The sequence below is a fragment of the Condylostylus longicornis genome, unplaced genomic scaffold, assembly GCF_029603195.1.
Source record: "Condylostylus longicornis isolate FDR11 unplaced genomic scaffold, ASM2960319v2 ptg000044l, whole genome shotgun sequence".
Classification (NCBI taxonomy): Eukaryota; Metazoa; Arthropoda; class Insecta; order Diptera; family Dolichopodidae; genus Condylostylus; species Condylostylus longicornis.
Window position 1 is genome coordinate 2409318 of NW_026578013.1, and position 115442 is coordinate 2524759.

At 24.6% G+C, this 115442-nt stretch overlaps 3 protein-coding genes and 1 long non-coding RNA gene across 6 annotated transcripts; 3 read left to right on the forward strand and 1 right to left on the reverse strand.

Annotated features, from left to right (window-relative positions):
• Window positions 1-598: 598 nt before the first annotated feature.
• LOC129610382 (anaphase-promoting complex subunit cdh1-like) lies at window positions 599-14361 on the forward strand (the record flags this gene model as incomplete). Its single annotated transcript, XM_055522949.1, has 4 exons — window positions 599-1203; window positions 13309-13431; window positions 13546-13707; window positions 13750-14361. Coding segments are annotated over exons 1-4 (978 nt in total), but the record flags the coding sequence as incomplete, so codon positions are not given.
• Window positions 14362-16414: 2053 nt separating this feature from the next.
• On the forward strand, window positions 16415-32506 carry LOC129610203 (uncharacterized). Its single transcript, XR_008697079.1, has 4 exons — window positions 16415-16609; window positions 28123-28202; window positions 28262-28858; window positions 28992-32506. It is a non-coding gene; the product is annotated as an uncharacterized LOC129610203 (long non-coding RNA).
• Window positions 32507-45661: 13155 nt separating this feature from the next.
• Window positions 45662-113760, forward strand: LOC129610260 (uncharacterized). Of its 3 annotated transcripts, XM_055522775.1 has the most exons (9): window positions 45662-45855; window positions 46826-47195; window positions 102740-102788; window positions 105282-105412; window positions 110318-110536; window positions 110603-110736; window positions 110804-111088; window positions 111146-112905; window positions 112975-113760. In XM_055522775.1, exons 3-9 carry the CDS (start codon window positions 102749-102751, stop codon window positions 113112-113114), a joined length of 2709 nt encoding a protein of 902 aa, XP_055378750.1. In that variant the 5' UTR covers window positions 45662-45855; window positions 46826-47195; window positions 102740-102748; the 3' UTR covers window positions 113115-113760. The 3 variants fall into 3 exon arrangements, with proteins under 3 accessions (XP_055378750.1, XP_055378747.1, XP_055378749.1); XM_055522772.1 differs by having other exon boundaries at window positions 111146-113759; XM_055522774.1 differs by lacking the exons at window positions 45662-45855; window positions 46826-47195 and adding an exon at window positions 53860-53904 and having other exon boundaries at window positions 111146-113759.
• On the reverse strand, window positions 97130-97855 carry LOC129610383 (uncharacterized). The gene has a single exon (XM_055522950.1). The coding sequence runs from the start codon at window positions 97853-97855 to the stop codon at window positions 97130-97132; it is 726 nt and encodes a 241-aa protein (XP_055378925.1).
• Window positions 113761-115442: the final 1682 nt, after the last annotated feature.

Here is a 115442-nt window from a genome sequence, read left to right on the forward strand (position 1 = left end):
TTGTTGTCATTGATGTTGGGGAAAAATGAAGGTATAAATGAAACTTCATTCTGGTAAATTCATCTTTTATGAATTTTGTTCGTCGTGCGAATCACTTCGTTTATTTTTCTTAATTGTGCTCATACTGTTCGTTTTATTTAAGCGGAGTTTTTATGAAAACTAAATATTATAATTTTAATTTTATAATATATGTAAAATAATTAAATAATAATTGTTGAACTAAAAAGTGATACGTATAACATTTTAATATTGTGTGATGTGCAAGATTTTTTATAAAAATAATAAAAACAAGAATAAAATAAAATAAAGATATCTTCATTTTATTAAAGGTGAATTTTCGCGAATTTACCGTTATTGTTTTTTTCGTTTTATAATAAAATCCATGTTTTCTCATCATAATACTGGTGTAATAATTTCAAAGAAAAATTTTAACTCTGGGAAAAATTTCATTAAAAAAGATTTTTATTCTATATTTTTTTTTTCTGGTACAATTTTGTGATTATTATTTTTGTTTTATATTAAATAATAGTTGTAAAAAATAAAATAAAAAATAAAACATTATTGTAAAAAAAAAAAAGAGTTTGTAACGAAGATTTCAAAGGAAAATATCTTCACTTTCATAAAAAATAGTAAGAAATTGTACATGAACACATACGTTTTGTTATGTACAGTTTCAGACCTACATTAACCAAAAAAAACAAATAATAATAAAACCGAAAAATTAATTTGTCTTTAGACGCAAGCTTTACAAACTCATTCATTATTTTTTTTCCTTTGCATATAAGTTCATTAAATATTGTGTGAAAATTTTAAATAGTGTTACCTATGCGCTCAGTAATTTTATGCTACTGATACTGATATTGTCTTCATCTGTATTTATATGTCTAACATATTGTAATAACATATATTTATGCACATATGTGTTCATAATATTTAAACTTTATATTACAAAATAACAATTTAATGTAACGGGATATATAATATAACTGCATATAAAACGGTTATACTATTAAAATAAAACATCCTCGAAACAATTGTTAAAAATTGTTAAAACATCAACATTAACAACAACAATATAATAAAATTAAAATAAAATACAAAAAAAAAATAACAAAAACAAAAATGGCAACAAAATTATTGCAACAAATTTTATGTGCAACATTGGTTTTTGGATTATTCATAATGGATTTATATGTTAATGGAGTAAGTATAAGAAAAAAAAAACAAAAGAAAAAGAAAATTTTACAAACTGAAATCATCATTAAGTAACAAAGAAGAAAAATAAGAATTTTCATTGTAAAAATTAAAGATTGCATAATAAAGAAAAGTAAAAGTACGAGATGACTAACGCAGTTGAAGTTTTTAAAAATTGTACTGTGTTTGGTTAGTAGTTTTTGGGAAAATTTAAAAAAAATCGGTAGGATTTAGATTCTGGTAAAAAAATATGTGAACTCATAAATCGCGTAGGGCGACAACCACAAGTTAAAATTAAATCACTGTGAAATTAAACGAAATATAGTCTGCACTCTTAGTTTTACGAAATAATGTATATCAGAGAGGATAAAGAAGGCGGCTAATAAATAGTAACTGGGTGTAGTAATGTCAAATATTTTTTTACTTTATTTTTCGGAGACTACTGAGATATGTTGCTATATTTATTATATATGGTATCTCAGGCAGCCCTATTGCCTGACCAACAATAGGTTGTGGAGTGCTTAGCGCCTTACGCAGTTTTCAAAAAGTGCGGCTCATCTTTTAAAGGAATGAAAAATATGCAATAAAACTACGTTTTTGTATTTTTATCTTATGCAGAATATAATATTAGTTATAAAACTAAACCCTGGAATTAAAATGTCAGGCTTTTGTTAAAAAAATGTTTGAAAAACACGTAATGGAAAAAATTGGAAAATAGTTTTTATTAATTGGATTTACAGTTTTTTTTTTAATTTTCAATGGCGCCCCTGTTTTGCGGCACCTGTTAAAAATGTTTACTTTCCAATATATGGTAGATCTGGTATCGAGAAAGAGTAGAATATTTGAGCGAATACGCATTTAGTTCAAAAACGTCGTTATTAATAAACTACTCGAATTCAAAAAGACTGTGAATTTCGGCCAAGGATATATTGCTAGCTATTCCATTAGGGAAACGCACAATTGATCAGTCTTACAATCTTCAATTTATTATCAAATAAAACAGTCATATCACACTCTTAGTTAACTGTTCTTTTAATAGTTAAAATATCCCGGTTCTTTACGGTTATTTTCCTTTAAGTCAATTATGTACTTTGTGACGGGGCGGATTGGTTCAATCGTAAAGTAACATTTCAAAAATTTGGGTATCTAATCGAGGACTTTATCTGGAATTCTCTGGAGAACTTTAACAATTCATTTAGTAAATGTCCTAAATTTTTTCCAACTAGGAATGTAAATCTAATTTGTAAGCATCAAAATTTCCTTCTATTTCTGCAACAGTTCCCTATTGCAGAAAGGTTCGTCTTCATGGAAATTTCATGTTATTAGTATTTTTCCAAAAGAAGAAGAAGACGAAGAAAAGTAAACAAATTTTACAATAAAACGCTAAAATCTTTCATGAAGCGACTTTTTTTTATTGCCATTTATTTTGCGAATATTTTTTTTTTTTTTGCAAATTTTGATTCTCAACATAAATCTTTTTCTTTTTTTATTTCCTTCTTTTAATCTTGTCTTACTTTTTGAACGTTTACTATATTGCATTTTGTTTGTAAACTTGTATAATATGCTCAAATGTTATTATTGTTAGCCTTTTTAGAAGGTTTATTAAGCATCTTGTATATATAGTAAATACAATCGATTAAATAAAGAAGATCTCTTTGAATTAGATAGAAATTACGAAAAATAATGAAAGTACAAAATGAAAATCGAAAAAAAAAAATAAAGAAATCATAATGAAGTTTGTAAAAACTATGTGTAAGTCATCTACATTCACAACACCATTGCAAATTTCATTTGACTTACAATATTGATTTCTCAATAAATGCTTAGACATAGAAGGACGGAACGATGAATATCTGTAAATTTCGATTTTTAATTTTTCACGTTTCGAAAGGTTGTATAGCATAAATTGTTACTAATATACTTTTTTGTATATGCAAATATATTTAGTATTTATTTTTTTAAAAATAGTTACAGCGCGTCAGCTATCATTTGTAGGTACAAGGAAGTGAATGTTAAATTGATTGTTTTTTTTTTCTGTCTCTTTTTTATGGATTTTTTTTTGTTTGTTTTCATAAAGTGCGATTTGGTGTTTATAACTTAATAGCCAAGTATTTGACGTAAGCTGAAAATAAATGTCTTGTGGAAAGAATTTGAATTTTAGAATGTTATATAAAGTTTTTTAATTAAAAATAGCATTTTGAAAACATTTAAGTTAAACGGCTTGAAAATTTCGTTGACGCAACATAATTGTGTTGTTTAATTCTACCACGAGATTTGACTGCAAATTAAAAACCCAAACAAATGAACCAGATATAATTAACGGAATTAAATTAACATGCACAAATATGCAGATTTTTTTTATTAATTTTATTAAAATTTACTCTTAAACTTAACCAAATTGATTATAATTTGATTATAATTGTGATTTTTGCTTCTGTAAAAGAAAATTTAACATAATTTTATTATATAAAAGAAGATAAAGATATTCAAAGCAGTTTATTTGTAAACGCCTAATCATATGCAATTTTTTCTAGAAATATTTTTTATATGGATTATATTAGATTTTGTCTTACAAGTTGCTTGTTTAGCAGGAGGTTGGGTCTCGAGCAAATGTTGTGGGGCATGTTCCGCATTCAGGGAACAATAAGGCACACGTGGTCGCGGTGTACTGTTGCGCCGGTTATATAAATTAACAATCTAGATTTTATTAGAAATTAAAACTCTTACTAACGAATAGAATAATAAAAGTCGCGTTCTTAATAGCTTAATCGAATTTTGTAGTTTTTAATTTCATTCCAAAGTTTAATTCCCTTTAGTTTCATCATAGTTGTGTCAAAATGTTGTTAATTTACCGTGGTTGACAATTAATTAATTGAAAGAAAATATAGAGTTTTCTTTTAAAATAACAAAATTTAACTTTAGATTCTTTGTATGCCAAAAATTTTATCAATTTTTCTTAGTAATTTGAAAAACGAAAAACTAAATTTCTCACTTAATTTATGTTTAAAGCCGCTTTTCACAATTTAATAAAGTCAATAGCATTTTCAATATTTTAATAAACAATATTTAACATTATCTCATTTATTCTGAATCAGGATTGCCCGATTTTCCCAAACAGTTATGGCGTACTTTCATAATTTGATGTCATCTTTATTTCTCTTTTATGATCTCTTATGCAATTCGAGAAATTTTTTTCTTATTTTTTAAATATTGTTGTTAATATTTGCAGAGCAAAATAATATTTTTATCTATAAATATTTCAAATAATTTTGTGACTGGAAAATATTAATTTTTTTTTCATCTTTAAAAAATTAAGCAGAACGTGCAAGTAATAATGAGATCATTTGTAAAATAGAAAAATTATTTCACTTTTTTTTTCTGTATAACGAAAGTAAATCCGTCTTCGTAGTTGTAATAACCATCAACTCTGAGGCATTTTTAACTCAATAAAGTGATCTTAAATATTGAAGAGTATTTTTCATTAATGAAATTAATAATATTTTATAAGAAATTCTCTCTAAACTTTTAATATGATTTTGATGATTTATTTGATAAAATTTTCTCAATTCATATTGCATAATATGTTGACCGGAAGTTTTTTCGATATGCTAACTTAACGTAAGTGTAATGAGAGTTTTTTATTGGGATTTTTTAACAAAGCTGCTTTCAATGATCAAAAATCAATTGCTATCGATTATTATACAGTAATATCGTAAATTTTATTAAACGATTTACAATAATTTATTTTATTACTTATTTCTACAATATACAGGCTGTTTCGAATAAGGTGGCAAATAGTTTTAGGAATCAATTTTCTGTATGAATGCATGAACTATTCATTTTTCGCATGTTTTTAAAACACATTTTAACACGTTTTGCTGGAAAAACTATAAGAGATACAGGAGAATATTATATGGTTTAACTTATAGCTCTCATTGTAGCACTTCGAAAAATTCTGAATTTGACAAGTTTTATCTCGAAAGCTATGGCTCAAATCAAATTAATTGTAAGACCAGAAATAAAGAACAGTTAATCGCCTGCAAAGCAAGATTCGATGATTACGCTATGTTGCATGGATCCGAAGTTATAAGCTTTTACATATGTGCAGGCAAAATCTGGTATCTTTTTTTCCAACAGGCTGTTTTTCCAAAATTGTTTTATTTTCTCTTAAAATATTATCCTCTCTTTTTGTGATGGCTGTCATCACAAATGGTGAAACAAATTTAGAATACATTAAAAAATTTCATATTCACACGCTTTTTAAAATAATGCATGGTAAAGAAAAGTAGGTGAAGAAAATAGACAACAAAAAAACAAAAAATAAAAGAAAAAAATACCAACTAGACAATGATGAAGAAGAGTCAATTTATCATCCAGCGAACATGACCGTAATTATAAGAGTTAGGGTTTTTTTTTTTTACGGGATAATCAAAACTATAAATTAATATTGAATATTACCGGTCATAATTTGAATGATACCATCAACCCACAACAATTTTTTTAATGGTTAAATGAAAATATTTTTTCAATTTTAATTTTCGCAATTTGACTTGTTACTGACAATTGTATGGAAATGCATACATTTTATATATGTTTGTACACATATATGGATATATATGTATATATATAAAATTTTGTTTATTGGTGCAATCTTTAAAAATATTAAATGAAAATATGCTATTCATTAAAGTTTTTGTATTGGCATCTTTAGCTATTGACTGCCTGTGGTATTTTTGCAATGAATTGTTTACTCATTTTCCATGGTCAACGTTTTATTTTTTTCTTCATTTTTCTTTAAAATTATTTTCTTATTTGTTAGCGATATATATGCATATATGTATGTACACGTATTCATATTCTTATACTTATGTGAGATTATGTGCCAAACATACATATGAGTCGCGTATATACTTAATATTTTAAAAATAAATACAATTACATTATAATGATGAGCTGCTTTTCGGAATTTAAAGATGAGCAGGAACGTGAAAATTCAAAATATTAAATATTAAGTATATATTGTATTTTTAAAAAATTTTCGTAATCAAAAAGCGTGAGATTTTTTTTTATATAATATGTGCTTTATTGTATTATTATTTAATTTTTGAGGTATAAGAATTATCTTAAAGCAAAATTTTGTAATGAAAATTAGGTGATATTGTATAACAGTTTCGTATGTATATATAAGGTTTAATGAACAATTATATTATTAGAAATATGATAGTTTTATAATTTATATAAGTTAAGAGTATAAGTGTTATAGATTTTGTAATTGATATTAGAATACAAAAATGACGTGTGTGCACTCTAACATAATTATGGTATACGCAATTTGAGTTGGATAGATTATTTAATATTAAAATGGTTTTGATTTTCAATGTTAATATAATTGATATTTTAATTCTTAATTCAATACTTTTGTATTATTTAAAATATTTGACATTTTAATACTTTACTATATAAGCCACCGTAAATTTAACATAAATTCTGAGAAGCTTGTTTATGATACAATGACCTGAATTGAATTCAACTTTGTATAATATTATAGTTGAAGTCTAATGCTATATTGATGCCAGTAATAATACGATTTATCAAGAAATATCAGTAGAAGTATGGTTCGATAGTGAAATAATTGATTGTTAGTATGCTTATAAGCAATTTCTTGTTGTTTTTGGGTGATATTAGACACAGTCCTTTTGAAATTGTATAATTATATGCTGGAATCAGTACATCGAATTGAACATACGACTTAATTTTTTAGGGTGTACCTTTCGGTAAATTTAGAATAAAATATTTAGCCTGAAGTTTTCCAACTTGTTCATACTGCTCTGTTCGTGCTAATTGACTTCCGAACCCTTCAAATCAAATCTTAATTTTCAATATTTGAAATGTTGTCCAAATTGGAATTTTACAATTAAATTTTGTTGATTTAATTAAGATATAAATTTTTTTGATTTATGTTGCCTTACTGCCTGTGAATATAATGTTGTTTCGAACAATATACGTATTGTATAATATTTAAAGTAATAGAACCATTTTTAAATACTAGCAAGAATTATAAATATATTAAACGTAAAATGACATTTTAAATATAATAAAATATAGTAAAATATTCGTAAAATCATGTTAAATATAAATTAAAAATCTCACAATTTAAATTTATTTAATCATGATCATAAATTATTTTAGACAAGCTATTCAACTGTATGCGATTAATTTCGCATATGTTCTTAATAGAAGGCAGAAACATTGAACTTAATAAATGAATGATAAATTAATTATATTCGTTCTTCTCGTTAAAGCAATTTAACCGATGATCTTTATTCAAATCTAAAAATAAATTTATTTCTAAAAATAAAATATTTTTTATGAAAAAATTATTTATCAGACGATTGCTTAATATTACGGACGATTAGTAAGTAAATTAAAAGAGTTAATAAAAAGCGTCGCATAAACTAAGAATAAATTAAATAAAATCAATGCTACTGTGTAGTCTGGTCCTAAGCACCCTCTTCATTATGTTCGTACAAAAAAAAGATGAATACAAGTTAATTTCGCGCACCATATGCGTCACTGACTGATGCATCCCATAGTCCATGCTATAAATGCTTCCCACTGGAAGAAATTCGGCACAATAAAACCGTAGCAACCACCTTACCCACTATAAGCTGATGAATGAAAACTATACCCTATTAATCGCAAATCACTCTACGACAACGAAGCGACCTTAAGTCTGAAAGTTGAAACCTACTCCTATAAGGAGGCAATCTAAACGGATTCGACTAATCCATACCACGGAGAGCGTAACGAAAGAAACGCCTCTGCACAAGTTTAATACAATCAATATCAACATTACAAAGAGGAGACCAAACGTGACATACATACTCTAAAACGGGTGTCACGAAAGCAACATAAAGATGTTTCAATTATTGAGATGGGTTTTGGAATCGACAATCTGCAATAGAATCTACAATCCGACGTTACACCTAGAGGGCGAATTTGATCAACCCTATCCAGAATATTTCCATTAAGCCTGTAATCAAACCTTATCGTCATAACGTCTCCTGGAGAAATTCAATACCCGAATTATGTGAAGTATGAGCACTTTAGTGATTACAAGTAATTTATTTGTTAATATTCTAATTATGTTTTCTAATAAATATATAAGGTCTTCTTATATATAAGGTTAGTCTTTTACATATTATGTTGAATTTTTTACTCCGGTTGCAATATTTTATATAAAGTTATTTTTCTTATTTAAATAATAAATCAATAAGAAATGAGAGGCAGCCTTCTTTGTTGTCATTGTTGCATAACGCTGTTGTTAGATTTTATGAATCCAAATATGGCGACTGAAACATTCTTAGTCTAGTTCGTTAAAGTCGCACTGGTACATAGAAATTATAATCGATCTTCTATCTCGGATTGCAAATTTCACCTTTTTTTAAGATTTCTGCAAGCAAAATACTAGCTATACAATCTTATGAACATTCATATACTCGCAAGACTTATTAAATCAATAATTTAGTATTTCCTAATTACATAATATAGACTTTTTGTTAAACTTTTTCATCTCCAGCAATATGGAAATGATTTAAACAAGGTTAAAAATCGCAGTTACTTAAATGATTTATGTACTTCGCATCTTATTCATATTTTTTGAGTAACGTGTTTTTGTATTTTGCTTAATAAAGAAGTCAATCTGAAAAAATTTCATCATTTTTAAAAAGTAATTAGTGAAAAATTTATGATCACAAAATTCTAATAAATTTTTCATCCCTTGAATATTTTAGAATTTTTTTGTTTTTTGTGTAATTTGCAGAAAAAATTATGAAAAATTTTTTATGTTTTTAAAAGTAATTAATTAAAAGATTGAGCTGCAAAAAAAAAAGACTTGCAGAAATAAATTTGTTTTTGCAATTTTATGCTTTTGTTTTTACATAAATTTTAATTTTTAATTCATTATTTGTTAATTAATTAATTCAATTGTACAAATACATTGACTCTTGTACAATATTCTTCGTTCATTCATTCATTAAATTGCAGAATTTCAGAAAAAAAATTCATAAATGCAATATAAAAATTGCATTAATTAAATGCAGATTTAATTCATAAATTGCAACAATCTTATATTACAAAAAAAATTTATTCTACAGTATTACACTTATATTTCAATATTATTGCTTTCAACAAAAACAACAATTAAGAGCATAGTGTGCAACAATATTCCAACAACAAAAAAAACCAAATGAAGATGTTGTACATTTCCAATCAACATTGTACATCAATGTGTTAGTGTATTGCATTATAAAGTTGTTTACTTTAAAATTTTCTTCGATTTTGTTAAAAAGATGCACTAATTTGCATAAAAAATTAAAAAAAAAGAGAAAAAAAATTGTTTCAACCAGAACACAATTATTTATCTTTATTGCTTTAATGATTATGAAGTGATGATGATGATTATGATAATGGTGATGTTTATGATGGTAATAATTTTGAAATTCGAAAATTTGATCTTAATATTTTGCTTCTATTTTACATACTAGTCTAATTTTATTAAGAATTAATCGAAAATTATTACCGCAATTTTCTGTAAACCAAAAACTTTTTACCACTGATTGCTAATAGTAATTTGCAGTTCCTAAACAGGAACGTCATTAACAAGAGCAGTAAATATGGATTAAAAATATAAATTTAAAACTTATTAGATACATTTTAGCACTTACATAGACAATTGCACCCAAAATTATGCAATATATGCAGTTAAATTTTTAATTGAATTCAAAATGAAAGTAGCACGCGGTGTCATCATAATCTCTAATACTGACGAACTAATGAGGATAATTCAGTTTTCTTTCACATAAATGCTATGTTTACTTTTATTTTAAATTTTACTTGTTTGTTCCAAAATCAAAAATATTATCAAAAATGTGTTTTCCATCACTCTGCAATTCTAAAAGCAACCGGATTTCTTAATATTATTTTTTTGCTGTTGTTTTTTTCTCATTTAATTGTGTTGACATTCGATTGAATATAAATGACTGTGATGGCAGTATTAGAATGTTAGAAAATGCCACTTGCATAAACAACATTAATTTCAATAAGAAGCTTGGTTTTTTTTTTAATAGATTTTTATTGACTTAAAAAAATCAAATGTGATGAAAAATTTATCCATAAATAGTTTCAAAATAATTTAGATTAGAACAATAATTTTTTTTTGTTACAAATATTATTATTATTATTATTAAGTGTAACAATGTTCGAATGGTTTCATGGAAATATATACAAGCAGAAAGTGTTGCATTACATCTATGGGATATTTACAAGAGAAAACATAAGTCGTTTGTATAATTTGTTTGTATAATAATAGAAAATTCAGCAAGAGATGATATGTTCGGGGAATATGTACTCGAATTGGAGAATTATCATGACAGCTCAAATAATAATGTATGCCCGCTCTAAGTGAAAAATTACAAGTATAATATATGGATAAGATCATTGTAAAGATAAAAATATTGCACCTTGAAAATAATCCCGCAAAATCTAAAAGTTCTTAATATTTTAATTAGGCATGTTGTTGAAAACGCAAGAAATTTTTCCATATTTTACTCCAAATCACATCACGATATAGCAAAAATTACCGCTCTTATTCAAAATTTTCTGAAATACCACGATATTTTACGATCATCCAAACTCAAACAATATTTTAATTTAATAGCGGAACATATTGAAATAGCACATGGTTTCCTTAAATCAGTTGCATCTACATTTTGATTTATATTCAAAAAAATAAAGATGTGCTGTTCGACGGCCTATTGAAAATAGCAGTGTCTGAAAATTAAGTAACTGCGAACTCAACGAAGGAAGTTTGCAGATGATTGTAGAAACCAAAAAATGTGTGAAAGAACATTTTGTTTTAACAACAATTAAAACCAAAAGAAAAGGAGAAAAGCTCCAATATCTATATCATTTGAACTGGAATACGTAGAAGTGAACCGTTGTATGAAGTATACACGTGCATTAAACGTAAACATGTGTAAACGAATGAAGTGTACATGTGTATTAAACTATCTAAACCACCACCTACATTAACCAATTTTGTAACCATATTCAGCACAGCACACGGTAGATATAAGGTAGCAGCATTCACAAAACCACTACATGTGTATGTGAATATAGTAACAAAGTGAAAAAAATAAATTTTCTTCTGGCTTATAAAATTAAATTTTCTTTTGCAATAATGTTATTTGGCCGTAATTCTTTAATAAAAGTTAAATATGTCTGAAATATTTTTAATACAACAAAGTCAATAAAATTATAAACGTTAGTTTTAGTTTTACACTTAAGTGACCAAAAAACATAGTTAATAAGAAAAAAACAAATGTTAAAGAACAAAAAATGAACAATCGAAATATAACTAGAACACCATCACTTGTTATTTTGCCATCATTATGAGAAAACATTTCAATAGATTCAATCGCGATTCCCGCATTTACAATTACATATATCATTATATACATATGCATTATCATAAACATTTAATGTGTCTATAAAATTTTTATACTTATTTATTGTAATTTTATGTATATAGAACTATATCAATTCAAATTTAAAATAATCAACATAATATAGAACTTACAATAAATAGTTTAAAATCAAAAACAACCGAAGACACAGAAAGAAAGAAAAACAAAACTTGTAGTCTAGTCGATTCAAGGATAAACAGTACTTGTATGCCAATCAAATATGTAATCAATTTATACTTAATACTCGTTTCATTCGATATATATGAGTACATATATTATATAACCTATATGGCATTTAAGTGAACTGAACTTTGATATTTTAGTTGCACATTTTAAATTTTATCATTTTAAATTCAAATATTTTAATGTTATTCAATTGTTGTGTGCGGATTGTGTAAAATGAAAATCGTCTCTTTTGGGACGATTTTTTTATTAAATTTATTTTATTTAGAATGTTAAGGGGTTTTTTTTTCTTCTATGGTTTGGCATAGTATTTTTTTTTTTGTGATAAAATTTTAAGAAAAAAATATTAGGAAATTTCTGGTTTTTTTTTTGTTTACCAAAAGTATGATGTAGTTTGAATTTATTGTTGCAAGAACACGAAGTTGAAGTTTAACTTGTAAAGAAGATAAAAAGTTTAAAATGACTTGGAAAAGACTTAAACAAGAAATAGTCAATTAGGTTAAGTTTTATTTAAATTTTATTTGTTTAAACTTCAATTTCGCCATTGTTCATATGATTTTGGCATTATTGTGAAAAGGATATTAAAGGTGCACAATTAAAATGATTTCCAACAGATGTATAGATGCCATTTTAAAACGTATATGTCACAAGATATATGTATTATTGTATGTATACACGATTCCTTACAATTATACAAACATTGCTGTCTGTTGGTGAAATTGCTGACTGATATATGCATGTATAATCTGCCTTTTCCAACTCAAATTTGATATAAATTTGAATTGTGTTATTCTTAATCCCGATTTATTTAGATTATACAAATTATTTTTTTTATATAATTTGCATAATATTGTTTATACAATAAAAATATTTTGTTGTTTAAATGAGGATTAAATCTAAGTTTTCAGTTAATTTTTCATGTATAAAAGCTTATTGTATTGGAAATTAACTTTAAATTGAAGCGATCAGCACATGAGTGACCTACCCAACGTTTTTGCAAAAATGAGTAATTATGTTTAATAGAGCTGTATGGCTTAGAGAATTTTTCTATATTTTCAAATTACTAAGTTTACTCCTCTTTTCACTATAATTTGACATAAGTTCGTTTATTAAAAATTAAATGTTTGAATATTTTAATTAACAATTGTATAGAATTCGATAATTTGATTAATTTTCACTCTTAAACTACTTAAGATTTTCAAATGTTGATTCCGAAATAATGGAAACTATTACGTATAATAATAATCAGAGCTATTTTCTTAATTCTAGAGTAGAATTTTTGAAAAACTTTTAGATTTCTTAGCATGTTAACAATATTGAAGAAATTTAATTGCTTAAAAAATTTAAAAAATTAAATTAAATATAAAATTTTTATTAATAATTATGATTTTTTTTTTATTTTTAGCAAATTGAAGGATATGAACCTGGTATAGATTATCCAGCATATGATACAGTTCCAAAAGGATTATCATTTTCATGTCAAGGACGTTTACCAGGTTATTACGCTGATGTTGAAACCCGTTGCCAAGTATAACCATTATCAATTTAAATTTTTAATATTTTTAAACAAATTTATTAAAATTCAAATTTCAATTTAATTCAAAACATTATTTTTAATTTATTTTTAAAATTTTTTTTTTAGGTATGGCATTGGTGTCTTCATTCTGGTCATTCATATTCATTTCTTTGTCCAAATGGTACAGTTTTTAATCAAGCTGTACGTGTTTGTGATTGGTGGACAAATGTTAATTGTCCTGCATCTGAACAATTATATGATAATAATGATGAACTGTATAGAGATGCAGCTGGAAATCCTATTTGATATGAGGGGATAAAATATCAAAATTTATCAAAAATTAATAATAGAACAACATCAAAAATAATAAAAAAAATTAAAACATCATCTAAAGATTCATTAATAAGATCACAATTAATATCAATACAATCACCATCACTATCATCATCATCATCAGTATTTAATCGTAATAATCAAAATAATAATAATATTGAAATTTCAACTATAAAATCATCAAAAATAAATCATAATGTAGATAAAATACGCCGGGGGCGTAAAAGACTGCATCAAAAACCAAATTCATCAATAGAACCAAATACAATAAACAGCCAGTACATTCATAATAATAATAATAAAAATTTAAATGATATTAGTAAAAATAAATTTAGTAAAGTAACAATTTCTACTTCATCAATACCAGAAATTTTATTAACAACAACAACAGCAGCAACAACAACAACTACTATTACAACTATAGCACCAAAATATACAAGAATAATGCAAAATAATTTTAGAGGTACACACAAATACTACAATAATAGTAATAAATCATCCCAAAGTAATAAGAATAGAATAAATACAATTAATAATAGAAAATATAAAATTAGTAAAAATAAATCCCATAAAAATAGAATACATTCAGATTATTATGATGATGATTTAAAAAATTATAAAAATATGATTAAAAATAAATATAATATTGATTATGATCATTCTTTAGATGATGAATATGAAATTATTGAGGCCATCGAATAATAAATTTTTCAAATAAATTTATAAAAATAATTGAAATTATTTGAAATTTAGCTTTTTTTTAATTTTGGAAATTTTGTTTGTTTCAATTAATTTTTTGATAAATTTCTTGATTAACAAAACAAATATTAGAAAAATTTAAATATTTTAATTATATGTATAACATTTTCATTCTCTCAATTCTATAATCATAATTTAATATTTAATAACAAAACAAAAATTAATAAAATATTTATTGTAAATATATATAAAAAATTTTTAACATTATATTTCAATAAAAGAACAAAAAACATAAAAAAAAAAATATTAATAATTATTATAGTTTAATTTAACAATTTTATATTTTATTACTTAGTAAAATAATTAAGAAATTCTAGAATTAATTTTTTATATACTCGTATACAAAAGAATCAGAAAAATAAATAACATTTTCAGCGAAATATATTGCAAGTGTACATGTATATAATGTATATAATTAAAATATGTAAAATATACCTACATATATATGTAATTTATTGTATGTGATAATGAATATTAAAAATAAATACAAAAAAATATATTTGCCGCAATTTTATTTTGAATTGAATTTGAATTTTATAATTTTTAACCCAAAAACCCATTAAGTTCTGACTAGTAGCTAATATTCTCATTAACATAATTAGTTATGCCTCTAATTTATAAACATATAAATTAATTTAAAACATAAAAATAAAGTTCAATTTATTGTGCATTCGCTAATGGATAGCTTTTAGGCCAAAAAAATATTTGTATTTTGCACAAAAAATTCAGTTTTCAATTTTCCATATTATTTATAGAAACGTTACACGTCTTGTATTCAAAATTGTCATTTGGTTATAGGTCACAAAATGCCAGATTTGTGACTTAAAATTTGTTGCTAAAACCTGCAGAGAACGCATAGAAGTTTTTCATGGTCTTCATTTGAATGTTTTAAGTATTTTTATTGCCAGTTGTCAAAAAAAATATTTCTTTACAAAATTTTTATAATTAAAATAATTTTAAAGTCTCAATATTTGTAAATTTTTGCATTATAATGTCAAATGATTATTTGTCAAGTTAACAATTCTGACATCACGCATCAGGGCAATTGTTTTAATAAAAATTTTTAATAAATGTCACTTTTACAATATTACCTGCCATTACCATAGATGAGTAGATGTTAAATTCATCCTATTACATAATTTTTATTATACAATAAAGTGCTTTCAAGAAATAAATTTAGAGTAACTTCTAGATGAGAAGGTTTGACGACAATTTAATAATAGTGCAAGTTACCTTTAATATATTTTAATTTTATTTGAAAAAATATATTGTTTATCACAATATGATAGTGAATTTTAAAATTAAAGTTGTCAAACATTCCTATGCCATTAGTTAGTGTATTATTTTCCTAAATTTTTTATAATCAATAAAAATTTAAATTTTAGCTATTTTTTTGCTTCAAGTGGCGTTTGAATTACACTACATAGCTTATGTATTTATTTTATACATACGTAACTGCTAATTCATATAAAAATTTTGCTTAAATAAAATTGCATATGTTTAGGATGAAGATAATTAACTTCTTTTTGTTTCAAATTGATTCACAAAATTTTCTGATTGATATATTAATGTGACAGAATGCAAACAATAAAAAAATTTGTAAAAGTTTACATTCATTGCAAAATTACAAAATTATATATTATATGAACTTTCGTATACATATATTGTAATATTTGTACTAAATATAAGTATATTAAAAAATTACCTTAGAAAATATTGCAAAATTTAAAATATTGGCAAATATAGATAAAATATACTTTACTTTTCTTAATTGTTATACATTGTAGGAATTCCTACCAAAAAAAAAAAAAATTTCGATATGTGTTAACAGCTTTAACTTTAAAAGTCAATCAGCTGTCTGCCATTTTAAAATGTTATTATTGTTAAGTCAGTAATAGAAACATCAACAAGTGCAATTAGTGAAGATCGGTCCAATAAATAATAAAAATAATATTTTATAAAAGTTTGTTGTATTTAATTTGTGAAATATTAAATTATATATTAAGAAAAATGTGAGTTTCGAATAAAATGGTACCGAACTTAATAAAATATTGTAAGAAAATCATGTTTTATAATATTCGATTTACCACGTTTTATGGTAAGTAATTAAAGAACATTACAATAATTTTAGAGTAAAGCGAAGCTTTATTTTATTAATTATTAGTAGTTGAAAGTGAATTTATAAAATACAGGTGTTTATATTGTAATTATATTCAAAGCTTTTTTCGAAATAATTTTAACTCTTTTCGAAATATGTAGTTAAAACTTCAGTATTATTATTATTACGATGTTAATATTGAAAATATTGCATACATTTAGGATGATAAAGTAAAATTAAAACACAATTTTATTATTGAGTAGAAAAGAATACTTTTGATTATTAATATTAATCTGTTATACCAGTGTTTATAGCACATAAGTTTAATTTTAAAATCATAATCATAAATATTAACATAATATTTTGCTTATAAAGGCTTACAATCTTGTTAGTACACAATTAAAAAATTTCGACTTACTCATATTAATTTGAAAAGTGAACTTTTGAAGTACTTAAGTACAGTTCTCCCCGGTTAAATGCACCACGCTTAATTGATTTTCCCCTTTTATTGAACGAAAAACTAAGGCAACTTTAAATCCCTATTAAAATATACAAGAATAACATCGTTTAATTGAGTCCCGTTTAATTGAACAACTCGCTTAAATGAATCTCTTTTTTTGGTATTACCTTATAAAAACTGTGAAAAATTCCCCTGTTTATTGACCTGATAACGGCATAAACATTGTACGGAAATTTTTTATCCCACAAAATAAATTTATTGAAAACTTAGATGAAATGGAAACCTTTATTATTAAGAATCATTACAAACATAACCAAACGAAAATTACAAATTTTTTTAAATAGGTTTAATTTTTTATTATTCTATTTGTTGTTGTTAAACTAGCAATAGTAAATTTATTGAAAAATTAGATATAACGTATGAAATATTTTGTTTTCTTTGTAATATGAAATATTTATTTTTAATTTTTGTTATGTTATGTGATATAAAAATATTATGATTTAAATATTTTGAATTTGAATTCATAGTTACATTACTTAGATGGATTTAAAATAAAGAAAAATTTAAGTTTTTAAATTTTGAAATAAAAAAAAATTTGAGTTTTAGTATTTCATTAGTGTATCCACTATTTTAAATATAGCTTTTTACCTAGGATATTTTGATAAGTATATGTAATAGGATATGCTTCCTATTGTTTTTATTAATTTTATGCAGTAGCAGGATCAAATTCGTTTTTGCGCCTGATCTTCAATAGCGAGTATTCGTTTTCATGCGTAAACGATTCAGTTAAAAAAATTCGTTTTATTGCACCAATTGTTCAATTAAACGGGATTTTTTTAATTGATTTACCCGCTTAATTGATACAAAAAGTGTGCAACTTTTCTCGGTTCAATTAACCGGGGAGAACTGTATATAAGTATGTGTATTAATTTAAGGAACATTAATTGCATTAAACATTTTTTTTAATAATGTAATTAAAATTTTTACTGGCTCTGAGTTCGAAACTTTAAAACGTTCGAATATTAATATTCTCTCTCTTATTCAACATTATCGCGATTATGCTTTATTGACAATAAATTTTGCATGTTGCATCTACACATAGATTTTGTGATTTTTAGTATTAACGACCTACATTTGAATTAAGAGTTGCCGTGGGAAGGAAAATTCAAGAGTTAATTGCAATTCGAATATGAGATTTTAAAATAGAAAATTCTGAGTTAAATATATATTGTAAAAAATTATAATTATAAATAATAGGGCAATTTTTCATAATTAAATGAGATACTGTTATAAGTATATACTCCTATACTACTTTCATAGAGCTTGTTTTTTAAATCGTTACTTCTATTAGAATATTTGAAATTTGTTCGTAATTGATAATAGGTACATTAATGGAAACAAATTAGAATTCAATAACAATTAATTAGTTTAATTTTTTTTTTCCTTTTTCACTCCTAGTGCGCAGTATAGGGTTAGTACATATAGTATTATAGATAGTCATGCCCTAGTTTAATAGAGTTATAGAGTTAAAACTAGGTAGGCCATAGTTTTTTCTTTATATTAATTATTTAAGATTATTAATATTTATTGTTTATTTTTCTTAGTTTTTAATATCGAACATTATGAATACATGAAAATTACTTATATACTATATTTATAAGTATTGTATATTAAATTATAATATTACATATAATTTTAATAGTGATTTGACCGGGGTTTGAACCGAGACCCCTCGATTAAAGGACCGATGCCAATACAAGAAGAAATATAAGAAAAAAATTCTGGATAATGATGTGGAATTACATTAACTGTACCTTGAATTGAAATGTAAAAAAGAAATTATATAACCCACCGTTTTACTTATTTAATATTTCTTCAATCATTTGTTAATTATGTAAAAATTTGCATTATTGCTCATTAACATTTTATTCATACATGTATACATTTATGTATGTATGAACGTGTGTATGATTACTGTTCATTACTTTTCCTGTGTTATTATACACATTAAAAATTATTACTTTTTCACATCATTATAATATTTTTAAATAGACTTAATCTGTATTGAATGAAATTACACTACCTCTTATTTTACATAAAAATTTTACGTTTACAAAAATTCAAATGTATCAAAGTTGAAATTCATTGTACAAAACATAATTACATGTATAACAGGTACGGGTACACAAATACTTGTATGTATATATGAATTGGAGGATGTTATTTTTTTTTTCATTCGTTTATAATAATGCCTAAGGAAATCTTTGCAATTTTTTCAAATTAAACAACGTCACATGTCTATGATCTATAAACTAATCCGCAATGATTCAAATACCCACTTTATTTGTACCGCACAACTTGTAATTAAGATTTTTGTTGTCTCTGTATACAACCATTTTGCTAGGATTAATTTATAATATTCTTATATAAAATATGAATATTTTTTTATTATAGGAATTATGCACATACATACATAATGTATATTGAAATATAAAAATTGTATGATTGATTGATGGCTTAATTGCTTATTTTGGAAATTTAGTATGATTTTTTTTTGCTTTTTTTGAAATTTTATAACATGATCATTTTTTTTTTCCTATAATAAAATTTAAAAGTTTTTGAAGTATGTATATCGAAAAATCTGATTAAATAATGATAGATCGATTGTACGTACACATTTTTATTATTATTTGTAAATTATTAATTATAATTAATAAATAAATTTGTTATACAGTTTTGCTTTTAACCAAAATATTCAGGAAATATTGTTTTTAATTTAGAAAGGAAATGATAATTATGTCGAACTTTGATATTGTTATTGAATTGTTAACAAAATTTTTAAGTATTCAAAGTACCGAAAAAAAAATTCAAATTAATTTTGAATAATAAATTGATTTAATTGTTTTTTTTCTGATACTCTAATAAATTTATAGTTATCCATTCATTTAATTGAACATACCTACCTACATATGTAGAGTTATAATTTAAATATTTTCTTGTAATTTGATATTTTTTGTTAGTAATAAAATTAAGGCAGGTGTAGAAGCAGTTTAATTATTTTTGGTTAAAAATTTTAATTAATTAGAGTAGTTTTGAAATTTTAAAATTAATAATTTCGAAAATTTATAGAAAAAGAACAAATCCATAATTTCCAAATCTATTCGTTTGAATTTAAGTTAATGTTTTTTATTGAGCCGGAAATGTATATACCAATTTAATGAATCTTTGACATTAAAACAAGCTTAAACTGGATAATAGAAGATTATTCGGGTCATAAAGAAATCTTTAATAGTGAGATTATTGTTCTGATTCTAGCAATTTTAACTTCAGGTTTATACTCTAAAAAGCAACTTAGACATCGATAAATTCAGAGCTACACTTTATAAAAATGGTGACCAATAAATCTTTTCATTTTACAATGCAGTACATTATATGACCACGTAATACATTCTCCTATAAAATCTGCAATATAATATTTTTAATATAGATTATGAACCCTTTTTAAAACATTTAAAAATTTATACTTCTCGTTTTCGAATTTTAAATTATATAAAGATGAAGTATAAAGGATTGGATGGCTATATTTAATTTTGTAAATTAATATAAAATGTAAATTAAAGTTTTTATAGAATAAATTCGTGTTCTGTATGTTTTAATTTTGATTCGACGAGGTTAATTCATATACAATATGTATGGTATTAATTCCATATAAAACCTCACATATTATTGTTTTAAAATGAAAATTGCTTCGTAATTAAGTCATAAATTAAAGCAAAATAAGATAAAGGAATTTCTCATGAGCGTGATGACTACATTATGTTGTTCTGGGTGTTCTACTTTATTTAGGAATTATATTTTATAAGAGTTATATGACAATTTACCATAGTACTGAAAAAGCTAAAAGTTAAAATTTTCTTAGAATATTTTAATTAACATTTTGTATGCCTTGTTATTAAATAGATCTTTGTAAAATTTGAGAAATGCATGTATGTATGTATGTGTTCTAGAAGAAAATTATTTTTGGAGATGGCATAGAAAATTATGAAGAAAACAATTTTTTTTTTATATAGCAGACATTTTAATAGCTGTTTTTTTGAGATCAAATAATAGGGTCGTTGCAAAAATTGCTCTACTTAACTTCCGAAATTTTAATTAACCAAATTTTATGCGTTTTTGAGTTATCTAGAATTCGACGCTAAGCAAAATACGCAAAAATACATATTGTATATTTACATATCTCTGGTTTTTGATTTTTACCGTTTTTCCTGCTTGCCAATCATATACACATAAATGTACTGAACTATTCCATATTTAATATTTTTAATAGTATTTATTTATAGTAAGATTTCTTCATTTTTTTAAATATTCAAAACAACACAAAGTGCAAATAACTTATAATTAATGATGCAAGACTTAAAAACAAATAAAATTTTTTAAAATTAAAAAAAAAAATTAACTAAATTATTATGTGGTGCTCTTCTCTGGTATTTCAAAAAAGTTAGGTTAAATTAATAGTGAGTTTTGGAAGTAAATAGTTTTTACTTATATTGAGGGGGAATTTGGTAAAATTTTTTTAGCTATCCTATATAATTAATCTTTAATTCTACTATCATATAGAATTTCCAGTAAAATATGCATTACAAAGTTTTGTTGATAAAACATATCAATTTGACACATGTCATTCATATAACAGTTCGATTACAAAGTCAATTTAAATTGGATTTTGAAGAGCTAAAGCAAAATATCGAAAACCGATTTTGTAGTTTCATGCCAATATTTGAATTTAGTTTTAATTCATAAATAGAAATTTAGAGAACAATTTCTTTAAGTTTGTAATCATGCTTGTCTGCATAATGCGTATTTTAAAATGTCATGACTTAAATGTATTACTTATGACAATTAATTTGACGACGCAATTCTAATCTTGATTATTTTAATATTATAATTAAAATGACTATTGAAATCAAAATTTATATTATTGTATATTAATTTAAAATAATATAATTTGTAAGTTTATACGAATTTAATGACTGCAATAAAAATTCAACAATATTATTTTTTCATTTGTTTTTTTATTACTGAAAAAAAAAACAGCATTAAATTTTATTTTTTATTTTGCTTAAATGCCCCCTTAAAAACTTTGTTTTTTGAAGGTACATACATACATATACATACATATAATATGTGTGTATATATATATGCAATAAAAATTTTAATATGAAATTAAATTTGCATTTATTTGCCTTTAAAACTTTAACGTTTAAATTAGCATTATTGTTAGGAAAATCAAAGCAATCTACATATATGTACAAACAAAAAAGCAGAAAACAAAAGTTTATGCATCACGCATGACCGCATAGTTAGGCGGATCTCTTTATTTAAAAAAAATGCTGGAAAAAAATCGCATATACACACACCTATACATAAAATAGGCATAAATATACAAAGGGTATAGCGAAAAAATGCTAAAAATTATTATTGAAATTTTTATTAGATCTCATCTTGTTAAATTTTATCTTTATGATCTAAAGTGTTGTATGATAGATGTATAAAATTGTTAATGATTTAGTCGACTACATATGTGTGTACCTACATACGTATATACGATATAATATTTTGATTTAATAATGTGTAAATAGGTTCCGAAACTAACATGTTATAAGTATATTAAATACATTTTTGCATCTCTATATACATATATACATACGCAATACATAAATATGTCTGCATATAAATTTCAATAATGTATGATGACTTATGTGTTTATGAACCAAACAATCATTATCTTAATGATTATGAAATAACTTTTCTCAATTTTCAAGGGCAAAACTATAATAATATTAATACTAACATCATACTGTTATATAGCTACTAAAATTACGCATAGTTATTGTTTATGTTTATAATATAACAGAAAATGTTATGATTATACTAGATATTACGACTAGGTAAACATCTTAATGTACATATTATGTAGCAAAAATGTGAATTAAAAACAAAGATTATAAAAAGGTGGGAAAAACAGATCTTATGTTCAATTAATTTTTTTTTCTTTAATTTATTTAATTATTTGCTATTTAATTTTAAAGTATACATGTGTTTTTTTTAGAAAAATATATACCGGATATTTTGTCGGGGAAGGTGCTTATCTTCTCAATTTACTTGAATTAATAGTTTTTATTATTGGATAACCTATATGAGTACATCTGAGGTGTTAGTTTAGTATGATTAATTTGCCAACAATTTGTGAATGACGTCTTTATTTATAATGTGGTCATTTCAATGTTAATTAAATCAGCTTAAAAGTAATTAATTCTTAATATACATATATGCTTATTGTATATATAGTTTATTTTATAGACGAGTTATCCAGATTCTCTTAAAATAACCTTCATAAATATGTCTGAATTTAAATATTTTACAATTATAATCTTACGTTATTTTGTTTCTAGTTTCAGTTTGTTCCCTGAAATATCAATAAACTCTATTATTGACACAGAAATTGTAATAGTTCTCTTGTATTTGTTGTTTTTAAAATGCAAAATAATGAACTTCGATTTTGAGGTTTTGCACTACAAAATAATTTACAGCCACAAATCATCTAATTTCTAATTATTAAGTATAGAAAGGTAGCGGCAGTTAATTTTTGGCAGCAAAATTATTTGCTAATATTGCAAAATTTGTTATTACTATAATAATAATAATGGAACTTTAAAAATCATGTTTCTCTAAGCTGAGATCATTTTCAATTCAGTTTTTGCGGTTCGTCGGGTTGTTATTTTTTCATAATTATTTCCATATTATTTTCAGTTTCTTTCGAAAATTTTTCCCGAAACGGTGTCTGGACTCCACTCTGATAATAAACATAATTATTGGTTAAGTTAGTATAGTTGATTTACAAAGCTTTCATTAACAATTCTTGGGAAATAAATTTATAAATTATAATTTTTTTTTTAAGTGGGTATAAAATTAATCATTCTTTAATTTTAAATATTAATTAATTTTGTATATTTTTACCGACTGGATTGCATACAATAAGAGAGGTTATGTGATTGCACTAAATTTCGGGTTTTCGAGCTTTCGGTGGGAAGCGTAGATAAACATTGTCTATTGGTTTGTGTGTAGCTCAATTTCGGCTTAATGTATGAATTTATTTTCGCTAAAGCACGAATTGATCAACTTTTGAGATATATTAAACTTCCCAAAATCAGTCAATCGGGGACTGGACCTATTTTCTTGAAACTTAATATTTAAATTCGATGTGTTAAAACAATGAATCAATAAATTTTTTGAAATTTCTTGAAATTTGATATTTGATTTCTGGTTATTACCGAAATTAGCCAAATTCTACCAAGAGCCAAATTTATACTTTTTTATGTATGTTAACGGAAATCTTACTAATTTTCATAAAATTGAAATAAAGTGTTCAACAGGCATTTTCATAATCTGCTGTAAGACTTGCACTAAACTAAACAATACACGTTGCGATTGGTTATGTGCTGACCACATCAGATTTTTTTTTTTTGTTGCGGGTGTTAAAAATTATTTTCTTTTCATAATTTTCATGAACATTTAAGTTGACAGTTAATATTAAAAGAAATTAGTAACTTTTTTAATTTAAAATTTATATTGAAATCTTGTGTAAAATTGTTAAAAAGCTGACTGACTTCACTATACTAAAGATGTACAAGTATGAGAAAATTAAAAATTTTGTGTAAAAAATCTATGATTAAACTTTTAATTCATTGTTATGGAAATTTTATAATAGTTTTTTTTTCATAATATTTCATTATTATAATAGATTCATTTTAGTGTGAGAATTAGTAAAGTTAAGTAATAAAATTTAATTTAATAACACAATATTATAATATTTAATGTATATATATATATATTAATGTAGTAATAACATAATATTATAGAAACAAATAAATTTTAAGTATCATTTGATTGATTTTAATAAAAGTGAAAAAAAAATGGTAATGAAAAATTTTATTAATGAAAATACCTTGAATTTAGAATATCTAGTTATATTGTACATTTACATTAAAATTTTTTTTTTTTTTAAATAATTATTCTAATTTTTTTAAAAAATATATTTTGTTGACTCTTTTATTCATTTAGTAATTAAAATTTTATGTAAAATGTTTATTATATGAGAATCTTGTAGTTTTGAAATCACAATAGAAAAAAAATATTTCAATTAAAATTAATTCGAGGTGAATCTCCCCATGATGTGGTGAATTTTATTGTAAAATAGCAAGACATGTAAACATGCTAAAAAAATTTTTTAAATTAATTTAGGCCTCTTTGTATGAAATTTTGTTATGAGAACGGTAATAAAATGTTAAATTTGAATTCGAATTCAACATTCAGGAATTCAAGAAATATACATATGTATATTAAATAATTAAGTGTCCTCATGAGTGTTTTACTACAATTTTTAATTAAACTGTAAATGGGAATAAAGGGTGTCTACTAAAATCCTGATCTAAGGTCAAATCGACTTATTTAGCAATACAGTTTTAATTAGTGAATAAATTAAATTGATAAGCTAGATTATATATTAGTGAGTCTATTTTGTAGCAATTAATTTTCAGTAGGCTTTACATTTTGATAGACAAATTTAATGTGCAAAAGATACATGAGTTTAAAGATATGAAAAATTTTTGAAATTACGTAAGCTCTGAAAGTCGGAATATTAAGAGTTTCTTTAACTATAACGTTTTCCGCTATTAAAACATATAAGTATTTCAAATACCTAAGAATATTTTTCAAAATAATTTTATTCTACTCAGTTACGTTTAATTGTTATATTACACTAATAATATAGCAAACACTGTTTCACATCCTCACAAAAGCTATTACACTTGTTAGTTACACTTGTATAAAAGTTCTGATATTAAAAAATTTCCTATTTTGTGCGTGTCATGTAAAATTTCATTTTTCATATTGCATATTTGCATCGCCTTGATATGCTTATGTAATAATTACTGTAACCTTAAAATATTTTGCCTTTAAGATGAAATATATCCAAAAACGTTAAAGAAGAATAAAGTAAAAGCATTTCATTATTTTGAACCTACCTTATTCCACCCTACAGGTAGATTTTAATTTAATCACTCTTATAAAATTTAAAAACGTATTCATGTATACTTGCCTTTAATTTTTATAAGAAGAAACACTCTACATACTTGATCATGATTCGTGTAAAGTTCATATTATAATATGCATTCATTCATATACATATGTTTATTCATTCATATACATATTCAGTGCATGATGAAGGTGATTTTACTATATTTACTACATACGTCACTTAGTTGCGATTTGGTTGAGAGCGAAATTTCGAAGAATCTCGTAATGAGAAATTTTTTGAAAAAGTATTTTATGTTGTAGGTTATTAATAAAATTTTTAATCATTATTATTAAAATCATAATATTAAATGCAATTTAAGCCAACATCTTGGAGTGGTGTATGGGTAAGATATAATTTTAAGGATTGATTTATTCTTAATAATTGTATGCACAAACTTGCTTAAACAATGTATTCAGTTTAAATATAATCGAAAGAAAAATCGTTGAAATTTTATTAATGATTTTTAAATGACCAATAAGAAAATAAATTAGTAATGACGTTCTCATTACTTATAAATCAAAAGTTGCTAGTTTTATATAATTATTGAATATTGTATTCGGAGGTGACTTATTAAGTAGAATATTTTAAAATACTAACTCAACTACAATTAGAATGTCTACATATAATCATATTTTAAAGAAATTAATTAAATAAAAAATCACTTAACAAAGCTATTGTAAAATTATGGCTAACCGTACTTGTATATTTATTTTTTAAAATTATAAAAATTTTTTTTTTGCAATATTTGTACCGGAAATGTTTTTATAAGAATGGTGCTCAAATAATTGCATTGCAAATTAAGATAATTTTTTTTTCGATTTAAGAATTTCACAAAAAAATTTTTACAGTGCAACATACGTAGTAAAAATTGTTGTTTGTGAAAAACTAATATTTTTGTTGAAGAGTAAAATATTAGAGTTCCTAACTTTAAAATTGCAATTCCACGGTATTAACTAATAATTCAGTAACTTTGCAAAGCAACTCATACCAGCTGAATTGTGTAATACTAAAAATGTTATATTAAATGTATAAAATGATTCAGTGCTCTACAATTTAAAATATATAACAATTTTATTTAATTAAAATTAAAAATGGTTATTAATGTTGATATTAATATTATACAATAATTATATATTTTAATATTTAATAATAATATTGCCTGTTTGTACGTCTATCCTTATACGGGCCAAAAAATTATGATTGAGCTCAAGTCGGAGCTATGGACTGAGTTTCTAATTTCTTGGGTTGCTATGCTCAAGTGAGGATTTTATGCTCAATATGATTTCTCTAACAAAGTTTATAAGGTTGCTAGTAAGTATATAGCACTATAGAGTATAATTCAGTTTCCTAGTTTAAAACAGTACCCCATAGCTCACATATAATTTTGCGAAATTTATTCAATATTTTGTGGAAAATTTCTCAAAATATAAATTTCCTTAGAAAATTTTTAATTTCCTTCTGAGAGCATTTGCAAGTCAAAAATATAGATTTCTATTTTTTTTTATTCGAGAAGAATTTCTCGACAAAAAAAGGTACACCAAATTTGTAAGCCATAAAATTTTTATAAATAATAAAATTAAATAAAAAATTATTTCATTATACTTTTTCGTATACTTACTAACACTTTTATGTGACTATATGATGTAAAATAATTTTGTATTTACAAAATATTACATAAAGTTTTACTCTTGTATTACATGCAACTTTAAACATGAAATCATATTTTATTAACAATAACCAAAAACAAAATTATTTTTATATTAAAATTTCTATTTAATATAAAAATTCAAAAATTTTAATTTAATATTACATCTATTTTGAGTAATACTGAATTTTTAAATTAGCTATAAAATCTTACATGTTTTTTTTTTTCAATTTATTAAATTTTATTTCCATGTTTATTTTTTTCTTTTACAGAAAATTACAACGTCCCAAAAAGAGGAACGAACTTAACTTAAGAATAGTTAATTATATAGTTCAAGAGTAAAAATTACAGTGTAAATACAATTATATGGTGTGAACGTTGTAATAATTTTATAATATTATTTTTTTGTAGAATTGAAAGCAGTGGCGCCTCAAACTAAAAAGGAAAAGAAAAACAAAAATCTGTCAAAAAATCACATACAAATATCAATTACGGTTATTTACTATTTTTCTATTTCTTTTATACTCACATATTATGAAATTACGATATTATTAGGTTCGTATACTACAAAAAAAAAAGACTAATGAAAAATTATGAAATTTTGTGTGTTAATTTTCCAAATACCATAAATAATTTAACCCTTCAGCAGTTTACAATTTTTGATTTTCGTTTTCTTCTATTTCGAATTTTACTTGCTCTCTTAACTCTTAAAAGAGGTGCAAAAACTATGTTTACAAAAAATTATAAAAATATCAAACTTCCTTCAGACAATATCGTTATTGAGAAATAAACTTGTCGTACTATAGTGACAACAATAATATAACAAGAAAAAACAAAAAACAACCAAAAATACATATAAAATTTCAAAAACAAAAAAAAAAGAGAAAAAAAGTTGGTTAAAAAAAGATTTACCTTCATATATTGCATAATAGGTACGGCGGATTCGATTATTTTGTGTAATTTTTTTTTCGCACTCTACTTGATTGTGTGGTGGCTTTGATCGTAAAGGTAAACCAGTAAAAGTAATAAACTTTTTTATATTTAAAAATTTTTTTTTTATTTTAAAAATTTTTAATGCATTAAATTTTTATTTATTTTCTTTTTCTTTTTATTTTTATTTTTTATTTTTTCACTGCTGTAGTAAAAAATACCTACTCCAGCGGAGAGACAGAAAAGCATTTGCAATAAGTGAAACCAGTCTGTATGATACAAAACAACATCAGAGAAAATAAAAACAAAAATTTTTCTTTTATCATTATTACTGCAATGCGACAAAAATGTCGTTTTTTCTCAGCAACAAAATATTTTAATGTTGATTTGACAATACATAATTGATGTAGTAGGCATTTTTTTTTACTATTGCTATAAATTTTTTATTTTATTGATTTTCTTCTTGTAATTTTCTATAATATATTTAATGTTGTATAGAAAGAGATAGAACGAGAGGAAGGAAATTAATTTTCTACTGTTTTTTTTCTCTATTTGTTTTTTCTTTATTTTCTCTAAATAAATAAACTAAGTTCAAAAGATCAATAACTTCCGAGAAAATACAATAATCAAATATTGAAAGAGAAAAACAAATATAACAAAATTATGCACTACAATAAAAATTTAAATATTGAAAATGCAAGCATATTATAAGCGGCAATAGATAATGACGTAGCAAAAATATATTACAAAATATATTTTAAATAATAAATATTATTAAAAGTTAGGATGAGTTGTTGAATATTTCTATTGAAATAAGTTAAAACTGTCAAATTTAACAAGTAGCGCACTGTATAGGAAAAAAGTAAAGGAATTGTCAGCACCAGCATTATTATTACATTTGTGAATAAAGTGTGCAGTATTCAATTCGTATTAGAATTAGAATTTGTAGTAAAAAATCAAAATGGATACTATAAAAAGAATTGCATTAGCAATTTACGATATTCTAACACTATACATGAAATTTGCATTTTTAGCATTAATTATTTTTAAATTATTTGAATGGTATGCTATTATATTTGACGAAAATTATTATCATGGTAGTAGTACAAGTGACAGTGATAGTACAAGTAATAATAATATAAAAAATATTACTAATAGCAACAGTCCTATGACTATTAAAAGTGAATTATAGTTAAAAATAAAAAAAAAAAGAGTTGAAAGAAAATCAAAATTATGAATAAATTTTATTAAATATTCAATTTTTGACATTTTATTACCACACATATTTGAAATGTCTAATGTATGTATGTAGGTACATGTATGACATTATTATGAACTTGTTTGGATGCGTTTATTTATTTATATTTTTCTTCTCTCTGTATATTATATACTAATTGATTTTTCAATAAAACATAATATTTAAATTTCAAAATATCATATTTTTAAATAAAATCGTCGAACAAACATAAAAAAAATAGTAGTAATAATAAATAAAATAAATAATAATAATAATAATAATAAAAAAAATTTAAAACTGTCGAAGGTCAACTGTCAATATTTAAAAAAGAAAACAAAAATAAGAAATGAAAAAAAGAAAAAAAAAACAGAAATCCGTTTTGATCGCAGCCAAAAGAAAGAGAATGCACACGTTAATGACAAGACAACCATTTAATACGAAACAAAATATTTTTCAATTTTTTTATATATAAATTTTAATGCAAATTGTTTTCAATATTATAAGGTGAATGCATTAAAATAGAAATTAAACAAAAAATTAGTTTAGAAAGAAAAACAAAACGAAACTGAAAAGCGTGCACTACAAAAAAAATGTTACTAATCAGCTGATTAATTAAATTATAAATAAGCGTTTTAATTATATTGTGCTAGAATTTAACAACTAAATTGAATAAAGTTAAGAGTTTCAACACAAATACTTAGGTAAAAAACAAAAAAAAAATCCGTTTGATTGTGTTTGAATAATTGTGTTGAAATAATAAAATATTGCATTGTTGTGAATTGTACTGCGGTGTTGCATTCTATTTGTATGATAATATTCGGCAAAAAAACGAATGTGTTAATTATATAGATATGTTTTTATACATGTATGTACATCTTAGTTAAACAGTTGCTGGGATTTATTAAAAAAAAAATACTTTTACAGGCTATTTATAAAATTCTTAATACTAATCCAACATGTTCCGTAATGAAAATGTTGCGTCAGCACTTCATTCTTGAAAAAAATATTCGTTATGTCATGCACTTGTTTACTTTCTGCCTGCTGAAAAGATGTAGAGTCGGCGTTTTAGCTGGTCGAAGCGTTCTTTATTAGATTTGGTTAGATTTGATGTTTCTTATATGCACTCGCAGTTTTCATGAAGGTATGAAAATGTTGCGTGTGTGACGTAACGTAATTCTAGTATGCTGATTTAATATGATATTTTCCTAACTCTTCCACTTCTAAAGATCTGCGTCCTGTAGATTAAAGTTGTATGATATTTCAAGTGGGAGCTGTATTTGTAAGGTTGCGATAATTACTTGCTTTGATCGCTCCCTTGCTTGTAAGATTATGAAGATATCGATGATGCTGATGATTAAAATGAAGTTAATGCACATTAACTTCATTTCAATTATTAAGGTGAAGTTAATGCACATAGTCCAAGTTGAGATTTATGCCTTTTTGGAGAAGTTTTGTTGAAATAGGGCAGCTAATACTTGTTTTGTTATTATTGATGAGCTTACGAGAGTTTTATCTTTGATTTGAATACTTTCGTTGTCGTGTTGTACGATGAAACTAAAAATGATGACGCTAATGATCGAAGGCCTTCGCCACATCTGAAAAGGATCCAAAGGCAATTTTTTTTGCCTCCAACGTCCTTTATATCTCCTATTTCTTCTTGTGAATGATTTTGGCCTGTTCTGGGAACCTTTTTTTTTCGATTTAACCTCCAGCTTGGGCTTATCAGATCTGTCTGTTGCCTTTAGCGAGCTGTAAAATCTATTCCTTTTTTTTGTACCATTAGGCTTCAAGAAAACCTCTCTGGCCTCACCTATATTAATCCCCCTGTTCAGCAGCCTTTTAAAGCGCTTCTTCGCTTCGCCACTCATTTTCCTCTTCTTCACTTATGGCAAAGTAGCCATTCCCCGGTCACCCGTTGTAGAAAAACTCAATACTAGTTGAAGCAGGATGGCACATGGTATCCAGAGTGCTCGTCGCTTTCTCATTTGATTCACCGAGCTACTATTGAATTGTAGAAATTTCTCTTGTGCACTGGTATGCTTCAGAAATTTAGATTTCGAATTTTCAGAACAGTAGGCCTCAGGTAGTTTGAGTGGTCTCTGGATTATCACCATGCGCGAGAGGTCCCCATTTAGTTCTCTTATAAACACATCTAACGCCCCATTCCTGTAAGTTTCAACAAGAGCATTCACGGTATATGGGGTGCAGCTCTCTATTTTAATTCTATTGATTATTAAATATTAACTAGTGGCCTTTTTTAAAAATGTCATATGATGATCACATGTTTCCGCTACTGACCATTATCTACAAAGTTGGCACTGACATTCAATCATTTGACTTTTGAAATTATTCACACTTGCAAAAAGCCATTTGAAATTTTTAAATTCAAATGTAATTTGATGTAAGTTTATTCGTTTGAAGTTTAAAAAAAGAATTTATTTGGATGTTAATCCAAATCTTTATTGTGCTTCAATTGAATTACAAAATTAAACTTAAACTCTGTTCTACAAATTGATTCTATTTATACTAATTAATTGATTACTTTGCATTTTAAAAGTGTGAGCAATAATTTTGCTAAGTATGCAAAGTAAGCAATAAGAATATAAAATTAAAATTTACTTAAAAAATAAAAGTTTCAAGTTACAATTTTAAAATAACGAAAAAATGAGGAAATTTGATTTTAAAAGGAATTTTTGTGGGAAAATTTTTGTAAGAAAATTTCCATTGAAACGTCAGCATTTTTGGTATTGCGTGTGCACTACGTTGTGTACGATTCTATCGTTAACTCTTCCTCTCTCAAAAATCCACTACCCGTGGATCTATGTTTTATTTTGGTTCAATGCTTTTTGGCTCCGTTATGATATCATTTACCTGGATTCTGGTTGATTCTATAACTGGTGGTATCCAAGTAGAACGTTTCGTCATAAGTTTTCTTGCTACCAGTATTGCTGCTACGAAGATAATAACCGATGTTATACTGATGTCAGTGGTAATTCCAATCATGTCATTCGTGATGAGTTTCTGTAGTTGTTTCACGTTGTCGAAGTGTAAGCTGTATAGATAGCTCAAGTTGATTCTCATTTTTGCTTCTGTTGAATTTGGATACATGACTGCTAGTAGAACCTGGCTTGTTCATATCTGTTTGTTGGAAAATGTGAAGTTTTTCACTCTTATTGTTCCTTGTGATATTGTACTAGAAAGTTTCCTGATAGAGCCTTTGTTACATTCTTTTCAGTGACATTACCGTTAAAGTTGTTAAAAAAAATTGTTTCGTCATTTATTACTTCAATTTACTCCTGGTTGTTATATTGGTATTCGCAGTTTTTATGCGAGCTTTTAGTTAGTTGGTTGATACAATTGTCTTCGTTTAGCTTCTGTATTTGTGAAAGTTTACATGCCATGATTTTTCCATAGTTCTGACAAGGTTCTGTAATACCGAATGTGTCTCCTTTGGTTAGGTCCTTAAATTCCAAGTCTTTTGTTTTTGTGTTGTCCGTTGTGAATCGAACTTGAATGTGGTTGTAGTCAATTCCACCGGTTTTTGGCACTGTGATAACTTACAGCACTATTGTACCTTTAGTAATAATTTTTGGTGAAGAGTATTTCCTCCTTGTTCCGTAATATTAGTGTTACTAACCTCCGCTTTTGGCAGTTGTATTGCATTTATAACTTCTTCCAATTCTTCTTTGATAATGCTTTGATAATAAACGGTTGTATAGAATTTGTTCATATTGTGTATGTTCATGAAGTTGACTAGATATTTCGTTGTAACTTCTTATAATTTCTTGTGTTGTATTCATTAGAACATAGTTAATTTTATACTGTTGATTATTATTTTCGACTATGGCATTTTGGTTTCGTCCCAGTTTGTATGATCTGGAGATCCAGCTAACCATTTCCATGCACTGCCTAACCAATTAATGGAGCGCCTCAATCTTTTTTTCTTCCATCAACAAGTTCCGCCATTAGCTTCTGGATTTGTTTTTTTTGGATTGAGTTGGGGTTGTACTTCTTTTGAAACTAATTCCAAGACTGGTTGGTAGTCTTCTAGATTTATTTTGTGGACTAGATGAAAATTGCCGTTCAAAATGTAACCAACGCCCTGTTTGATGATGACCAGCTGCGTGTCAAATTGGTGAATTAGAAAGGGTGTTGCTAACGCAAACATCCCTAGTCTGAAAAGGGAAAAATGTTTAATTAGTTGGACTGGAGTTTTTTAAATGGGCCTTATGAACTCTGCGGCCTGATTCAGTTGTGATGGTAACTCGATTCGCCACTACTTTTTTTTAAAACAAGGGCTTTGTTTTTGCCGTTATTTGTTTTATTGCGGCATAAACTGTTTCTCCAGTTTGGTATTATTTAGGTGCTTTTCGCTTTCGTTGATCTCTCTCAATTTTCCTTTTTTGACTCTTTTTATTACGATCTACTAAGTCCTCATTGACCATGAATTTGAAATTCACTAAGTTTTGGTAGTTTATTCGTTGCGATCTTCCGAAAAAGACATCATTTGGTTTTTTCCTGTAACTGATTGTATGGAGTTATTATATTGGTCTACTGCCGACGTTTATTATTTTTTTCATATTGAGATCCTTAAATTCCTCTTGAAGGCATCCTTTAATTTCAATGATCGTGGAATGAACTCTTTCAACAGCTCCATTGACTCCGCTTCTTTGTGACGGTGTTACATAAATTTCAATACCAAGCGTTTTCAAGTAGTCTTTGACAACCGGGTTGACAAAACCTGTTGTCCATCAGTATTATTTTCGGTTAATGGATAATTTTGATGAGTTTATTCCTTATTCGAAGAACAGATCTATCTTTTATACGGAAGAATTTGGTGAATTTTGAGAATTTGTCGATATAACTTATGAACTTCTCTTGTTTAATTTCGATTATGTCAATATGTAGAATCTCGGCTGGATAGGTTGGAACCGACGTTCCTAATGATTGTGGATTATTTGGATGGCGGTCATACTTGTTAATATTGCAAATATCACAATTATATGCGTATTTTTTTATTCGACTAGCCATCGGAAAGAGTATTTACTTCTTAAATTGATGAATGAATTGTTCCGGTATTTTGATTCCATTGATAAGTAATGGTATTAATTTTTCCTTTAAAATCTTCGTTAATGCAGCTTTCTCTATTCTTTCCAATTGTATAAAATGTCGATAGAAATTCGGGTGTGGTTGTTCATACCTATACAGGTCCTTTCCAACCTGTTCATTCCTGTACAGGTTTCATTATGTAACTCGCGTGTACTACCTTATGTACGATTCTATCGTTAACTTACATATGATTTAATTAAAGTTAATGACATTAATCGCATTTGGATTTTTATCCAGAATTTTATTGTACTTAATTCAAGGTTACAAATAAAACTTAAAACTATGGTTTATCGAAATTTCTTGAAAAGTTAGAAAATTGTTATGATTAGCTGATTGTCCGAATAGTTGCTTAAATAACATTGTGATTATGTTCATGAATGCTTATGTGGTTCTTTATAGTAGCGAATATTTCAATGGTTTCACTATAATATTGCTTCACGATTTTATTACCTTGGCGACAATTGTGTAGATCTCTAACTAAAGAAGTTTAATTTCTTTTTTCTACATAATGTATTATTAAGCGTTCTTTAATTTTATTCCAATCTAACAAAGTGCCATACATATTTAGCACTTCGTTTGCTGGTCTAAATATTTTATATCTAATTGCATGTAGCAATAGTTGTCCATAGTGAAATGATAGTTGTGAATTTAATATTACAAGAAACCATTGTTCTTCGAACCACCGGTAAATCACTTGATAATTCTATTTCCGCACTGTGACTGTTATTAGAGTCTTTGTACTCTGTTTATAATGTTTCGCTTTATTTTTTTATTTTAAGTCTAATACTCAAAATAAAGATATTTTCTCGTTATAAAGCTTTATATTAGATTTTAAAGTTTCAAACTTATGTGAATTGTATATTTTTTTTTCTTATTATTATGTTTGAATTTTAATTCACGATTTTTATTTAATTTAATTGAAATTTAAAATTGCAAAGTTCAAACGCATTGAATCTACAATTTTCAGATCCTACCGACTGCCCCATTTAACAATAGAGGAGTGGTCTTAGGAAAAAAATGTAGAATTTATTTGTTTTTATACCCGTACGAACGTATGTTCGAAGGGTATACTAAATTTGCCTTACCGTTTGTAACGCTAAGAAATAACGGTGTTAGATATAGACTCAAGTGTATGTTTTTGATCAGCGTCAAATTCTGAGTTGATTTAGCTTTGTCTGTCCGTCCGTCCGTCCGTCCGTCCGTCCGTCCGTCCGTCCGTCCGTCCGTCCGTCCGTCCGAACGATAACTCAAAAACTAATTGAGCTAAGTTCACCAAATTTTCACAAATGATTTATTGTAGTAAGTGCCAGAACCCTATTTAAATTGGACATGATCGGGGTACCGGTTCGGGTAGCTGCCATACAACTTCAAAATTTATTTGGCTATATCTCAGAAACTATAAAAGCTGTGGTATTGAAATTTCACAAAAACGAATATATTAGTAGGGCCAATATGCCCCATAAAAGTCGTTGAAATTACTTGGCTCCTTCTGGTACCTGCCATACAACTTCAAAAGTTATTTGGCTATATCTCAGAAACTATAAAAGCTGTGATGTTGAGATTTCACACAAGTAAATATATTAGCAGGGCCGATGTGTCTGGTAAAAGTAGTTGAAATTACTTGGCTCCTTCTGGTACCTGCCATACAGCTTCAAAAGTTGTTTGACTATATTTCAGAAACTATTAAAGCTATGGTATTGAAATTTCACACAAACGAATATATTAGTAGGGCCAATGTGTCTCATAAAAGTCGTTGAAATTACTTGGCTTCTTCTGGTACCTGCCATACAACTTCAAAAGTTATTTGACTATATCTCAGAAACTATAAAAGCTGTGATATTGAGATTTCACACAAGTAAGTATATTAGTAGGGCCGATGTGCTTGATAAAATTCACTAAAATTTCTTGGCTCTTTCTGGTAGCTGCCAAACAACATCAATAGTAGTTTGGCACAACCAGTATTTTGAATAACACATAGTACTGAAATTTTGCATAAATTAATATGGTAATACGGCAACTTAAAGTCATAGTCTGCCCCATAGTTAGTTATGGCACATTAGTTATTCGCACATAGGATAACAAATTCGTACGGGTATCTCAGAGTTGACAAGGTCAACTCTATTTTTTTCTCGTTTTATTATTAACATTGAAAATCAAAATTTTATTTATTTGATTTATTTTATTAACAAGATTTTATTAAGCTTCACTTCTAACTTCTAGATTACAATTGAATTAAAATTATTTTATTTATTCTTGATTACAATATTAATAAGGCTTATTCTATAATTTTACGACATGAAATTTAGTATCTCAAAATAAAATGGAAAACTTCAGTAAATTATGTTATTGATGGAAATAAATTTTGATTTGAATTTTATGATAACGTGTGAATCGCTAGGTAAGCAAATTACTTTCTGTCTTTTGAACATTTCTGTTGTTAGTTAACTTTAATATAGTTCCACTTATTAACAAAGAATTTTTGTTATGAAGACGTGGACACATTATTACATAATCTTAATATTAATGTTAATAATTAAATAAATTTGATATTATGATCTCTGATTAAAACTCATTTAATTGATATGTAAGTAGGCTTTGTGTTTAGTAAGTAATAGTAACAGTAATGCCGAATTTATATTTTAAATAATTGAAAAATTCAATATTTTGAAATAAGAAATTAAAATAATATTATAAAATAGAAAATTTTAAGTTCTGCAACATTTAATTTGAGAGCTATGTTGTTTTATATAAGAGAATTACTTTAAAATTGAATTGAATTGTATATAAATTTTAAAAATTATAATTGAATTATGAATTAATTATGAATAAATTTTTGATTATAATTAAAATTGATATTGATATGAATTTCATTATGTTATACAGTTTTTAAATGTAATAAAATTTCTTTTATAATAATTAAAGAGATGTTGTTTTTATCTAATTTTTGCAGTATTTTCAGTAAATTCTAATAGAACACTGAATTGTATTAATAAACAATATTTTGTTTGTTAAGCACCAAAAATTTGGAATTATATTCAATGAACAGAGTGAATTTCGGTAATTAAAATTTTTCGGTTTTTTTTTCTCACCCAATACTTTAAAAATCACTTTGAAAAATAAAATTTCTTTCCGCTCCTTTAAATTTGCATTTGATTTTGGTACAGAGAAGAAAGTTTGCAATATAATATTATTATAATGTTTTCTTTTACGGAAATATTTAACGCTTTGTATAATAAGGAGTCAAAAAGTTAATATCTAAATAATTAAAAAATTTTTCGGTAATTAAAAATTTTGTAATTTCTTAATGCTTGTTATAAATTACTCTCACTGGGTTAATGATTCATAGAAATCATAAATTTATGCGCACACTTTTAAATGTGTGTAATTGTAATTAAAATAAAAGTAAAAAACTAACAAATGTATTATAATTAATATAATACATTTGTTATTTCAACTTTAGCTTTAGTTTAAGAGAAAGGTTATAGAAAATTTTTGAATTATTCTTATATATTCATGACTTTGAATTCGAGATATTAGAAATGAAAATTTCTCAAAAATATTTGAGTAGCTTAAAGTTAAAGTTAATGTTTAATGTTAAAAAGTTGTATGATTAATTGGAACAATAGATTTATACCTATATTGAGTGTTTCGTATAAAGTGGCAAATAATCTCAGAATAGATTCTTTGATCAATTTCCAGCAAAAAATTATGTTGGAGAGGGGGTGCAGATATAGTAGTTTTCGAGCTACAGCCTGTTGAAAAAAAAGATACCAGATTTTTCCTGCATAAAAATAAACGGGTATAATTTCGGAACCATGCGACATACAGTTACTATCGGGGTTTTGCTTTACAAGCAATTAATAGTTCTTTAATTTCAGTTTGGTCTGAACCATAGTTTTCGAGATAGAGCTCGTCAAAATGGGAATTTTTGTTTTTTTTTTTGGATTTTTTTTTTTAAAAACTCGAAATTTCCCGAAAATTTTTATATAAACTGATATAACATTTTCCTCTATCTTTAACAGGTTTTCCAGTAAAATGTGTTATATGGGTTTTAAAAACATAGGAAAATGTATATTTTATATATTTTGTATAAATTTCTTATTACACATACACATTAAACTAATAAAATATTTAGTGTATATTATTCATACAAACCCCCCTACACATACAATATTTTACTGGAAATTGATCAAACAATCATGCCTGGAACTATTTGTCACCTTATGCGAAACACCTTGTCCTGTATAAAGCGAGTTGTGTGATTGCGCTTCATCTAATCACAGAATTATTTGTGTTATCAATTATTTAGAAAATTGAGATTTAAAAATATTTCAAAATTTATTTTTAAATGTTCTTTTTCAATTCAGTTTTAAGGCATTAAGTCAAACAGAAAATTCAATCTTTCAAATTATTTTAACCATGCCTGTGCTACAAAATACACCAACTGCAATTTTTTCTTTTCATTCGAATACACACACGTTCACTGACATATGTATGTATATATGTATGTAAGTATGCTTATTAATTTTTTTGTTTCGAATATTAATACATATATCGAAATGGAATAAAAACAAAAAAATTCATAAAAATCAAAACACATTTTCTTACATCATATTTAGTGTGAAAGTTTTACTATGATTTTTGCTTCTGTCTTAGTTTCGATTTTATTATTTCTGTTTTATTTTTTTTTTTCATAACTTTTTCTTTATATTATTATAAAATGTTTATGCACATAAATATTGTTCATGTGTAGATATGCACAATATATATACATTTTATATATTTTTGGTCTGATAAAAAAATTAATACAACTTAATTGTTATAAAGCAGAAGAATGCTATATACTCTCCTCTACATACAATAGTAAAAAGCAATAGCAAAAACAAAAATTAATTGTTTGCATATAAAAATGCTTAAAGAAAAATAGTTTTCATTTATGATCGAAGTATAATAAAAAAAAATAAATGCAATAAAAACGATATTAGACCATAAATGATTTTATAAAAAAAAAAAAAATTAATTAACCTGTTATACACACATTTACTCGCATTTAATAGTGTACAAAAATATTAATAGACCTTAAAGATGAATAAAAGTTAAAAGAAAAGCAATAACAAGTAAAACAGCAGAGGGTTAAAAAGTTATTTTTATTATTAATTATTTTTTTTCGGGTTAAATTATAAATAAAAAATGAACAATTTTTTTTTTAAATACTTTTAAAATAGAAAAAGAGCTCAGAAGACTTTATTAATTTTTATTAAGTATAAGGTATTATTGATGGAATTCATTGCTTGGTATTATTGATGGAATTTGTAAACTTGGTATTTTTACAGTTAAATGATTACAAAAAAAAAACCAAATAATAATGAAATCTCTTCAGGTTTTTATGGCTGTGAATCTTGCTCTCAAAAGAGAGATTTATTTATATATTATGTACATATATTATACAAGTCGTGGTAAGTCGTAACAGAAATGCATGCTTCAAAAATATCATGCAAAAAATAAAATTTGGTCACAAAGATCATGCTCATTACATGCATGACTATATCTTTTATACATACATATGTACATGTAAGTGTATGATTTATTGTGTATTTATAAAGAATTCGAACAATAGGATCAAATGGAGATGAAAAATATTTGAAATTTTTTTTTTTGTTTCAATATTAGTTTACCATTAAATTTAAGAGCGTTTTAATTCGACCATAATACTTAGAAATTTTACATTTAATATTTTTCTTTCTTTTTTTTCGTAGTTTAGAAACTATTTAAGGTAATTGAATATTTCGATTCAGATTTTTATTAATATAGTTTATAAAATATGCATATATTAATAATGCTATTAATGTGGTTGTTCATGGTAATTTTATAATTTTATAAATTAATATTAAAGGTTTTTGTCTTCAATATTAAGTTAATTAAATTGTATATGCGAAAATAAATAATTAAATTTAATTAAATTATGTAATTAAATGTTCATTAATATAAAGTGAAATATGAAATATGTATATGTTTATGTTCCAAAAAATGTAAAAAATAAATATAGGAATTAATTAATTTAACATGCATAAATAAGAATAAATAAAGAACTTGCAAGGGGCCACCGTAGTTTACTGACAAACAGAATTATTTGTTATTAAAGTTTAATTACGTTGCATTACTATTTATTATGCTACTTTAAACTTATTTATGAGACTGTCCTAAATTTAAAAAAATCTGACCGTGAAAATATGCCGATTTTATGATGAAAATATTGATAATATTTCAGTATATTAAATTTAAAGTAAATGAGCCACAAATTTCAATTGAATTTTCAGTAATAATTATAATAATTAATAATAACGTAAGATTAAGAAAAAGAGTACCATTAAGCTGGAAATAAAATTTGATTGACAATTACAATTAATTAAATTAAAAAAAAAATTAAGAGCACCTTCAATCGACCTAAATAAAAAATAATTTTTGTTTTTTCTTTTCACAACATCAATTTAGTAAAAATTCTAAATTTAACCATGGAAACATATAAATTTCAATTAAATCTGTAAAAGTATGTGAATAACTAAATATAAATATAGTATATGACATGTTAATTAATGAAATAAAATGGAAAAAAAAAACCTAAAACCTCGTTTACTTAATTAGGTAATTGGAAATCAACTCTTTCATGAACATATTCAATCGTTATACCATAAAAGAAGTTAAAGACAACAAAACGCAGAAAAAAAAATACCTACCATAAAATTCATTCTGAAATTAAGTGATAATCAAATACTAAATATAAAACTAACCAACTTACTTACCAAGCAAAACCTGTAAAGTAGAAAAAAAAAATAAAAAACAAAATAAAAAATGAAATAAAAAATTTGAAAACAAACTAAAAACTTTGAAAGTAAAAGTTGTTTATTACTTTATCTATGTATGTATTAGGTGTGTGCTTTTATATACTTCTTCACCTCCCCTTTTATATTGTCCGAATGTTGCAACTGTTAAAGAAAGATAAAAAAAAATTCTAATAACAAAATGCTTAATAAAAAATCATGTTTACTTTTAAATTCTAAACAATAAAAAAAAGAAGCAAAAAATAGGCAAGAGAAAAAAAATAAAGAAAACAAAAGCGAAATTTCGTTATAGAAAAAAAAACAAAAGCAAGGAAAAAATTAAAATTTATTTATTGTGAACTTTATAATAAGAAAAACAAAAGACTTAAGTAAGAAACTTGAAATTTTTTTCTTAATACAGTTGAACCCGGATAAGGGTGCTCGGATAAGAAGGAGACTTGGATTAACAATGTCACTTTGTTCTATTTGAAAAATTATTTCTTACAATTTAAAAATTTTTGTTTAATTTTTTCGCTGTACTCGTATGTTTTGTACATTTTTACTCATACACGATCGAATCCCTAGACTTTATTTTTCTTAAAAGCACCAATAGAATCTCTTAATAATTTTAAAAAACTTATACAAACAGAATGAAAATCTCAATTGAGTTAAGTTTCTCTTATCTAGATTCGACTGTATTTATTTTTTTTATTGATTGAATTGTATTTTTATATTGTCAATTTAATTTTAATATATATTGTTATTACTATGAGGATAAATGAGAAATCAATATTAAAATAATAAGGTATAAAAAATATCATACAATTTTATGATACAAAATTTTAAGACCGTACACAATATTATGTATTTATGGTAGTTATAAATGCACATATATAAAAAATCTCTATAATATGCATTTACTATCCCCTCAATCAATAAATATTTATTGTAATTTATGATACTGGAAAGAGATTGAATTTAAAATAAAAATTGTGAAGAGAAAAGTTAAAAAAAAAATGTAGTTTAAATTAAAAAAATATTGAATGATAACTATAAGATAAGAAATTTTAATAAAACAAAATGTAATTCTTAATTAGAATGTAGATTCGCGGTTTCTTATATTGTAGAAATAATTTACAGGAGATTTATTATTGATTAAATGTAGTAAAATTGTACTGTATTAAGTCTAGCGTAAATTTTCCTTTTCATAATAGTTGCTGGTGTTCTATCTTTAGGAATAGTATAATAATATTATAATAATTTTGAATATTTCTAAGGTCATTCGAGTTGTAGTAATGTAATGGTCACCCTACATCACAAATGAAAATGAATCTTTATAAAATCGTATGAGTCTTATTACCTTACCGATTGTGAAAACGACTTCCTAAACATAAAATTTATTTTAAACAAATAAGAGATAAATATATCCTATATACTCGTATGTTAGGTTCATCTTGTTCCCAATACGAGGATATGTTAGATTAGTTTAGGTTGACATGGCTTCTCCTAAGGATACATTAGGCTCGTTATGATGTCACCAGATTCATCCTCCCCCTCCTTCTCTTCATTCGAACCAATTTGAATTTCTGAGAAAATGATTAATGTCAGTACCATTCACATTTCCCGAGTCTGTAGACCGCTGAAAGAAGTGGAACCTAGGAAATTTCTCCCTGGAGTTTCTCAATGCAATAGATTTTAATAAACTAACTCTTTATTTAGTCGTGGCTCGATTAACTTTAAAAACATCATTTAAGAGTAAATTAATATAAATTTCATGATAATTTTACAATTATTTTTCACTAACTTCATAATTATAAATTTCGAGTTTAGGTCTTTCTATATATTTAGGATATTAATTTATCAAAAAATTTTCATAAATTAAAGAAAAAATATCGAATTCGTCACCATAAATCTCCGAAAAATGCAAAAAAATAAAAATCATAATCAAAATAACCATAGTTAAGCAAAAAATATTTTTAATAATGCAACTACAATCAAACTACAATTTATTGCACAAGTGAAACTACATATAATTTTATAAACTCGGCTACCATTTGCTTTATTTGTTTATTATGTTTACTGGTTGTTGTTGTATTTATACATAATTAAGCTTGTATTTACGTAAATTGCATTAAGTAGCAAGGCAGTTTTGCGTATGAATAAAGTTTATGCGTATATGCGTATAAAATGTAATTTTTTTTTGTTAACAGTCTATTATTAGAATAGTTAGTAGTGGTTTTACTACAAAATATGCATTATATTAGTGTGTTGCTTTAATATTATTCAAGTTTTGTAATTCTTTATAGTGCATATTACATCAAAATTAAAGATTAATGTTGGTAGATTTTGGTTCAGGTGTTCAAGTATTAAATAGAAATTTTTTATTTAAATCAGATATTTTGTTTTATTTCACGAAACTTTAATGTAGAATCGAGAATAATATGAGCTAAACACTATTGGTCGTTAATAATATGTCGAAAAAAATAATTTGTGGAAAAAAATAAATTCTGATATAATTTTTGTAATTTATGAACCTTGCGGTAAATCTAGTAACATTTAATTTATTTGCATTAATAATTCAAAAATTCTAGTAAACTCAATGACGTAAGAACGTGTGTTCACGATAATATCGTGTCATCACCAGCCCTATGCTCCCTCCAGGAACGAAGTAGGAATAAAAAAAAACAATTCAAAATTAGAATTTATGAAATATAGGGTGCAGGTAGTGTATTGACATATACCGGCGTATAGATATTCGATATTAAAGCAAAACATTGTTTGACAATAGGCCTTCCGATTAAAATCGTTTTAGACCACAGGATAAAAGTTCTTTTTTTTTGGTGATTTTATTGATTGTCCAAAACTCTTCCAATTTTTTTTAATTTATTTTTGTATTTAGGTAATTAAGCGACTCATTTCAAGTCAAGTGAACGGCAATTAACTTCTCCTTATGAACGCGAAGAAAGTATTTTTAGAAAAAAATCGGTATATTTTTGTTAGGATTTTTGAAAGATGTTCATATCAGGCAGTCCATTCCTCTAACTTAGTTCCGGTTAAACCTTTTCATGGACGTTATGAATACATCAATTTTTGCGAAATATTGATTTCTTATTCTGCCGGAAAATTAGATTTTTAGTCATTTAATTTTTATATTTACGATTTGTTTGTAAACTTAAAGAATTTTTTACAAGCTAAGTTTAAAATTTTTGTGATAATAATCAAAGGATCTTACGTAACCTATATACTAGATAAAACCAACAGTCGATGTTTTTTTGTCTTTAAATCACTAGCGTTATAAGTTCATTAACAATATTTAAAACATCTGTCTTTAATCAATAATCATAAAATTTTATGAAAAGCAAATACAAATTTTATTGCATTAATATTAAAAAGTTAAAGAAATATTTATAATATAAAAAGAAAACAAAAAAACAAAGTGAAACAAAAAAAAAAAACAAGAGTGGTGTATACATGATGGTGGTGGTGGTTTTTTGGTAGCTTGTAGTTTATGAATGATTATTAATATTATTTTGTCGTTCCGTATTATACTTGTAGTTTTTGTTATAACCATTATTACTAATCAATGTTTCTTTTTAACTGTAATGGATGTTGTCGTCGTTTTGCTGCTTTAACTTCTTTTCATTTTTCTTTTAATGAGTGTAAATGGTTTTGTTTTTGTCTTTAATTTAAAAATTTTTTGGGTAGTAGTATTCGCGATTTACACCTCAAAACAACGTTAAAGAAGCGGTTTAATTTTTTTCAATAAAAAAAATCTTTTTTTTTTTTTTTTGTAATTTAAATTTTTGTAATATTTTAATATTTTTTGCTTTTTCGTTCACATATTTTATTTTTAATATAAATAGTAGGAGAAGAGAAGACGAAAACGCGATACTGGAAAAAAAAATTTTAAGGTTTTTTGTTTTTGTATTTTTAACTTGAATTACGTATACATTTAAGTGACTTATGTGTGTGTGTGTGTTTGTGTATATCCGTTGATTGATAACGTTCATAACAGTTATATTTTAAGTAGAAGACAAAAAAAAATATAAAAAATTGCTGTTTTTTTTTTGTTATTTGTTTTCGTGCATGATTGGATTACGAATATTTTGCGTAAATTTTATTCCTCTACTACTTTTTTGTTTTTTTTTTTTTTGTTTCAGTGTAATTTTAATAAAATTTTTTGTTTTTTTTTTTGGATTAAATTTTGAATTAAATTTTGTGTTCATTTTAAAATAAATATTAAAAAAGTAAATATTAAATAACAATATAGTGATTATAATTAATTTAATAATCAATAAAATTTTTGATGAGCTGTAGAGAGAAAATAATGAAAAATGCATGAATAAAAATTAAAGTGTTGCCGTGTTTATTAAAAATAATTTTTTTTTTCTTGTTTTTATACATAGTGGAAAATTATTTAAGATATTTATATTAGATAAGTTTTTATTATCAATTCAAATTGACCATTTTATCTATAAAATTAAATTGAACTTTTTAAGTGTAACAACTATACTTGTCGTTTTAAACATACAACATAAATATTACAATTTAGGCTTAAGTTTTACAACACTAAAATAATATAGAGAGCATACAATAGAAAATAATAATATAAAATGTTTGAATGAAGCTTTAGTATTAGTATAACAGTTTAAAAAAAAATCAAAATAATATTATTATAAAAATAACAACAAATTAACAACTACTTGTATAATATTTTGAAGCTGTCAAGTTTTTCTTTTTATTTATATGCACATATACATACATGAGTACATGTTTTTAATTGGAAAATATCAAGATTTTCCACTAATTTCATTTTCATTTTTCAATTTTTCAATCATCTTATATACCTATATTTTTTTTTTCTAAATTTTATCATTACAGTATATACAACTTGCAAATACAACTATATAAATAGCTTTTGAATGTAAAAAGAAAAAGAAAAATTTTCCATTTTGCAAAATTTGCTTTTTTTGAAAATTAAACAAATACTTAGAGAAAAAAAAATTTTCATTTTTTAAAGCAGTAAAATTTTAATAGTTTTAATTTTAAGAAAAAAAAATATTATTTAGTTGCAAAATACCATTATACTTTAGAGAAAAAAAAAATAGAAGAAAAGAAAATTAATTATTAATAATTAAAAAATAAAAGAAAATTAAATTTCAACCTATAAAAATTAACTGAGTAATTGGATCATTTAACGAAGAAAATTTTGTTATTTTTTTGAAAATAAATTGGAATACATTTAAAATTGGTAAGTAAATGTGGTTGTTTTTGCTTTTGTATTGTTTTTTTTTTTAATATAAACTTATCACGAAATTCCAATTAGAAAATTCAATTTTGCATAGTTTTATAATAAAATTTGCTTTTCTTTTTGCTTAATCGTCATTATAAGCTATTCAAACTTTGAGTATAATGAGATTATTTTTGCCCAAGTGCTATTGTTATACAGAATTATTTAAGATTCCTGAAATTAATATGCTATACAACACAAATAATTTATAATTCCATTTAAATTTTAATATAATCAAGGATTTTTACAAAATTTTTAATAATCTATAATAAAGGGCCATCCAATTATTATCAGATTGGATTACAATTTATTTTAAAATGAAGACTAATGAAAATTAATGACCAATTTATTGAAAATTTCAAATAAATTTCATAATATTTAATATATCATTACTAAAATAAGACAACAAGCAAATATTTATTGTGAAATATTGTGAAAACCTAAAAAACCTAAATATAACAATATGTCAAAATTATGGCAGTAATAAATTCGAAATTTGAATGTATATAGAAAAGCAAAAAATGCATCTTACATACAAAGAGAAATAAATTACAATGAAAATGTTAAACTTTTAGAAATGATATTGTATAACAATAATTTCATATTTGTTTACGATAGAATATTAATATATGTCGTAAATATTATTATAACAAAAAAAAAATTGCATTTTTATACAGAAAGAAAATTTAATTTTCATTAAGTTTATAAAAAGCTAAAATTGTTAATATCTAATGGTATTAAGTATATAAAATTGAATTTAATATTGTTGGGGTTTTTATTTTATAATTAAGAATTTAAATTACAAAAGCTTATTAAAGTTTTATAGAATCAACTTTATGAAGTAGTCTTAAATAGATAGGGTTTCAAAAGATTAGTAATAGAATTGAAATTGAAATAGTATTTTAGGAAAATAATAAATTTATAGAATTTATTCGAGCTCATGTTTACCAAGTTTCACCAATAAATCAACTAATATACCTGTTTTTTTTCAGAAATTCTACTTGACTATTACTAATTTTTTAGAACTTGCAAAAATTATAATTTTTGTGAATAAGTTAAATTTTTTGCTATTATAATTTTTTTTATGTTGGGGATTTTTATTTGAATTTTTTTTTTGCAAATGAAAGTTGTTATAACATGCTTAATTACTTGAATTTTATATAAAGTGTGCGCACACAATAAAATAATAAAATTTCCTATAAAGGAATTTATTATTATTATTATTATATTTTTTTCGTATACAGTTGAATCATTTTAAAAGAGGTGCTATTTAGTATATAAGAATTTTCAAGAGCTACATTTATTGAACCGGATTTGGTACAATGTCTGAAATGAAATAGTATAATAAATGTGCATAATATACTTTATTTATATAACAGTAAAATTTTTAATTGCAATTAACGGTAAGAAACTTTTTGCTTTAAATTTACAATTACATATATAATACTTGTGTCATCTCATTAGTTTACTTCTACTTTATTCCGTTATACGATAATGAATATTGCGTGCATGACGTAAGACAGGTATTACTATAATATTGTAAAATATAAGTAATTGAAAAAAAAAATCTCACAGAAAAACTTCCCTTGAGTAAGAATACAAGTAAATTTTTATACAACTAAATATTCTTCAAATTTTATATATGTAATTAAAAGAATGACATTTTTCAATGAGTGATCTGAAATTAAAGTGAACTGTAATCAAAGTTTGAATATATATATGAGCTTGTTACTTTCACAAATATGTATTTTAAATTTGTAATACTCGTATATTCAGAATATTGCTAACGTATATATACTTACATATTATGGGTATTTAATAAAATATATTCGATTCCATGGGGCTGAAAATTAAATATTTCGTATGAGTTCATGAAATTTTTCAGCTTTTGATCAGTCAAGTAATTAATATTCAAAAGAAATTTGATCAAACAAGAATCAAGCGATTAATATTAAAGGAAAAATGAGGTGATTAATATTCAAAATTTAATTCTGATAAAAAAACACCTATAATATGTAGATTTTACTGTTTTTATTTGTGGACAGTTAGGATTTATTGTATATTATATATATACATATACATACGTATATATTTAAATATTAATATCGTTTTTTAAATAAAATAAAATCTGGATTGAATTTGTTGAATATTTTTATTAATGTTTTTTTTTTTATGTGTATGCATTATTTGTTTTATTTCTTCCTTTTTTCATTTTTGTGATTGTAAATTTTCAAGAAAATTTACCTTGATTTTTTTTTTTCTTGTAACTAGTTATATAAAACTGGTAATAAATAAAAGTAAAAATTATAGTGATATTTTTATAAATAATGATGATTATTTTAAATGATATTTTTTTTAATGATGTTAAAATTTTATATGGTATGTTTGAATTGGTCAACTGCATACTAAATTAAATGTACAAAGAAAATGAAGTATGCAATGGTAATTTAAAAAAAAAAAAAACATCGAAAAATTTTTTTCATGTTAATTTTCGTTTTGGTAAAATATTTTAAAATTCAAAAGTTTCAAGTGTGTTTAGAAAAAGTATATTAGCTTTTATAGTGTAAGTAGCAAATACCAGATGTTTAGGTCCTTCTAGTTCTTTGCCATAATTTTAATTCCTCAGAATTCTATGATTTTTATCGTACATGTTGTAGTTTCCAAAAAATTTCATTTATTACGTTAAAAAAATTTTAGGCATTAAAATTACAAACTGTTATTGGTGGTGGCATTAATACCTTATTTCGTTAATAATATTTTGTATTATAAATTGCATTCTGTTTTGCGCTCGAACTTTAGGAATATATTTCGGAATGAAGGTAGAAATAATTTTATATCTTTATTCACAAATGAATAAATGATTCATATTTTTATAACTATCATTATAATCAATACAACTTAATTTTCGGGGCTTAGTAGCAACAGCACATCGCTTTTTTATTCTAATTTTTGCATTAAATAATGCAAAATTATAATAAATTTAGATATGCAATTAATTACAATGAAACCAAACAGAGTCTAATTATTTATTTTACACTTATTACTTATTTATAAGTGTTACAAAATAGTGGATATAATTTGGAGTATGTCTGTTTTTTATCATGCTTTGTTGCTGGGAGAAGGGGTGGATTATATCGTGGGCAACCATGAATCAGTTTCTTGCGTAATTGGGCTTACCGGGTAGGTGAAGACACTGACATATAGTTTTTACTTTTAATTAAAAAAATATTATATTAATATTTATTGTTTTATTTTACTGGTTTATGATATTTAATATTGGATTACATGCAAACATGGTAATAATCATTAATATTAATTTTTTAATTAGTGTTGAAAATAATTAATATAGTTTGATCTGACCGGGCTTTGAACCCGAGACTCTTCTCTCAAGGGACCAGTGCAATAATCAATGCACCATTCATCAGGTCTAAATTTAAAGTATGTTACAAATTATTAATTTATTTTAATTCCATTTTTTGTCCTAGATTTATAAAATTTGTCCAATATTCAATTCAAATTCCAATATTAAATTCAAAAATAATGTAAGACAGCCCAATTTATTTGTGTTTTTTATTTCTTAACTATAACATCAATTTATTAAAAATGTAATACAATATTTATTACATATGTATATACTCTTAATACATACTCTTTGACAGTTAAGAAATGACATAAAATATATTACAAATATTTTATAAATTTATTATTAAAATTTATTTTAAAAAACTCCACATTATTTTTTAAAATATTTTTAGTTACACAATATTAATAATGACATATTTTGAAACAACTAATTAACAATATTTTATGTAGTATAATTATACATATATATTATATACACATATATGTATATATATATCAAATTAATTTCAAAACATTATTACCACAAAATTATAATAAACTATCAAATTTTATATGCTAATTATTTTCATCTCATTATTGAAGAAGAGAGGCGAATACAATTAATTTTTTTGTTTTTTTTTACTGTTAACAGTCAAGTAAATTTGGTTTTAATTATAACTGTGTAGATAATGTCATGACACTTACAATAGATAAAAGACGAATCATAAAATTTGAAATGTAAAAATTATGTAATAACGTATAATAATTTGCTATAAAATGAGATTATGAAAAAAGATTATATTGTAAATCTATGTAATTGCAACTTATTTTTTATATTTTAATTAAGTAAATTCAATATTTTTTTTAAAATATACATATATACACAATTCTAAGAAGTATTGATATTAGCTAATATTGTATAACTAAAATATTATCAAACATCAAAATGAAATCTGACTCTGTATGGTATGCAAAATTATTGATGTCTTCTGTCCCTATATAATATGCTTATTTAACATTAATTGCTTCATCATAAAATTTTTTTTCTGAAATGTAAACAGTGTTGCTTGTACGTATACAAATACATATCACAATTTTACTTTATAAATCAAAGCTGTCATTAACGACTGCTATTGATTCAAAGAATGTTCGGGAAAAACAAAAATAATAAATAACAAAAAATTAGCCAATATTTTTTTTTTTTTCAAATTTTTATTTAATTTTGCAAAAAAAAGAAATACCGCAAAATATTATGCAAATTTTTGCAAAAAAAAATTATATATACATATGTATATATTTCTGTCTAAAAATGTACACCTATTTTTTAAAAGAGTATTCATGTTATGTACGAAATTTGTATTTAAAATTAAGAAAAAAAAATCGAAATAAAATTTTCTGATTATTAAACAACTATTAAAAAAAAAAACGATAAACTTGCTTATTGTACCTGTTATGAATATAAGCGTATAAAGGTAAATCTTATTTAATAACACTTCAAATAAAGAAATATTATGACATTTATACCGTTGTTTTTATATTGATGACACTTTTTTAGAATCAGAAAAAAATTTTAAAGTGATTCATTTGAAATTATTCTTTAAAATTCATTTTTACGATATTATAATTGCAGTATGGAAATGAGTAGCAATCATAAAATCAACGGTAACTGTTATACTGTTAAAATTTTTATTATTATAAGGCGCCTTACTTGGTAACTATACTTGATATACTTAGTATAGTTAGTAGTAGAAAAATGGACATATGTATATAAATAATAATTGTTATATCCTATTTTATGTCACTCTACTTAAACTAACTTTAAATATTTTTATTTATTAAAATTAATTTAATAATTACAATTATTATAACAATTTATTAAATTTTATTTTGAAATTTTATACTTTTAAAATTCAAATATTTTTTGTAAATAACGTAAAAATACATTTTTTTTTTCGATTTCTTAACGCCTACTTCTAAATTAAACGGAAAAACAATATTATGAGAAGGGATTTCGCAGTTTAAACTCTCCTTAAATTTTGATTAAAATACCTAAAATTTTGAAAAACCATTAATTTTAAAGTAGTTTTATATAATTTATTTTTGAAATGCTAAATTACAAAAAGGCTTACTAATAATATTTTAAATTGCCGACAGTATTATACTTTTCCAAAGTGCTAGAATATTCGGACACTTAAATTAGTAGGGTTTTTATAATATTGCATTCTTTTAATTAAACTATGAGGCTATTTTCAAAATTGTTGTGGTTCAAGAATTGAAAATAATTTTCCAAAATAGTCTAAATCTATTTGTAATTAGTCAACAGCGTATAATGTAATGATATGAAAAAAATATTATGTATAAAATATGACCAATTAAGCATTCTCACGAGCTATTCTCGTTAATTTTTCAGCTTCGCCACTGATTTCTTTAATTAAAAATACAATGTGCGTACTTATACAAACATATAACATAAACGTGTGAATAAATAATATAAATTTAAAAATTTTCTATACCATACAAATTTACAAGCGTAAGAAGGTACTTATTTAAAACAGTTAAGTGATTCTATTAAAAAAAATTTCTTCTTTAAGAAAATATTCAAGAGTCAATCTGTGTATAATGTATACGTTTTCGTCTTTTACTTATAAAACATTATAAATGACCACTCCTTAAAAAAAAAAGTAATTTTTGAATTATTATGACAACTTATTATTTACGGTAGTTAATAATAAACATTTTTTAAGGTGACATTTTCAATATGGTGTGGGTTGATTCTTGAAAGTGGTTATTAAATTTCTTATATAAAATCGAAACATATGTAATATTGTTGTCTTAAATAAATTTGTCTTAATTTGTTGTTAATTCATTATAAGATTGTATATGTAAAAAAATTGTTGTTTTTTTTTTTAATAAATTTAATTGCAATCTTCGATTTGATATTAAATTAAAAATTTTAAATTTATTAAGTTATGTGTGTGTGTGTATGGAAAGAACACTTTTTGTGAAATAGTACTATAATAATTTTGAAGGTCTTTTTTAAAAGTACATTTATTTTTTATTGGAATTTTAAATTTAAAATAAATATTATTTAAATAAAATTTATTTATTTTAATGATAATAACATGTAAGAATAATATTTACTTGAATTTGTCAAGTATTTTTATTGATTTACTTATACTAAAATTAATTTATGCATGTATAATAAATTCAAGGTTTAACACAGAATGATTTCTATACTGATTTAATTTTAAATAATTGATTACTTATATAGAAGATCCCGACCATTTATTTAATTACGACGGCGACGACAGTTAATTAATAATTTCATGTAAGTAATAAATTTTAACTTTAATAATAAAAATAAATTTCAATTAGGATTTTCGTGGAAATTGATGTAGTATAAAATTTTAAACTTTTATTTTTAAAAAAAAAATTTTGAGGTCAAATAACATATTATAAAGGACACTGTCACTGTATGAATGAGAACACTTAATCCCACACTATGTGAATGGAAAAGAATTCAAGTAGGGCAATCAATGTATAAAAAATTTAAATTCGCGAATTTAAAAATCAAATCAAAACCATGTTATTAATTAAGAATTAAAAAAATTTTGTTGTTTATTTTCTAACATTTTCTAATCTAGTTCAAAATTTTATGTGTATAGCTTTGAGTTATACAAAATATTTCTTAAAAATCATTGAAGTTAAGAGAAAAAAAATTTACTTCAATAGAACCTTCCTTTTTTATTTTTAAGATATTATGCATATATACACATATACATTTTTGGTATCTATAGGCATATAATCGCATAAATTTCATATTTAATACAATATTGCAATTATAAATTTAACAATATGGAGGTTTAGAGCTAGAGGCAAGGTAATTTAATTTTTTTTTTATTAACAAAACAATTATATTTTGTACTTTATTATTATTTTATTTTAAAAATAAATTTAAATTTTCATAAATGGTAGACAAAAGAATAAAAGAAAAGTTTAAAGTTTCATTTATAAAAAAAATCTTAATTTAGATAAATGGTAAATTATCATGCATATACGTATATGTAAAATAAATAAGTATGTAATTTGTTTATTGTACTAATTACATATTAGGATAACCTAATTACCTTGAATTAAATTAACCTCAATTTTTTTTCTCATTTACACATGCATACACACTTACTCATTTAAATAATATAATATTTACACTATTATAATTTTTATTATTATTTTAATTCGTAATAAGTAAGTATCATATGTTTATTTAACTCTTAGTTAATAAAAATACTATAGTTATAGGTACATATAATATATATGTATATAATTAAATTCTTTTATATATCATAAATTCACCTACATTACCATTTTAAATGAAAATGGAATCAAAATGATTACCTTAAATAAATTTCTGATGAAAAAATAATAAAAAACAAATTAAAATTGTTGACTTTACCTTATAATTAGATTCATGACCAAGAACTTGTCTGCTCACCCTATATATGGCAACTCTTTTAAATTTATTTAAATATACAAAAAATATTTTACGTATATATACGTAAATAGTATGTAAATCTACATTAAGTACAAGAAAATGTATTAAAAGAGAACAATATGGCGATTACGTGATTTGAATTTGTGTTTTTTGTTTTCTGCTTTTTTTTTTGTTTGAAAATGATGATCTTATAAAGAAGAGTGCAGTAACTTTTAGTAAAACTCATTTAAATTTAGAAAATGTCAAAGAATTTTAAAATAAAAAGAATCAGAAAAAAAAAGTTAAGAATCTAGTAAATTTATTACAGTTATATAAAAAGTCAATAAAAAAAATTAAGTGTTAAAAGCAGTGTTGCAAAACCATTATTGGTAACGTAACGCCATTGTGAAAATTTTCAAATATAAATTTTTTTATTTTTAGGAGTTTCGCTGTAATAGTGTTTAAAAGAAATGTAATAAACTTAATAATAAAAATTTTGAATTTTGTAGTTTCACAAGGAGGGCAGAAACTGGTCAGCATTTACTTTAAGACCTTAAGCTGTACATATGTATGTGGAATACATTTGAAAAAATTAATAAACCTGGCGTATAAATAACTTTGAAATTAGATAAAATCATAAAAATATTAATTTTAAAAAAATTTGTTCTTAAAAATCCATAAACTTTAAAAATATCGAAACAATTAATTTCCTCTAAATTATAGAAGAAATATAAAATATTCGATTTTAATATGTAAAAAAAATTTTCTAGCGCATTGAAGTTAGAAAGAGTCTTGCAGCACTGTATTAATTATCTGCGTATAAATAAGGTGTCAATTGAAAAAGCAAAATATAGAATGATTAAGTCATTTGAAGTTGGTATTTTAGTATTCACTAGGGGGTTAAAAAATTGTTTTATTTTAAAATGATTAAACTTTCATATAATGACAAAGCACTTCAATAATAAGTTAAAAAAATATTATTTCAAAAAATTTTCAACTTGAAAGCAAAATAATGAGAGAGTCAAAAACATATTCACATGGACGTACCTATACTTCATTAATGAAAAGTTAGAATTATAAGACTAGAAGTAAATATTGGGAATTATGCCAAATGAAATTATTTTCGATAAGAGCGCACTGAATGTTGGGTTGACATTTCCTCAAAATTTGGCATTATCAAAAAAAAAAAGAATTTGTCATGTAAACGTAAAGTTCTCCTAAATATCGTTTTTTTTTTATTTTTTAGAGAAGCAATCTATAATGAATTCTAAAACCTAACTTATTAATATTGTCGCATAATTTGACTTTTGTTTGCCCGGAAAACAAGTCGCCAATTCTCTCTTATAATTAGCAATTACAAGCATTTTTGAATTATTGTATTATCGTATATATTATAATTTACGATCATTGGCCTAAAGAACTGAAAAGTAATAGCTTAAAGAATTAAGTTACTGGCCTGTAAAACTTAAAAAAACAACACCAAAATAATAATATTGAATAATAAAAATAAAACATAAAATATTTAAATTGATTTTTTCTTATATTTTCAATACTTATTGAAATTCACGGTAATTCTATTATTTATTTGGAAGGTATTGTACATATGTATATATAAAACCAGAATTCAAAAATATTACTAAAGTGAAATTTGAATGAGAATGGAACTAAAATTCATTGTAGTTGGAACACAAACTAAAGAGAATTAATTTTCTAAATCAAAACCAAAAATTTGCCATTCTAATTAAATGCTTGCAAAAAAACAAAAATTATAAGAATAATACAAAAAAATTTAATTAAATAACTAATGGGTCTTTACTCAAAATATTTCCTTATTAAAATTAATAAATTGAATTATACGGTCTGCAATAACAATGATTTAAAATTAATATTAAGCTCAAAACTATTGGCACTTTTTCAAGAATAATAGAAAAAATAAAAAAATAGAAGTTATTTGTATCAAAATTTTTTATAATAAATTGGCCACCTTGATTCGAAATTAAATTGAAATCGTTTATTTAAAAAAAAAAAAAAAACAAAAAAAAAAAGTCTTGCCTGAATTATTAACATTCTGGAGCGGTTTCTTTTATAAGTTTTAACTTTTTTTTGCTATGTGTTTTGTTTTCTATTAAAGAAATCTATTGTCTTTAAAACTATGTTGTGTACAGGTTCTTAAAAAAAAGAAAGAAACCTTGGACAAATTATACAAACCTATTCAATTTTTTAATAACTACATTCAAATTTTTTTCTGTCTGTGTTCTTTTTTATGATTTTGTTATTTCTATTATTTTTAAAGACTCGAACAATAAAATTTAGCCAACCAAAGTTATTGAGTTAAGAATGCTTTTATTTTTTGTTTCCTTTTTGGAAAATTGAAAGCAATTTTTTTTTTCTTAATATTTTGACTTGGCGCAGTATGGTGTTTTTGATTTTTGCTTTTATAATTTTCAAAAGATAAATTTTGTATAGGTTTTTTCATTTTATATGCATACTCGTATAATAGATCTATTTAAGTTACTATTACAATAATACTTAGTGTTAAAATGCCTTTAGTATGCCATAATTCAAATATTTACTATATTTGTGTAATAAATAAATATGCCATGTTTTTTTCCACACAAATTTAAAAATTTTCTGCATTTGCAAGCAAAAAACAAATTTGATATTTTTATTACATTTTAAATTGACTAGCAATAATGAAGTTAGTAGACTAACAGAACATATGTTACACAAGTACATGAGTCTTAGATTTAGAATTCGATTAACACAATAATCAGTGAACGTAAAAAAATAATTAGGGCCTTAAATATAAGTATGTTTCTTTATGCATTACGATATAACAAAAATCCCCTTAATATTTTCAGTGAAAACTACCTTTTTAAATTTCTTAAGTGTAGATTAAGTGTTCAATTCTAGGGTATTACACTATAATATAAGCGTGATATAATATATTAAAAGATTTAACACTATTAAACCAGTTAACCAATTATAATATAGATACAAAACGTATCAAATAAGCGTACCTATAAACAATAAGAACTGACTATTTTTTATACAGTTAAAAATAAAAATCTAATTTCGGTTCTTTTAGAAAATGTCCTAAATTCAGTCTGTTTAAAAAGATATTTTAAAACTTCCAGACGATTTAATATGAAATACACCGGATTAATTCACTATTGCGAGCAAAATATTAGAAATCTAAATTGGTGAGTTTATATTGTACATGATTGGCCTACATATGCATAAATTTACTTTTTCAACTTGAGTTTTCAAAATTGCTACATACTAAATATTAATGTATATGTACTACACTACACATAAAATTGACAACACTGTAAAGAAAAAAAAAATAGTAAAAAATAATGAAAACAAAAAATATTAAGATCAAGTTTTAAATCTTTGTATTATTTTCTTGTTATTATGGTATTTATTATAACAGTTAAATTATAACTACTTTTTAAAAATAAAATAAAATCTCCTACTCTAGTTTTACCACACCAGTTATAGAATGAGCGTACATTTTTGTTTTTTTTCTTATACAATGGTTTGAATATTAAAATATTTTTAAGAAAAAAATAATGTTTGATATGAGATCGTATTAAGAGTTGGCTTAAATTAAAATTGATAGTAAGATGGTAGCACAAATTATCGAATTTCAATGCTATCTAATTTGACATCAAAGGCTAAATTAGGCAGTTACATTAGGTTACATTTTTTGTCTGTGGTTATAAACAGAATTTAGTCGGTTTCGAAAATTCATGTACAAATCTAATAAATCTATAGTTGTCTAACTCTTAGGCAATGGTTCTCTAAATAAATCTATTATTGTCTAAGTCTAAGGCAATGGTTCTAAAAATTGACAGAATTATCATGTTAAATCGATTGTTATACCTACATTTACTTATTTGCATTTCAATGTACACGCCATGTATATTAATGTTTTTGTTACAAAAACAACGACGTTCCTTTTAGTGATAACTCAAAAAATTAATTGGTTTCAGTTTATTAAATTTTTGCAAAAGCTTATGACATTGCGCTCTTTATTTTGAAAATAAAATTAAGTTAATTTTTCAAATCGTTTTTGATTTCGATATGATCGAGAGAATAATCGGAATAATTGCTATGCAACTCCTAACAATATTTAATAATCTATCAGAAATTGCTTTAACTGCAGCAAATTTGGCATAAGCAATTAAAGTAAAAAATATAACAAAACTGTGTAAATCCTTATGATTGTTTTGGCTCTTTCATGCAATATTAATTGTTGTCATAATAATCAATGCTTGGTCTAAGCAATTCGTCTGATATGCAGGGAAATATCTAAGTTGTTTCAATTTCATTTGCAACATTTAAATTTTGTGTTATGCTGAAACTCTCATATATTGCGTGTCTCTTATCAAGATGCACTGCTGTATATCATTGTATATATCCTCATGAGTAGACAAAATTTTTGGTTTTATAGCGGCTTAAAATCAGTCTTGATTTTTTTCTTTTTTTTTTTAATTTTGAGTATAATTCTGTTCCTGTGTAACACCGGCGTGTTTTTAAATATGATTTAGAAACTTCAGAATAAGGGAGACGTAGCATTGGATCTTTTTCCAATTTTAGCACAAGGCAACCTTGTCAACTAAATTTTAATTCGATATACGAGTCATCATACTATCTGATCTGTTTTTAGAGTTATTGAGAAAAATAGAGTACGTCTCCATAGAAAAGTTTGTCTACTCATGAGGACCAATACAATGGTACATAGCAGCACACTTTAATACCAGACGCCATGTATATAATCTTAAGTCACTGTTTTAAAGTAAATTCGAGACTTATAAATTACTTACATATATCTATTTTGTCTTCTTTCATTTTTTGTTAGATTTAACGAAAAAAAAAATTGTTTACATAAGTGGGTATAAATTTATTAATAATTCATTTTTAGTGTTAAAAGTGGTTTGATCGCAATTTATTTATTTTTGTTAAATTTTGTGTGTATTTTTTTTTTGTTGCCTTTTTGGCACGATACACGAAAATTTTATATTGACAAAAACTTAAAAAACAACAATCACCTATCGAAAAAGTTCGGTTTATCGCTTTAGGTTATTGAAAACACGCTTTTGAAAAAGTGAAACGTCAACATTTTGTATTTCTGTTTTATTTTGATTTTTGTGCAATTTTTTTAATTTTTTTAAGAATTTCTATGAAGGACAAGTAGTTGAGTGTTAATTTAAAGTATATGCGATAGTAAAATTCGATTGTAAAGTGAATTTATAATTTAATCTACAGCTATAGCCTGTATAACACTGTTTAAATACAGCTTTACCCACAATTTTAAGAAGAATTCTCCTTTATAGTTGATGAGTTTTTGGATGAAAATTATTTTTTAATATTTAAATTATTTTTATCTATACGAGTACGGTATATACAAATTAACATAATGTCTATTTTTAGATTTTAAAAGATAAATTGTACATCATTAACAGGTTTATTTTTTTTGTAGATTCTTTATAAGATTATCTTCAATTCCTAAGGCAATTATCATTATTGTAATTATTGTATGTTTTAATGAGAATATGCAACATAATATGTGCATTTGTTTTAAAATTGTACAATAAATTTATAAATTTCCTTTCTAGGGTATTTTGTATTTAAATTTAAGAAAAAAAGAAGGAAAACTTGTTTTGATAATGCAAAATTTCAACAGAAAACGTTTATTTTGCTAAAATTTATCATACTGCGGCTTTTTTCAGTTTAGCACATTTTAAAGCATTAAAGCAGGCGTATTAAAGCCCATTCGTCTTAAAAGTTTAAAAAGTTAATCTAGTGTATTGCTGCTTTATTAAAATGAAATAATTATGAATTAGTCTTGCAGTCATACCTGAATTAGCCTTACATATACCTGTAAGAAATAATCGAGAAAAATGACATAGTGCCATTCTATTCGTTACCAGAGAGATATTAAAATAGACATAATAAAAATGGTTCACCAACTGGAAAATTGTAAATTTTCTGGATTAAGATTTCAGAGTTTCTGGTAGACTGATCACAATTCTTAAGGGCTGATTTTTTTTTTCAAATTTTGAAATTTAAGAATAATCTGTCATCGCCTAATAAAATTTATATCTAGAGATTTCAAAGAGACTGCTTCTATGTAAATTAGAATAATTTCAGTACCAATTCAAACTTAATCCTTTTCATTTAACGATTGAATTATTATTTCATTGATTCTTAAAAAAATCGCTCGTAATATCTAATTTTGTTTTCTTACTGAGTAAAAGATCAAAAGACAATATTAATACTTTACTCTTGGCTTCTAAAATTGTAATTGAAATTTATTATACTGCGAAATATAAATAAAATCGCAGTTCAAATTGCAAATTATTCTAGAATATTTTCAATTTATCTCGTAAACTATATCTTAATAATTTACATTGTTGTGAACTATAAACCAAATTGAAATTGAAAATTTTCTATAAATTAAAATCTAGTGTTGTGCTCATAAATTTTTTGCCCTTTTGCCTCAGTTGCTATAAAATTCTATTCTACAAAATATTTTCTTAAAATTAATTTTTATGCACGCATAAACGATAAGAATTTAAAACAAAAACCGTATATAATGAGATTGCGTGTACACAAATGCATTTATAAAGAACGTATACATTTTAAACCCTTTGTCATACATTACAGATTTCATGATTGTTATAAAGATTAACGATATAAAAATCCTACTAATAAATTTTATACCTTGTATAAATTTATTTATTTTTCATGTACATGTGATATAGAAACATTATAAGTAGTGAAGTGAGAACGTGTAATATTGAATGTAAAAAAAATTAATGGAAAATTATGGATAAAGATTAAAAATGTCAACTATATAAGATTAACTTTGTATGTGTCTTGTTACATACCAATTTATCTATACATACATACATGCTTATAAACTAGTTACATTGTATAAAATAATTTTTTTCCATGAGGCATACTAAATATAGGGTATAATGCTATGTTTCATAAGAGAAAACCAAGAAGCATAATATTTTTAATTGAAAATGCTACAGAATAGTTTACAGATTCAATGTGAGGCATATGCAATTGAAACCATTTACTATTTTCTATCCTGTTGCACTTAAATTATAAAAATAAAATTGAATATAATTTTACCAACATTATCCTAAAAAGTTAAGTGAATGATGTTTAAAATCACGACAATTTATAATAAAACGTGAACATTTTTTTTAGGTATGTTACAATTAAAATTATGCATAAATCCTACTATAAAAATAATTTTACAGATGTTACTGTTTTTTTTTTCTATATAATTATATTTATGTAATACACCTACGTACATATACAAACATTATTACTTTTAGAAAGGATATGATTTCATAAATATATTTTGCCGTTAAAATGCAGTATAATAAGAATTAAGAAATTTCGTATAATAGTTTGTTATTGCCATGAATGTTTCACTGTTATGACATTCAAGATATTCTAACAGTTTAAAATACTAAGGAGTTTGTTTAAATATATCTTACATATAAATTTAATATTAAAAATTTGACGTTTATTATTTACAAATCAAAATATAAAAAAATCTACCGGAATAATACTTCCGAGCTACTTTTTCTATTAGTGCAATTAGTGTTTAACTGATGTAGTTGAAAGTGCTATACGTCCAGAATGTTACATACCATTAAATGCAACGAAAATAGTAAAAAATTTTTGCGCTCGATGTAAGTATATATGGTATAGGCAAGGCACCGGCTTTCGTGGTGGGAGGGCATAATATGTCTTTACGGTCACGGTGCAATTATTTTCTATAAAATTCTATTTGCAAATTACTCCTAATTATTCTGGAGTAGCTCAGAATTTTAGATTCCTGTTAAAGGAAAGCGTTAATTATTTTACAACTTGGAATCAAGTTTTGTCATATTAAATCAACTTATATAACACATGGTAACACTAAATATCAATCAAAAAATACGATCACCCCTGCAATAAGTGATTTAAGAAGAGTATAATTTTAACAAAAATATGTAGCAGTTCGACAAATATTAAAAGAAATATATAAAAAAAATAAAACGTGTTAACATGAGAATTTAAAGAAGGTACGAGATACGTGATTGAATTTTAATTAAACAAAATAATTCAGAAGAGAAAAAATAATAAAAATAAATAATATGCCTTTAAGCATTTTCAATCTGTCAACACTTTTTATTTTTTTTTTTTTCTGTTATAATAATGATTTCGTTATATAGTGTTAATTCTATGTTACCGATTGAAGATTCAATAAACGTGATGTAATAAATTACATAATTTGATTTGCAAAATTGATTTAAGCTGATTATTTTAATATATATACATAAGTACGTGTTAAATAAGCTGATTTAATAGTATATAAAGTTAAGAGTAATTTATGATGCTTCTTCTGCAGTAATAGTGTACTTTTTATAATGCAATTAGAAAACTATACTTCTTTTCTTACTAAAATTGTTTACTTGCCAATTGAATTTTTATGATAATAATAAGTTTTTTGTATATGGTTATGAGGTTGTCGAGGTTAAATAAAATTTGTTAATATTTTGTTTTGTATTTTTATCTATATAATTACGGTATATGATAATTTATATTTGTAATACAAAAAATAAGTATATTTGAGTATATATTGACTGTATTTATTTTGGAAAGTATTTGCAAAATTTTTATGTAAGAGAATATTGTTAATTCAAATAAGATTTTTAATATCGTATAATTTTTTATATCGATTCAAATCAGGCTGCTTAATTATGATTTCATCTCCTATTTTATGAATTAATTATTCAAAAATTTCAGTAAAATTGATTTATTCTTAATTCTTGTTTAAATATTGTGTTATAAACCAGCTTGAAATTATATTAAATCAATCATCAATATTAATTATTTAACAATTCTACACTGAAACTAAATATATTATATAAAAAATCTATAATTTAAATATTAAAAATTTTCTGATTTGATCAAATAAATCATTAACTATTCCATTTTTTTTATTAATTTTTCCGTATTTGTATAAAAAAAAAATTAATAAAGGTGCGATATTTGAACAATTTTTATTTAAAAAATTTTTTGAATCCTCTTTGAATTCCTAATTAATAATTGATAACAATAAGCAAGACTGTGATGATAATAATATTGTGATGTGATATTGAAACATAGATTTTACGAATAGTTGAAACACATGGTTCTGTTGCAGGGATTTTAAAGCGGGAGAATTTTCTTAACTCTATATAAAAAAACTTACTCTTGTATCTTTATTCAATATTTTATAAAAGCATCTTGATAACACAATAGAGAAATGTAGTGACTCTAGTTTCATTTAATTTTCATTTGTAAAATATGCATTGTGGGGAATGAATAACAGTCGTCTTAGATGTCAGTTTTAAAAAATGTGAGAAAAATAAGTATAAATTAAACTGAACTTAAGTTGACTCACTCTAAAAATTGTTTCTATTAGCAATATCTCAAGTAGATACATAACTATCATTTCATCAAAGTTAAAAGTTGTTTATTGGGATTTCGCGAATTTTAGTTGAAAATTATTTTGATGTAGAAAAAATTTTTTTGATAATATAATAATACGAGTATAATATGAACTAATTTTTATGGTATATTTTTGTACACAATATTATTAACCAAATTTTGTAGCTGATTTTAAACTTATAATTGGCGTCTATCTCTGCATGTGCAGAACATTTAATATTCAAACGTTTTATATGGCATTATAGTGTTTTATTGTATATGTCACAATAAGTTGTCATTATCGTTATATTACAAAAACTTTTATACTTAATAAAAATTTTGATATTATCTTAAATAGGATTACCTTTTATTGTTTTTAGTTTTAAAATAAATTAATAATTATTATGCAATTTAAGCCAACGCTAACAATTAAATTGGAAATGGAATTTTATTTTCTTTCATTTTCGTATATTTTATCCAAAAAAAAAATATACTTGATTATTGCTTATACGAAAGAATGCCAAAATTTTAAAAAGTGTAATATTAAAAACGTTTTGTTTAAATACCAAATCATACCAGAATATTAAAAAAAAAAAAATTTCTTAATGAAAAAATATAGTTGCCTCATTTAAGATATACTAGCCAACCAAGTTTATTAAATGGATTATATAAATTTTATCCGATTAATTTTTAATCAATAAAAATATATGTACATACAAAAATTGTATAGTGTTACAATATAAATATCGTATTTATGTCGATAATTTAATTCAAGGCTAATTTTTCATTTCAAAATTAGTGGAATGTGGGTACTCTAAAACAAAGTAAAAGTCGTATAATATTTATGCAATTTATATTTTGTTAAATGGGTTAGTTTTTGCGTAAAATCAATTTTTGACTTCTTAAATCTTATCTTAATCCTAAATCGGATCATTTTGTTTAATAGTATTTGTAATTAGGTTGTGCGTTTGCATAAGTATTGAATTACAGTAAGAATTTTATGGTTATTCTTGTCTACAAAATGTGTTGCAAATGATATTTAAATATTTTGGTTTTATAGTTTATTTAGTCTATACATGAATCTGAGCACGTTCAAGCTGTTGCTACTTAATGCGGCAAAGGGGCTAGTTAACAGCAGATTAGAAAATGGAACGGCATGCCGGGCAACCAAAAAACTTTACAGACTAAGCTAGATTTGCGTCGCAGAGTGGATCTAATTTCTCTCCTTCGACGCAACATCGGAGCTGTCATAAGAGTTGTAACTGGGCACTGTCTGATTGGCGATCAAGCCAGGAGGATAGTATGCGTTCCGCTATCGATCTCTGTAGGAGCTGCTGTAACGAGGATATTGGAGAGACCAGCTTTGGCATTGGGAAGCGGAGGTTCCTTGAGTCGCATTTCTTTTTGTGATTTACGGACCTAGCGAATATAGATGCCAGGAATCTGAAGCGGTTTATAAAGAACTCGAGTTGGTTCACGTGAAAATTGGGATATGGACACCCAGCGGGATCATAACGGGTCCAGTTGGTCTGATAGTATCCTCGGATAGCCGCGCCAAGCTAAACCTAAAGCTAAAACCTAGTCTGATTTTATATGAATAAATCGTTTTTACAATTCTTGTTAGCAATTTTTTTCATATTAAAATTTTGTAAAATAAAATTGAAAAAGAAAAATTCGCAAATTCTAGCAAAATAAAAGTCATTTTAAAAAGTCAATAATCATATGAAGTCAATGAAATTTTTTCCTTCTTTTTTTTTTTGAAAGTAAAAACCAATAAGGATCAAAAGTGTTTAACCTCAAAAATTTGGAAAAAAAAATTTACTAGAATGTTGTCCATGTGCCCTCACCCAGTTTTGTTTTTTACTAACAAAGCATTTGAATTGTTTTTTAAATTTGAATTTGAAAATGATAAAAAAGTCTTATAGCTATCATAGTTAATTTAGGAACAGCTGGTTGTCTTTTGTAATAATTATAACACAAATTCATTATTACATATTGAAAATATGAATTTAATAATATTTTTTTAATAATTCATTGTTATGAAAGGTGCGGGTGAATGCAAAAATTCAAAAATGTCAACGCCCTTTCCTAATTATGCATTTAGATCAAAATGAAAAAAAAAATTTTTTTTCATTTTTAATTTTTTGAAATAGATTAAAAGAATTTGAAATTTCAACTTTTTTGTATTTCTTAATTATTACTTCATAAATTAAAGACCTGTTTAGTTTAATTCTTATTTTTTTTTGTCTTATTTTCAATAGTGTATTTAAACACGAGCATTTGAATATTATTTGTCTACCACACCCACAATTATTGTAGTATTTTTCTCCGTAATTCTAAAGATACAAGAGATTTGAATTATTAAACGATATTGTAATTAAGTGGTTTTGTAAGAATATTCAAATTATTGTAGCACAAAAAAAAAATTGTATTATTTGAGTAAATCAATTTAGATATTGTTTGTTAAAATTATAAGATTGGTAAAAGATGATTTTATTATTTTTTTGTAGGCTAAGCATTACAAGTTTCTTTTTTTTTTAGAATAGATTAAAAAAAAATTAATTTTATTATTGAGTTTTGAAGGTCTTTGGTTTTATAATATAAGAATGTGAAAGTATCTTGGTTTTTATTTTTATATGCGTAGCTATAAAATGGAGTTTTTGGTGTTAACATGAGGGAGAAGTTTGCGATATTTGTACTTTTAATAATGAAATTAGAAAAAATTAAAGTAATATTTTCAAAACAATTTTAAAATTCTAACTATATAGAAATTCAGAGTCAAATTAATGTATTTGATTTCAGTAGTCAATAATCCATTATAGCTATATAGTGGAAAAAGTCATTAACGAAAGGTATAATACTCTTACAACTGTACAATTTAGCTGAATTAATTAATAGATCTCGATTAAAATAATTATTTGATCTTAATATAAAATTTTATTTTAATTACAATAAAATTAAATAAACTTATTTTAGTATAATAAATCATAAATTATAGTGTGATCTTAGATATATGCAAAATTTCAAATTTTGTATAAACATTCAAGTATTTTGTTGTATTGTTGACACAACAACAATGTTAAGCATTTATTTTCTTTAATTTCTGATTTTTTTTACCAATCGTAATTATCTAAAAGTAATATTTTCTGCAAAATATTACCTTTAAATTGAAATATCGGAATCATTCCTAAATTTTTATAAGTGTTTCAAATTCTCAAAATGTGCTCAAATTCGAATATTGTAAAAATATTGTTGATGTTAAAGGAAATATTATTTTGTATTCATCATAATGTTAGCCTTAAAATATTTTTTTTATGTTCCTATAACTCGGAATACAATGTTACTTACATTAACAAATTACTTACATTAACACATGTAAAATGTATTTATATTTTTAAGGAGTATCACTCACTTGATATTATTCAATTACATTTATTGCAATTACATTTATTGCAGTGGATAATTTTATATTTTTATAAGTAAGGTAAATAAATTTTAAGTCCTTGATTAGTTTTACACTTGTATAACAGAATTTTTCACACACAGGAAAGCGTTTCAATTCACCTACTAACTAAATATTCCCAATCTCTTTCTATATTAATTACACTATTCATGTCAATATGAAATACAAGTCCATAAATTGATGACTTAACAATCCTCAATACTATGTATTGCCAAAAGCGGGTGCCATATACACAGCAGATTTAAAATTTTTAATTTATTTCCTGTACATATTTAATTTATTTTTAACAAAATTTTTTTACAATAGTACTTTTTAATTGTAACAAGATTGTTATCAGTACAGCTAGCACATCACCACCGTAATTCACAATAGAAGATCAAATCAAAAGATTATGATTTTAATATAGTATTGTTTTTCTGAATTTCGTTTTCATTTCTATTTTTAACACTCTTCCAAAAAAAATTAAAAAAACGAGCTTATTAATCTCTCCGTGTCTGTCCGTCGTGGACCCGTCCACAAAACTTCTACACCCTTAAAGATGGAAAACTGAAATGTCATAAGTATTAATATTTTATTCTATTTATATCGTTATTTAATAATTTATTGCAGTGAAACGATAAGCATTTATCAAATTTTGCAAACGCAGAAAAGTAGTGGCTAGCTCCTTTTACTGCGACATACCATATTTGAACTTTAAAAAAAACAAAATGGGCGTTAAAATTTAGCGTTAACTAAACTCGGTTTTTTTAAATTATGATGTTGTTTTTCTTCTAGACATCAAGTTGCAAAAGTACGAAATTTTAACAGCTTCCAGGCACTAATAAATAGTTCATTTCGTTAGAAGAACATTTTTTCCACCTCCGCTCCCTGTCATATTATCGCCATTCGAAATTTGTAAAATTTAAATTTTTCGCACCTTATATTTCCAAAACCGAAGGCTTCTTCAAATTTCTATAAACGCAGGAAGCTAACGATAAATTCCATGCTATTAAAAAATGCAATAATATTTCTTAACTCACGCAATTAACCATTAAAATCGAGCGTTATATTAAAACCTCTTTAAATTTTTTTTTGCTTTGTTTCAAAGACTGCATAAATCATTCATCCTAAATGTATGCAATCCTTGAAATAGTTTCGTATATGAACGAAAATAATTTGAATAATGTAGTACACAGCTATATTGTCCTTAAAAGCAGTATTTTCACTTGCTGAAGGGAAAAATGCTACAATACAAACCATTGATTTGATCCGACTTTATTTATTTGAAAAAAAAAAGTTAATATCCAAACGTGCTCACCAAATTTTGTTTTCGCATTTTTTGTTTAAATTAAAAAAAAAGCGAATCAGAAAGTCTTAAAATTCATGTTTTTTTTGTTCGCTCCCCATTACTTCTTTTGTGATTTTCTTTAGTCTTTTACCGTACAAAATGTATTTGAAAAAAAAAAATAAAAAATAATCAAAATAAATTTAATTTGAAAATTTATGAGAATTTTGAATTTTATTAGAATTTTAAATTGAAAACAAAAAAGTTAGCAATAACAGAGAAAAGTTAATAAAAAAATAAAAATTAAATAAAGATATCGATGACATTTTACAAGGTGATTTGCTTTTAGTGGGTGATTTTTAATTTTTTTATTATTGGTTTTTTTTTCTTCTTGCTTTTCGGCAAATTCACAAGTTACTTATCGAAAAAATTTATTTTTATATTTTTTTTAGTATGATGTTTTTTTTTTCAAAAGTCGCGAATAATTATTATCATTGTGTCCTTGAAATAATTTTGATTAAAATTTTAATGTTAATTATTTTTTTTTTTCTGAAACTGCAAACATGCTAAAAAAAATTCAACATGAAATTTATATTTTGAAGCTTTAAGATGTTTTCAGTTTGAGCGTTTATACCAAGTTAAATTTCTAAAATTTTTGCTTATTAATTCTTAAAATACACAACTGAGATTACCATATTGGGATGAGCAAGAAATTGGTTTTAATTTTTTCTTTTGCTTCTTAAAGTTAATTGAATTAAGACGCCTCCGAAGCAAAAATTTTGTATGATTAATCGTGGGGATTTTTGTAATTGAAAATTATGAGAATTAAAAAATTAAAAATTAAAAATGGTTGTTCTTTAATTTTTTGCAAACTAATTTTAATTATATTTTATTTTTATTATATATTTATTCATATATATTAATAATTTACATTTAAGTTTGTATATGTGAAAAATATTGCATTTAATTTTGGAGATGATTGTAAAAAAATTTGGTTATTAATTTTTTTTTCTATATAATCGAGAACGCATATGTATTTGAAATCTATTAATGCGATTAAGAAACAAGGACGGTGAATATTTATGATTTTGTATCATTGCATATGCGTATATTAAGTTGAAATTTTTGAATTTGTCCTCAATTGCAATTTAAATTTGTTGTGTTACAATACCTTATAAGCATCAGGTTTTTACATAATCTTACGATGTTATCTGATGAGATTTTAAAATAAGTAATTGTAAAAAATAAAATGATAAATATTTTAAAAAAATTATTTTTTCATATAAGAATTAAAATAATTAGACAAAATACTTGAACATTTTGAATTTAAAATATATTATTGGCATGGAATTTTTAGCAGTAGATATTAAAGCAGTAGATAACAACTCAACACCTTATTGAAGTTTTCTGCTTATATTGCAATATTTGGTAGTAAAATATGGTGGTACAATGGTACGATTTTTATATAATATTAGTGCTGATATTAGTTGTAAAAATTTAATGTATATAGTATATATGATTATTCACTGTGAATTAATTCTAAATAATGGTATGTACAAACATTTTTATAGACACTGATTAAGCTTAAATAGTGAAAATGTGATGTCGTAATTATTATTGTGTAAACTTTTAATCTTACATTAATTAGTGCAGGCAACTTCATTCAACATTTATAATCATGATTAAGTATTCTATTATTTTAAAACTGATTAAAAATTCAGGGACCTTACTATGAAATTCGATCTTCGTGAAATGGTTTTCGTATTTACAGTATTTTCGTATTAAAAATTTTTGGTACACTTTTATGGGAATAAAAATTTTTGAACATTTATAAAATTTTCTAGAGGATCTTATAGTGACAAGAACAATCATTTAATCTTACAGTAGAAAGCTATGGCTTAAAGTTTATACCAAAAATATCTAACTAATTTTAAAAATTTGCTTACATCTGAAATCACGTTAACATGTACATAAAATATTTCGGATTTCAATCTACTCTCATTTAGGCAAGAAAAATATTTTAAAAATTAAATATTTAAAAATTATAAAAAAATACAAAATATTGGTTATTAATATTCATTGAATTCAAAATATATTTAACCAAGTTTAAATGCAGACAAGCCAAGCCGATTGTTTCTCAAATCAAAAATCAATGATATTGAAAGAAGAAAATTAAATAAATTTTACAGTTTAAAGTGTTTCGATTGCAAGTTTTGATAATGAGAGCAAAAAAAAAGAAATTTTTTTAAAAATTTTTTGTTTAAATTAAAACAAAAATATTTTTGATAAAATCTTTGAATTGTAATTACTTGCAAATAAGCTTATATATACTTATTGAGATAGGCAATAAAAAAATCTCTTCCGCATCTCTTAATTGGTTCAGATTATGGACAATAATATTTAAATGTGAAATTTAGAGATGTGACAAGCAATCATTGTTGGTTTGATCTGCTTTAGAATGGATTTTTGGATCAATTCTGTTTGTGTTTGGTTGTATTGAAATTGGAGTATGAGTTTGTGTATCACACAAGTCCTTGAGCTTGGTGAGATAAAAGAAGAGGGAATCAGAATATCCCAATCTTTGTGCAGACTTTGAACATGTTGGAAACGTCAAAAATAAAATTTATAAACCTTAAGAAATTTAAAGAATAAATTGTAAAATCAATATAAAAACATAAGGCTGACATTTTTCAAAATGTATCTGACCATATCGTTTTGGATCTGATAATGATATGTAATAATTTAATGTTTGAAATGCAAACTAGCTTACAAATATAAAAAAATAAAAAACTTACATTATTGCTCTAGAAATGTTCGTATTTCCCTCGCCCTGCCAAATTTTATAAAAATTTTTAAATTTTTGAAGAAGAAATGCTTTTACTAAATAATCATGTACATTAAATACTTATGAGCAAAAGAGTTAAATTATTTACGCTGTCTGACTATTAAAGCATATTAAAATTTGTTATTTGCAGATCCTTCTCTTAAGCAATTCAATTAAATTTAATATAGTTTCGAAAATTTATTTTTTCTAAATTTGCTACCATTACTTTAAATTCAAATTACAAAAATATTTAAATTTAAACTTATAGAAACAAAATGACGTCATTATAATTTGTAACTGCATATATTATTTTCCCAATCCATTTACTGTGATTTATCAAACACAATATTTAAATAACTTTTGTTTTAACATCTATACCTATTTATATATGTGTATATGCATGGGGCTATACATAATATTTTTTGGATATATGAAATTGAATCAAAATAATTAATGTCTACAAAAATTTTAGCCTTCGCGCGCTAAATTCAAAGTGCGAATTAATTAATAATGAATTTTTGTTTAACGGTTTAGAAATGTCAAATTTACAATGTGCATGTTATAAATTTGTTAGAAAAATTTATAGTTATTAATTTTTTATTTATACACATACAATTAGTTATTATTGTATATATAATATTATAAAAAAAGTAATATAAATATGGTAAAACAATGGTATAGTATGGTGTGTGAAAACATTTAAAAAAAAAAATGGAGAATTCAAATCATGGTTAATGTACGCGTTCTTGTCATCAATTTTCACTTTCAGTTTGAATTGTTATTTTTTTGTTTAAAATTATTAAAAAATTTTTATTTTAATAAAAATTAATTTTATGATTATTTATTGTATTATCTCCATGTAATATTTTGTTTTATGATTTGAATTATTTAATTTTCAAGGTTTATTATTTGAGAATTTTATAATTGTATGTATATTTGTGCTTTTAAAATATTCGTCAGTGTGCGTGCATTTTATGTCAGTGATTTTTCTGTTAAATTCAATTGAATTAATAATTAAAATAATGTTTTTGAATGTGAAAATGTCTAAAGAAATATTTTTTACTACATTGATTCTAGAAAATAGTAATTATTAAATAAATTTTCAACTTTACTAATTAAAAATAATCCTTGAAAAAATTTTCAATACCAATGATATTTAATGGAAATTTGAAGTGATAATTAAAATTTTTATAGTGAATTTTATTGTACTTATGTTTTCATATTTTAAAATAGAATGAAAATATTTGAAATTTTAGTTTGAATTAATAGAATTGAATTTCTTAGAATAACTCAGCTCTCAAATAACCTACTGAGCTGGAAAAGGACTGGGAAAGGGCTTGTCGGAAAGGTCTCAATAACAGCTTCAGTCCTATTGACTTCAATTTTCAGTTCCTAAATAGTCCTCTCAGCCCATTTCCTGCTAAAACAAAGTAAAGGCTTCTAAATGTAATGAGGTGGAATACGGTTGAAAAAGTTTCGGAATGCTTTCAAAATTTGGTCAAGGGCTCTCGTGAAAATCAATTCTGCTAGGGTGCAGACCTCAAAATAGGTCCTAGGAAACGAAAAATGTAGGTTCTAAATATGGTCAAGTGGGGTATCGTTGAAAAGGTCTCGATACTCTCTAAAATTTTACGTGAAACCCCTCCTTGAAGATTGATTCTTTCTTTTTGAAGACTCTTATCTTTAAAATAGGTTCTAAGAAAGCGAAAATTGAAGATTTATGTATATAAATATAGTCAGTGGGATATACTGTTGAAAAGATCTTGGCTTGTTCTAAACGTAAAATTGAAACTTGGGAATTCACAGGTTATAGGTGGCAGATGACAGTTGACAAATGGTAGATGACAGTTCACAGATAATAGCTGATATTTGACAGCTGATGAATGACAGACGACAGTTGGCAGGTAACCGTTGACATTTGGCAAAAAAATTAAAAGCCAAAATGAATAAAAAAATCTGTTTTTACATTATAAAAAACAACCATCAGAAATACAAGAGTACAATTTGTTTTTGACAATTTATAATAATAATCTTTTATTGAGAATTTGTTATTAATCGGAGTCTTCTCTTCAATATGAAACCATATGGGAAATGGTAATGACACACAAATGTTATGTACAAATTCATGCAGTTGAAAATGTGACACAACATTTTTTTTAAAATTTACAATTATTATAATATTTGGGCAGCATTTTCCGAAATTAAGAAATAAACATTTTACAATTGAATCGTACACCGGTTTTTATTATAAAATGAGAGTTGGTTTGATAGAAAGTAAATGGCGTTTTTTAATAATAGCGTACATCAATAATAATAACTTTATTCATTACATATTATTCAAGAATCTTTTAACATTCAATTTATTTAAATTTATTTGAACATGATTTATAAAATTTAACAAATTTGCAAGTATAGAATACAAATTTCAGATTTTAAATTGTTTATATATAAATATTTTTGTGGTACTATAACAAAATGTTTTGCTCAATTCAAGACAAACTATTTTTAAAGGTGTCATTTTGTACTACCAATTATTGTTAGTTTCCAGTCATTATGAAAGAATTTTAGTTTTAATCGCAATAATATTTAATCAATAATATTAATCAATATTTTGCCTTTTATAGTTTTAAAAGTTTATTGACCAGGCAGGATATTTCATCTTGTTAAACATTTTTGTTTTTATATTATAAATTCATTATACAATATTCTGATATTGTATAATTGCAATTTTATAATCATTAAATGAAATAATTTTAATAAAAAAATCAAAATATTAAATTTGTATATCTTTGCTTTGGTTACACTGCTATAGAAATGATATTTTACACAATTTGTGATATAATTGACATAAAATAATAATTTTAAAAGTGTTTTTTTTTTTAAATTAAAATATTGACTTGAATATTATGCACACTTCATCTCCGTAACAAATTTCCTATTTATTATATGGTCATTAATCTTAATAAATGTGTTTTTTTTTCTATCTAAAGATCTTATGCATAATGCATTTTTATCTCAGATCGCGTACAAACTCTCTGTCTATCGGTTAATTAATAAATATAGAAAATATTATAAAAACATGGTTCAGTATATATCAGCATAGGAGTACTCGTATATGTACATGAGTAACCAGGATATTACTATAAATACAAAACAAAAAATAAAACAAAACCGGAATAATGTTACCAAATATTGAAAATTTTTAATTTTGTTGCTAAAATGCTTATAAAATGCTCTAGATATAAAATAAATTTGTGTGCATATATATATATATATATATAGTGTGTAATAAAATTTTTTTAAAAAATTTATTTATTGTAGTCTAAACGTTTTTTGTATTGTATGCAAATAAATATTAATATGTTGCTTGTATTCATATGTAAAAATATATAGATGCACAAAAATATTAAAAATATTACGTTACGTTACACAATAAATTCATTAAAAAATAAAATAATTATTATTCATACTGTTAAAAAATTAAAATAAAAATAACAAGAAAATTTTTCGCCTTTTGCATTTTTTTTTTTTAATTTTGTAAATTTTATCGCACATAATCTGTAACAATGCCAAAATTTGTGGTGACAAGTGGTAAAAAAATTTATTTGATTTTAAATTTTAAAATAATTAAAAATATTTTCATGTCTTAAAGCATTTTCCTTACCTACTTATATATTTCATGAATTTTAAATAAATTTTCGCTTTCAAATTTTATTTTGATTTTTGGTTTTTGGCTGAAACAAAAATTAATTTCTTAATTAATCACAGCAACATTGTTTAAATAACAGTTAATAAAGAGTGGGTAAAATTTATGGTGTAAATTAAGTCGCAAATTTAATTTAAAAGATGCACCAACAAACAAACAAATTCAAAATTCATTAAATTTTTATTTAAAAAAAATTTAAAATGCATTTTATTGGAACAAAAAATTTCGATTTGAGAAAAGATAAACAAATTTATGTATGTTCACTTGTCTAATAAAAATGACATTCAAAATTTATTTACATTTCATGTTAATTAATATTTAAAATAAATACACAGTTACATATTTGCGGTTTCCTATATATTTCTATATATTTGATTTTCTATATATTTTAATTGTATTCTTGTAAATACTCGAACTTTATTTGAAAACAAATTAATCTAATTCGAATTTTGTTAAATTACCACGCTATTACTTAGAGTTACACCATAATTTTAGTCACGTGCTATAATGTACATATTATATAAATGAGGGAATAGAAATGTAGATTTCCAGTAAGGATAATAAGTTGTTACTGCTCGAATTTTTATATTGATTATATTGGCGTATGGTTTTCTATAATAAAACCAAATTGGAATTGCACGAACTTCTTCTACGAGTATTAGGAAGAAATATTAAATATGTCTCAAAGTTACATTTTGTAAGTTATGAATATTTTAATTGCATTTTTAAAGAAAATTTTAATAATTATATGTGCTTTAATAAAGCAAATCTGTCTACCATTTCTCTCATATACATATACTCGTATACATAATTAAAGTTAAGTTACTCTTCACTTGCACTTTCATATTTTATTATTAAACAAAAACAAGAGAAAAATTTTTTACACCTCTTCCTTTCAACTTGTCACGGCATTCAAACTAAAAATTAAAACCTGAATTTAAAAATTAATTTACTTAAAAATTGAATTTCCAATTGATGTTTAAATTGATTTAATTGTAATATCAAATTTACTGGTTGCAACAAAGTAGTACAAAAAATTGAAAAATTTTCTTTTCTGAATGTTAAAATCTTTCACAAAGAATTCAATATAATGAAATTAGGTTACTAACTGTCTATACGAAATTTATAGAAATTTAAAGAAAATTTCACTAATTTTCATTTTCTATACTGATTTAAACCAATATTTAAAAGCCTGATTATGTTTGAGTTGAAGAAATTTTTGGTTAATAGTTGGTCGCTATTTTTAATTTTTATTTTATTGATTACAATTTTTGTAAAAGTTTTCCATCGCATGCACAAGTAGTTTTTTTATTTAAGAAGAAAACTATAATTAAAATTATTTAGAAAATGTAGACTTTAAAAAATTTTCACCTGCTTTTATACAGTAATCTCCCACGAAATAGAACTAAAATCATAAAATTGGATTGTGTTTTATCATTACTCTTCAAATAATTATGCTCAATTCAAATTCAAGTTATGTCAGATTGGACGGTATTAAAATTTCTGAAATTATTTAAATATTTTAAATGTCTATTGTAATTTATAAAATTATGATTGAACTACTTATTATAAAAGTGTCTAAGTTGCGGCCTTCATGAGCATTTAAAATATATTTTCTCCATTCTTACGTGTTTCTTGTGAGGAAAATACTGTCCAGGAAATTTTTACATTATTCAAATAAATGATAGAAAAAAAATAAAACAAAAAAATTAAAAATAACAAAAAAAAATTTACTAAAATTTAAAGATGGCAAAGAAAAAATTTCTATTTTGTGTTTGAAATAAAATATATAAATTAGTTATAGTTTTCAAGAAAAGCATCTAAGTAAATCAGGCTGTGAATATACGAGTAATAAAGCCATAAATATTTGAATTAAAATTTCAATAGAAAATTTACGCTAATTTAATTGAATTGAATGTTAATTTATTGAATAAAATAAACAAGTAACATGACACCTGACGTATTGTAAAAGTTATTTGTGATTTTGAAAGCAAAAAAAAAAAATAAAAATTTAAATGAAAGCATGACAATTAAAATTTATAAAAAATCTAAAAAAATAGCATAAATGCAAATGAAAACTTTAATGAAGCTTTTGGAAATTAGGTAAAGGTCAATTGAAATTTTTCATTTGCAACTAAATCAAATAATTTATTAGAGTTTAATAAACTTAGTAAAAAATTATTTATTTTTAATATTAAAAAATTTAAAAACCAGAAATTAAATTTCGCCTTAAATTACATTATTACTTCGGTTGCTTGTAATTGTTTGATTAAAATCATTCTGAAGTTAATTTCGATTTAAACAAAACCCACATACAATTTTAGTATTAATGTGCGTTTAAGAGAAATTTTTTGTGCTCAACACAATTCTGCTCAATTTTTAATTAATCGACATTTTAATTACATAAGTAATTCAGTGCAATTTGCTCTACATAGACAGTACAAATTTACTTTTCAAAATTCAAAGTTTTGAAATTTTTCTGGGCGAGAATCAAATAATTTTATTGTTAATTATTATTTTTAACAAGATTGTATGAAATTAACAAAATTGAAATTTTCATTACAAATATAATATTCTTGTTACATCAATCATGGTTTATTCTTCGGTTTATATTATATATCAAAGTTTTACATTGTTCATGTTACAGGATTTCCGTGTTAATTTTATATTGTAATGTAAAATAAATTATATAATATTAAAAATTAAATTCTAAAACAATACATAAATTAAATTTGATTTCTTTCAAATTTCGTATATTTCGTATAATACGAGTAATACCATATAATTTTGGAAAAAATATTAACAAATCAAAACATATTTTAAAAATTACTTAGTTTTAAAAAAATCAAGAGCAGAAAAACCTTCAAAACCTTAGGAATACATTATGTATGTATGTATGTATATCTGTTATAAGTTCATATAGTGTAACAGTTCATCTTATATTGCTTTATGAAACGTTCTTTAATTTTTACCTCATCTTTAAAATCTTTCGAATATAAAAATTTTAAAAATATATGTAGTTTTTCGATTTTGGTTGAAATTCAAAATTATAGATAGATTTCAGATATATATGTATGTATATTTTTAGTATATATGCAATCACATATACCGTTTATATATAACATCAAAATAACAATATTCATTGTTCTTAGAATACAATAATCGAAATTTTAATATTCATGAACGCCTCCTATATAATCTTTAATTATTTCAGTCTTTACTAAAATGACAATTTATTATTTTAATTTTAATGACAATAATTACATAATCATACAATGAAATTGTCCAAAAGAAAAAACAATAATATTACAGTCATGGTTTTTGTATATTTTAATCCAATTAATAAAATTCTATATTTGTTGTTTTAATATGACGTGTTAATTAACTAAAATCTATTTAATAATTCAAATTATGGTAATATTCTCCATTTAATTTATTGTTCAAGATTTAATATGAAAACCATTATTAATTGTAATCATTATAAATTTATAATTATTATTATTATATTAAACTTTATTCATCACAAAAAATATCAAATAAAATACTAAAGAATTAGACAGGCATTAACTATTTCAAACTAATAATTAATAGTGTCTAATGCCACTAGAAGAAACTTAAAGTTAATACAAAAAATTTTTTACAAAAATTCTGCTAAATTTGATAGTGGGGAAACAGTAAATTCATAGTCACCTAAATAAATTTTTCACTCAAAGAAACATTGATCTATATAAAAATAGTTAGCTATTACTTGTAAATATCACACTAGCATTAATAATTAATTGAAGAATATTTAAAACGAAATAATTCAATTGATAACATAATTATGCGAGACAAGTTATGGTTTTAAGGCTAAATAACTTTTATATTAAAGAATCCCAACCCCACCGTGCTCAAACATAAGAAACCAAGTTTTAGTATTTTTAAAAACATATTCAAATTTCTAATGACTTAAGAAGATTGTTCAAGTTTCTAATTCAAGCAGAAAGATTGTTGAAGAGGCGAGCGGAAAGGCTATCCTAATGCTTAATTATAATTATTTACTAAGATTTTCAAATTACTATTATGAATTTTTTTACTATTTTAGAGTACAATATTAGTAATTGTTAAGTTTGTTCTTGTATTCTAATTTCGAAAATTTTTATCGTATTTTCTATATGAAAAATAATTAATCATTTTATACGGTAACAAAAAAAAATTCGTATTGATTTTAATTTATATATAAAAAATTTATTTATATTCATGAATATTATATAACAGAAATAAGTCTATAAAAGAGATTCGATTATTTTGATTTTAATTATAAATGCGTTGATTAGTTATTTAAAATTTACTTGTTTTCTATATTATAACCGGTTATTATATAGTGAAATGTTAATAAACATATTCAACCATTCAAAAAACAAAACCATGAATCTATCTAAATTGTATACAAATTTAGAATAATTTTTATTTAAATTTGAATTTATCTGATATACTTAGGAACAAAAAAGAACGATTGATAGTTTCTCGTTAAAACGTCTATAAACTAGTAAATTGAATTTTTTAAAAAATTTTAATTATAAAAGTTTTTTTTTTATTATATTTTATTTGAATTTAATAAAATAACTTAAAACCTCATTATATAATCAAAATAGACGGCACAGAAAGTGATAAGATATTCTTTTGAAATAATAATTTATAAAAGTCTTATAAAACTCATTTTTTTTTGCAACGAAACTGTTATAATAGTATTGTGATATTAATATTGACCTTGGATTTTTATGTATATTTAGCCTATATGCTGCTAAGTACTATTACTATCAATATAGTATCTGTGGTTATAGTATCGCAGTAAAAGTTCATGATGTCACTACACATTTTAAGACAAAAATAAAATAAAATCATTAAAAATGGTGTTTAATTAAACTGGTAAATATCAGCAGTATTTGATTTGTCCTGTTTCTGTGATATTAATTTGGATTTCGATTTTTAGTCAAAAATGGTTTAATATTATTTTAAGAAATTATGTTATTGTGTTATAAAATTTTATATACTTATATATTGCCTAAATTTATACTTATTGTTAAAAATATAATAAAATATTAATGATGACCATTTTCAAGTGTAGTTATTGCTAAATTTTTATAGAGTTTTTAGTTAAATTAATATAGTAGCAACATAATTACGTACACTCATAGTTTATAAAAGATTTCCATATAAAAAGATTACTAGTGGTGTTTTATTGATGGCCCAATTATCTTATATATAGCCGGTATATTTTTATTAGGTGATATACGAAATTTTGAAAATTTTCGAAATAGATCATTTTCGATTTAGTAATACAAAAAACATGTTTGTTTTATTTTAAAATGATTTTAATTAATCATGCCGAAAAATGAATTTCCAAGTATATATACGTCATGACTAAATTAAATTATCTGAAGAACTTTAATTTGTACATACATATGTTATAATATTTAACGGGATTTCCATATTACTTATTCTATGCTTCCATATTATTCAGCTTATGAAATTTTAAAAGAACACCGAAGTCAACTTTTTTTTATTATTATGCAATATGTTTCACGGAAATAAATAAATGAGCAACAATCCATAGTACTAAAACATATCCATGGCACCGAATTATATTCATAGGACCGAATTGCATTCAAAAGACCGCATTTTATTCATAGGACCGAAATATATCCCCAGGATCGAATTATATCCATAGGACCGAATTACATTCATAGGACTGCATCTTATTCATAGGACCAAAATATGTCCATAGAACCGAATTATATCCGTAGGACCGAATTATATCCATAGTACTGTATTATATCCAAGGGATAGGAATATATGCATAAGACCGACTTGGTAAATTTTTGTGTCATTGTGGTTAGTGTTCGACTTCCTTTATTTTCACAGATATACGATAATTATGAGCTCAATTGTTGGAGTTTAACATACGGTGTTTAGATTTACTTCGCCTGACGTTAATATACTTTGTGTATAAAAATAATTTTTTAAATAAATCTCCTATACAGGCTTTTAATCATAGCACATTTAAATATGAACCGGTCAACTTTAGAACTGGTGTTCGCTTTAATATTATCACTATAAAATATTTTAACATAAATCAATATCTACAAGCTTTTATTATAATCGCAGTTATAATAAATTTGAACATTTGTTAGTTTTAGCAAAAAATTGATAAATAATTTACTTATACTCGTACATTTATATATGTATGTACATACTTGTATGTATGCATAGGTACATATATAAGATTGAAAAACAATCAAAGCACATTCTTTCATATAAAAATACCAAATGAGGAAAAAGTATTCACCATAAGTCGAATAAAACGAGTTCATAAATATTCGAAAAGCACGATTGCATAATAGAAATATTTTTACTCCAATTTGATATTGAAATTTTACTATTTTAAGTTCCCAGAAGCAAAAAATCTTTTTTTGTATAAATAACAAAAGGAAAAAAAATTTTTTTTGTTTTTTTGTTTTCAAACAGAGCTGCCAAAGTTAAGAAATTTTAATCAAATATAATGAACTTTTGTTTTCATATACAATTTTATGAATGAAAAGAAAAAGTGTCTAAGCAAAATTTTGCAATTTTTAATTTAATTTCAAATTTAAGTTCTTAACACGTTAATTTACACTCTATTCAAATTTGTTTAATGAACATCGACCGTTTCCTAGATTGTGAGTCTCGAAATGTAAACAACGATAATAAAAAGGTTGGATCAAAATAATGGTTTGTGAATAAGCACTCTTCAATTTATACCAAAATATATAAATTTGTTGCATATATTTAGGATGAATAAAAGAAAATAATTGAAAGAAGCGTTAACATGAAATTTGAATTGGAATTGATTAAGTTAACGAGATAAGATAGAATATTAATAATTATACTTTTTGATGGTAAGGTACAGTTACCTTCGCGTTTGTTTAGAAAAGCTTGTAATTTTAAAAATATAAGACATCAAAACCCAAATTTTATGAATTTCGAGGGGCGATAACTTGTGAGAGACTGAAGGTAGAAAAAATTTCTTCTATCGAAATTAATTATTTATAAGTGTCTAAAAGATATTGAAATTTCAGATTCCTACAAGTTGCCATCTAGAAGGAAACGGTATCAAAAAATTTTAAAGTAGGGTTTTGCATAACGGTTAATTTTACCGGCCATTTTTTTAAATATTTTATTATTCTTTGCAGCGCTGGAAGAAAAATGTCGCTTCATTTGCAGAATTTAAAAAATGTTCGTAGTTTGTAATTTTTTAGAGGGCTATAACTTTAAGGGGCTATAACTTTTAAAAGACGAGGGGCCGGATATAAATCAAAATTTTCTTCCAAAATTTCAGCTTTCTATCTCAAATAGGTTAGAAGTTTTGTGCATAAAAATGCTAAAAACACCTTGTTTTGTGAAATAAATTAAATTTGAAATTTCGAACTTTGAATACAATCCCAATTTTAATAAGTCTTTTGAAAATAAATTTAAACTTTTTAAATTTTTTCCCGTGAAAATTAAACTAGTCTTCATCAATTCGTATAAGTTGTAGGTAAAAATTGAATTAAAACTTTGAACTTAATTTAACTCAAAACATAATTTTTCGAATTATCACAATTTTTTACTTAAAACTACAAAATTCATAATCGACTAGATGAGAAAAAAGTTGTATACTCATTTCAATTTTTTTTTGCTGTTGCTTTGCTACTGTTATCGGTACCCTATACTCTCTTTTTTTGTTGCTTTAAATTTTAAATACTTTTTTTTCTTATTATGTATACCTACATACTATTGTTGTACAATTGTTTTATGTTGCTCTTTGAATTGTTGATATTGCCGTTGGTGTTGCTACAATATCAGTAATCACTTTCACTTGTAGCGCTTGAGCAATCTGATTAATTTAAAGAAAAACAAAGAGAAAAATTTAATTTTTTGATTTTTAATTTTTTAGATATTTTTATGTAAAAAAATATATTCAGATTCTTGTCTTGTATGCAGTCACAACACAAATGTTCAAACGTATATATTGTACTTTACCGATTGTATGCATTTGTATATAATTTGTTTTTTTTTTTAGTATAAAATTAGTTTTCAAGTAAATATTTTGCCTTAAATATCAATTGAGCAATAAATTGATTAAAATGTCAGGCTATTGTTATTTTGGTTATTGATAATAAATACCAAATATACTCAACGAGCACAAAATATAAATAAAGTAAGTAATTTTGATTTTTTTTTGTTTTTAGGAAATAATGTGAAATGAATTTCAATTTAATTTGGTTATATTGGACAAAATTTTTTACGAATTAATTAAGATAACAATGTCGTTAATTGAATATGGTATTTTTATTTTTAACTAGAAATAAATTTGAATGATAGATTTTATATGTATGTATTCCAAAGAAATGTATAATGTCTTTCAATATTATTGATGTGACTATAACTGTTAAATTTATGAATATTTCTATATGAGTATTGCAAATTTTTAAAAATGAATGGTTGCAATTAAAATATTGAGGTTAAAAATTCCACAATAATTATAAATGAACGTTTTGAATAGAAATATCATAAAAATTATGGTTTCACATTAATCTTCATTCTTTTATTAATTCATATACTGCCATTCATGTACAGCCATAATATTGGTTTCGGTGTTAAATTATTATTATTGTACTGCCGAAATAACCCCTAATTCTGACTAATGTCTTATTGTTTCTATAATTATTTCATTCGATGTTTTCGGTCTTAATTAAATAATGTAATATTTATTATTTATTTATTATACCCGTACGAACGTATGTTCGAAGGGTATACTAAATTTGCCTTACCGTTTGTAACGCTAAGAAATAACGGTGTTAGATATAGACTCAAGTGTATGTTTTTTATCAGCGTCAAATTCTGAGTTGATTTAGCTTTGTCTGTCCGTCCGTCCGTCCGTCCGTCCGTCCGTCCGTCCGAACGATAACTCAAAAACTAATTGAGCTAAGTTCACCAAATTTTCACAAATGATTTATTGTAGTAAGTGCCAGAACCCTATTTAAATTGGACGTGATCGGGGTACCGGTTCGGGTACCCCGAAGCTGCCATACAACTTCAAAATTTATTTGGCTATATCTCAGAAACTATAAAAGTTGTGGTATTGAAATTTCACACAAACGAATATATTAATAGGGCTAATGTGTGTCATAAAAGTCGTTGAAATTACTTGGCTCCTTCTGGTACCTGCCATACAACTTCAAAAGTTATTTGACTATATTTCAGAAACTATTAAAGCTATGATATTGAAATTTCACATTAACGAATATATTAGTAGGGCCAATGTGTCTCATAAAAGTCGTTGAAATTACTTGGCTCCTTCTGGTACCTGCCATACAACTTCAAAACTTATTTGGCTATATCTCAGAAACTATAAAAGCTGTGATATTGAAATTTCACACAAGTGAATATATTAGTAGGGCCGATGTGCTTGATAAAATTCGCTAAAATTTCTTGGCTCTTTCTGGTAGCTGCCATACAACTTCAATAGTAGTTTGGCACAACCAGTATTTTGAAAAACACATAGTACTGAAATTTTGCATAAATTAATATGGTAATACGGCAACTTAAAGTCATAGTCTGCCCCATAGTTATGGCACATTAGTTATTCGCACATAGGATAACAAATTCGTACGGGTATCACAGAGTTGACAAAGTCAACTCTACTTTTTTCTCGTTTTATATATATGTATACATGTGGGTTTATGTGATTATTGTTATATGCAAGCCAATGTCATTTAGCAATAATACTTATAACATGCTATAAATCTAAAAGCTATTAAATATGTATACCAAGGAATTTTTTTAATTTCTTTTATCAAATTTTTTGTCAAATCCACTTTAAACGAATGTAATAAATTCATCCAATATATTTTATTATTTTGTTTTTATTTTAAATTTTTGACATTTATCTCCTTTTGGCTGTGTATGTATGTTATGAAAGCTATTTTGTTATATGATTTTTGTAATTTAGAATTATGTAATGTGTCTTATTAATTCAATTATAAGAAAAAGGGATCTTGATTTATAACCATTAATGGGTGAGTATTTTAAAAATAGTGTTCTAATAGTAAAAAGTATGACACAAATTATTGCTTTTCGATGACAATTTTTTTTTTGTTTTCTGAAAACTCTCTTTAAATATTATTTTAAATAATAATATGGATAATAAAGTTATATTGATGATGACATCCAATTTGGATATTAAGCATATATTATTATGCAATACAGTAGTCAGAAAATTTCGAATTACTCGATTTGGTTGTAACATAAATTCATCACATCTCCTGATCATATTACAAATAATTCTATTGCTTTCTCGAATTAAATATTGCAAATTTAATTATTGAATACTCAATTGTTTTAATTAATTATTTAAGAGAATATTTTCTCTTTTATAAAAAAACAACTATTTTCATTTCTTTGAGGAAAATACCTGTCCTACTTTTGTTCGATCCGACAACAATATTTTCTTAAACCGAATTCTGTTATGACAATAATTATATATTCAGCATTTGTGTATAAATACAATGTTCATAAATGTGCATTAACAATATAAAGAAAAAAATAACATAATTTTGTGGGTGTTATTAAATTGTTATTTTAATTATTGTGATACTACAATAAATAATTATATTGTTTTATAATGCTTATATAACCTATAAAATTATATAATTTATAAAATAACATATTCTTATTATTTAATATAATAGATTTTATTTAAAAATTAAATTTATTCATATACCTATATAATAATTTTAATTAAAATTTAATAATATTTGCCAAAAATCAGATTATTAAAACAATATCTAATAAATAAATTAAATTAAAATTTTTAATTATTCAAAAACATGAGAACTCAATTATATTATTCTGTTTTTAATTTTTTATTTGATTTTTATATAATACAATCTTCAGGAAATAAGTTTTTTAACAAATAAGAGCGTTACAATAAATTACTGTATTTAATTATAGTATAGAAAAATCTTATGAATAAACAATAGTGTGTTTTCAAATAAGAAATTCACTATGTTTATATTAATAAGGTAAAATAAAAATTAAATAGTCTTTAAAATAACAAAGAATTTTTTTTTTGAAATTATGTCGTTCTTTGAGCACGAGGCATTAAAATAGGTGGCATACAGACTGGAAAATAGATGGTGAAATAATAGAAGATGTAAATTCCGAGACATATTTGTGGAGCATTATAAGTCCAGATGGCGGGGCAAGTGCTAACATTGAGGAAAAGCTCAAGAAAACTAGGGCGGCATTTGCTAGACTATAGTCTAAAAGTCTACGCAACTTTCCAGAAATTTTAAGCTGGGGATTTTCAACGCTTGTATTAAGTCAGTAATGCTATACAGCAGTAAAACCTGGCTCATTAACAAGAAAGACACTTATATAATGCACGTTTTCACAAATAAGCGGTTCCGCATCATCTGTCAAATATTCTGACCCAACAGAATTAGAAACAGTGGCCTATGGGATCTGTGCAAGCTGAACCCGACCGAAATAGAAATTAGAAAGAAGAAATATAAATGAATAGTCCACATATTGAGGAGGCCAGAGGAGTCCATAACTAAACAAGCATTGGAATAGAATTCCCAGGATAGGCGATGCATCGGTAGGCCTAAGAACATGTGGAGTAGAACGATAGGTAAAGAAATAATAGCAGTCGGGAAAACATGGGCACAAATAAAATCTATCACCCAAAATAGAGAGAGATGGAGATTCCCTATTAATCGAAACCGTGTACTCGTCAACAGGAGTTTGAAAAAGATAAAAACAAGATACAGACTGGAATAATTTAATAAATTAATAAGAGTATATTTAATTATTATACTCAGTTACTGTTTTAATTTCATTTTTAAAATGTTGACTTAACAAGATTACTTTAAATATTGAAATTGTTTTTAGTATTGAATCAAAAATTGTGGTATCAAACGATTTAGAGTTTTAAATATTATCGGGAAAAATATTGGTATACTAAATCGTTTGTTTTAAAATAATTTAAATACATTATTCATTCTTTGAAGTTTTCTTCAAGGTTCATGATTTGAATACAAAAGTGAATTAAACCGAACTGTAAAGAAAAAAATATTTTTTTCTTATTTATTTTTTGTAATATTTTTCTTAAAATTTTTAGTTGAATTAATGTAGTGCAGAAAATATCGAAAATACCTTTAAAACACCATACAGCACCCATTGTAGTTGCCACTTTTTTTTTTTTCATAGTTTATTTTAACTTCAATTTATCTAATTAGTAATTCACTGATAGTATATAAACTACATAAGTAGTTAACTATCGCTTGAAGTAAAATTATGTATAGTGTATGTATATGTGTATATACCTTTGTAATATTCTATAACATAATTGTATATGTAATAATGTACGGTATTTATTAGTGTAAAGAGAAATAATAATAAAAATGAACGTGTGTAGTATAGCACAATTTACAGTAAATGAAATGCCTCAATAATATTAAATAAAAGAAGAAAAAACTAAAACCATACCACGTCTTAGTTATTTTGTAATCAAAGCTCTTTTAATCATTGAAGTTATATTGTATTTATTTTAATATCTAAACCATGTGTTAAAAAATTTATAAAGCAAAGTTTGTTTATTAAATAAAAATTATTTTTGAAAAAAAAAAACAAAATGAAAAACCCAGAAGTAAAAATGTGGTATCTTAAATTCGCTAAAGCATACCAAATGAAATTGAAAGTAAAAAAATAAAAAAAAATATATTTTTTCCTTACTTTATATGCTTTTTGTTATTTTATTCGCTTTAACTTTAAATTGCATTTTAAAGCTCTTCTATTAAGTCAAATAAAAATATCATTAAGTTTTAATACCATAACACTCTTTATACATAGTTAATTACAGTTAATATTGTATGTGTAGCAGCTCCTGTTGTTTATTGCATGACAGTAGTAATAATAATTGTGTTTAATATAAGAATAATATTATTTTTGTTACGGTTTTTATAGTTTCGAGACTCGAATTGTAATTATCTTAATTATTATTTAAAATTATTTTCTTTTCTATTCTTCCCTTATTATGAAATATTGTGTGATAGCATATAAATGATAATTAAATGAAATGTTATAATAATAGTTTTAAAAATATAGTTATATTTAAGTTTTTAGCTAATAAAAAAATAGAATTATGAGATTTCCAAAATTAGAATTTAAAATTATATTGAGTAATGAGTTAAAAAAAAATTATTTCTTTAGAACAGAAATTTTGACAAGTTCTAACCATACTAAATTCACTTCTTCAAATTTATGAAAATTAAGTTTTTGATAAATCTTTTTTGTAATAGGAATAATTTCATTCCTACACAGTAACTTTGAGCAGTTTATAGCTTTCACACTTAACACCCGTACTTAACTGAAATAATTATTTTAGATTTAGATTTTTAGATTTTAATTCAATCTGACATTAGCCATTACATTACCGTTATAATGGTCAAGTAATTTAAAAAGGTTGCCAATATCACATGACTATAATTTTAATAGCTTCGGAGCTATTATGGATTTAATCGTGCTTGTAGGCAGGCGCCCATACAAGAGGACATGAACCAGTTCTGAACCAATTACCACTTGTAGGATTATATAGGTAGGATTATTAAATCGAAATGTGGCATTTTATAAACCATGGTTCGAGAGTATTTTTTCTACCCTAAGCAATAACTTAAATGTTAATAAAATAAGCTATTTAATGTTAACCACGCATGGGTACGTACTCTGTAGGAACATAGCAAATCAAATTGTATCTAAGTATGTATGTAAATGTACCATAAACGAATATTTATAAACAATCGATAAACCAATTAAACTCTAAAACAAAGTAATTTAGTGATGTTAAATAAATTTTAGATTTTACTTTTAAATGTTTCTTAACAACTGCGTGAGAGACGTTTATTTTATAAGAAAGATGTCTAAATTGCTTTAAACTTATTTCCATTTACACGTCTTTTTAAGTAGTGTTATACCAAAATACAGAAAACAAAGAAAAAGTGAAATAAAATATTCGGCATAATTTAAATAAACTTAGTCAATATTTTCTTAATTTATTAAATATTTCAAATGACCTTGGGATTCATAAATACAGTGCGTATATTTCAAATATTTCGAAAAATAATTGATTGTATACTAGAAGATTCATGAGCTGCGAGTTTATGAAATTTTGCGCATCTTTTTTAAATAATATTTGTACATTAATATTCATAATATAATCAATATACATTATCATAATATTTTATAATTTTAATGAATTTTTCATTAATTTTGTTGTAAAATGGATTTGACATCCATTTTGTTTATTTTGCAAAATATACTGTCTACTAATATTATTTATATTACACAAATTACTTAATTTAGCAAACAGAAATGAAGGAGAGAGAAATATAAATTATGAAAAATAATCAAAATATAATTTTTAATGAAAAATTACCTATGTCGTATTTGATTCCTCCAAAAAATTTATAATTTATTATACAATAATTTTTGAATTGGTTTTTATTGAAAACCTTGTGACATTTTCATATAGTGTCTTAAAATAATTTGTCATATAAAAACTATAATTCCATTTGATTGATTTAATGTCAAAATTTTGATAAATTTTTCTTTTAATCATTGTTCTTTCAAAATTTCAATTTGTTCATTTTTTTTTGACATTAATCTAAATATTTTGACAAATTGGTAATTATTGTTCATTCTTTTAATTGCAAATTTTCTTTAAACTGTCATCTTTATTAATATATATGAGATGTTACGAGTATGGTCTTTTCACCTTGATAAATATGATATGTCAATAAATTTATGAATAATATTTATGAAAATATTTTTGAATTTCTTTACCTTAATTTCGTACATAAATGGTATTTTAATATTTATTATTAATATGATACATATACTGTTATACATATGCACATATTTAAGACATTTACGATCTAGATTTTATTAATGTTTGACATGATATGATTTTTTCTTTAAAAAAATCTTAAAAAATTCGTGATACAATTTAAAGTAACTTTGAAGTACAGTATAAATTCTATTTATGGATTAGTTCTATATTTATGGGTAAGCTTAATTTACATACAGATATAACTCTATATAATATCAATATTTCCGTATTTTTAATTTACAATGTATTTGCGTACATTTTCATATTATATATGTATGTACATGTATAATAATGTTTGCATTAAAAATTTTAGAAGTCCAATATGTTTTTTTTGTAAGTTTATTGATTTTATTATACAAAATAAGCCTAAAAGTGCGTTAATGTGATAATAAATAAGTATAGCACATACGTTCGTGTAGTATTTTGTAATATTATTTATATAATTGAGGAAACAATATACATATAAGGCGGTAAATTACTTTTAAAATTTTCTATGATTTTATGACGTCTATACATATAAATTCGTATAAAAGATAAAATAAATTAAAAATATCATATTTCATTAATTTTTATAATAATTGTACAAAAGTATAATTTGCTGCTTCATGAACTCATTTTACTATTTATAATGCTAATAAAAGGGCACACATAGTCGATCTTTCTGCATAATATCGTATGAGTCTAATTTTATTTTATGTTACAATTAATCTAAGAATTACATTATAAAAGCAAGTATAACACTTCACGACTATTGAAATACAAACAATCCAAGGCAATATAATAATTTTCTAGAGTTTTTTTAAAGAAGTAATTGAAATAATATTTTTTAAAATTCAATATTTAATAAAAATTTTTTCTAAATATTATAACGGGAACCTGTATGAAAAGAAACCGAATTCTCGGCACACTGAATTTAGGAAAAAAATTATGTTTTTCGCACCGATTTCCAATAGTTGACTGTGTCAATCAAAAAAATAATAGGAATCTTAATATTTATTTTATTAAGTTAAGAACATTTTGTAATACAGTTACATTATGACATAAATAAACATATTTAGGTATCGTAAATTTGTAAATTTTATTATTTTATTATGTATTACATAGTTTAAGCTATATATGCATCAATATACATACAAAAAATTTCTATGTTTTTAAAATTGATGTCAGAAAATTAGTTAATTAAAAAGTAATTTACAAAAATATAAAATACCTAATGTGTTATGTCACAATTGGTTGATTTTGTGTTTGTGAAGAAGACCATAGTTAATTCTTGTACAAATTAAAATATTACAATGTTGTACATACGCAGATACTTATTAAATTTAATATACTGTTTGTGTATAATAAAATGAATTTTTAATCAAAAAATTTTACTATGAAAATAATTTAAGAAAACATGAGAAGAAAAATAAAGTGGGTATTAATTGGATTTTATAATGCAAAATTTTTTTCTTAATTATATGAGTAACTCCTTCATCTTTATCTTATTATCAAACTAATGAAATTTTAAATGGCTGTATTCAAATGCATGGTGTGCGTTATGTTAATGTTAATCCATGTGGTGGAAACTATCTCTACTTTATTTTATTCCATCGGATTTAGGTAACCAAGGTGTCCTTATTAACAAAATTTTATAAATGTTTTCCCAACTTACGAATATTTTGTTTGTTTCACATGATTTGATTTTTATAACAATTTATTGAGCATCTTATGCATCAGTAAAATTGCATCACGTTGTTATTAGAAAAAATAAAATGACATAAGTACAAAATCATTTTGAAAAATAATTATGTTACTCATACTTTCAGAATTTCCAAATTTCTCAATTAAAACTAGTGGGGATCATATGAAAAAGAAACAATAGATGTGGCAATATAGATGATGAATTTTTAGATTTTTTAAATTTTAACAAGAGATATAATCTATAATTAGAATTATAATAATTATTTTAAGTATGAACATAGCTATCTATAAGCTATTTATGTATGTGAGCGATTCTCTAGTTTAAATCTCTAGTTTCTATAGTTTTTTCTAGTTTAAATCTGTACAGAATCTTAAATCCGAAGCTTAAATCAAAAAAATTTTTATTAATCAATTATTCTTTGTTTTATTTTATAGTACACAAATTAAAAAAAAATCTAATCTTAAAACAAGGGTATGAGAAATTGTGGTTTGAAATAAAACAATAATAAATTTTTTATTATTGTTATTATTTTACAAATAGTTGAAATGCGGAAAATAACAGTTATTTTTAAATTGGAACGAACCCATATTATAATATTACATTGCTTTACAAATGATTTTACAAAATATATAAAAAATTCAAGTAGAAAAAGTGTTCTGTTTTTTCTTTCATTTTGTTTATTTAATTTTATGTTAACTAATGTACATACATAAGTATATATAAACTACTTTTAATGAAGGACGTCAGGTTAAAAGGTTGTATTTAAATAACAATATGTATGTATAAATGTGTATGTATATTAAATGTACATAATTTTATGTGGTTGTCAAATTACACAAAATCTAGAATGCCTTAAGCAATTTATTCAATGGAATTTAAATCAACATACATGCACACTTACGAGTATAATAAATTCAAAAAAACAAAATAACAAAAATGTTAAAGAAAAACTACCACTGCCACTTTATCATTGTGCTACCACCACAGCAATTTTATTGTATGAAAATTCACCACCATCCATGGAAGTAATCACACAGCATGCAAGTTTTATATAGCTCTGTACGTGCCTATATAAGTATTTTATTTATGCAAAGTTGTATTTGAGTAAACTGTAAAAATATTAAATTCAGTTTTATAAATAAAATCTTGAAATTTAAAATTAAAATTGATACCATTTTGTATTTTTTCTTATTTTTAAATCAATTTTTGCTTGATTTTAATTTACAAAGAAAAAAAAAACTAAGAAACTAGTTTAATTTACTTTCTGTTTTACAATGAAATTGTAAAAAAAAAAATGTTAAAACTGTGGGGCAAATAAATCATTGGTTTAATAAATAAGAAAAAAAAATGCATTTTTTCATTTTTTTTTTCGCCTTTGGAATTGCTACAAAAAAATGTAAATACACTTAAAGAAATTAATTATAAAATCGCACGCGACAAGTTGCCACTGCGTTTAAATACCCGTATACAAACTTAGTCGTAAAATATTTAATTTATAGGTAAAATGTGTTTAGCATTATTATGTTACAGGCAATAAAAAGTCAATTATGAAAAATATATTATATAGGTGGTATTTTCAATTACACTTAAATATTAATTATTTTTTTTTTAAATTTTAATATTGGTGTTAATGGAAAATGAATTGTTTACTAATTTTTATTATAATATTGAATTAAAACAACTAAAATTTGCAATACTCATAACTCTTTCGTATAGAGTCTTAAGAGTGGAAGCCTCAAGAGGTATAGCATTTCCAACTACACAAGCGACAAGCCTGTAAAAACGAGTCTTCAGGCAAATATTTTACATCAAATGGCTTCATATTTTTGTATATAAAATAATAGTCGAATTCGAATGGTTGTTTTGAATTCATAAATTTTTTGTTGGTCCTATAATTCAGGATGTTCACACGAAATAGTGTGACACTATGATTGATAGTTCGGAATATCATATTCTTTTAAATGTAACGCAATAATTTATTATGCAAATGGCCATACAATAACTGCATATATTTGATATTAATTATTTAAATTTTTAATCAAATTTATTTAAATAAAATTCATATCAACAAAATATCACGTTATGTAATGCAAGGATGCAAAGAAGAAATGAAATAAAAAGGAAATTTTAAAGAAATAAATCTATGTGACTTGAATAACTGAGGTTGGACAACGATCTTGTTTGCTTTTCGTATTTTCTCGTATTATATAAATTGTGTAATATATAAAATTTAATGTCCATTTAATACTGTTATACAAACAACAAAATGTATATATGCTTCATATTAAAGCCTCATTAACTTTTATTTTTTTTTATAAATATTTTGCATACTTATATACAATATATTTATAACACGTTGCAGGAAATCATTTTTATAGTGCTTAAATTTTTATATTATACTGGGAAATTTTATGGGCTTATTTAATATTAAAATGTTAAACTTTAATATTCAATATTTTAAGGCGTAAATTTTGTACTTTTTATTATTAGCAAAAAAAAAAAGAAAAATACCAAAATAACAACAAAATAAATTCCAGTTATTGGAATTAAAATATTTTTAAACATGTACTTGCTTTATTTTATGCATTATAATATAAGTTAATCTTGTACATGCGTTAATGTCATTATAATACATGTAAGTTATTAGGTTGAAATAGAAAAGGTGAAGACGCATAAATCGTGAAAAAAATTTTTAATTTTCATTTAAAAATGAGAAAATAAACCTATGGGCATTGGAAATATCTACACAGACGTACGTACGAGTGTATGTATATTTTCTTCCTATATTTTTTTTGTGACACAATTATAAAAAGCGACATGATTTTTGAATTATTATTACAGTTAGGTAAAATTGTAAATATTCCGGTTACAAAACAAAGTTATTTAATTTACTTATAAAAATGTTGACAATTTAAAAAAAAAACAAAAAACAAAAAAATATTTAAAATTCAATTTGTATATTGAAAATAAATAACTTATTTTGTTAAGTGTTACCTAATTTATAAAAGTTTATAACAATTTATTTGTATGCTTAATGTTTTATACTTACGCACTGTTTTGATAATGGCATGCAAGTTATATGGTTATTGCAATTTTATAATAATTTTAAAATTTATTTTAAAATATTTTGCATTTCAAATTAAAATTCTTTTATTTAATTGAGATTTTTTGTGTAAATAAAATTAGTAATAGATTCTGTTATATTTCGTATTTTATTATATATATATATATATATATATACATGTGATATTAATTTTGTACTTAAAAATAATGTAATTACTCTTAACTATGTTCCTAATAAGCATGAAGTTCATATTATATTCTTTATTCTTATAGCTACATGACTACTTAAAATCAAACAGTGATGATGATACATATAAGAGTTTAATGTCATTCTTTCACCATGATATCTAGAATTACTGGAAATGAAGGCATTTAGTGTTTAATGTATTCAAAAATAAAATCTGTTTTACTATACGGCATCTATAAAACGCTTATATTTTCCAGACCAATAAAGATATTTGTTTTAACACTAAAAAATTTTAATTATTTTATTTACAATTTATAAGAAATTTAAGAAATAAGTAAGAGGAAAACTTATATTTGCTTCAAAATTTTGCGAAAGATATTATAATACACGCAAAGTGGCTTAGTTATTTCAAAATAAATTTTTTTTTTTAAATAGCAAATAGAATAATTTTTTCAAAATGATTTACGTGGGAAATGCACGCAAAAATTATGTATGAATGCAGACATAAAAATTAAAATTTTATTGTATGGCATAGTATTTTATAAGAATTCGGTTAAATTTCTGTAACGCAAAATTTATTTAGAAGAATATTTTGAAAAAAAGTATTAATAAAGTTCATATAAATTGCACCATATGATCTAAAACAAAAGACAATGCAAAAATGTTTGATATATTTTTGTTATATTTGTTTTATAAACTGAATTCTGCAACATTACCGCAATATGGAACTTTTGATCTTATTAACAAATTTAAGTTTTATGTTTTCAATACAAAACTATAACATCAGCTGTTTGAGCTAAAAATTTCAAAATAACTTTAGAAAATAGAGACAGGAAGCTCTGTACGGAATAATTTCAGTCTAACGATCGCTGTTGGTAGAGCGTCCGTTTTGAAAGCGGTAGGCCACTAGTCCGAGTCCAGCTCGGTGAAAAAAATTTTTTAATAAATTTTTCTGCTTTAACTCATTCTTTTGATTATGTCATCCATCTGTTTTGTAGTTGTATGAAGAAATTTTCATTAATTATTCTTGTAAGCTTGTATCCTTTGAGTTAAACCAAGTTAACTGTTTGTTTTGAAATATGGACCCCTAAATCTGTAAAGCCAATTATCATAGTTGACTTTACAAACTTTACAGATTTAGAGGTCTTATCACGAATTTCACAATTTACCTTGCACAATGACACTTTGAAAGGGATTACCTTTTTGATTTCTTATAAGAGTGCCATTTGTATTTATGATCGACAGTACGTATATACTTAAATTTTCTTCTTCTCTTCTTCTTCTTTGTCATAGGTTTCTCTGTTTCTTGATACATTTGTCGGTCTTACTATTATATTTGTTGTTATCCAAGATATGATGATGGTTGTTGTTTAGGATATGATGATGTACTTGCTAGTTGACATATGTGATTTGATTGTGGTATTTATTTTGTGTGTTCGGATGTGTATTTTACTATGGTTGTTCTTGTGAAATTGATGACCAGCATTGTTTCCATCGTTTTGGAGGGCGACCTGGAAGTCGTTGACTGTATGGTTTTTCCGTGTATGCAATTTTTGCCAATCTATTGTTATCCATTCTTTCGACATGATCCCTCCAATCGCGTCTTCTACCTCGTACCCATCGTACAATGTCGGGGATCTTACAGCTTTTCCTGATTTCTGCGCTTTTGATCTGATCACGTAGAGTTTTATCACAGATTTTCCGTAAAGTTTTCATTTCAGTGGCTCTTAATTTTTGTTTTGTTATGGAAGTGTCTGCCCTACACTCTAAAGCATACGTTGAAATTGGTCGTACACATGTCTTATATATTTTGACTTTTGCTTCCTGTGACATGTATTTGTTTCTCCATACGACCTGTCGTAAACAGCCAGAGATTAATGAAGCTTTATTGGTCTGTTTACTCATTTCGGCCTTTATGTCTCTATATGCAGTTGTTTCGACACCGAGATAATTGAATTTCATAACTTGCTCTACGGATTTGTTGTTGATGACTAGTTTGCATCTAATTGGATTTTTGGCAATTACCATGCTTTTCGTTTTTTCAATGGAAATCTTCATGTTATATTGTTCTGCAGCTTTCGCAAAATTAAACAGTAATCTTTGAGCATCATCTTCGTTCTCTGCTATAACTGTGGCGTCATCAGCATAACACAATATATTGATTCTCCTGTTACCCATTGTGTATCCGGCATTGACCTCTTTTGTTTTTTCAATTATTTTATCCATGATTAGATTAAATAAAATGGGGCTTAAGCTATCGCCCTGTCTAATGCCATTAGCCACACGCACATCTTGAGTCAGTTTTTTATTGGCTCTGATCTTTGTTTTGTTCTCTGTGTTCATGTCACGGATGATATTGATAATTTGTGGGTGGACACCTTTTTCATTCATTATAGCAAGAACGTCTCCAAGTTTTACTTTATCGAAAGCTTTTGTTAAGTCAATAAAGCACATATATGCTGGTTTATTGAATTCTATTGCTTTCTCTATTATTTGTGTGATTATAAATATGGCGTCTATTGTTGATCGGTTTTGACGGAAACCTTGTTGCTCTTCGCTAATTTTGGATTTATTGTCAACTTCTTGAGCGAGTATTTTTGTGAGAAGTTTTAGAGTTGAACTTAGTAAACATATTCCTCTATAGTTTATGGGGTCTGTCTTACTGCCTTTTTTGAAGATAGGTACTGTTATACTGGTTTTCCATTCTTTGGGAACTTGACCATTTTTAAGTATCAAATTGAAAAGCTTTGTGAGCTCATTTGTTAGTTGATCTCCTCCGTACTTTATTAGCTCATTGGTTATTCCGTCAATTCCAGCTGCTTTTCTATTTTTAAGTTTTCCTATATTTCTTTAAACTTAAATTTTAATATTAAAAATTAGAAATTTCGCGGAAAAAAAACCCACACATGCATATACATGTGTACATATATATGTATATTTTAGATCAGAGGCACATGTGTTGTGTGTAAATCTGAATTGTTCCCAATAAGATTGCATTCTATACACTTTAATTAATTTCAATGATAAAATTTGGAATGTTCCTCAATTAAAATTGAATTATTATTTTATTTGCCATTCTCTATTCTTAAAATTTTATTTTAATTGAAAAAAAAAAAAATACAAAATTTATGCATGGCATTTTCTGTTATCGTAGTTTGCAATCATTCACAATTCAATGTAATTAATTTATGGGTCAAAAACTACAAGATTCAACATTCTTTTTTTTTCAACAATAAAACAAGAAAATTTAATTGACATTCTTAAATAAATTATTACGCACATTTTATAAGAAGAGAAAACAAAAAAGCCATTAAAATTTGATGCAGATGTGAGCGTATGCATTATGTACGCACTTTTAAGGTTGGATTATCATTTTAATTTTTGCATTATGTTATGATGCCTCAAGGATAAATAACATGAACTGTAAATATGTCTCAAGTGCAGTATATAAAAATAAATAAAATGTTAAGATTAAAGTATGAGTTTTTAAAAAATCTTAAAATGCAATCGTTTGGTTCAGATATTTTCACTGTAAGTTCGCAGTTATTAATTGATTTTTGCCTCTGAAATTATCATCTTACCTTATATTGAATAAATTTTGCATAAGCTAAGGCGTACGTGGTAAAATTTTGTTTTTTGTTAATTTTTTAAATGCTTCTTTTTCTAGTTTCTCTTAATTTGAAGATTCTGGATGCAGAATTCATTAAACCCATAAGTTATTGGAATTTAAAAATTAATTTTTGGTACAAATCAAGATTAATTAGAACGAGCGCATGTGTATTAAAATTGTCATATTTTATATGAATTCAAAGAATCTTCGTCTTCAAAAAATTGTATTATAAAAGGTTGGAGTGTAAAAAGTAACACATTATTTTCAGTTTCACTTTATTAATTTCCCTTGGATTCAAGATTAACTATATTCAGCATGCGTTTATATACGTACATATTTAAATAATGTTTATAAGATTTTATAGCCCGTTCTAAAACTTTTTGCACCCAGAAAATGTACTCATATTTTATGGGAGCCATTTGGCAAGTTTTGTAACATCAATGGCCATTAATATTATTTAATTTTTTTTTTCATATATGTAAGTGAATAATGTTAAGTATAAAAATATTTTTATATCTTTTTCCTGTATCAATGATTAAATATACCGGCTTGAACCTATATGTCAAATAATTTACCTTAAAACACAATTTTTTCGATAAAGATCAAACACTTAATTCAAACAATAAATTTTATAGGATTTTTGTACTTATTGTGAAAAAACAAATAAAAGGAAATAAAAGATAAAGAAAGAAGATAGAGACAAGAAACATACATTTTGTCCGCAACAGCTTTTTTAGATGGCAATGGCAGAGTTCCTTTAAATTTATTTGTTTACTTTTACTAAACAACATTTATGTTATTGTTGTTAATTATGACGTAAAAGTAACAATAAAATGGTGTTGAATAAAACCTTTTTCTTCTTCAATTCAACAAAATTTATTTTCGCTTATTGTTTTTATTGTTTTTTAACTCTTTAATTTAAAAAAAAAAAGTTATTTTAAAAATTCCATTTTAATGAATACAATTTTAATTTGGCAATGATAGTAATGATTATTATTACGAGAGTGTTATGATAATGATGATCGATAGTGAACAATATTGAAAGTACACGAATTTTTTTTTTTTTGATTTTCATTTATGAGAAGTGAAGAAAGTGTGAAATTTTCTATTATCACGCGGATTTATAGAAAAATTCAATTATCCATTTTCGTGTTGTTACTATCAAAAAAAAAAAAGAGAAAAAATTTTTTTTATAATAATGAAAGAAGATTGGAAAAGAGAAAAAAATCAAATTAATTCTATATTACGGATTGAGAAGGTGTGGATGACTTGATTTATTGTTACAATACAGAAGATGATAAATTAGTTTAAAAATTTTGTATAAAAGGAAAATAACAAAAAAAACTGTCTATGTAATTCTATTGTAAAATATAGTGGAATATTTTCTTTTGGACTTCATTTAAAAGGCGTTAAAGGAAATAATTTTTTTTTTATTTTGATAACAGTATTTTTTTTATTATAGGATACTCTTACTATTTAATTATAATTTGCAAAGGAATTGCTTGATCATTAATTTTTCATGGGTTTAAACTTTATTATAATCATGGGCTACAAAATCGATGCCAACTTTCTTGTGATTCCAAATTCTAGCCCGACCTTGGTTTTTATTCTGAATCTGATTTCTAATCTTTTTGTTCAATAATATTCTGATTATGCAGCAATTATAATTATTATTTAAAGGTTTTTCATTGGCCCTTACAACCTTTTGGATTTTATCAGGTCCTGCTAATTAATTTACATAAACAATTTTACAATACGTGATTATGATAAAGTCTTACAATACAAAAGTAAATAATTTATTCAAATATCATAATTATTCTTAAAAAATTTAATTTCTTTTTAAAACTCATAAATATTATTGTGACATATTGTGTCTTCCGTTTTCAAGATTTGACTATTATGCATTTTATATTTGGATCTGTAACTTGAAATTTTGTGACAATCATCAAAAATGTGTTTGATGGTTAAGCTAATTACCACATTCACACATAGGTGGAAAAATTTTTTTCAAAAAGAAATTTATGTGTAGAATTGGAATATAATATTCTTAGTCTTGTTAATTTAATTGATTTTTGATGCGATTTTAAACAACTTATACTCTTTCATTCAGTTGTATTTAATTTATTATTCCGTAATTTGTTATTTTGTATATTGAGCTATTCTTCGTTCCAAGGAATTTTCAATTGTTTTGCTTATTAATTGTCCATAATTCGTGTAAACAAGAGTGTAAATCATATCAGTTGGTTCTTCAATTAATATTTTTGGTAAATCATAGAGTACTCAGCAATGGTAAAATAATTTTTAAAGTATGTGTTTATTTTGACCGAAAATTAACCTGAAATTGTTGAACAAGTTAAAATTATAATTTTTAAGTTATATATTACGTGGTTAATCTCGCAAATGTGTGATAAATCATTAGTTTATAGTTATATGTATATGTATGTATATTTGGAGATGAAATGTTAACATTGGATAAATTTTGCGGAATTTTTCATAAGTTAAATATTTTTTATTGTGCAATTTAATTTTTATTACCCGATTCTATTCTTTTATATAAGTTCAGTTTAAACGACCAATTTTCAAGTACAATAGTATAACAATCCAAAGTAATTAACCTCTATAGTAATATTACAAAAATAATGCTATAAAATCACATTACGACATAATATTGTTATCGAAATTTTAATCATTTAGAAATTTCGAATGAAATCTATATCTTAAATACATATTCTACTAGAACATTTATCCACCAGGTGCCAATATTTTAAGGGCTTAATTATGGCCTCAGACTGAAAATTATAAGCTCATCCATTACAAATAAAAATATATAAATTCTTTTGAGTCATTCTTGCAATAATGTATTGAATTTCGAAAATATATAATATATTGCATGAAATTTATAATAAAGATAAAAAAATGAATGCCATTATTAAATTGAAATTTTATTTCATAACACGTTTTCATATAAGAAATCACATACTCAATTAGCTATTGAATATTGTATATAAGTACCTACATGCCGGCTTTTTGCTCGAAGGCAAATACGTTAATAATAACAATAATACTAAATAATGATAATAATGGAACTTTACTAACAATAATAATTTATAAAAATGTCAAAAAAAAGCAAGAAAAAAAAGGAATTTTTCATTATGTGTTTTTCGAGACTCGCTCTTTTTGTTTGCCTACCTTATTTTAAATTTATTACTTTTATTTTTTAACTTATCACATTTTGATTTTCATGCTTTTTTATCACATCATATGAGTGTATAGTGTGTGCATAATTTTGTATATAGATTTGTACAATGAACCTACATCAACACTTTCAATTTTATGGCTGGTTAATTTATTTATAATTTTTTTTTTTTTTATTTTTTATATTTAACTTTTTCTTTCATTTTGTATTTTTTAACATTTATTTTCATATTTTTTTTTCTTTGCTTTCGTTACAGATTTAAATAATGAAAAAGATCATTAGACGATGGCTTTTGATTTTTACAGGTAAGAAGAATTCATAAATTTGTTATACTATTATTATTATTATATTTATAACAGTTATTAATTATGTTGGTATATGAATTTATAAAAGATAATATATAATAATAATAATAGAAAAAAAAGTACTTTATAATAGTTATAATAAGAGATGACAGAAAAAATGTGTTTATGTGTGCGTTTTTCTCGTATATATGCATGTGTGTATGGTATATGTGTGGGGTGATAATTGAATTGTTTGTGAATGAATTTGAAATGTTTAACATATATGATCAATTTTATGATTATAGTTTATTAAATGAAAGGTAAAAATAGTAGGCGGTTATTTTTTTTTATTTTATTGTACAATTCAATAGAGTAAATGATAATAGGGCTTTAATGAAAGAAAATAGTATTGTTATTTTGATATAATAATAAAAAAAAAAATTGTATTTTAAAAAATTCATAATATAGTTACGTAAGAGCTTTTTTTTACAATATCTACTTTAAAATAAAATATAAGTATAACACTTATAACATAATAAATAGGTGACAATAAATTTTTAAATTATAATGCTTATCCAATTTGTAGCGAAATGGAATAATATATAGGAAATACAAAGTTCATCAATTATAATTTAAATGACTCCATATAATAATTGTGATTTCATATCAAAATAATGGAAAATTATTGTTATTTCCAAAAGAAGAAATAAAATTATTAAAGATTTTTTTATAATTTTAATGAGTCTAACTAACGCCAGTTTTATATTATGAATGGAAGAGCGAATATTGGTATAAATTTTTTACAAATGATTTTTATGATTTTAATAATTGGCGCCGTAATCACTCCATTTTCGTACCCATAACCAAAAATATAATTATTATTAAAAACTATTTGTTTGTTTTAAATATTACTCTTTAGGCGTTTTAGGCTTCTTATTAAAATTTTGTTTATAAAATATATTTTTTTCTTACCCTACTTGATTCTAAGTCAAGCATCACTTCTGCAAATCAAAGAAGTTAACTATAAATGGTGACCAGCCTGCCGTATTTTATAATATTGCATATTCAACTTTATATAATATTTAATATAATTATTAAGGTAATCTGATCAGGGTTTGAACCCCAAGCCCTTCGTTTAGACGACCGGTACCATAACCACTGCACCATTTGACAGATAAAATTGCAAAATAATGTGTTTATAAATTTAGCTTTGTCTTTCGATTTGCATTTCTCTTTGCAAAATTTCTACACTGTTTAAATTTTTAAAGAAAGTTTTTACTTATCTCCTAAAAGTTACGTCCACGCAAACTGCCAAACTGCTTTTTGATTTCTTATATGTATTTTACAAATTTTTGGTATTTTGTATACTACAAACGTAAAATTACCGTTATATAGTAGTTATCTAATTAACCGTAATTTTAATACCGTTTCTTTAAGGTATTAATTTTGAATAGACAGTAAAATGTAGAAGTTTTAAATATTGTAATTATTTGCGGACATTAATTATTTGTGATAGACACTATGATCTTTTTAATTTGTGTCCTCCTCCTTAAAGTATACAGAAAGACTATATGTGGCTTTCATAGAAATAAATGATATGCGATAGTAGAATAAAAATTTTAAAAATTATTGCTTTATTTTATTATTTTAGAGAATTGAAGGCACGAGTGAATGAAGGTGTTAACTACAGTTTTTGAAGTGTCGAGTAAATTAACCTTCTTTCAAAGGAAAATAATTTAAGAATGGGATATAACATCTTTTAAAGGAAACGTATCTCTTAAACTGAGTCGTTTTTTGAAAAACGGGTTTTTGCATATAAAAGATTCACTCGTGGCTTCATTCACTCGTGGCTTCAATTATGACAGCTTTCAAACTATAACAGTCATCCTTGCAAAAAAACAGACAAGCATATCTTCAAATTTCAAATTTAATTTATGAATTCTGTCACCTTAAGTATACAAAATGTTAAATAATAAAAACAATAAACTGTAAAATATTAAATAAAGTTTCCCGCCGGAAAATTCAAACAGCTATTTTAAAAAACAAAAAGGTCTAACATAATTTTTAACTTCTTTTTTTTCTTAAAAATAACCTTCAATTTAATTAAAAAAGATTATTTTATAATTATTATTATTGTTTATTAATGATATTGTCATAAATGACTCATGACATAGACAATTTCTTCAAGGTTAAGCGAAAAAGTTCTCATAACATAATTATTACATTAAACTTACATACATAAGTGTGTGTTTTCGTTTGTATTATATAATAATATAGTCATTGAATTTGAATTGTCGTATCAATGTATCTTTGATGTGTGTAAATAGTATAATTAAAAAAATAGAAAAAATTTTTAACTACTTTTGTAAACAGAGAAGTAAACACTAAAATACCACCGTTATTGAATTTTTACATACATACATACTTTTATTTGCTATTATTTTTATTAAAGAGAAAAAAAACTTTTCATCATATAATGTAATTAATATTTTTATTTTGTTTTTGTACAAACAGTACTTATAGCTCTAATGACACATGCTGGCGCTATAAGAGCTTCATCTTTAATATTTGGTAAATCCTCTACTACAACTACAACAACAACAACAGAGACTCCGTCAGCTGAAGATGATGATGATGCAGCACAGGTAAGACCAAATATTTAATATTTTTCCATTTTGTTTGTATAGGGTGTAGTTTTTCTAAAAAAAGTTTCCATAGAAAACGAAAAGTTAAAAATTCAAATTATGTGAATTTTAATAAGTCATGTGATTCCAAAATCTAAAAATATTGTAGTGCAACTAGATATTCATGACAAAGCTTTTTTTGTTAGGTGTCAAATTATATTTAATCATGGGTCTACATAAAACAGGAACGTGATTATATTAAAAATTTCAAAAATTAAAAACAATGGTCGAGATTCACTTTAGGGTCTGTTATCTTGGAACCTGTTGAACTATGAACAAAATTAGACCTTCTCATTAGAGTCAATATTTACTATGGTAAATAGCAGGGCACTTAGGAAACTGTCACCCTGTATATTTAAAGGAACACGTACATATTTACATGTGTGCATACATATACTATATATTTTATGTAAACAATATTATGTCTGATAACTTTTCTGTTAAGTATTAAGTAAATACAGTAAGATGAAATTGTCCCACGTTCATCAAAAGTTATACAAATAAAACTATTAATAAAAATAAAAATAACAAAAAAAAATGAACTAATACTCGTATTGTGTAATAGAGATATGTTGGCACAATTTCTGTGATCTGACATATTGTAACTAGATAAATGTTATTTCATTATAATCTGTATTCATATAAATAAATATTTTCAAGGAACGTTTGCATCAATATCACGAATTTGTTATAACGTTTATAATCGAATTGTTCATTTTACGTTTTCAGAAAAATATTTTTTTCTTCGTATAATGATTAATATTTTATTAGTTAGTTGGGAAGAACAATTTGGCTTTCTGTAATAATGTTATTGGTAAATATTCGATTTAATCATATTGATAATCCAAAATTTTCTAATCTCTCCATTTAGAATAAATAAATTTTTCTACAACCTATAATCTGCAATGCATACAAAAGAAAAGCAATCTACCGAAATAAATGTACCTTACTAGACTACTCTTAATCATGCCCGGTTCTGGTTGGTTCGGCGCTACGGCCCTTCATCATTTTTAAAGCAATGAACAAAACCAATAAATATTACAAATTTCGTATAATAGTGTCGTTCCTACTTTCTGGCTTTCATTGCATATGTATATTTTACATATACCGTAGATTCGGCCTCAAGAGAGCGGCGTCTCAATTCCCTGTTTATTTAAGTTAAAGCATTTAGAAGAAGCTGCAAACCTCTTAACGCATATGTAGCTAACTAGTGATTTAAATTTGCAATATGAATCGAAATTGATCCTATAGTTGGGTGTTATTAAAAATTTCTATTTCATATATTTGATTTTGATTTACGTGAATTTCTCATTTTATATTGTGTTGTCATTTTTTTATTTTTATATTTATTTGTTTGTATTTTTATTTGATCTTCTTTTTTGTTTGCGCTATTGTTACAAATCATTCTTTGAATGAAGAGCACTCAGATTTGAAAATTGTTAATAATTTTTTTAAAAGATTTTTTTTTTTTTTTGCAAATGAGGACATTACCCAGTTCAGATGTTTTAATGACATTTTAAGTTTTTGCTTTCATGGTATAGCATGTAGGGAAATTGGATATTTATTATGAAGTGTACATAAAATAAATGTAAGAGGTTAGATAACACATTTATTTTTTTTTGTTATAGTTTTGAAGTGGATTATGTATATTTTACCGGTAATAAAAAATATAATTTTAATTAATTTGAAAAAAAAGTGTAGGATTATTATGGTAATACTATATTGTAGTGAAGAATATAAAAGTTTTGAGATAAATTTTGACAAAGGATTAGATTGTGAAATTTATGTCAACTTATGTGGTGAATTGATAAATTTGATTGACATATCTGTCAGACTCTTTTTGTTATTAATTTAAAATTTAATGTATAAGAGTTATAATTGTAATGGCATTGCCATTATAAATATAAAGATCGTACAGTCAACCCTCCTATAACACGATGAGTGCGTACCGCGTTATAAGAAACTCGGATCTAACCGTACAAACACGGCTAATTCATAGCTCGTTGGAAACGGCACTATAAGAAGCTCAGATTTTAGTATAAATCACATCATTCGTACCGCGTTATATGAAGACCAATAAATACAAAAGACAAGATAAATTACAAAATTATTTTTATTGAATTGAATTGAAGAGTTCGTATAAATCATATAGTTCGTATAGTCCAATTATAAATCACAAATTAAGCAGCAAAAAGCTGAACAAACGCACGGTGCAGAAAAAATTTTAGAAAGACTTGGACACCAGCGAAACGTATGCACTGTGAAAGAGCTCTGGAATATTTAACCACTTGCGAAAGGAGGGCTGTTGCAATTTTAGCTCCGCATTATATGGAAACCGCGTTCTGCGAGTACCGCGTTATAGGAGGGTTGACTGTATATTTTTCCAGTTTGTTTTTAAAAATTTTATTTCTAAATTACTTGAAGGCAAAATTAAAAAAACAAAAATCTTGAAGAATATTTTCTTTAAAAATTATTATATTGTAGCACAGAATTCAAATATGTACCAGAAAATATTCTTGACCATATAAAATAAAGGATTTAAAGATGTTCAAGTATACAGCTACGCATTCAAGTACAGAAATCTAGAGAGTATTTTTTGAAGAATGTAGTAGTTAAGGAGCGTACTTTCTCTCGGTGAATCATATGACGTACAGTTGAGATTTGCATTCAATTGTCACTTAACCTGTAGTGTGGTTGGGTGGTCGCTACAAATTTTTCCCCTACTGAAGCTGACATACCCTTCTCTAAGGCTCTTGTCTATTTTGCTTTTTATTCTGGAGTGAACTGTAAGTGCTAATACCTTGATAACAAAATTTGGTGTTAAAATGCCTCGCATATTTTTTCATTTCGATAAGTCAGCTTTTCTGCACTTTTTCTGTTCCAAATTATTCTGAATTTTGAATACATGGTGTTTGTTCTCTTCAAAAGTTCAACTAGTAATACAATCTACCAGGTCGTTATAATGTTTTCTCTTATATTTATTGCGTGACAATTAACAATTTTATTTAATATTGCGTATTCAATGAAACTGAATCCCAAAGTCAAGAAAATGGTTTATAAGATATTTTCTATTAAAATGAAAATGATTGTGTCATTTAGCAAAAAAATTGCATAGTAAAACGATTTGCTTCACCATAATGCAAGTTTTTATTAAAAAAAACCAAAAAGACGGCCAAGTCTACCTTATTGGTAGAAATGAATCATTTATAATTTTTATAGGTCTAATTCAAATTTTAATTGAAATCAACCTAACCATATTTTTTTGTTTCTCTTGTCCAACTTATATTTTTTTTTGTATGTATTTTGGCTTTTGTTTTTTGTGGTAATTTTGAACTTGAGAGTTTGGTAAATTCTTTTTTCGAGAATTTTTTTGGATGTCGAATTTTTTCCCATTTTTATTTTTGTTTTGTATTTTTCCATATATTTTTTTATTATATTATAATATTTTTGAATTAATAGATATGATATAATAATATTTTTTTTTCATAATAAACTAAGGTTATACAAATATTTACCTCATTGCAATTGGTATAGGAATGCAATCAACCCATAGACCATAAGGCATCAGGCCGCCTGAATATTATATAGAAAATTTTTATATTTATGCTAACCAAAGAAAATTTTTCTATCAGTGAGTTTTATTTTGAACTGAAAATTTTCTTAATATAATGACAAAACTTCATCCTTGTGAAGTATAAAGTTCTTTTTCTGTTTTTATTTTTAACTACAGTGCAATCTTAAAGAGTGCAAAAAAAAATAATAACGAAAAGAAAACTTATCTATCTATATAAGAGCAAAGAGAAGAAAAAGAAGAATTCGAAGAAAAGAAGAAAAAAATAAAACAGGATTCTTGTATAGAATAAGATAGAACCAACTCTTTTTATATGAACAAATATAGAGTTTAAAGAATTTTTCTATTTGGATTGTGTCTTTGCTAAATGAGTTTAACATATTGAAATAGATATTTTACTTGCAAGATGTTCTCATGTAGTGAAATATAATGGAGTTTGTCTGTGTGTTCCATTGATTTCGTTTTACGTACATTTATAAAACACTTTTAGTATCCTTAAGGATATTTTTATATAAAAATCGTTTTTTTACACTATACCTAACAAAATTCAGAAGAACGCAATGTTTTGATATTAATAATTTAGAAGCAAAGGATATGGTATGTGTATAGCCATAAATATTCTCATAATGCGTTTTTTTATATGATTGAATCACCTTGATGTTATTGTCAGGATAACCAGTAATTCAAGTTTGCTTAAATTTTGTTTTATAATTGTTTTGATATCCTTGATTTAAATTTTTGTGGGTATTATTTAAAATGCGTATATACCGCAAAAATTTTATATGTGATTTTATGTGTGTTTATAGATTTAATGAAATTATTATAGTAAAACCAAAATTATTAAATTAAGCACTACATCAGACGCTATTTAACAAAGTTTTATGCTTGCTTATTCTTGTTCTAAGTACCCAGGCGTACATATGAGTATAAAAACCATACACCCCAACAAATATTTCCGTTTATGATTTCATGGAACGCAAATTATTGGGATGTAAACTTCTTTGAACAACCTTGTTTCATCATATTGTTTTTTTGCTTCAGTATTTCAAGGAGATTTTACTCGTTTCTACAAATTTTTTTTCCAGTGTGAGAATTCTTAGTACCTTAAATTTTAAATCTCTTGTATTTATGTGAAAAGATTTTCGTAGCATTTAAACTGGAGTCTCAAATTATCTGTTATTTAAGCCTTATTGCTAAACAAAAATTATATATGGTTGAAAATGAATGTAATTTTAAATTGTATTTAAATTAATTTATAACAATATTCATTGATGGTGTATTTTGATTTCTTTCAGACAACTGAAAGTGCAGAAACAGTTACAAACACGACACATAAACTAACTGGAATACCGCAAATTGATTATATTTGGGATCCTAATTTACCCCGAGAATTAAATGGATATAATTTATCTGATTATCCATTTTATGCTTCACTACCACCACGTGAAGAAATGGATTTCACTTGTGATGGACAACATGATGGATTTTATGCTTCTGTGAAACATAAATGCCAAGTAAGTTTCAAAAATATTGAATTGAATTTGAAATTGAAATAATAAATTTTTAATTAATAATTTTAGGTCTACCATCATTGTGTCTTTGGTATACGAAATGATTTTCTGTGCGCTAATTTCACTGCTTTCGATCAAAAAACTTTCATTTGTCATTTCGTATCAGAAGTTGATTGTAAAAATTCACCAAAATACTTCCATCGGTATTTACAATTATACATAACTTGTTATTTTTGTTTTTATATAATTTATTCTCATCTAATTTCTTAGAAATGATGCATTATATATGGCAACAACATCATCTACATCAACTACCACAACTACAACTACTCCGGCACCTGTCACACAAGCGCCAGCGCCAGTTGTACCTGCAAGGCCTCTGAGACGGAGGAGGCCATTAAGGAGGCGTAGACCGCAAGTAGATTACTACTATGATGATGATTATGAAGATGATTACTATGAAGAGCGACCAAGAAGAAGAAAACAAAGACCAAGAACAAGACGACCAGATTATGGGGAAGATTATGATGAAAGACGTGCTTATGATGATGACCGGTAAAAAAAAAAATTTTCTAAAATTTATTCTAAGAGTAAATTTCATAATGTTTGCAGATATGATAGACGCTCGTCAAATCGCGATAGATTACGTGATGACATAGACGACTACGATGATTACGATAGAAGAATGCCTGAGCGTCCGAGGAATCGACATAGACCTTTAACAATGACAAGATTTGATGAAGATGAACGACCATTAGAACGGAAAAAGCCTGGTGATCGAAGGAGACCTTTAAATGAAGGACGTCGATCACATACTGATAGGAGGTATAATCAAGACGATAGAAGGAGTGTTAGTGATACTAAGCCAAGTGTTGGTAGTGATGAAATTGATTTAGACCGTAGGACGTTAGGAAATGGGCGAAGAAAATTAAGTGGTAGACCATTTGGAAATACTGGAAGAGCACATGAACGTCGCGGAGATGAAGATTACGATGATATATCAGATGAAAAGCGAGATTTCGTAGACAAAAAAGCAAGAGAAAAAGAAGATAAATTGCTAGTCAAACCTTCTGGACCATCATCAAGCAGTCTGAGCTCATTGTTTGATAAACCAAGAGCACCACCAAAAATCTCAAGACCGGTTCCTTTAAATGAGAAAAAGAAATATGACTATTCAAGCCAAAAATCTATATTTTCAACATCAACTAGTCGACCTCGACCAGCTAATGTAGAGTATTATGATGATTATGATGATACCCCTCAAAAAGAAACAGTTAGAGAACCTGATCCACCTGAACCAAGTCCATTTCGGCCACCTTCACCACCAAAACGTCTATTTGCTCCACATAAAGAACCACTAATAAAACCAAAACCTAAAAGTACAACCACAACTACAACAACCACCACAACTCGCGCACCAACAACAACTACTAGCTCTACTTTTTCTACTACAAGTACAACCACCACAACTACTACAACGGAAGCGCCAATACTTTACGATGATGAGTATGATGATGCTCCTATTGAACAAAAACCACAAGAATTTACATCAAGAGAGGAATATAAAACATCTAAAGAGGAATCTGAAGATAAAACTGATAATAAAGAAGAAGTTTCACCTCCAGAAGCTCCTTTACAAGTATCTGCTCCATCTGGTCCATCAGGACCAAGTGAAGAAGAATACGATGATACGTCTTCTCAAAATTCAAATGAAAGTCAGAAAGAATCTGCTGATATAACATCATTGGAAAAAGAAAGTGATTCAAAATCGGGAGAATTAAGAGCAAAATTTAGTGTTAGAGATCCATTCAAATTTACCTTAAATGCAAAATATAAATCAGATGGGAATCGTGAACCTATTCAATCAAAATATGAATTAGCAAAACTGCAACAGCAAGAGGAAGGTGAACCACAAATTAGAGAAGACATAAAGTTTTCGGGAAGAAATGATAATTCTGATAATTTATCAAATTTCAAAGAAGTAAGACCAATAATAAGAATTGTTAAAAGACCATTTTTACCATCACGAGGTGGAAGTCCATACTTACCGCGTGGATTACAAGCTACAGGCGGTGTTCAATCAAAATCATCAATAACGGAAAGTACTCCAGTTGATATGGGATCTACTGTATCTGGTGTTAGAATTTTAGAACATACAGCACCTATTTTACGTGGCAATGGTGTAACAAGTTATGATGATATTACTGGATATCATATGGGGCCTAGAACAACTCAACAACCACAAATCGATAATCCACCGAGAGCAACACTCGATGAACTTTATGAAAATGAATACGATGTAACATTAAATGATGCATTAAATCCAACATTAAAACCACTAACATCGCGCGGTGGTTATTCATCATATTTAAGTAAATATGAAAAAAATCGTTTCTCATCAAATTACCCACATAGTAGTGATTCTTATTATTCATCCTCAGATTTACGTAGAAGTGCAATACACCCACATAGTAGGCAACAATATCAGCAAGAACTGATACGTCATCAGTCGAGTGTTAGATTACCGAATCGAAATAGTCCTCGAGGATCATATGTTTATATGCCAGACTATGAATATTAGTAGTTATATTATTCTCTTTTTTTATTATTTCTAAAAAACGCAACAAAAAAAAAATTCTTTTATGATCACACAACTTTTTGTGAAAATTCCTATTAAAAAATTTCTATTAAAAAATTCAAAATATTATAGATTTGTTTAAGAATTAAAAAAATTATAGTGAAGCTCTTTGAATTGTTAATTTTCCTCTATTGTTTATTTTTTGTAATTGTGAAGTCTTTATAAAGAAGTTTTTAGATCTGCACATTGCTAGCAGAAAACTATTTTTTTTTAAATATTTAGTCAGAACGAGTAAAATAAATTTTTAATAAGTAATTGTAAAAAATACTCAATTAATAATGAAAATATTCAATGTGTGTATATTTGTATCGTGATAGCAAGGATATTTTAATTTTTTAATTAGTTTTTTTAATTCTTGCATCTATAATCAACTTGCATTTTTAGATTCTATTCTCTTGTAAATTATTAATTTCATCTTAAAATGGATCTTTTTTTTTTAATGTAATTTCAGAAATTAATTTTAGAAATGTATAGATTTTTGTAAAATTAAATATACAAAGAAAATTGAAAAAAAAACATACATAAATATATTATATATATTATATATATGATATAAATGAAAAAAACTTTTGATATCTATTTAGAAATAGATCACTCTCCTTAAAAATTGTATAGACTAAAGTATTAGAATTAATGAAATCGAAAAGAAAAAAAAAAAGAAAACAAAATAATAAAATAAAAATAAATTAATTTTATAAATGGTGTACTTTATTTAAATTTTTATATTTTAAGCTGCCTCTAAGTATAGATCTAGTCTATACTCTACCGGAATTTGTTTACTTTATCTCCCTAATAAGCTAAAAAATTTTAATGCACAAATACGAAATCGTAATAAATCTTAGGAAAGATTAAAAAAAAGGCTTTTCTGTAAAATCACACAAATTATCTTTTCCTTACAACTATAGAAATCACACTAGAAGACTTTCGATAATTCACTTTTAATTCTAACTAATTTTTGAATTCATCATGTTTGATGAATTCAAAATATAAAATCTGCAAAAGTACCATGTTTAATTTCATAATTTAGTGCTGCTTTTTAAAAGTATGTACTGCTTTAAATTTCTATTTCAGGGTTCATTTAAAAAAATAGGAACATATTTTTTTTTGTGTTGTGAAGCCTAGCTAAAGTAAAAGTACTTAAGTGTTTTTTTCTTAAAGTAATTGTATCAACTATAGCCTTTTATAGTCATAGAAAAACTTTCACAAAATTTGTGACTGCAAGCATCATGTGCCTACATACAAAGCATCATATGCCCCTAGAAGAAAACTTAATATCTTAAATGAAGCACCAATATTATGTTACAATATTTTCCGAATTTGTAATCTTTGACTATAAGTATTGCATTTAAACTATTTGCCGTAAAGTATTGCAAATAATATATACTTGCCACTTTGAAAAAAATAGTATATACTGTATATATTTCATATAACTACAGAATAGATCAAAATTAGGGTTCTTTTATACCTTTAGAGGTGAGAAGTCCGCATAAATTTCAATATCCCATTTTATACAACTTTTGTAAAAGCTTCATTACCTTTAATGATGTAAGTATTTTAAATACATGTATTTCATGTAAATATAATCGACAACCGTAATGTATTGTATTAATAATCGACCACCGTAATTATAATTTAAAAAACAATATCTTGATAAACGAAGACGCCCAAAGAAATTCAAAGAGGCACTACCTTTGAAATGAATTATGAAAAAATATTATTACATATTTTCTCAAAATTTCCGCCTGAATATATGCAAGATTGTAGGCAAAAATTTTTCGAGAACAAAATTTTATTTATTTAGCTATCTACATATGCTTATTTTTATAGGTATTGCTATTTTTATTAACTTTACTTAATTTATTATGAGAATGAAAATTTGCTCAAATAATATTTCTAAAATATTTTTCCTTACCCATCCTAAATACTGCCAGTCAATGTTTAACTATATTTATAATTCTGTCTATGTACGAGTACCTATTTGTTTCTGGATAGAATTATGCAGGAAAAAAAGTATTATGCTAAAATAAAAACTAATGAAAATAAATGTAATTTAATTTTATAATAATTTTTCTTTGGGCGTTATAGTATGGACCTAGTCTTGAGATACTTTGCAAACAGTTTGATTCATTTAAAATTAAAAATATTGAAGTGATTATAATTATATTTATAAAAAAAAATTTATTTTATGTTATTGTTTTTTTTTTTTTACATTACATTCACATTTAGATTTTATATAAAATTCTTCACATATTTATAGTAACTTCAAATTTG

What these genes read in the sequence shown, in the direction of transcription:
- LOC129610260 (XM_055522772.1), top strand. Translation starts at nt 102,749, where the DNA reads ATGAAAAAGATCATTAGACGATGGCTTTTGATTTTTACAG. An exon ending in ATGGCTTTTGATTTTTACAG is followed by an intron (nt 102,789 to 105,281) that starts GTAAGAAGAATT and finishes TTGTACAAACAG; the next exon opens with TACTTATAGCTCTAATGACA. An exon ending in ATGATGATGATGCAGCACAG is followed by an intron (nt 105,413 to 110,317) that starts GTAAGACCAAAT and finishes GATTTCTTTCAG; the next exon opens with ACAACTGAAAGTGCAGAAAC.
- LOC129610383 (XM_055522950.1), bottom strand. Translation starts at nt 97,855, where the DNA reads ATGGGTAACAGGAGAATCAATATATTGTGTTATGCTGATGACGCCACA.